Source organism: Macaca thibetana, chromosome 19, assembly GCF_024542745.1.
Source record: "Macaca thibetana thibetana isolate TM-01 chromosome 19, ASM2454274v1, whole genome shotgun sequence".
Classification (NCBI taxonomy): Eukaryota; Metazoa; Chordata; class Mammalia; order Primates; family Cercopithecidae; genus Macaca; species Macaca thibetana.
In genome coordinates, this window is record NC_065596.1 from 47,944,112 (window position 1) to 48,080,505 (window position 136,394).

Genomic DNA, 136,394 nt, shown 5'->3' on the forward strand with positions numbered 1-136,394 from the left:
AGGCAACCCCTACCACCCTACACACAAGGAAAAGGAGGCATGTTACATGCACTGTCACTGACACACAGACACCGCTTACATACTTCCAGGTGGAAATAAGTTGCAGAAGAGCAGGGAGAAAACCAAACTGCGTGCATGTGCACGTGTGTACATGTTTCGAAGAGGAGATGACAGACGTGTACATGCACAGAACTTTCTGGAAGACTTCACAGGAAAAGTTTTCTATTTTTTAAATTTATTTTTTGAGACAGGATCTTGCTCCGTTGTCCAGACTGGAGTGCACTGGTGTCACCATGGCTCACTGCAGCCTCGACTTCCCAGGCTCAAGCCATCCTCCCACCTCAGCCTCCTGAATAGCTGGGACTAGAAGTATGAGCTGCTGCGCCTGGCTACAGGAAACGTTACAAAGGCTGCTTCTGGAGGGTTAGCTGGGAATGGGGATGAGGAATTTTTTTTTTTTTTTTTTTGACAGAGTCTCACTCTGTCGTCCAGGCTACAGTGCAATGGCACACTCACAGATGACTGCAACTTCTGCTTCCCAGCTTCAAGTGATTCTCCTGCCTCAGCCTCCCAAGTAGCTGGGATTACAGGTGTGTGTCACCACACTTGCTAATTTTTGTATTTTTAGTGGAGATGGGGTTTCACCATGATGGCTAGGCTGGTCTCAAATTCCTTACCTCAAGTGATCCGCTCGCCTCAGCCTCCCAAAGTTCCGGGATCACAGGCATGAGCCACCCACCACACCCAGCCAGGGTTGAGGAAATTTTACAACGTTTTATCTATTTCTAGACTGGGTGATAAGGGCGTATGACAAAAGAGGTTAGAAAAAGCTCCTTCCAGCCAGGCGCAGTGGCTCACGCCTGTAATTCTAGCACTTTGGGAGGCTGAGGCGGGCAGATGACCTGAGGTCAGGGGTTTGAGACCAGCCTGGCCAACATGGTGAAACCCCATCTCTACTAAAAATATAAAAATTAGCTGGGCGGGGTGGCGCATAATTGTAATCCCAGCTACTCGGGAGGCTGAGGCAGGAGAATCACTTGAATCCAGGATGCAGAGGTTGCAGTGAGCTGAGATCGCACCACTGCACTCCTGTCTGGGCGACAGAGTGAGACTCCATCTCAAAAAAAAAAAAAAAAGAAAGAAAGAAAAGAAAAAGCTCCTTCCTTTCCTGACTGTCCCGTCTCTCGGGTGCCTCACTTCTTTTTTTTTTTTTTTTTTTTTTTTTTTTTTTTTGACAGAGTCTCGCTCTGTTGCCCAGGCTAGAGTACAGTGGCACAATCTCTGCCCACTGCAAGCTCTGTCTCCCGGGTTCATGCCATTCTCCTGCCTCAGCCTCCCGAGTAGCTGGGACCACAGGGGCCCGCCACCTCGCCCGGCTAATTCTTTTGTATTTTTAGTAGAGACAGGGTTTCATCATGTTAGCCTGGATGGTCTTGATCTCCTGACCTCGTGATCTGCCTGCCTCGGCCTCCCAAAGTGCTGGGATTACAGGCGTGAGCCACCGCGCCTGGCCCCTTAGGGCCCCACTTTCCATTTCGAGCCTCTGTCATTTGTCACCATGAGCCCAGAGGTGTCTGTAATTCAGGAAGGAGACTGCCCCCACTTCTGCCAGCAGTAGGTTCCTTCAGAGCAGAGCCAGGAGAAATTCAGGCCTCAGCAAAAACCCCCAGGGTCAGCGATCACACAGGCAACTCCTCCCTTAAGCTGCAGTGAGAGCCTGAGTCCTGCCTCCAAGAAGAGAGGAAAAGTCGCCCCTCAGGGATCCCAGATTCCCATATACTCACACACGGCCAAGGGCGAGTCCCGGCCCAGTAGCCACTTACCTGGCAGAAAGACTTCATCTTGTCCAGAACCTTGTTGACCTCTGGCATCACATCCTTGCCATCTACCAGGATGGGTGTGTTTGACCGGTTCCGAAGAGCCACGTGCAGCACAGCTCGACCCTGGGGATGAGGGTGGGTGTAAAGACTGTCCCCTCAACCCCAGGCAGCCATGCTCCCAGCTGGGCGTGGTACCATAGCTCGGCCCTCTATCCACTAGACAGGCAGGCCCTGAGGTCTCTGTTAGCAGCATGATCTTGTTCCAAGAACCCACTGTATGCTTACAGGAGTAGGAGCTCCCCAAGGACTTATGTGCTGCAGACAGTCGGGAGGAGATGGGGGCGGGACCCATACATGCCTAGGACTGCCATAGGTGTTCAGGGCATGAACAGTGAGAGAAAAGAGCAACAGTGGGCAAAGGCAGAGAATGGGGACAACACATGTCAGAAACAAGCAATAAATGCTTTCAGAAGCCGGGCGTCATGGCTCAAGCCTGTAATTCTAGAACTCTGGGATGCCAAGGCGGGTGGATAACTTAAGGTCAGGAATTCGAGACCAGCCCGGGCAACATGGTGACATCCTGTCTCTACTAAAAATACAAAAATTAGCAGGTGGGGTGGCACACACCTGTATTTCCAGCTACTCGGGAAGCTGAGGCAGAGAATCGCCTGAACCCATTAGACAGAGGTTGCAGTGAGCCGAGATCGCACCACTGCACTCCAGCCTGGGCGACAGAGCGAGACTCCATGTCAAAATAAATAAATAAATAAATAAATAAACGCTTTCCAAAAATGAGTGCTCACTAAGCCTGAAGTAACCTCATCCTCCCAATGCGTGTCCACGGTGTTTGCTGGCACCTTTTAGGCAGTGTCCTCAGCTCCTTGGATTTGCAGCAAGGTATGCAACTCAAGCTTCCCTCACCAAGCAGCCCGATTAACTACCAACTGCCAGGAACCAAACCAGACTTGAAGTCTGTGACCGGTGCCAGGCGGCTGGCCCGGCTACGTGAGTGAAACGGCCTGAAGCCAGCAGAGGAGTCCTTGAGGGAAGGTCTAAAGACCCTAGGTGGGCAGGAAAAGGATCATCTTGGGATTCCAACCCAGTGAGAGGCTTGCTAAGGTGGAAGGTTTCATGCCACCCCACCCTCACCCTGCCAGACCCCACTCCTGCCCCATGTTTTATAGGTGAATGCACTCCTCCAGGAGGCCTTCCTTGATTGCATCCTCTCAGCTTAGACCCACAATGCAAGACAGGTTGAGTGTGAATCTCCACTTTGCCTCTTACAGCTACGACATCTTAGATAAGGGACATGACCTCTGAACCTCAGACTCCTCCCATGTAAGAGGAGGATAATGACATCATGAGGACAGAGTGTGGGTGCTCAGTGTCCATTATACCTCCAGGCTTGGCTCCCATACTGAGTCAGGAACAGAGGTCAGGGCTCTCCATACTGAGTCAGGAACAGAGGTCCCCAGGCCTGGCCTCTCCACTGCTTCCTATTGACTCCTACTGCTTGAGTAGGCTGAAGTCTTTTTTTTTTTTTTTTTTTTTTTTTTTGTTGAGACAGAGTCTTGCTGCCTGGAGTGCAGTGGCCGGATCTCAGCTCACTGCAAGCTCCGCCTCCCGGGTTCACGCCATTCTCCCGCCTCAGCCTCCTGAGTAGCTGGGACTACAGGCGCCCGCCACCTCGCCCGGCTAGGTTTTTGTATTTTTTAGTAGAGACGGGGTTTCATCAGCCAGGATGGTCAGATCTCCCGACCTTGTGATCCGCCCGTCTCGCCTCCCAAAGTGCTGGGATTACATTATGCCTCCAGGCTTGGTCGCCCAGGCTGGAGTCCCATACTGAGTCAGGAACAGAGGTCCCCAGGCCTGGTCTCTCCACTGCTTCCTATTGACTCCTACTGCTTGAGTAGGCTGAAGTCTTTAGTGATTAAGATTCTTCTTGTCGCTACTAAAACTTGCAGCGAGGATATATTAGAGTTAACTTCTCCAAGAAAATGTCAGCCTTGAGAAACTCTCCCTCTGGGTATGTGATGTCCTCCTCCCAGGCAGACACTGGGAACCATTCCAAGGAGCTCACCAAACCTAGACGGCCAATCTTGTGGAAGACACACCCTAAAGCCCTGCTACAAAGCAGGAGGAAAAAGGCCTTCAGGCCCCTCATTAAGCAAAAGCATTGCCCAAGAGAAGGGGTGAAGACACAGGGTAATGCGGCTAACAGTCAGATAAACCCCAAAGGGAAGGAAGGAGGCCCCAGAGGGTATGTGGGGCCTGCTCACCTCGGTGTAGTTGATCTTCTCACCATTGAACATCCGCTCCCGGGCGGCCTCCACGCCCCTGGACTTGGCCTAGGAAGATACGATACTGAGGCCTGGTCCCGCCCAAACTGACCACCCCAAGTGTCGGCCCCCAAACACAAGGCTTGGTGCTGTCCCCAATGAGACAGACAGATGGCTGCTGCCTGGTTCCCTCTCCCACTGTCTGGGAAAGGTCTACTCAGACATCAGACACTGGGGTCCCCAGGATGCTGCTTAGAACCTAAGCCAGGGCAGGTGCCTCACCTGCACAGAGGAGGTCACCGAGGTCGAATGAGAGGAAAAACTCAAGATGCTCAAGGTCCTGGGGACACCCAGGAGCCCAGCTCGCCCATCACTCTGTCAGTTACCAGTTACACCTCCCTAAGCAGAACATTACCAGGTCCACCAGCATCCGCATCACATCCTCCGTCACCAGGTTCTTGGAGTAATCCAGCAGGATATGCCCATGGTTGGTGTTGAGGGTCAGGCTGCAGAAAGATGGAGATGCTGCTGACCACACCCTGGTCACCCTAGTGGGAGACCTGTCCTGAGCAGGAGCTGTTTCCAGAAGAAACATCCTCCCTGACCCACGCCCCACAAGGGCCACGGCCACCCAGCACAGTGGTGATGTCTGTCACCTGCTGGCCCACCAGGATGATCTGCAACAGCAGCACAGAGAAAGAAGCCATCCTCACAGACCCTAGATTCAGGCAGACCCCGGGTGAGGAGCCTGGACTGAAGGCGGGGACCACCCCCTCCCAGGGCTTCCACTCTCTGCCGTAAGTTACTCAAGCACCCATCCAGATGACAGGGATGGCCACTGGGACGTCTAGCCCAGAGCCACAGCCGCTCCCCGCCCCTCCTCCACCAGCATCAGTGATCAGAGCTCGCTCGGCCGCACCCCGGCCCATGATTTCCTCCAATGCTCCTTCCCACTTCCCGGTCGTGCACAGGTCTCTTCTGCAGGAATCACGCCCGACGTCTCCACCCTTCCACCCAGCTCCCTCAAACCCCACGCCCGGGCTGCCCGCCCGGCAAACGGTCCCAAGCCCATGTGGCCAGAAGCGGATGGAAAGGGACAGCCCTTTCCCGCTTGCTGCGTCAGCCAGGGCCTCTCCTCACAACTGCGAAAGGAGCCCCTGCTCAAATGGCCGGAGCTGCACGGGGTGGGGGAGGGGAAACGTCCCCATGTAGAGGCCCGTTTTTCCTCGTGACGAAGCAGACACGGCGCCGAGACCCCCGGCGAGGCCGCAAGCCCCCAAGAACGCACTCCAAGGAGACTCCAAGGACGAAGTGCGGCCTCGGCTTGGGCCCCAGTCCGTGGCCTGGAGGTGGGGGGCGGGGGTCCCCGGGCACCACTGCCCCGGCCTCCAGACCCCATCCCCGCGTGCCCGGCTCCGGGCGCCGCGCGTGGCAGCCCCCGCCTCCGGCCCGCTCGCACCTGAAGTGGTTGAAGCGATCCTTGTCGGCATCGAAGAGGCGGCGCAGGTTCAGCTCGGAGCCGTGCTCGCGATACCATTGCTGCAGCTTCTGGAACTGGGGGTCCCGGGTGAGAGCGGCCATGGCGGGACTAGAAGGTACGCGGACTGGAACGCGCGCCGAGGAGGAAGGAGCGCTGGCAGCGCGCAGCGAGCAAGGCGCGGGGGCGCGCGGTGGCCTTTATGGCGCAGGCGCCCGTTCCGGCCCCACCCCTGAGCCCCGGCCCCGGCCCCGCCCCCGACCCGCGCCCCGATACCCAGGCCGGGTGCCCGCTAAGCGACCTTGCCCGCGGCCGCTGATCTGGGGCCTCAGCTCCTCTCTCCCTACCGCTTGCGCCACCGCTTCGCTGGCTTCTGCCCGGAAGTGGCTGTGGAGAGGAATGGGCAGAGCCCGGGGATCACTGGAGCCCAGAAGTTGGAGGCTGCAGAGAGCTACCCATGGCGCCACTGCACTCCTTGTGCGCTGGTCGGCTTCATTCATTCATTCGACAAAACTCTACAGCTCGAACACCTTCCACGTTACAGGCAGTGTTCCAGGCGCTGTGGATACATATGTGCCAAATAAGCAAGTACAACAGATGATGTGTGTCAGGTGCTGGTAAGGGCTATTGAGGAAAAGCAAGATGAAAAGGGTGCTGAGAATCCGGGTTGCAATTAAGAAGAAACTTACTGGGGCGGGCGCGGTGGCTCACGCCTGTAATCTTAGCACTTTGGGAGGCCGAGGCAGGCGGATCACGTGAGGTCAGGAGTTCGAGACCAGCCTGGCCAACTTGGTGAAACTGCGTCTCTACTAAAAAAAAAAAATGCAAAAATTAGCCGGGCCTGGTGGCACGTGCGTGTAATCCCAGCTAACTCGAGAGGCTGAGACAGGAGAAGCACTTGAACCTGGCAGGTGAAGACTGCAGTGAGCCACTGTACTCCAGCCTGGGCGGCAGAGTGAGACTCCGTCTCAAAAAAAAAAGGCCGGGCGCGGTGGCTCAAGCCTGTAATCCCAGCACTTTGGGAGGCCGAGACGGGCGGATCACGAGGTCAGGAGATCGAGACCATCCTGGCTAACAGGGTGAAACCCGGTCTCTACTAAAAAATACAAAAAGCTAGCCGGGCGAGGTGGCGGGCGCCTGTAGTCTCAGCTACTTGGGAGGCTGAGGCAGGAGAATGGCGTGAACCCGGGAGGCGGAGCTTGCAGCGAGCTGAGATCCTGCCACTGCACTCCAGCCTGGGCAACAGAGCGAGACTCCATCTCAATAAAAAAAAAAAAAAAAGCAGCCGGGCGCGGTGGCTCAAGCCTGTAATCCCAGCACTTTGGGAGGCTGAGACGGGCGGATCACGAGGTCAGGAGATCGAGACCATCCTGGCTAACACGGTGAAACCCCGTCTCTACTAAAAAATACAAAAAGCTAGCCGGGCGAGGTGGCGGGCGCCTGTAGTCCCAGCTACTCGGGAGGCTGAGGCAGGAGAATGGCGTGAACCCGGGAGGCGGAGCTTGCAGTGAGCTGAGATCTGGCCACTGCACTCCAGCCCGGGTGACAGAGCCAGACTCCATCTCAAAAAAAAAAAAAAAAAAAAAAAAAAAAAAAAAAAAAAAAAGAAGATGAGGTCAGAGAGTGAAAGGGAGGCAACAAGATCACATAAGACCTTGTAAGTCAATGTAAGAATTCTGGGGCTGGGCACTCTTGCCTACAATCCCAGCACTTTGGGAGGTGGGATGGCTTGACACCAGGAGTTCAAGCCCAGCCTGGGGAAGATAGCAAAACACTGCTTCTAAAATACTAAAAATAGGCCGGGCGCGGTGGCTCAAGCCTGTAATCCCAGCACTTTGGGAGGCCGAGACGGGCGGATCACTAGGTCAGGAGATCGAGACCATCCTGGCGAACACGGTGAAACCCCGTCTCTACTAAAAAATACAAAAAAAAAAAAAAACTAGCCGGGCGAGGCGGCGGGCGCCTGTAGTCCCAGCTACTCGGGAGGCTGAGGCAGGAGAATGGCGTAAACCCGGGGGGCGGAGCTTGCAGTGAGCTGAGATCCGGCCACTGCACTCCAGCCCGGGCGACAGAGCCAGACTCCGTCTCAAAAAAAAAAAAAAAAAAAAAAAAAAAAAAAAAAAAAAAAAAAAATACTAAAAATAAATTAGCAGGGCATGTGGTGGTGCACACCTGTAGAGTCCCAGCTACTCGGGAGGCCAAGGCAGCAGTATCACTTGAGTCCAGGAGTTCGAGGCTGCAGTGATTACGACCACTGTACTCCTTGGGTGTACAGCATGGGTGACACAGTAAGACTTTGTCTAAAAAAGAAAAAAGAAAAAAAAAAAAGAAAATAGGGAAAGGCTAACAACGAAAGAAATGAGTGGCCACTGAGTGGTCACAGCACTTTCCAGGGAACAGCCCCGTCCACATGACCCTTCTCTAAGAATTGTCAACTCTAAGATTTCACTGAGCTTCCACACCTAGCACAACCCTAGTAGTGCTGAACAGTATTTGTTCTACTGGAGTTCTTTTTTGTTTGTTTGTTTGGGATGGAGTCTCGCTCTGTCCCCAGGCTGGAGTGCAGTGGTGCGATCTCGGCTCACTGCAACCTCCACCTCCCTGGTTCAAGCAATTCTCCTGCCTCAGCCTCCCGAGTAGCTGAGACTACAGGCACCCGCCACCACGCCCGGCTAATTTTTTGCATTTTTAGTAGAGACAGGGTTTCACCGTGTTAGCCAGGACGGTGTTCATCTCCTGACCTCGTGATCCACCCGCCTCAGCCTCCCAAAGTGCTGGGATTACAGGCATGAGCCACCGCGCCCAGCCTCCCCTACCTTTTAACCTTCCATAATGTACACCTCTCGCAATTTGGCCTCTGTGATTCCCGGAAGCTTCAACTATTCCAGATTTCACATTTACTTTGAAACTCCAAAGTTACATGGATTTTGGTTTTTTTTTTTTTCCTTTTTTTTTTTTGAGACAGAGTTTCACTCTTGTTGCCCAGGCTAGAGTGCAATGGCACGATCTCAGCTCACTGCAACCTCTGCCTCCCTGCAACCTCCGCCTCCCAGGTTCAAGCAATTCTCTTGCCTCAGCCTCCCTAGTAGCTGGGATTACAGGCGCCCGCCACCTCGCCAGGCTGATTTTTGTTTTTTTTTGTTTTTGTTTTTTGAGACGGAGTCTCCCTCTGTCACCAGACCAGAGTGCAGTGGCACCATCTCGGCTCACTGCAACCTCCAACTCCCTGGTTCAAGCAATTCTCCTGCTTCAGCCTCCTGAGTAGCTGAGATTACAGGCATGTGCCACTATGCCCAACTAATTTTTGTATTTTTAGTAGAGATGGGTTTTCACCATGTTGACCAGGATGGTCTCTATCTCCTGACCTCGTGATCTGTCTGCCTCAGCCTCCCAAAGTGCTGGGATTACAGGCATGAGCCACTGCGCCCAGCCTAATATTCGTATTTTTGGTAGAGATGGGGTTTCACCATGTTGGCCAGGCTGGTCTCGAACTCCTGACCTAAGGTAATCCACCCACCTCGGCCTCCCAAAGTGCTGGGATTACAGGCATGCGCCACGACGCCCAGCCTGGATTTTCTATGTTAGCAGGAAACTAGGTTCCTATCGGGTGGGCCGTAAGTCACAGTGGCTACAGGGAGAAAACAGAGAAGTACGAAGAAAGGTCATTACTAATCCAAAGCCATTCATCATCATACTACAATACTACTAACATGGCCACTACTCTAGCCAGGTTTACTATGTGCAGAGTGCCATGCTAAATCCTTTCCATGTATCCCTCATGGCAGTCCTATGAAGGATACCCTGTTGTCCACCCCATTTAACAGAGAGGTTAAGAAATGTGGAAACAAAGCTGGATGCGGTGGCTCACACGGTAATCCCACCACTTTGGGAGGCTGAGGCGGGCAGATCACGAGGTCAGGAGTTCGAGACCAGCCTGAGCAACATGGTGAAACCCCGTCTCTACTAAAAATAGAAAAAAATTAGCCGGATGTGGTGTTGGGCACCTGTAGTCCCAGCTACTCGGGAGGCTGAGGCAGGAGAATGGTGTGAACCCGGGAGGTGGAGCTTGCAGTGAGCTGAATCATGCCACTGCACTCCAGCCTGGGCGACAGAGCGAGACTCCATCTCAAAAAAAAAAAAAAAAGAAATGTGAAACGAGGCCGGGTATGGTGGCTCACACTTGTAATCCCAACACTTTGGGAGGCCAAGGCGGGCAGATCACTTGAAGCCAGGAGTTTGAGTCCAGTCTGGCCACCATGGCGAAACCCTGTCTCTACTAAAATTACAAAAACTAGCCGGACATGGTGGCGGACACCTGTAATCCCAGCTACTAGGGAGGCTGAGGCAGGAGAATCACTTGAACCCGGGTGGCGGAGGTTGCAGTGAGCCGAGATCACGCCACTGCACTCTGGTCTGGGTGACAGAGTGACACCCTGTCTCAAAAAAAAAAAAGAAAGAAAGAAATGTGAAACAAGCCACTCTGCTCTTAACTAGAGAATCAACCCAGGCTACCTGGTTCCTTCCTGAACCCTGTGCTTAATCACAGCCCTGTGCTGCCTGCCAGTTCCTCTTCAGTCCTAGGAAAAAAGTGGAAAGGAAGTGGAGAAGCAGGCAATCCCTTTCTCCGCTCATCATCCCAGTTATGTCTTATTAGTTGAAACACGGTCTCACTCTGTCACCCAGGCTGGAGTGCAGTGGCATGACCATAGCTCACTGCAGCCTTGAACTCTGGGCTCAAGCGCTTCTCTCACCTCAGTCTCCTGAGTAGCTAGAACGACAGGCATAGCCACCCTGCCCGGCTAATTTTCCTCTTATTATTATTTGTAGAGACTGAGTTGCACTATGTTGCCCAGGCTGGTCTCAAATTCCAGGCCTCAAGAGATTTTCCTGCCTCAGCCTCCCGAAGTGTTGGGATTACAGGTGTGCGTCACTGTGCCTGGCCATAAGGTCATTTTATATTCTGTTGTCTACCACCATCACTACAATCACTACCATATGCTGAGCCAAGTCCTGCAAATCGCAGAGCTTAGGGCTCAGAATCCCCAGGATCCTGGGGGCAGTGAATCTGGGAGGGGTCATGCCCCCGGACCAGGGATTGACCAAGGATAATCGAAAGGAAACCTAGCCCAGAAATTCCAAGAGAGCATGCTGCAGAGCCAGACACCTTCATGTGCCCCCTGCAAGATGATCTGGCCCCGAGAGAGGAGCGGACCAGAGGGTACACCTGAGAGCAGAGGCAAGTTAGGAAGTCCAGGGACAGTCCTTACTCTGGATAGCAAAGATTTAATTTCAAGCATAAGGCAGCCCTGGAAAAGTAACTGACTGCCACTGAGTATTGATGAAGCTAGCACTTACTGCAGGCTGTGGCGGGCACAGTTGCAAACAAGAGCCCCGTTCTAAAGATGGGGAAACTGAGGTATGGGCATTTAGACATCTCAGACCTTACTTCAGGGCCGCTAGACAGGGATCAGGCAGGCCCTGGAGGACAGGTAGTCATGGGAGAGAAGGCAGAGGGACTGGGGCAGGGGATTGGTGGGGTGGTCAGTTCTGGGGCCTGAGCTAAAGGAGTCGGGAGCGGGGCGTGGAGTGGCGTTTCCACGCCGATGGATTTTAGACATCTGTTTCGGGGCGGGGGGGCGAGTCCACCGAGGATGCTGAGTCATGTTGACTAGCGAAGGCGAGGGGCCCGCGCCTCTGGGGCCCCGTGGAGCTGCCGAGGTTGGCTCACCGTCTCCGGGGAGGCCACGGAGCAGGTGTAGGCGGGGTTGAGCGCGGATGGGGCGCGGCGTGGGGGGAGGTGCGCACGCGTGTGCGTGTGGGCCGGCACGTCCGGGTGGGCTGGGCGAGCGCTTGTGCGCATGTCCCCGCGCAGGGTCGGGCGCAGGAGTCCGGACACCAAGCCTTGCAGACACGGAGCCTTGCAGACACCCGGGTCCGCACGTCTGGGATGGATGTGGTGAGTGCACGTGCGCATGCGCTGCGTAAGGCTGTGTGCATGCGCACACCGGGAGTGGTGCGTGGAGGGGCCGCCTCCTCACCACGCCCCCAAGAGGACTAGAGCTTGTACCTGTTGCTGGCTTTACCGTACGCGACCGACTCTTGTCGTTTTGGGGCTTCATTACCAGAGTCCCGAATCCTTTGCTAGGTGCTTAAAAACATTTTCTTCATTGTACATAGGTGTTTCCACGAGAATAAAAAGCTTTACACTGGGGCCGGGCGCGGTGGCTCAAGCCTGTAATCCCAGCACTTTGGGAGGCCGAGACGGGTGGATCACGAGGTCAGGAGATCGAGACCATCCTGGCTAACACGGTGAAACCCCGTCTCTACTAAGAAATTAAAAAAAAAAGGGCCGGGCGCGGTGGCTCACGCCTGTAATCCCAGCACTTTGGGAGGCCGAGACGGGCGGATCACGAGGTCAGGAGATCGAGACCATCCTGGCTAACACAGTGAAACCCTGTCTCTACTAAAAAATACAAAAAATTAGCCGGGCGAGGTGGCGGGCGCCTGTAGTCCCAGCTACTCGGGAGGCTGAGGCAGGAGAATGGCGTAAACCCGGGAGGCGGAGCTTGTAGTGAGCTGAGATCCGGCCACTGCACTCCAGCCTGGGCGACAGAGCAAGACTCCGTCTCAAAAAAAAAAAAAATAAAATAAAATAAAAAAATAAAAAAATAAAACTAGCCGGGCGAGGTGGCGGGCGCCTATAGTCCCAGCTACTCGGGAGGCTGAGGCCGGAGAATGGGCGTGAACCCGGGAGGCGGAGCTTGCAGTGAGCTAAGATCCGGCCACTGCACTCCAGCCTGGGCGACAGAGCGAGACTCCCTCTCAAAAAAAAAAAAAAAGCTTTACCTTTATTTGAGGTCTGCTTGGGCCTACGCGCATCTCCACCGTAGTGCTAATCCCTTCCCTGTCCTGGGACAGCCTCAATGATGTATTTAATAGTATTCTTTTAGCCCAACGCGAGAGCCTTTTCGTCTGGTTGTTTTTGTTTTTCGTTTTTAGAGACAGAGTCTTGCTCTATTACCCAGGCTGGAGTGCAGTGGTAAGATCTCGGCTCGCTGCAGCCTCGAACTCCTGGACTCAAGTGATCCTCCCACCTTGGCCTCCCAAAGTGCTGGAATTCCAGGCGTGAGCTGCTACACCCAGCCTCTGGTTCTATTTTTTTTGCTCAGTATTAGAATTCGTAAGTTCTGGCCCCGGCAACACATCCTTTCATGTCTCAAGTTGCATTGTGGTGGTCACAGGACCTGTCCTGCACCTTGCACATGTGGCCATGAACAAGACTCGCTCCTTGCTCTCATGGGGCCTTCATTCCAGTGAGACACAAATGCAAACACAAAATTCCAGAAGAGTGCTAAGTGCTGTCATGAGAAACGAAGCCAGGCTGGAAGATGGGCTCTAACCCCAGAAAACTGATGGAGAGGCCCAAGCAGCCTTGGGAGCAACAGGTAGGCAAGTTGGAGGACACATGGCAAGGCTACTTGGAAGTAGGGGAGGGTGCATGGGAAACTCTGAGGCTGTGGGGGGAGAGGCAGGAGCCAGGTGAAGTCCAGGTAGATAGCAGTGGAAATGTAAGAACATGGTGGAATTTTTTTTTTTTTTTTTTTTTTTGAGATGGAGTCTTGCTCTGTTGCCCAGGCTGGAGTGCAATGGTGAGATCTCAGCTCACTGCAACTTCCACCTCCCGGGTTCAAGCGATTCTCCTGCCTCAGCTTCCTGAGTAGCTGGGATTACAGGCACCCGCCACCATGCCCAGCTAATTTTTGTATTTTTTAGTAGAGTTGGGGTTTCACCATGTTGGTCAGGCTAGTCTCGAACTCCTGACCTTGGGTGATCCACCTGCCTTGGCCTCCCAAAGTGCTGGGATTATAGGTGTGAGCCACAGCACCTGGCTAGAACATGGTAAAATTTGAGTGTGCTTGGGAATACGCTTATAGGACTTGTTGATTAGTTGAATGAGGAAATGAAAAAATGAAGAATATCTTCTGGGATTTCAGCCTGAGCAACTGGGTTGCTGGTGGATGCTGGTTCTCTTATCAAGGACGGGAAAGATGGGTTGTCTCCCCTAAAATACTGAGTTTTAAAGGCAGGGACTGTTATCTTTGCAGTCTTGGCTCCTAGCAAGGGCCTAGCCCTTATGTGACATTAGTGAATGTTGAAATGAATGTGACATGCCTCAAACAATCCTTCTCCCTCACCTAGGCCCACATCTTCAAGTCAGTATTCCAGTACAAGCCACATCCAGTCCCCTCACCGACCCACAGAGGCCTGGGCTCAGGAGCTCACCCCTGTGCTGTAAGGCCATGTGCATGTGTTATTTCCAGAGCCTACCCTTGGAGATGCCTCAGACTCCTGGGTACCTGTGGCTGGGAGGTAGCCAGTCATGCTGTCCACATACATGCTTTTGGGCAGTGGAGAAGCTGATCATTGGGAAGGTTTATTTCCTGTCTCCACATTAGGAGGCAGGTTACAGCAGTGGCCACACGGTGCACAAAAGGCCATCCCCTAACAGCCCCATGGTTGGCATGCAGCATCTCAGCCTCCAAACTGGAAGCCCCCCGCTATCCAAGGAGCCCCCAGGTGGGAAAGGAAGGTCACAAGCCTCCCAAGTACCTCAGATGGGCTGGGGCCTGTGAGGCCCCTGCAGTAGGTCAGGTGTAGCATCTGCTCAGCTTCCCTCCCCATTCATTCGCACACAGCCAGAGCTACAGGGCTCCTGCCCTCTGGCCTCCAGCACTGCTGTGAATCAGAACTAGTCAAGAGAACTGGGTGCTTGTGTTAAACGGGAACACACTTAAATAAAATACGGGCTTTTTTTTTTTTTTAAAGAGATGGGGTCTCACTATGTTGCCCAGGCTGGTCTTGAACTCCTGGCCTCAAGCAGTCCTCGCAGGTGAGCCTCCCAAATTGCTGGGATTACAGGTGTGAGCCAGCACACCCGGCCCCTGCTAGCTTTTTAATATGGACTTCCAGTGTGTTCTTCAGCACACTCAGGCAACATGGCTGTTACTGAGCAACTTTGTCTTGAGGTGCATTTGGAAGGCTCTGGGACTTGGTCCCCATGCTCAACTTCAGGGCACCTTGGCAGAAAGAAGAGTGGTTCCTACACCAGCAGCTTATATATTAATGCCCACATTACTCCATTTCCTTCAGATCAGCAAAAATGGTTCCAATGAGGTGCTTTCTGTAAATGAAAATGAGTTGAAATGCTCCTGTGACCTGCCCTCCATTTGTGGTTCTCATGATACTATCTTCCTTCTGCTTAGCAGGATGGCATCATCCAGTGAGACAAGTCCTTCTTTTTTTTCTTTTTGTCTGAGACAGAGTCTTGCTCTGTTACCCAGGCTGGAGTGCAATGGAGCAGTCTTGGCTCACTGCAACCTCTGCCTCCTGGGTTCAAACAATTCTCCTGCCTTAGCCTTCTGAGTAGCTGGGATTACTGATGGCTGCAACCACACCACCTAATTTTTTGTATTTTTAGTAGAGATGGTGTTTCACCATGTTGGGCAGGCGGGGCTTGAACTCCTGACCTCATGATCCACCACCTCAGCCTCCCAAAGTGGTGGGATTACAGGTGTGAGCCACAATGCCTGGCCTTTTTTTTTTTTTTCTTTGGAGACAGTCTCGCTCTCTGGACAGGCTAGAGTGCAGTGGCACGATTTCGGCTCACTGCAACCTCCGACATCCTGGGTTCAAGCGAAGCGATTCTTCTGCCTCAGCCTCCTGAGTAGCCGGGATTACAGGCACGCGCCACCATGCCCAGCTAACTTTTGTATTTTTAGTAGAGATGGGGTTTCACCATGTTGGCCGGGATGGTCTCGATTTCCCGACCTCGTGGTCCACCTGCCTCAGCCTCCTAAAGTGCTGGGATTACAGGTGTGAGCCACTGCGGCAGGCAGAGACAGGTCCTTCTTATCCCTGTGTGGCACAGTATCTCTGCAATAGATTGGGTCCCTGGTTTGGGGAGAGGGTAAAATAAGCCCTCATTCCTGGGTCTCCTCATTGGACAAGCTAGCTGGGCAAGTCACAGCATCCACATTTGGTGGGACATGGGTGTTGGCAGACCCCAACCCAGAGAGCTTGCACCTTTCAGAGGACATCTCCTTCACTACGGCAGTGGCTTCCCCTGCACAGGGGCCTAAACCAGCTTGGGCCTTAGGGAAGCCAATAGAGGAGGTGTAGCTGCTTGTTCTGCCTCCTGCCCATCCACTTCAGCTCACTGTAATATCCCAAGTGGTCTTCCCCTTGCTAGAATCAGAGGACAGGCTGACCTAAAAACCAACTCAGTCTGCAGCTTTTCAAAGCAATGAATCAGGCAAGGCTTTTGACATAATGTCCTCTGCAGTTCATTTTAAACAAGGATACAAAGTATTATTAAATGTATATTTTTAATAAAGCCAATAGTTATTTTACTTATAGGAGCTTTAAAAGATACAAAATGTAGAGTTCCAGTTTGGAAGCATTGTAACTATACACACAATGTCCTGCTGATGCCCTAGCAAGGCAGCCACGCCCGACCATGCAAAGGACACATACATTCACACACGCACACACATGCGCTTTGGCGAGACCCCTCTGCCAAGCGCAGCACCTGGAATTACCAGTGTTCAGAGCAAGGCGGTGCCGGGAACACAGCACCTACATGGAGACCACACAAACGGCTTCACACAGTCTCACAGCCCATGGAGATGCAATTAGAAAATGTCTTCCTTAATAGAGAAAAACAAACTGGAAAGTGACAATTAGCAACGTCACCTGTGCTGGGGCATCAAGGACTGACCTCTGTCCAAGGTGAGGCCTTTGGGGAGGCACTATTAAAACAAGAGTACATCAGTATAATAGAACTCGAAATACAGGGTACTGTGGACACATTACTGAAGGAAATAGAAAACTATCTTACAAGTAGAACAGCCATAGACAACTTTAACAGAGATTAGTGTGCACACTGTGACAGCTAACAGACAGGAGCCACGCAGGGTTGGTGCAAAGCACGTGCCTGAAAATGTCTATATACAAAACAGTTCTTTGTAAACATGGTGAGGTGAATGCTCAGAACCACGGCAAAAGATCATAAATACAGGCAGCAATGCATCCCCACACAGCACAAAAGACAACACCTGAGGCCTGGGAACAGCCTGACAACACAGTACTAAAAACTCAGGTGGCTGGGCTCAGACACCCTAAGGGTCCTCTCGAATTAGTGTGTGTGTGTGTGTGTGTGTGTGTGTGTACATACATATATATATATGTGTGTGTATATATATATTCTTTTTTTTTTTCGAGACGGAATCTCGCTTGGTCACCCAGGCTGGAGTGCGGTGGCGCAATCTCGGCTCACTGCAACCTCCGCCTCCCGGGTTCAAGCGATTCTTCTGCCTCAGCCTCCCAAGTAGCTGGGACTACAGGCGCCCGCCACCACGCCTGGCTAATTTTTGTATTTTTAGTAGAGATGGGGTTTCACCATATTGGCCAGGCTGGTCTTGAACTCCTGACCTTGTGATCCGCCCACCTCGGTCTCCCAAAGTGCTGGGATTACAGGCGTGAGCCACCGCGCCCGTCCTCTTTTTGGTATTTTTATATATAAATTTACTTATATCTGTAGAAAAACGAGAACATAAATGTGTTATTACAATCTTTGCTGGAAAAGCTTATATGGAGTTAGAAAGAATAAACCATTTATTAGTAGTTAACATATATTAAAATGGTTTAATGATTTAAGAAAATATAAAAAAAATATTAATACTGTCAAACTTTCATACTAGAAAATATTATGGATTTTTCTCAATTAGACTTTTTCAAAGATGAAATATGAAAAATTTAAATAAGTTTTATATAAAGAACTTTCTGTAACCTCAATTAATATACAGTGGGATATGTCTATTCTATATAGATATATTTATTATTATTTCTCAATTTAAGCACCATTCAATTCTTCTGGATCCATTCTGGCTGGAAAATATCCCTAAATCCACAGGATGTTATCTATTTAATGGCACATGTTAACTGAAAATGAGGTGGATTTTTTTTTTTTAAGAAAAGACCTTAAATTAATTTCTATCTACATCTTAATTGGTTTGTCTTCTGAGCCAGCTCACAATGTCAATGCAATTTCTAGTGCAGGTGTCTCCGAGTGCCCCTTGACCACACCCCGAGGACTGTGGCAGTGTCCTGGCCGTGTGTGGAAGGATCGAAGGGCAGCAGGTGCAGCCTTGCTCTGCACATGGACAGCAGCCGGCTGGTCCACCGCCACGCACCTTCAGCAGTATACCTCCGACACGAGTTCCACCATCCTGCTTCCGTAAAGCTGGGAAAGGCCGCAGTTCCTGGGTGCTGCTGGGTGGCGAGGAACTGTCCACCCACAGAAACCCCAGGTGACTGCTTCCAATCACAAATATTCTATATTTTGCCCATTTTGTATAAGCTTAAATATAGTGTTAAACCTCCAGCCAGTATATCTGTTATCTTAAAATATTCAATGCATTTTAGGCAGGAGATGTTTTAACTAAAAACCTACATGAAAAAAATAGCTAGAAAAATACAGTGATTGGTGTGGTCATCACTCAAGGGGTGGAGAAGGGAGGAGAGGGTTTCTGAAAAATGGTCAGTTATGCCCTCAGCTTTCAGGCCTGATGTCTTCTCAACACAAAGCAGGACTAAAAACCCAAGAGCTATGTTTCTTCAAGTGCGGCCGTGGCGCCTGCATCAGAGTCACCTGCGGGGCTTATTAGGCATGCAGGTTCCCCAGCAAGCCCCCGAAGGCCAGACGCCTGTGTCTCCAGCTGGCTCTCCAGGGCTCTGATGCCGCCAATGTTTGAGAAGCCAGGTTTAAAGGCTGGGAGCTGCCAACCACCCTTGTCCCCAAGGAACCCTCCCTGGGATGGGGCGCACTGGTCCTCTGAGTGGCTGGTGTCAGCTAGGCGGTCCTGGGATGGGGACACCCATCCCCACAGCTCTGGGCGGGCAGGCAGGCTGGCCTGGGGTCAGTACTGGGGCAGATAGGCTGGCCTGCGCTCAGCCTTCCCAGGGAAGGCCTTGAAGCCCTTGGGTGCTGCCTTATGTGCTGGTGGGGGTGGGGGCTGTGGTGGGGTCTGCACGTAGGAGAAGGCGGCGGCACTGCAGTCGTTGGTTGCGGCCCATACTGGGGACTGCAGCATCTGCATGGTGTCGTTCCACTGGCTGCCGGGGCTGGTGACTGCATAGAGTGGTGCGCTGGGGCTGGGCAGCGTGCTGGGAAGCGGGGAAGGGTGCTGCCAGGGTGCTTTGGGTGGCCACGTTTTGGTTTTGTTATCCTGAGAGACAGAAGAGAGTTCTTAGTGGCATTTTGGGCAATGTATCATCTTTTCCCACCTCCCCAGATCCCTGGCCCTTATTCCCACCTAGGAGGCAGGGTCAGAGCCCCACTCACTCCCACAGCCCTATCCAACAGAACTTCTTGCAATGGTAGCCACTTGCCACATGTGGCTAGTACAAGCTGAGGACATTTTTTCTTTTTTTTTTGGAGACGCAGTCTGTCTCTCACCCAGGCTGGAGTGCAGTGGCGTGATCTCGGCTCACTGCAACCTCCGCCTCCCGGGTTCAAGCGATTCTCCTGCCTCAGCCTCCTGAGTAGCTGGGATTACAAGCGTGTGCCACCATGCCTGGCTAATTTTTGTATTTTCAGTAGAGACGGGATTTCACCGTGTTAGCCAGGATAGTTTCGATCTCCTGACCTCATTTGTGATCCACCCGCCTCAGCCTCCCAAAGTGCTGGGAGTACAGGCTTCGCCACTGCGCCCGGCTGATTAATTCTTTTTAAAAAATATTTTAGAGGCAGTCTCACTCTATCACCCAGGCTGGAGTACAATGGTGCAGTCATAGCTCACTGTAATCTCAAATTCCTGGGTTCAAGCCATCCTCCTGCCTCAACCTCCTGAGCAGCTAGGACTATAGGCATGTGCCACTGTGCCTGGCTAATCTTTTAATTTTTTTGTAGAGACAGTGTCTGTGTTGCCTGGGTTGGTCACAAACCTCTGGCCTCAAGCCATCCTTCTGCCTTGGCCTCCCAAAGCACTAGGATTACAGGCATGAGCCACCATGCCCAGCCTGAATTTTTATTTGTATTTAAATTTACATAGCCACATGTGGTGAATGGCTATCATACTGCACAGCACAGCCGTAGAACGTCCTGTGGCTCTGAGTCAGCTGAGGAGGCTAATCATTTACACAGTTAATCATCACAAAGAAGACCCCTCATTACTTTGAGGCCCTCTGAAAACTGCAGCTGTGGAAGCTAGCCCAAATCTGTGCCCACAGAGCCTGCCTGAATACCTGGTTCACGTCCTCCACTGTGGTGAGGAGAGGTGGTGAGGGCAGCGTGCTGGTGTCCTGCTCTCCACTGCTGTGTTTCCTGAAAGAACCAAGAGCTCAGGGCAGTGATTGCCTGGCTTCCTGCCCAGCCCACCTGCATGGGACACACTAGTGCTAGGCTGCAGCGACTCCAGGCCCTGGTTCTAGGAGGGGAGGAGGGCTGCATGGGTCCATGGCGTAAAGGGGGCTAAGGGGAGCCCGCACTGAATGATGCGCTCCTGCACGGCCAGTGCAGGCAGAGGAGCTGGGGTTGGGGGTGGCAGGCAAAGACAGGCACCGGCTTTACTCACATGCTGAGTCCACCTTCTTTGCCTTTTTTTTTTTTTGAGACCGAGTCTCACTCTCTTTCCCAGGCTGGAGTGCAGTGGCATGATCTCAGCTCACTGCAACCTCCGCCTCCCAGGTTCAAGCAATTCTTGTGCCTCAACCTCCGGAGTAGCTGGGATTACAGGCGTGTGCCACCATGCGCAGCTAATTTTTGTGTTTTTAGTAGAGATGGGGTTTCACCATGTTGGCCAGGCTGATCTCAAACTCCTGACCTCAGGTGATCTACCTGCATCAGGCCCCCAAAGTACTGGGATTACAGGTGTGAGCCAGCGGGCCTGGCTGGCTTTTTGTTAATTCATTTAAGAGATACTGTTTCCAAGCACTAAGGATATGTGACTGTTACAAGGTTGAATGAAAAAGGCAGGATGTGGCCAGATCAGAGCCAGCACTCCTGCATGCAGACAACAGTCTCTGCAGAGATGGTGCCAGATGTGACTTCTTAAAAGTCGAATCAGTCATATGTCTGAAACAGCAGTCTCAAACTCCACCCCGGCTCAAACTTGCTCCTCCTGCAGGCTTTGCACCTCAGTTCACGGCACCCTTCACAGAAGCTCAGGCGGAAAACTTGTGTGTCATCCTTGACTCTTCCCCCCTCACCCATACCCCACTGCCAATTCCCCACCAGCTGCTGCTGCACTTTGTTCAGCTCTCTGCTCATCAGAAGTCTCATTGACTAAGTTCTGAAAATAGAACATCCACCTGTTCTCTGCATTTACTACCGTCATACCCTGCTTTATTTTCCTTCAGAGCACCTAGCCTAACCTGACATGATTTTTTGTTTGATTTTTGAGACAGGGTCTCACTCTGTTGCCCAGGCTAGAGTACAGTGGCACAAACACAGCTGACTGTAGCCTCAACTTCCCAGGCTCAAGTGATCCTCCCACTTCAGCCTCCCGAGTAGCTGGGACTACAAGTGTGGACAGAAAGCATCTGAATGTGTGCTCAGGATTGGTCACTGCCACCCCCCAGCCCACTACTATTCTGTGCAAGTACCCTTCTGTCTTCACCTACCCGCTCCCCACTGCCTATCCGACGGAGCCTGGCCTGTCCGGCAAGGACCATGTAACCCTGCCTCCAGCTCTGCTCCACAGCATGGCTTCGAGTACCTGGGAGCCCTGCGTACCCTCCACTCCCATGGCCCTTAGTCTGCCACCCTAACCTTGCTTTCATAGCCACAGCAGTTTCTCTACTTATTTCTAACCAAGCTCTCCTCTTAGTTCAGAGCCCATTTTAATTTTTGGGACCACTTTTGAAACATTCTCAGGTCTGAATATGCTATATTACTACTTTTTTGAACTTTGAAATGCCATTCAGAGGTCATTTTATCCATCTTTAATAAAGAGACTGAGGGTCAGTGAGGGCCAGCCCCTTGTCTGGGGTTGCAGAGCCTGTTGGTGAGTCCAGATTAGAACTCGCAACCAAGGGCCTGCTCTTCCCACAGAAAGGGGTGCCTCCTGCAAGGCACAGACCAGCACCAGCCACCCTGTCCCCCAAATCGAGCCGGCACAAGACGAGGCCGGCTCTTCCTTGTGGAAACCGCCTCCTGCAGGCGCTCTTTAGAGGCTTCAGCCGGGCAGTGCTGGAAGAGCCCCTCCTCCCACACCGGGAGACTAGGAGCGACTGGGCTCCTGGCTTTCCCAGGGAGTGAGCCGTGGGTTGCATTCACATGCCCCTCTCTCCCCACCTTGGTTTAGAAATCCCTTCATACCTTCTCTGCTTGACAGCAGCAACGAGGTCAGGCCCTGAAAACATGGAGAACAAGCTGTCCCCGTTAGCTGAGGATGTCTCATCACTCGAGCTGGCAGAGTCTCCCTGAGCACCCGACCAGGCACCATGCAGGCCATCCCTGAAAGCCGGAGAGAGAAGCTGGGCCAGGGCCTCCTGCAGCCCCACCACCCTCCACCCCACCCTGAAAGGGCAGTCCTTACCCTGCATTCATCCCATAACCAAATAGTGGTCTCTTGCCTCTCCCTTCTTAAAACATGAGGTTTTCCTCCTTTGCCTTATTTCAAAAGTAATACATATTCATCACTTCCCTTTATTCCTCTAAGAAGCCTATGGTTTGTATATGAAATTTGTTTTAGAAAAAAACAAGGGAGGGATAGCATGGGGAAGAATAGCTAATGGATGCTGGGCTTAATACCTAGGTGATGGGAAGATCTGTGCAGCAAACCAACATGGCACACGTTAACCTTTGCAACAAACTTGCACATCCTGCTCATGTACCCCTGAACTTACAATAAAAGTTGAAAGAAAAACAATTTTTTTAAGTTAAAAAAAAATTAAGAAGTAAGAAAAAACTAAAAGTTGAGCTGGTCTTTAGTCACCCAGATTTATTAACTAGGTAGCAATATGGGATATAAAAAAATCCCCACTTGTCTTTACGATAAAAATTCGCAATTCTGTCAATATACTAGAATCTCAACTGTACACCTTTGCTTTTTGTAGGCTATAATGACAGCATTCCATAAATCATGTGGGCTTCACAGCCACACTCATTTCAGTATAAAGGCCGTGTTAAATATGCATTTATCTTACAAGCACCATCATGTAAGAGCCTTGTCTAGGGCTGAAGAGTCTGTTTTGAAAATCATGAATGTATACCAATGGCATGTTCACAGGGACACAACACACTACTTAGCATCTAACAGTCAGCCACATGACTCTGACCCCTAAAGATTTAATCCCATGTCACTCTCTCACACGGGGGCTTGGAATTGAACTGCTTGAAAAGAATGCCCACAGGCAAGGAGCCTCCCTTCTCACAGGCCCCTCGGGGGACACTTGGGTCTCAAACTCGGATTCCGTGCAGTACCCAGCACTCACCCTTCTGTGAAGAACTCGGGGAAGGGCCAGGTCCGATGGGCGTCATCCATAGGCGGCCAGTTGCCCCGGGGGTTGCCTGGCCGGCGACCATGCTGGGCCTGCCGCTTCTGCTGCATCGCCTGGCTCACTCCTGCCACATAGCGTGCAAACTCTGGGTCTGAGCCCACTGCATGGCGACAAAAGGAACAAACCGGGTTTGGGGAGAAACTGGCCTCTTAGTCCTTCCCTATGCTTTGCTGACATGCTGGTCACACATGCAATGAAAGGCAGTGAGGAGTTGCCAGGCTTTTGCCCCACAGCGTGGGCTGTAGGCTGTGCCCAGCACCCTGCTGTGGGGAGATGGGACTTGTAGCACCTAGGGCTAAGGCACAGTGTGTGCCAGGGATGTCTGGAAGGGCATTGCCTAGGACAGAGGCAGGTAAGTGTGAAAGAAACAAAAAGAAAGAAAAATGGTTTGATTTACCCATGATTAGATTTTAAAGACAAATACTAATAACTTAAAAAAATTTCTAGCATCAGCCACAATGGCTCACTCCTGTAATCCTAGCATTTTGGGAGCATGAGGTGGGCAGATTGCTTGAGCCCGGAAGTTCGAGACTAGCCTGGCCAACATGGAGAAACCTCGTCTATACAAAAATTAGCTGGGTGTGGGCCAGGCGTGGTGGTTCACGCCTGTAATCTCAGCACTTTGGGAGGCCGAGGCAGGTGGATCATGAGGTCATGAGTTCAAGACCAGTCTGGCCAAGATGGTGAAACCCTGTCACTACTAAAAATACAAAAATTAGCTAGGTGCGGTGGCAGGTGCCTGTAATCCCAGCTACTCGGGAGGCTGAGGCAGGAGAATCGCTTGAACCCAGGCGGCAGGGGTCACAGTGAGCCAAGATCGTGCCATTGCACTCAGCCTGGGAGAAAAAGCAAGACTCTGTCTCAACCAAAAAAAATAAAAAATAAAAATTTGTTGGGTGTGGTGGTGTGCACCTGTAGTCACAGCTACTTGGGAGGCTGAGGTGGGAGGATCACTTGAGCCCAGGAGGTGGAGGTTGCAGTGAGCCAAGATTGCGCCACTGCACTCCAGCCTGAGAGAAAGAGCTAGACTCTGTCTTAAAAAAAAGAAACAAAAAACAAAAAAAACACCTGGGCTGGGCTTGGTGGCTCACACCTGTAATCCCAGCACTTTGGGAGGCCGAAATGGGTGGATCACCTGAGGTCAGGAATTCGAGACCAGCCTGGCCAACATGGTGAAAACCCATCTCTACTAAAAATACCAAAAATTAGCCGGATGTAGTGGCAGGCACCTGTAATCCCAGCTACTCAAGAGGCTGAGACAGGAGAATCACTTGAACCCGGGAGGCGGAGGTGGCAGGGAGCCGAAATCGCGCTATTGCACTCTAGCCTGGGTGACAAGAGCGAAACTGCAACTTAAAAGAAGTCCAGCGTCTTGGTGCTCTGTACCTAGAGTCATTAGCTAACAACTTAGAAAATCAGATGATGACTTTGGCCAACTGATAACCTGAAAGTTAACAAAGCATCAAAGCATTGGGGTCAGCCAGATAGAGGTTATATGCTGTTCCCACTTGAGCTAAAGTTTGATCTGGTATTTTCCTGGCTATTGGCCAGGAGATTTGCTCATTCCATCTGAACATCTTAAGTGTGGCAAAGAATAAAATGCAACTTCAGAATGCTTTAAGAGGTGGCTGGAAACACTGGCAGTGCTGAATGGGGATATGCAGGGCAGTACAAATGGGAGAAAAGCACAGATGGCGTTTACAGAAAGTGTCAAAAAAAAACATATGGCAGGAAAGCATCCATGAATCATAAATGTGACTCAGCAATTCATTTTTTAGCTTAAAATTAGGGAAGATACTAGGGCACAATCCCATTACCAGCTTATCCTAGGGCACTGTCACAAGATGATCTCAGTCACACTGTCCTGTCTCCCGACCCCCATCCCGCACTGAGTTTGCCTATCCAGACGGGTGCACTAGCTGGCGCCCTCTGATTCTGTCCAGAGGGGCGCTCCTCCTTAATCTGCATCAAGGGCTATGCAGATCTTATGCCCTTGGGGCAGGTAGAAAACTACACCATGGACTTCAGGGGCAGAAAGGAACACCCAGAAGGGAAAGAGTAGGATTTGTAGTCTACAGACATAAGAAGTGTCCAGGACTCAGAGGTCAAATACGGTAACATTCTTATTTTAAAAAAAATTTTTTTTTTTTTTTTTTTTTTTTTTTTGAGACGGAGTCTCGCTCTGTCACCCAGGCTGGAGTGCAGTGGCCGGATCTCAGCTCACTGCAAGCTCCGCCTCCCGGGTTCACGCCATTCTCCTGCCTCAGCCTCCCGAGTAGCTGGGACTATAGGCGCCCGCCACCTTGCCCGGCTAGTTTTTTGTATTTTTTAGTAGAGACGGGGTTTCACTGTGTTAGCCAGGATGGTCTCGATCTCCTGACCTCGTGATCCGCCCGTCTCGGCCTCCCAAAGTGCTGGGATTACAGGCTTGAGCCACCGCGCCTGGCCTGTTTTTCATTTATTTACTTATTTTTTAGAGACAGAGTCTCACTTTGTTGCCCAGGCTGGGCTGCTGTGGTGTGATCATGGCTCACTGCAGCCTCAACCTCCTGAGCTCAAGCGATCTTCCCACCTCAGCCTCAAGGCGCTGGGACTACAGGCATGTGCCACCACACCCAGCTAATTTTTTATTTTTTGTAGAACTATGTTGGCCAAACTGGTCTTGAACTCCTGGCCTCCTGCAATCTGCCTACCTCATTTCACAGTACTCACCTGTGAATGAAATACATTTTCTACTTCTGTATGCCTTTTGCTATTTAATTAGAGAAAAAAGTTTGCATGTACCTATGTTACCAAATTCTCTTACTAATTTTAGATTTTTTGGCGAGGGGGGTTCAATTATATTATTAGCAAAAAGATGTGCTGCTTAATCTATCATTTTCCAAAGCTTGGACCACTTATTTCATTGCTTTTTGTCTTGCTGCATTTGCTGTGAAGTCCAAGACAAAGTTACATGCTACAGGTGATAACAGTTGCCCTTGTCTGATTCCTGATATTAACTGAAATGATTTTTGTTTCATTATATAAGGCACTATTTGCTATTAGCTTTTGGTAGATAGTCTTTTTTTTTTTCTTTTTTTTTTTTTTTTTTTTTTTTTTTGAGACGGAGTCTCGCTCTGTCACCCAGGCTGGAGTGCAGTGGCCGGATCTCAGCTCACTGCAAGCTCCGCCTCCCGGGTTCACACCATTCTCCTGCCTCAGCCTCCCGAGTAGCTGGGACTATAGGCGCCCGCCACCTCGCCCGGCTAGTTTTTTGTATTTTTTAGTAGAGACGGGGTTTCACCGTGTTAGCCAGGATGGTCTCGATCTCCTGACCTCGTGATCCGCCCGTCTCGGCCTCCCAAAGTGCTGGGATTACAGGCTTGAGCCACCGCGCCTGGCCTGTTTTTCATTTATTTACTTATTTTTTAGAGACAGAGTCTCACTTTGTTGCCCAGGCTGGGCTGCTGTGGTGTGATCATGGCTCACTGCAGCCTCAACCTCCTGAGCTCAAGCGATCTTCCCACCTCAGCCTCAAGGCGCTGGGACTACAGGCATGTGCCACCACACCCAGCTAATTTTTTATTTTTTGTAGAACTATGTTGGCCAAACTGGTCTTGAACTCCTGGCCTCCTGCAATCTGCCTACCTCAGCCTTCCAAAGTGCTGGAATCACAGGCATGAGACAGCGTGCCCGGCCAGGTTTTCCACTTCTTGGTATAATTTTGTAATGCCTATTTTGCTAGGAAAGAATCGATTTTCTGCTGAGTTTCCAAATGTATTGCTATTAAGTCTTAGATGGTAATGACTTAAAGTGGCTTTTTTTTGAAATAGGGTCTCTCTCTCTGTCATCCAGGCTGGGGTGTAGTGGCATGATCACAGCTCACTGCAGCCTCAAAATCCTGGGGTCAAGGGATGCTACTGCTGCAGCTTCCTAAGCACCACCACACCCAGCTGATTTTTTGTTTAGAGATGAGGGTTTTGTGATGTTGACCAGGCTGGTCTTGAACTCCTGGCCTCAAGTGATCCTCCCGCCTCAGCCTCTCAAAGTGCTGGGATTACAGGCATGAGCCACTAAAGTGCTTTTAATGTATCCTATTTCCTAATTTTGTGTCTCTTTGTTCTCTCTTAATCAAGCTTAGAATAAATTGGCTTATATATTTTATTGGTCTTCCAAAGATCCTTTAGAGTTATTTGCAATTTCTACTCTATTTTTCTTTTTTTTTTTTTTTTTTTTTTTTTGAGACGGAGTCTCGCTCTGTTGCCCAGGCTGGAGTGCAGTGGCCGGATCTCAGCTCACTGCAAGCTCCGCCTCCCGGGTTCACGCCATTCTCCTGCCTCAGCCTCCCGAGTAGCTGGGACTACAGGCGCCTGCCACCTCGCCTGGCTAGTTTTTTGTATTTTTTTAGTAGAGATGGGGTTTCACCGTGTTAGCCAGGATGGTCTCGATCTCCCGACCTCGTGATCCGCCCGTCTCGGCCTCCCAAAGTGCTGGGATTACAGGCTTGAGCCACCGTGCCCGGCCTTCTACTCTATTTTTCTTTTTTTTTTTTTTTTTTTTTTTTTTTTGAGACGGAGTCTCGCTCTGTCGCCCAGGCTGGAGTGCAGTGGCGCGATCTCGGCTCACTGCAAGCTCCGCCTCCCGGGTTCACGCCATTCTCCTGCCTCAGCCTCCCGAGTAGCTGGGACTACAGGCGCCCACAACCGCGCCCGGCTAATTTTTTGTATTTTTAGTAGAGACAGGGTTTCACCGTGGTCTCGATCTCCTGACCTTGTGATCCGCCCGCCTCGGCCTCCCAAAGTGCTGGGATTACAGGCGTGAGCCACCGCGCCCGGCCTCTATTTTTCTTTTTAATTTACTTATTTTTGGCTTTTCCCCCTTAATTCCTCCTCCTAGTTTGTTCTTGTTTGTAAATTCCTTCTCTAATTTCTTAAGATGACTCTGGTGGTATTTTCATTGTCTAGGCCAGGAAAAGCTGTTTTCTATGAAGGCAGGAGGGTGTCTGTCACCTATCATAAGCCCTAGAGTTTAGACCAAAAAAAAGCATCGCAAAGAACAGGTTATATAATCAGGAAAAAAGCACCCCACAAAAGACTGTTGATCTTGGCTACTGGGAGTGGGCAGGCCTAGACTGGAGCCCACTTGAACTATGGGACTTTGAGCTATTCAAGTAACCTCTCTTAGCCTCAGTTCTGTTCTCCATAAAGTAAGAAAAATAGTCCACTCACATTCTCAGCCCCTTTCTCACCACTGTTTCCCACTCTTGCTAGATCTGCCCCATACTCGCCTCCACAGTGAGAAAGGGTCGTAAGGGGGGATTAAGTGATTTCACCTTCACAAGTAAGGCTGCGGTAGACAAGCCCTGGGAAGACCTCAGCAGTTGCGTTTGCTGTTGACACTGGGCGAGGGGTGGGAGGCCTCACATACCTGCAGGATCGAAAGGCAGAATCTCTCCCAGCATTCCAAAGACTCCATCGCTTTGGTCACGGTTTGGCCATGTGTTATTTCTAGGTCCCTGCGGCTTCTGTCCCAGAACCTCTGACATCACGTTATCCATATAGCTGCTCACCAGACCCAAGCTGTACAAGTCAGAACTGAGATCAGATATGCCAGGCCACTGACCAAGAGGAGACAGACCTGCTCCAACAGTCTGCCCTGGCTGTTGGGATGAGCCATGTACCCATTTCCCAGGTGCCCGAGGCTGGGGCGGGGGCTGCTGCGGTCCAATGGGCTGGAGTAGGTGTTGGTAGTATTGGACTTGAGGTTGTTGCTGCTTTGGGGACTGCTGCTGAGGTGCCAGTCCCGGCTGGGGTGTCAGAGGTGTGTGTGCCCCAGCCTGGGGTGCCCGTGGTGGAGGGGGCACGGGCAGTGACGGCTGCTGTGGCTGCATGGCTCCTGCCTTCTGCTCAGTCACCATGGCTGTGGCAGCAGAATTACGCCTTGTCACCAACGGAGAGCCCTGATGTGACTGGCCCATGTTAAAGCCCGAGAGAAAATCTATCACCTCTTGCATTTCCTGATCAGTTGGTAAGTTCATACCCTTCTCATCCTTGCCATCATCTCCATGCAGGAAGTTCTCACGCCTCTCCATGAGAAAGCCATTGGCCACTGGATTACTGGAATTCTGAGCTGACTGTGAAGGGTCTGTAGTCCTGGGGAAATTGCCAATGTTCAAAATGCTTTGTAACCTTGTATCAATATTGCCAGGCATTTTGGCCTTCTCTTCTGAACATCCAGCTATGAAGATGTTTTTAGAAGGGGTATTTTGGATGGAATAATTTGTGCTGCTGCTGGAGCTAGTACATGAAGCTTTCTTGGTGAACCGGGATGTCAGTTTGGAGAATGTCTTCTGCAGGCCACCTGAAGATTTGTTTCCATTTCCAGAAGGCAGGTCAGCCTGGTTGCCAAAATCACAGATCTCCCTTTGCAGCTGGATCTGTATGCAGGGTAAAGCTTGCTCCCTATTTAAACAGAAATTTGTTTAAAAAAAAAAAAAAAAAAAAAAAAGACAAATATATAAAATAATAGAATGGACCTCTTTGTATTTAAGAATGGTGTTGAGAGCAAGAAAAACCTCTCTGGTTGGTATCAGGTTCACTTATTTTATAAATAAATGAACACCCAGGGGTTTGGAGAGTATGAAATCTACAGTGTCTAACGCAGGACTGGAAGTTCTGCTAGGATTCTGGCCTGAGGAGTGTGATTGAGTGAAATCCTCTAATGGTGGCACAGGAGGGGAAAGCATGGCTAGATGTGGGGATGCAACTTGCAGAAGCTAGCTTTGTACCTGGAGGACAGGGGCTACAGCCATGCAAATACAGCAGAGGGACAATGGACAACTCCACAAAGCAGAGGGAGGTGGTGGGGGGATGCAGGGATACTATGGACCAAAGTTGTCCCAAAAGATGGCTGTGACTTTCAAAGTTTCCTGAGCACATTTTCCCCATACTAAAATGGAGCCCTACAGAGCGAAAGGGCATGGGGCAGGAGCTGAGGCAGGTGAAGGCTGTGTGGCCCTGGAAAAGTCACTTCACTATTCTGGCCTTTGTGTACTCATGAGTTAAGAAAGGGAGAAAAGGTTGGGCATGGTGGCTCACGCCTGTAATCCCAGCACTTTGGGAGGTCAAGGCAGGCAGATCACTTGAGGTCAGGAGTTTGATACCAGCCTGGCCAACATGGCGAAACCCCATATTCATGAAAAATACAAAAATTGGCTGGGCATCATGGCGCACACCTGTAATCCCAGCTACTCGGGAGGCTGAGGTAGGAGGATGACTTGAGCCCAGGAGCTGGGGGAGGCTGCAGTGAGCTGAGATTGCACCACTACACTCCAGCCTGGCTGGGTGACAGAGCCAGATCCTATAAAGACAAGACGACAAAACCAAACACAAAGACCAAGACAGAAAAGAAAAAAAAAAAGAAAAGAAAAGAAAAGGGAGAGGGGCCATGGCTAGATGTTTAAGGCTCCTACCAGATGTATACACATTTTTCAGTTTCAACCTGAGAGAACGGATTGAAAAAGAAAACAAATTCTAAAAGACATAAGTAAATTTTCTAAACATTTCTCTGTTCTTAATTCATAACGAGAATATGAGTTAAAAGTCCTCTTGATGGACTTCCTCTCAAATGACAAAACAAAGGAAGGCAAAAATGTTAGCAAATAGGATAATCTGGGTACAGGGCATGGAGCAGTTCTTTGTATCATTCTTGCCACTTTGCTGCAGGTTTTAAATTATTCTGAAAATAAAAGTTACTAAAAAGTCCGTATTGCCTTATTTACAATACCGCATACTATCAGTGACACAAGCACACATGAAATTGTGCATAGTCACACTGTCCCCTCAGTATGCATCTAAATGCAAACCACAGACAATTTAAGTGACCCGCACAGACACCAACCTTCCAGCCCTCCAGCGGTTTAGGTCCAGCACGGCTGTGTAGAGCACATCCACCAGGCCCAGGGTCTTCTCAGGATCAAGGCTTCTCTGCAGCAGGGACATGGTGGCAGGGTCTTCTTTCAGGCACCTAGGCACAGATTAGGCTGCATTAGTCTTGGCTGCCCTTCTCTGCAAAGGTGTTTCGAGCAGGTCTCATAGAAAAGGCTACAACTTTTATGTACTTCTCGCGCCCAACAAAAATTCAGTAACTGTAAGAACACGGAGAAAACAACAGGGCTGACCCTGGAACTCACTGCTCCACAAGAGGAGGAGGAAGCAAAAGGATCTGAGGTCTCGTGATATCAGAATATATATTTGGTCTCTGCCTCCAGTTCCTCATACAGAGCTCCTAAAACCCTTGAGATTTCCTGGATGATAGTGTCTTTTGTTCTAATAAGATGACTTGCTTATATGATGAAGCCTCCATAAAAATCATTAGATCATCGGGTTCTGAGAACTTCCACGCTGGTGAACACACTGAGGTGCTGGGCATGGGGCACACCTGGCAAGGGCATGGAGGCTCGGGGCCCCATCCTACACACTGCACGCTATGCACCTCTTCACCTGGCTGTGTATCTGCTATAATATCCTTTATAACAAACCATAAATGTAATTAAATGTTTTACTGAGTTCTGTGAGACATTATAGCAAAATATCAAACCTGGAGGTTATGGGAACCCTCAACTTATAGCCAATTGGTTAGAAGTCGGGTGACCACCTGGGACTTGTGGATGGCATCTGAAGTGGGAAGTAGCCTTGCAGGGCTGAGCCCTTAACCTGTGGGGTCTGTGCTAGCTCAGACATTCTGATTCCTGCTGACTTCTCCAATAAGTAAACACAACTGTCTACCACAAAACTTACACATCCTCTCTAGTTCCTCACATCTTGCATGCAATCCATCAGTGAATCCTGACAGCTCTTCTTATAAAACACATCCAGAATCCAAGCACGTCTCACCACCTTGTTTATGAACCCCCTGCTTCAGGAAACCACCACTCCTGGGTTTCAGGACCAAGCTCTCACCTGGTCTCTTTTTCTCTACTCCTGTACCTCCAAAGCCCATCCTTCACACAGCAGCCAGAGCGAGCTTCCCGTAGTGCCTATCAGAGCACATCACTCCCCTGCTTAAAACCCTTCAATGGCATCTCATCGTGATTGAAATAAAATCTAAACCCTCACCACAGTCCTCAAAGCCCTCTGTGCCCAGCCCTTCCACCTTGTCCCAGACGTGAAGCCTTCTCTTTCCCTGGATGGGTTTGTCCACACCTAGGACCTTTGTTCTTGCTGCTGCCTTTGCCCGAATTTCTCTTTCCTGAGATTTGGATATGGCCAACTGCTTCTCATCATTTGGGTCTCCACTGTCCATTCAGGGTACCTACACCAAGAGCCCCCCAACCTTTTTTTGAGACAGAGTCCCACTCTGTCCTCAAGGCTGGATTGCAGTGGTGTGATCAAAGTTCACTGCATCCTCAACCTCCTGGGCTCAAGCCATCTTCCCATGTCAGCCTCCCAAGTAGCAGGGACTACAGGCGTGTGCCACCGCACCCGGCTAATTTTTTAATTTTTTTGTAGAGACGGGGTCTCACTATGTTGCTCAGGCTGGTCCTGAACTCCTTAGCTCAGGTGATCCTCCTGCCTCAGCCTCCCAAAGCGCTAGGATTACAGGTGAGACCCACTTGGTCCAGCCAAGAGCCCTTTTCTGAGAGGGAAAACAGTCTGAGCAGCACAGGTCTACTAGGAAGATGATGTCTGCCAAATCCTGGGCACTCTAGGAGCTAAATGGTGAACTCAACACTTGCAAAGTCACCCAAGGAGGTAGCAGTACTCCCTAACATGACTTGGACTTGGGAAGAAATGTATCAAAGAAATGCATAAGAGCATGAAATGAGAGCCAGCCAGGCTCTGAAGCACAGGAAAGGGTGAACAACAACGCAAGCTCTGCTAGTGCCCAGCTAGACCTTGGACTCTTCAGAGAGAAGCTTGGCAACTGAGCCTGCCCAGGGTTCAGTGCACCCAATTCTCTCTGTCTGGAATCACTGATAATCAGGACACATATGCTCTTGTTCCCAAGCCAAGTCTCGTTGTGACTTGGCTTGTCACATGTTTGCCCACTAGGAAAGCATTCGTTGGCCATGCAGAAAAGAGTACTACAGTTCCTGGTGATAATAATTAATCTTTCTGAAAAATCAACAATCAACAAACTGGCATTTTTATTTTATTCATCAGTCTTGAGCTGATCAATAAAATGCCCTTAAGTGGCTAAACCCATTCTGCTGACAAATCATCAAGACTTGCTTAAAACCCTGTACCTGTTCTTAGATTAAAAGCCCAGTTCCCTCAAGGGCCCTGCAAGTCTTGACATCTATAACTTCCCGTCCTTATCACCACCTAGTGCATCTCATTCCATGCTGGTTCACTCCTGAAGCCTCTGCACTGGCATTCCTTCTGCCTGAAGTGTGCTCCCCATCTGCTCTCTCCATGGCAGGCTCCTCTCAAATCCAACGTCATATCGTCAGAACCCCTTCCAGACTGACTCGTCTAAAAGTCTCCCCCCAATCTCTATCCCACTTATTCTCTATCATATATTGGCACTCTCCTCTCATTTCCATCATATGCCTGCCTGTGTTTGAACTCATCTCTTATACTTAACAGCTGTCTCCCCCTTCTCTATTCTCAAGTTGGTTTATGAGGAGCAGGGACCCTGTGTGTCTTGCTCATAATTAAATTCCCAGAGCCCAGAACAGTGTCTGGTACACAATAAGTATTCAGTAAATATTCAGTGAAATGAAGCATGGATAGATAGCAATATCCTTTTTCTCCTGGTGGAGTAAAGCAATCATTTCTGTTTGTATTCTTCCCAACAAGCACATACAGTATTCTGTAATTTGAAAAAAACAAAAGAATTAAAATTTTGCAAAATTACCAAAAGCAGCCAGCAGAGGGAGCCTCTGCAAGGACTCACAGTCTACAAGGTCTTTTTTGTGGGGGTGCAATGAGTTACAAAGGAAATCAACCCCACAGGGAGAGTTTTCAAAATAAACCAAAGTGTTAGCCATTTTTGCATTGGCTGTTTATATTCACCCAACCATCCAAAAGTTCAAACTGTTTTCTTCAAAATGAGAATTCTGATTAAGTTTTAACATTTTCCAATAACAGCCTGAATTGGAAAAATTTAAGAATTCAGGGCCGGGTGCAGTGGCTCACGCCTGTAATCCCAGCACTTTGGGAAGCCAAGGCGGGTGGATTACCCAAGGTCATGAGTTTGAGACCAGCTTGGTTAACATGGTGAAACCCCATCTCTACTAAAAATACAAAAATCATTAGCTGGGCATGCAGGTGGGTGCCTGTAATCCCAGCTACTAAGGAAGCTGAGGCAGGAAAATCATTTGAACCCAGGAGACGGAGGTTGCAGTGAGCCGAGACAGTGCCATTGCACTCCAGCCTAGGCAACAAGAACAAAACTATCTCAAAAAAAAAAAAAAAATCAGGAACACATTTCAGTAGAACACTGACTACAAAAGAAAAAAAAAAAAGAATTTAGGAACACAAAAATCTTACAGAAAAGTGAGCCTCTGGTTTACTGTTTGATAGAAATGAAAATATGTGTATAAATTACCATTAATTTCAGGACACAGTATGCCACCCTATAATTAACTTAAAATTTTGGGCCAGGTACAGTAGCTCATGCCTGCAATCCCAGCACTTTGGGAGGCCAAGGCAGTGGGATCACTTGAACCCACGCATTTCAGACCATGCTGGCCAATATAGTGAGACCTCATCTCTGCAAAAAAACTTAAAAATTAGCCGGGCATGGTGGCGCATGCCTGTAGTCCCAGCTACTTGAGAGGCTAGGGTGGTAGGATTGCTCGAGACCAGGAGTTCAAGGCTACAGAAAGCCATGATCACACCACTGCCTTCCAGTCTAGGGGACAGCGTGAGATCTAGTCTCTACCAAAAAAAAATTAATTTAAAAACATAAAAACTTTTTGGTGGCAGAGTACTTATAGAAGGGAGGTTTTAGGACACAAAGTGAACTGCCAATCTTTACTTAATATATTCATAGACTCTAAACATTTTTTACAGAATCTACTATTGTACTCTTACATTTTTTGTTGTTGTTGTTGTTGAGACTGAGTCTGGCTCTGTCGCCCAGGCTGGAGTGCAGTGGCCGGATCTCAGCTCACTGCAAGCTCCGGCTCCCGGGTTTACGCCATTCTCCTGCCTCAGCCTCCAGAGTAGCTGGGACCACAGGCGCCCGCCACCTCGCCCGGCTAGTTTTTTGTATTTTTAGTAGAGACGGGGTTTCACCGTGTTAGCCAGGATGGTCTCGATCTCCTGACCTAGTGATCCGCCCGTCTCGGCCTCCCAAAGTGCTGGGATTACAGGCGTGAGCCACCGCGCCCGGCCTGTACTCTTACATTTCAAGAACAAATGGGCCAGGCGCGGTGGCTCACACCTGTAATCCCAGCACTGTGGGAGGCCAAGGCGGGTGGATCACCTGAGGTCAAGAGTTCAAGACCAGCCTGGCCAACATGGTGAAACCCTGTCTCTACTAAAAGTATAAAAATTAGCCAGGCGTGGTGCCGTGTGCCTGTAATCCCAGCTACCCAAGAGGCTGAGGCAGAAGAATCACTGGAACCCAGACGGAAGAGGCTGCAGTGAGCTGAGATTGCGCCATTGCACGCCAGCCTAGGTGACAGACCAAGACTCCATCTCGAAAAAAAAGGAAAAGAAAAAAAAAAAAAGAACAAATGGTTTAAATACAACTTGTATGCCTTACCCAACTACCATTTTAGTTCACATAGGCACCAACGGCGCCTCTTTGTTCCTTAGTATTTCTGCCTACTTAAATGATTTAAATATTTTCTCTTATAGCTAAATATTCATGCAGATTACCATTTTAATAGCAAATGCCTTCCAATATATGCTTAATTTTTCCTGTTTATTAATAAAACTATGATGCTCATCCTTATAGTTGAATGTGAATACATATCACAAAGATAAATTTCTAGAGGCGAAACTGGAATTATTGAGGTCATATCCCTTATTTTAGGCTTCTAATATACTAAACTGCCCTTCAGAAAGGCTGTATTTATTCAACAACCCTTTTGCCTGTTTTCACAGTCTGGCTCAAACTAGTATTGTCACTATATTTAGTATAGTTATTCTAAAACAAGTTAACAATATTCTGGGCAAAATGACATCATATTTTTTTTTTTTTGGAGATGGGGTCTCGCTCTGTCACCCAGGCTGGAGTGCAGTGGCACGATCTCTGCTCACTGCAATCTCTGTCACCCAGGCTTAAGCAGTTGTCCTGCCTCAAGCTGGGATTACAGGTGCACGCCACCATGCTGGGCTAATTTTTGTATTTTTAGTAGAGACGGGGTTTCACCACATTGGCCAGGCTGGTCTCGAACTCCTGACCTCAGGCAATCCACCCGCTACGACCTTCCAAAGTGCTGGAATTATTACAGGTGTGAGCCACCCCACCTGGCCCCATATGGTTTCTTTACTTTGTCTCTGATTATTATTATTATTTTTTTGAGACAGTTTTGCTCTATCGCCCAGGCTGGAGTGCAATAGTGCAATTTCAGTTCACTGCAAACTCCACCTTCCGGGTTCAAGTGATTCTTGTGCCTCAGCTTCCTGATTAGCTGGGATTACAGGCCCCCGCCACCATGCCTGGATAATTTTTGTATTTTTAGTAGAGATGGGGTTTCACCACATTGGGCAGGCTGGTCTCAAACTCCTGACCTCAGGCAATCTGCCTGCCTTGGCCTCCCAAAGTGATAGGATTACAGGTGTGAGCCACCACACCTGGCCATTACATTTTCTTAATCTATTTGTTGATCATATGTCTTCTTTTCTGACTTAGCTGTTCATGTCCCTTGACCATTTTCTTCTGATTTGTAGGAAATTTAAAAAAAAAAAAATTAAGAACAATCTTTTATCTACTATAAGTGTTACGAATATAATATCTGAAAATGACTGTCCCAAGATTTGTAAAGACATTGGGTGTGTCATAACATGAGCTCAAGATCATCAGGGTTGTAGTTGGAACAGAGGAGAAGGAATTCTATGTTCTCTACTCAGCTTTAGTGAACACTGGGTGAGAGAAAATGATATACTATGTTTAAATGCTGTAGACTCAGTAACAAAGATAATACTGCTCATTATGGTCCAAGAATATATAACATTTTAGTTACCTTATGGTCAATGAGATCATTTTTCAGACCTCTTGGCTTTCTCATCATAGACCAATAATCATGACACACGCCACTAACATACCACTGCTGCCCATAAACCTGCATGTGCAGCAAGACTTGCTGCGTCAGCCAGCGTGGGGATTGTTCAAAACAAGGCCATCATTTCAAAGATGTGCAAATGTCAGTGAGAGCTTAGGCTCCGGTGAAAGTAAGAGGCACGTTACCATGTGGATGGGACTTGAACCACGATTCTAGAGCCTTCTAAACTGATCTGGGGGGCATAGGCTTCTTTATTCTCAATCTGTGCTGTGTCAACCACCACCTAAGATAGAAAAAAACAACAAATAACAACAACCAGCTTTCAGAGAGGAAAACGCATCAGAATAAAATCCAATACATAAAATGACTCTCTAAGAACTATTCCCCTAGCAGCCTAGTTATGCCAAGGCCAGTCAGGGCCCCACGAAGACAACAGCAAGCAGTAAAGATGACCAAATCTAAGAACATTTCAACAAACACAAACCACATTCTGGGCATGGGATTTACTGAACTGGCAAGCACCTCTAGCACTTTTTCCAAACTATAAATATGTTAATTAGGAGGAATTAATGTGTGTCCTTTATCTTAGTATTTTTTACTTTATGCACTTAAAAGAAGTAAAAGTATCACTGAAAGTCAAACCAGGCTGGGTGCAGTGGCTCACGCCTGTAATCCCAGCACATTGGGAGGCTTAGGTGGGTGGATCACTTGAGGTCAGGAGTTTGAGACCACCATGGCCAACATGGTGAAACCCCCATCTCCGCTAAAAATACAAAAATTAGCCAGGCATGGTGGTCCTGCAGTGCAAGCTACTTGGGAGGCTGAGGCAGGAGAACTGCTTGAACCCGGGAGGCAGAGGTTGCAGGGAGCTGAGATCGTGCCACTGCACTCCAGCCTGGGCGACAGAGCGAGACTCCATCTCAAAAAAAAAAAAAAAAAAAAAAAAAAAAAGTCAAACCAATGCTTCAGATAAGCCCATTTGTCATGACATGTCCAGAAGTGGATGAAACTTTTTTTAAAGATTATTTTATCCTCAACTATCAATAAAAACTGAACTACTTCAGGACAGAGGAAGAACTAACCCCTTTTTGAATAATTTCCTCTTATTTCCAGGAAGAGTCTTTAATACTAGATAGGTGATAGAGTATCCTATGTAATCTAGAGTCTGACAAAGTGATGAATATATTCAAATAACTAAAAGAATGTTTTTATTTTATTTTATTTTTTTTTTTTTGAGATGGAGTCTTGCTGTATGGCCCAGGCTGGAGTGCAGTGGCGCGATCTCGGCTCACTGCAAGCTCCGCCTCCCGGGTTCACGCTCTTCTCCCGCCTCAGCCTCCAAGTAGCTGGGACTACAGGCGCCCGCCACCACGCCCGGCTAGTTTTTTTATACTTTTAGTAGAGACGGGGTTTCACCATGTTAGCCAGGATGGTCTCGATCTCCTGACCTTGTGATCCACCCGCCTCGGCCTCCCAAAGTGCTGGGATTACAGGCTTGAGCCACCGCACCCGGCCAAGAATGTTTTTAAAACTCATAAAATATTTAAAAACCAAATCTGTAATATTTCAGAAGGGGTAAAACTGTATAGAGTTGTGTATCATATTCCAAACTCAGCCTCTAATGCAGCCAGCTTTCACTGGTTTAAAGAGTTCCCATCGCCGGGCGCGGTGGCTCAAGCCTGTAATCCCAGCACTTTGGGAGGCCGAGGCAGGCGGATCACAAGGTCAGGAGATCGAGACCACAGTGAAACCCCGTCTCTACTAAAAATACAAAAAATTAGCCGGGCGCGGTGGCGGGCGCCTGTAGTCCCAGCTACTCAGGAGGCTGAGGCAGGAGAATGGCGGGAACCCGGGAGGCGGAGCTTGCAATGAGCCGAGATCGCGCCACTGCACTCCAGCCTGGGCAACAGCGTGAGACTCCGTCTCAAAAAAAAAAAAAAAAGAGTTCCCATAGCTGATCTGCAATGACCTTTGGAAAAAACTTCCTGTCAAAGGAATAGCCATTGTTGGACCACACAGGTGTTTCCTCTCTCCTCCCATCCCCAGAACCATAACCTAAAGTCACACATAAAAGCATCCTGCAATCAAGACGCAAGGAACTAGGAAGAAGTTTCTGCTCTCTGAATAACATGGAACTTTTTTTTTTTAACCTACAGTGTTTTCTCAAAATACCCTTGTGCCTTTTGGCCTTATTTTGCACACTTCTTTCAGGGGAACTCATTGGCATGGTCCTTGCAGTTTCAGCTAAATGGTCTCTGGGAGTATAGATCGGTATCGTAAAGCCAATGGGCTTTTCCATGCTTCAGCAAGGCATGTCTGGTTTACTACTTCTTTTGGAGGTCCCTATACTAAGGAAAAGATCCTAAAGGAAATGTAACTCATTACTGTGAACAGGCCCTCATCTGAGTCTCCACAAGGCAGCCCCACCCGGAGCTGGGCTGCCTGAGCCCTGACCCGCTTGAAACAAAAGGACAGCATACCCTCAATAGCTCTTTATGTGAATAAAGTAGGAATCAGACTAAAAAACAAGTTCTTTAATTTTCTTAATCTCCAATTAGGTCCTTCCAACCTCTGACTGAAATGCCGTATCTTTTTTTTTTTTTTTGAGACTGGGTCTTACTCTATCACCCAGGCTGGAGTGCAGTGGCGCAATCTCGGCTCATTGCAACCTCTGACTCCCAGGCTCAAGTGATTCTCATGCTTCAGCCTCTCAAGTAGCTGGGATTACAGGTGCCCGCCACCACACCTGGCTAATTTTTGTATTTTTAGAGACGAGGTTTCGCCATGCTGGCCAGGCTGGTCTTGAACTCCTGACCTCAGGTGATCTACCTGCCTCGGCCTCCCAAAGGGTTGGGATTACAGGTAGGTGTGAGCCACCATGCCCTGCCACCATATCTTTTTCAGAAGTTGTCATTTACTAGAAAGGGAGATCAAATACATAAGATTCTATGGGTCAGTGGTGCAAACAAAAAGCTACATGGTGGTTTCAGATGTTGATCTCCTGACCCACTCAACTCTGGCCAAAGTTTTTTTTCCTCTGAAAGATGAACAAATCATTATTTTTTAGTTGATGTTACTTTACTGCTAAGAAGGAGATAAACAGAACTGGTATACAGTGACTGGATCAGGGCACTACTTATACCATTGTGGTCAAGGTAGGCCTCTCACAGGAGGTGATTTTGGAGCTGACACCAGGAAGATAAGGAGTGACCCACATGATAATCAGAAAGAAGAGTATTTTCAGATAAAAGGGGCATCAAGAGCACAGGCCTGGGACAGGAAGAAGCATGGGATGTTTGAGCAACAGACATCCAATGTAGGTCCAGAATAGGGGCTAGGTTAAGGGGCCCTGTCAAATTGTTACTAATGTAATTTTTCTTTTCTTTTTTTTTTTTTTTTTTTAAGGGCCAGGTATGGTGGCTCATGCCTGTAATTCTAGCAGTTTGGGATGCCTAAGTGGACGGATCACGAGGTCAGGAGTTCGAGACCAGCCTGGCCAACATAGTGAAACCTTGTCTCTACTAAAAAATACAAAAATTAGCCAGGCATGGTGGTGCATACCTGTAGTTCCAGCTACTCGTGAGGCTGAGGGAGGAGAATCACTTGAACCCGGGAGGCAGAGGTTGTGGTGAGCCGAGATCACGCCACTGCACTGCAGCCTGTGCAACACAGCGAGACTCCATCTCAAAAAAAAAAAATTACCCGGGTGTGGTGGCGGGCACCTGTAATCTCAGTTACTTGGGAAGCTAAGGCAGGAGAATCACTCAAACCTAGGAGGCAGAGGTTGCGGCGAGTTGAGATCGTGTCACTGCACTGCAGCCTGGGTGACAGAGCAAGAGTCTGTCACAAAAAAAAAAAAAAGAGAAAAATAGAGGCAAGGTCTCACTATGTTGCCCAGGCTGATTTAAAACTCCTAGACTTAAGCAATCCTCCTGCCAAAGTGCTGGGACTACAGGCATGACCCATGGGGCCCAGCCTGTAATAGTTTTCTTAAAATGAGCAAAGCCCATAGCATCATTTTGCAACTAGGTTCCCTGCAAATATGTATTATCAATCTGATTTTTCTTTTTCTTTTTCTTTTTTTTTTTTTTTGAGATGGAGTCTTGCTCTGTCACCCAGGCTGCAGTGCAGTGGCCGGATCTCAGCTCACTGCAAGCTCCTCCTCTCGGGTTCACGCCATTCTCCTGCCTCAGCCTCCCGAGTAGCTGGGACTACAGGCACCCGCCACCTCGCCTGGCTAGTTTTTTGTATTTTTTAGTAGAGACGGGGTTTCACCATGTTAGCCAGGATGGTCTCGATCTCCTGACCTCGTGATCCGCCCATCTCGGCCTCCCAAAGTGCTGGGATTACAGGCTTGAGCCATTGCACCTGGCCTGATTTTTCTTTTTAAAGAGATTTTTTAAATGCTGCTCTTCCTTTACCTTGTCTACCTTCCTGGTCTAAATTCCATAGCACCAAATAACTTTTTAAATTATTCAATATTTTCACACATGTGTCTGCACCACATCCTCATATGCTTGAAACATCTTGGTATTCCACCTATCATCCACCACCCGCACTCACTCACCAGTCCAGCCTGGCCAAACAGCAGCTGCACCGCCGTCTTGCAGGCACCCCGCCATGTGGATGGGCAAACCTGGTTCAGCACTTCAGTCACAGGAAAATCATCCCTGGATGTGATTCCATTATAGCAGCCTGCTTCCTTCATCAGCTGTAACATTGTATGCTATAGATTGATAAGAAGAGAGTTCACACCTCAAGACAAAGCCATGCAAGGTTCTAAAATTTGTAAAAATGCATTTATACAATCATCCTTAAAAGAAGAGCATTTTATTTATATGTTTTTTGAGACATGGTCTCACTCTATCGTCTAAGCTGCAGACCAGTGGCATGAACATGGCTCACTGCAGCCTCGACCCCTCAGGCTTATGTGATTCTCCTGCTTCAAGCCTCCCCAGTAGCTGGGACCACACAGGTAGGTGCACACCACCACACTCAACTAATTTTTAAATTTTTTGTAGACGTGGAGTCTTGCTCTTCTACTTTCTAGCTGTGTGACCTTGGGTATCAGTTCCCAGGTGTGGCAGGTGGGCCAAAGGGCAGCACCCCCACCTCGTGGGTGAGCATTAAGTGAGACAATGATGTGGAGCACCTGGCACAATGGCTGGAACACATGATGTTCCACAAGTAATCATTATCACTGCAGCATTATGACAGTATCTCTCTTCTTATGTAATTCATACAAGTCCACGGACAGACATTAATCATAAACAATATCTTATAGTGTACTTTCAAACCCTTTCTGTTAAACATCTGAATAAAATTATGAATAAAACTCTCTTGGCCCAGCTCGGTGGCTCATGCCTGTAATCCCAGCACTTTGGGAGGCCAAGTAAGGTGGATCAGCCGAGGTCAGGAGTTCGAGATCATCCTGGCCAACACAGTGAAACCCCGTCTCTACTAAAAATACGAAAATTAGCCAGGCTTGGTAGCACACGCCTGTAGTCCCAGCTTCTTCAGAGGCTGAGGCAGGAGGATTGCTTGAACCCAGGAGGTGAAGGTTGCAGTGAGCTGAGATAGATCACACCACTGTACTCCAGCCTGGACGAGAGAGTAAAACTCTATCTCAAAAAACAAAAAAAAAACTTGCTTGACAAACGTCTGATTAAAGTCTCCATAGGTCTGCTTTTTAATTTTTTTTTTTTTTTTTTTTTTTTTTAAGACAGAGGTTTGCTCTTGTTGCCTAGGCTGGAGTGCAATGGCACAATCTTAGCTCACTGCAGCCTCCACCTCATGGGTTCAAGCAATTCTCCTGCCTCAGCCTCCCGAATAGGTGGGACTACAGGCGTGTGCCACCACACCCGGCTGATTTTTGTAATTTTAGTAGAAATGGGGTTTCACCATGTTGATCAGGCTAGTCTCAAACTGCTGACCTCAGGTGATCCACCTGCTTTGGCCTTCCAAAGTGCTGAGATTACAGGCGTGCACCACCACACCCGGCTGATTTTTGTATTTTTAGTAGAAATGGGGTTTCACCATGTTGATCAGGCTAATCTCAAACCGCTGACCTCAGGTGATCCACCTGCTTTGGCCTTCCAAAGTGCTAGGATTACAGGCGTGAGCCACCACGCCCAGCCCCATTTTGTTTTTTAATTTACATCCTTTGCAAGCCTTCACATTTCTCTTAAGAACTCTATTTTCAAGTTCACACTCAGTTGCTGGAACCCCATGGAAAGCTACCGTCTTAAGTTTCAGATTGTCGGCGGCCGACTCATTAAAGGAGACGCCCTTCAGGAAGTGCGATCCTATCTGCACAGGGACGGTGGGGAGCTCACACTGCATGGGCTGCGGGGGTGTCTGCCTCCGCCCTGTCTGCTGGGCTTCCGCCTCGCTGCAGCAGCCCTGGAAAAGGCATGGATGGAAGAGGAGAGGTGACCCATCGCTCATCTGTTAAAACACTTGGTTCACATTACACTGCAGCAGCAGCACCCTAGGTCCCCAGAGCTTTAGGAAGGAAAAGCGTACCTGCAAACTTGCTTCAATTGCCTTTGGATTCAGGTGGAAGCCAGCTTTCATTGCATATTCACAGTGTCCTAAGCTTTCCAGAGCTATCTTATATGCCTGGAAATAAGTTATTTTTAACAATCAAGATCATAAAGCAAATTATAAGATGACAAAGTTCAATGGAAATAGAAGTCTTAAATTTCTATAGCTATTAAAAGACTCGAGGCCAATTACTACTCTATAACCCTTTGTAATTGGTTCAACATCACAACTTTAACTCCCTCCCTTGTTTCTATCCCATGGAAATCAGTATGTCAGTTCTGAAAAACTTACTTGCAAAGCACTGTCAATTTTTATGTTCAGTTCTTTTAGCTGGTGCTCAGGAATTGCTGCACTTTGAGAACAAAAGAGTTGTTGAACTTCAATTCCTGCCAGGCAACCATCACAGCCTCTTTCTCTTAGCCTAGATGTCGCCTGCAACATATATAGTAACTGGTAGGTAAAAGAGGGTTGCACAGTTCTTGCAACATTAGACCCACAATAACAAGAAAAACTCCCTCAACTAAAATGCAGCAATAAACCATCTAAGCAAATAAACTAGAAGTTCTAGATTGTTTGTATTGCAAAGTGAGCAGCCCAAATTTTGAAAGCCTAATTAACCATCCTGAAGATAAAGGAAATCTCCCTTTATTTTATTTTATTTTTTTTTGAGACAAGGTCTTACTCTGTCACCCAGGCTGGAGTGCAGTGGTGCTATCTCGGCTAACTGCAACCTCCACCTCCCGAGTTCAAGCAATTCTCCTGCTGAACTCAGCCTCCCGAGTAGCTGGGATTACAGGCGCCCACCACCGTGCCCAGTTAAGTTCTGTATTTCTAGTAGAGATGGGGTTTCATGATGTTGGGTCAGGCTGGTCTTCAACTCCTGACCTCAGGTGATCCACCCACCTCGGCCTCCCAAAAGCTGGGATTACAGGCTTGAGCCATGACACCCGGCCGAAATCTCCCTTTATTTTAGGAACCCTGGAAAAAAGACTTACCTACTTGTTATTTGTTTTATATATACATATATATATTCAGACATTTTTAACTTTCCTGCTTTAAAAAGACAGGTTACCTAGAATATTGGCACTTGGAGTTTCCAGAATAAAAAAAAAAGAAAGGAAGAACATACATGGTTGGGCATTCCTATACAGTGAAGGAAAAGGCCACATGAATACAGAACAGGAAAATATACATTGGCATGTTAACAGAAAAATAGAGCTTTTGAAATCTGCACAGAAAATTAAATATTTATTGTTCAGTCACTACATATGTTTATGAAGAGTAGATAAGCAAGATAGAAAAGGAGAAACTAATCTCTGTCATTTGATGATTAAATGCAGAAAATATATACATGGATCAGGACAAGAAGAGAATACAGAAAAATATATATTTGATTTATTAGATGGGATTACAGATGAACTGTTTTTAGGTTTCTATTTTTGTTGCAATTCTGTGAACCAAGTAACATTTTTTAGCAGTTAACTTTTGTTCTGCTGGGCCAGTGTAGGAGTTGTAATATTTACAAAACTTGCAGACTACAGGAAAATGACTAGCTGCTATAATGTCGTAAAGTTCCAAAGCTTTGGTTTCACAAACTGTATGTAAACACCCTTCCCTGAAGCCTAAGAGTCTCACAGTTTAAAACTGTTTGACTCTTTCTAAGGATCTTTCAGTCAAATACTTAGCTCACGCGGGGTGCGGTGGCTCAAGCCTGTAATCCCAGCACTTTGGGAGGCTGAGACGGGCGGATCACGAGGTCAGGAGATCGAGACCATCTTGGCTAACATGGTGAAACCCCGTCTCTACTAAAAAATAAAAAAAACTAGCCGGGCAAGGTGGCGGGCGCCTGTAGCCCCAGCTACTTGGGAGGCTGAGGCAGGAGAATGGCCTAAACCCGGGAGGCGGAGCTTGTAGTGAGCTGAGATCTGGTCACTGCACTCCAGCCTGGGCGACAGAGCAAGATTCCGTCTCAAAAAAAAAAAAAATTTAGCTCACAAGGTGGTGTATTAGGTTCATGCTGGAGCACAAAGCTGCTCCTTACCCCCTCCTGGAGCTGACAGCCTCATGGCCAAAAAGGTGAACAAGGAAAACATAATTATAAATGGAGAAAAAACACTGAAGGAAACAGAGGACTATACCAGGGAGTGTCCTAGACACCCAGAAAGCAGTATTTAGGGTGAGAATTAGAGGAGAAGGTCATGAATGGAATTGCATGTGTGTGGGGTGGGGTGGGGGTGTCAAGACCTACAGGCGGGTCCATGAAACAGGCCAAGGATCCAAGATAACAAAGACACATCCAAGGAACTAGAGCCCAGCGAGCGAGGGCAGGGTGGCCACTGATAAGGCTGGCCATCAAGGCAGGAGCCAGACTAGGCAGGTCTAGGCAGGTCGTGCCGAGGGGTCCACGTGCTACCCTAAGGAAATGAGAAGCAACATCATCCAATTTTAAAATGAAGGAGAGCAAGACAGGGAGGGGAGAAGTAACGATTCCCTGAACGAGCGTAGTGATAAAGGACATGGAAGAAGGGGACAGATCTGGGATAGGATTTTGGAGGTGGGACCTGCCTGGTTTTCTTAAGGACTGGACTAGGTGTGGGGACATGATGGAAATGCTGAAGGATAAATCTCAGCTTTCTCAAGTGAACAACCCAGTGTGGGATGGCACCGCTTACTAGCATAGAGAGGGTCTAGGGAGGAACAGGTGAGTGGAGAGAGGCTATGCGAGACCCCTGGTAGCAGCTGAGCTCAGGTGCCTGAAGCCCACAGGAAGTGGGCGGCTCACTGATCACACACATTTGAGCCCCCTCCCAGGACACAGGTGGCTTTTTGAGTCCAAGACTGTATGGAGAACCCCTAAGGAGAAGGGTGCTATAACTGAGCCTGGAGAAACTCATTCAGAAGTTGTGTTGAGGAAGGAGAGGCCAGTAAACTAGATGAAGAAAGGATGACCCAAGAGAAAAGAAAGCTTGGTTCCTGGATGTCACAAGATGAGCGTATTTCCAGGGAGGAATATTCTCCACACTGCTGAAAGTTGTTGAAAGGCTTCCCTGGATTTGAAAACACGGAAGGAAGGCACCAATGACCTTGATAAGAGAAGGCATGTTCTTTTATAGGAGTGGAAGCCAGATTTCAGCAAGCTGAATGACATCATGTACATAAAGTTTCAGACTGTGTAAAATAATACCTTATATATGGATACATTCATATATGGAAAAATACTAAAATACGCACAAGAATCACAGGCTTCAAATTCAAAAGAGGTTATTTCTAGAGACAAAGGGATGAATAAGAAAGTGGAGAGGTACAAAAGGGATTCAAGTGAATTTGCAGACTGGGTGCAGGAGCCTAGGAGCTGGGGACCAGCCTGGGAACATAGCAAGACCCTGTCTTTGCAAAAATAAATAAACAGTAAAATAAAATAAATAATTAGCCAAGCATGGTGGTGCATGCCTATAGTCTGAGCTACTCAGGAGGATTGCTTGAGCCAAGGAGGTCAAGACTGCAGTAAGCTGTGATCACCACTGCACTCCAGCCTGGGCGACAGAGCGAGACTCCGTCTCAAAAAAAAAAAAAAAAAAAAAAAAAAAGGTGCACTGGTGATACTTTTCTGTTAAAAATATGTAACAGGCATGAGCAAATATGGCAGGCAGCTAAAAGGAAGATACTGATGGGTATGAAATGTTCTATATGCCTGAAATACTTCAACAATAATTACTTTTTAGACTACTCTGGGTAAACTGTCTATGGGGTGTGCCAGGAGCAGTAAGGAGCCACAGGGTGCAGTAAAAATAAAACAGTAATTTTTTAGAATGAATGAAAAGTGAAAGAAAGGCAGACAACTACTCCAAGAAGTTGGCTGAGAAAAGAGCAGAGAAATGGACTTTTCTGTGGGAAGCATCTTTGTATACTGGCGGGAACAGGCTGAGGATGAGGGCGAGAAAACACTGGGTCACACCACAGAAGTTGGGCCCTCGACGATGGGGGCAAGGAGGGCACCGGGCAATCCTCGACAGGAGGAGACAGCACCTCCCCTGCTGTCATGAGGCAGGAGAAGGAAGAAAAGATGGGTGTGAAGTGGGGTGGCAGGGGCGGTGGTGGCTTGGCCACATGAGGAAGAAGGGCTGCCATCAGGGAGATTCTATTTTCTCAGTGTAGTGGGAGGTGGCATCACTGGCTGAAAGCAAAGGAGTGTAAAAAGAGCAGAAAGGCCTGGACAGACTAAAATGGTGGCAGAAAAGGTCAAGGTGAAAAGGTCAAGAGAGCACTCGGAGGCCTCCTACTGTGGGCTGGTCCTCAGCATGAGTGGTCCAGAAGATGGAGCAGGGGACCAAGGCAGGTGTTAGGTTCACATGTGTGAGCTGAACAGTCAGGAGGCTGGGGCCCAGCAGCCAAGAGGACACCAAGGGCTGTAAAGTCACACGACAAGGCGACAAGGCGCAGGTCTGGACCTCAGGGTCCAGCCATCTACAATAAAGCCAACTGGTCCCACCCCCACACACAGCCTCCAATTAGCATTCCAGGGCCTTTCTGATGAACAGAAAGCCAGCTCAAGGAAAGTCTTTGGCATGAAAGACAGACCAAAACATGCAAGCAAACAGGAAAAAGACCAAAACATGCAAGCAAACAGAGAAAATTAAAAAGAAATGACAACAATGCAGCAAATGGCATGAAATTGAATAATAAAAAAACTAGAGACGGGACAATATTAAGATGTGAAAAATCATGTTTTGAAAATTTTACTAAAGAAAATTTCCAAAACATAAAATGAAATACTTTGCCAAGTTCATTATGGAATGATGTGAACTAGACATTAATGAATCACTATACTGTTAACTATAAATTATGGTTTACTCTGTGTTTGCCTTTTGGGATAGTTTTAAAAAATTATTTTTTGGCCCGGGTGGTGCCTCACGCCTGTAATCCCAGCACTTTGGGAGGCCAAGCCAGGTGGATCACCTGAGGTCAGGAGCTTGAGACCATCCTGGCCAGCGTGACAAAACCCCATCTCTACTAAAAATACAAAATTGGCTGGGCATGGTGGCAGGCACCTATAATCCCAGCTACTGAGGAGGCTGAGGCAGGAGAACTACTTGAACCCGGGAGGCAGAGGGTGCAGTGAGCGGGGATTGTGCCACTGCACTCCAGCCTGGGCGAAAGAGCAAGACTCTGTCTCAAAAAAAAAAAAAAAAAAAAGAAAAGAAAATTATCTTTTACTCTGTAAAATGGAGCAGTAAGTCCTAGTTAAAGACTCAACTTCTAATGTTTATTTTTTATTTCTCATACTGGAAACAAAGATGTAGTAAAATGCCTACAAGAAATGTCACCCATGGCCAGGAGTGGTGGCTCACACCTGTAATCCCAGCATTCTGAAAGGCCAAGGAGGGTGGATCACCTGAGGTCAGGAGCTCGAGACCAGCCAGGCCAACATGGTGAAACCTCATCTCTACTAAAAATAAAAAAATTAGCCTGGCGTGGTGGTGTGTGCCTATTATCCCAGCTACTCAGGAGGCTGAAGCAGGAGAATTGCTTGAACCTGGGAGGTGGAGGTTGCAGTGAGCCAAGATCACGCCATTGCACTCCAGCCTGGGCAACAAGAGCGCAACTCTGTCTCCCAAAAGAAATGTCACTGATCATAGGCAAAAGTCTCCTTAAAACAGACTTTTTCAGAGCTGTTTTTGATTGCCTTTTATTTAAGCTTAAATGCTTCTGGCTGTGGAAAAGGAATAGAGAATGCCACATCAGAGTGACTAGGAAAGCAACCCTGTGCTAGGCTGGAATCGCCCCACCGGAGTGGCTCCCTGCAGCCCACCATTCAGTCATAAGGTTGTCACCACGAGAGGAGACTCGCACAATTCTCCCCCACGTTATTGCTGATGACCTTGCCACACCATCCCACACCACTGTGCTCTCTATCCACTAGGGAGCCAACCTCTGGTCTAGCTCTTGCATGATGGTTAGATTTTATAAACATATCTGCTGTGCTGGGAAATAGCCAATCTTCCAAGGGATAAAAGACTTCATGTTGGTCCGGTGTGGTGGCTCATGCCTGTAATCCCAGCACTTTCAGAGGCCAAGGCAGGTAGATCACAAGGTCAGGAGTTCAAGACCAGCCTGGCCAAGATGGTGAAACCCTGCCTCTACTAAAAATACAAGACTTAGCTGGGCTAAAATACAAAAATTAGCCAGGCGTGGTGGCGGGCACCTGTAATCTCAGCTACTTGGGAGGCTGAGGCAGAGAACTGTTTGAACCCAGCAGGCGGAGGCTGCAGTGAGCCAAGATCGTGCCACTGTACTCCAGCCTGGGTGACAGGGCGAGACCCCGTATCAAAAACAAAAAACAAAAAAAAACTTCATGAAGTCACATAAAGCATACTAGAGAACTGCTCAAATCACATGTAAAGCAACTGACAAATGAGGATGTAGGCAGAGTTAGACCAATTAAGAATCTTGTCCACGCCTGTAATCCCAGCACTTTGGGAGGCCGGAGGCAGGCAGATCACGAGGTAATCCCAGCACTTTGGGAGGCCGAGGCAGGCAGATCACAAGGTCAAAAGATCAAGATCATCCTGGCTAACACGGTGAGACCCCGTCTCTACCAAAAATTAAAAAATAAAAAATAAAAAAAAAAAGCCGGGCGTAGTGGCAGGCGCCTATAGTCCCAGCTACTCAGGAGGCTGAGGCAGGAGAATGGCGTGAACTCGGGAGGCAGAGCTTGCAGTGAGCCAAGATCACGCCACTGCACTCCAACCTGGGAGACAGAGTGAAACTCCATCTCAAAACAAAACAAAACAAAACAAAACAAAAAAGAATCTTGTCTGGGCACAGTGGCTCATGTCTGTAATCCCAGCACTTTGGGAGGCAGAGGTAGGTGGATCACTTGAGCCCAGCAGCTCAAGACCAGCCTGGACAACACAGTGAGACTCCATCTCTACCAAAAAAAAAAAAAATAGAATAATAGTAATAGTAACAATAATAATAATAAGCTAGACATGGTAGCATGAGCCTATAGTCCCAGCTACTTGGAAGAGGCTGAGGTGGGAGAATCTCTTGAGCCTGGAGGTCCAGGCTGTAGTGAGCCTTGATCACAGCACTGCACTTCAGCCTAGGCAGCAGAGCGAGACCCTGTCTCAAAAAAAAAAAAAAAGAAAGAAAGAAAAAGAAAAGGAAAACTTAAAGAATTAAAAAAGTTTCAAATATTCCAAGCCCTGCTATAGGGAATGATTTGACTAGCAAAAAACAGACAAAATTCCCTGTGTCCACTGAGCTCTCACCCTGTTGTGGTTTTATCTTTGGAGCCTGCCATCCCATCTGTCTGCCAAACACTCCTGCTCGCCTGCCTCGATGCCTGGCTGGCCACTTACCCTCCCCAGACAGCTCCACCCCGTCTTTCCTGACTTGGGTGCCAGCCTCTTCTCACTGGTGCCCCATCTTAGCTTTCCTGCAGCACTACTGTTCAGAGACATGACCCTCCCTTCCTCTGGCTCCCGCACATCTCCATCCTGGCCCCTTAACCCTGTTTTTGTAAGCCTATTCTCCCAGCAGGCTGTGAGTAGAGGTTGTCATCCTAGTGCCTGGCACAAAGTGGGCATTCACAAAGATGTTCACTGTTAAATGAATGAACAAGCTAATGAAACAGTTTAAAATGTACATTTCTAAATAAAATGGCTCTTTTGAGAATCAACAGGCAAAGGCCCTCTGGAGCCTCTCCTATTTGAACACAGGTACCAATCTCCCCAAAGCCAGGGTTACCTCAGCAGCCCCCCGCCAGGACCGAACAGCTTCTTCCAGTTCAGGTGTGTGGCCCATGCCAGATAAGCTGCCGCCACTGCTGCTGTTCTTTTTTTCTGGCACAATGACCTCAGCAAAGCAAGAGTGAGCCACCGGCTGGACCTTCTGTAATGCATGAGTCAAAAACTGGAAATGGACTTGCACCACAGTCAGGAAACATCGCCCCAACACCTGTGAAAACAAGACAGCCAGGGATGTTTAGGTTGTGGGTTGCTGTTGGATTCACGCAGTAAATTTTCAGTGACCAACTTAATAGAAGCAATGGTTAACTGGAATTCCAAAATCATACAAAGGTAAAAGGCCACCATGCTTCAGAAGGATCTGCCTTTGTTTTTGTGTTTGGACCTCGGTGACTGATGCCTAGAAGTCAAAACATTTCCATCAAATAACAAGGTCCAAGGTTGAAATAAGTCTTCCCATTTCCCACCAACTTGCCCCTAATCCTGTTCTCCACTCCCTACATCTGGACTCACACCACTTCTGGTGTCTTTGAGCTCCTGCTGAACCACAGTCATCCATAACTGCAATTATGTCCACACAGTATTCAGAAGGTAAAGAAGAAAACTGTGCAACTGAAAATCTGAAAGAAGGCCAATTTGACCATAAGACATTCCATTGAAAATGGAATCCAAATATACTGGTTATTTTAGTAAGAGTGTTAACATAGTTATTAACATAGTCATATGTCATCTTTCCAGTCTTACGAAACAAAGCTGACAGACCAGTCTTCCAGGAGTCAAGAAAATATAATAGACAGCTCCATTCATGAGTACCATTAGCCTGATATATATCCGTGATTGGCTGCTAATAGACCAAGTAGGAAATTAACTTAAAAAATACTATACACATAAATATGTAATTATAATAAGATGTATACTAAATACATACTACGTGCCACAAACATTTTCAGATATGATTGTGCATTTCTCTGGCAGTCTTCTGGTATGGGCTAAGGCTGTTCTGACAGCTCCTTTGCTGCTCCTCCCTGTTACTCTCTTGCGTAAACCAGTTACAATGTGTTCTCTATCATTTATTATTTATCTTTCTTTTTTTTTGAAATGGAGTCTCGCTCTGTCACCCCGGCTGGAGTGCAGTGGCATGATCTCGGCTCACTGCAACCTCCACCTCCCGAGTTCAAGCGATTCTCTGACCTGAGTGCACCATCACACCCAGCTAATTTTTGTATTTTCAGTAGAGATGGGGTTTCACCATGTTGGCCAGGCTGGTCTCAAATTCCTGACCTCAGGCACTCCACCTGCCTCGGCCTCCCAAAGGGCTGGGATTACAGACGTCAGCTACCATGGCCGGCCTTATTTCCTCTTTAACACAGGGCAAAAACCTGCCACTTACAAAGCAACCTGACCACAAACCTTCCAGATTATTGACATTTTTTCCTAATCTCTCATAGTTGTTTTGCCCACATCAGATCTGACAATAATACCAACAAAAACCTTTTGCAGCTCTTTTATCCTGTTTCCTAATAATCTTTTTGTGGAAGATATTTTATATTTCTTTGGCTTATGCAGATTACTTACTCACAACTTACTTTACTGAGTTTGCAATTCACCCAACTGAGCAGGAGTGGACCTGAGAGAGCCAGCCCTTAGCCCACTGCCTCGTGGAAGTAGTGAAGGTCAGGGAACTATGGCCATTGCTTTTTACAAGGAACCAAAATCCAGCACAGTGCTCATGCACTGTCCTGACCCTTGAGCAGCACACAGTAAGACTCAACCTTCCTCTCCCCTCAGATGAACACGTGGACTCTCTGCCTTGTGGCATGCACGTGGACCTCTTACCCTGCCTTACCTCACGCACATGCGCAGATTCCTTGGGCGCAGTGCGCAAGTGGACCTCTCGCCTCGCCTCAGCATCTACCCTTTGCCACATGCCCTCTCAGTTCCCACGAGTCAGAGCTGTTTCCTAGAGAAGCAGGGGCAAGCCAGTTGCCAGCATGACACTTACTCTCTCTGAATCCCTCCTCACCCCGTAGAAATCACCAGGACCAACTAAAGCAAACAAAAAACCGCACACAAATCTCACACCAAAGCATCCGCCCTCCAGAGTGAACAACTGGCATTACAGGCTGAAGTCCCCCAAACTCCTGGGCTTCCACTCACACCTCCTCAGAGCACTTCCCCCAGTGCTCTGTGCTAGACTGGGCAGGGTGAGGGACACAGAGGCAGCGCACCCAGGCCAGTTAGACAGGTGCCAGGAGTAGAATAAGCAGCAGCTATTCAGTCCTATAGAGCACACAGACAGCTTTAGTGGAGCAAGCAGCCTGGACGTGACCAACGCTGGAGAGTCACATGGGCTAGAGCATTCAATCCCAGGAACCACCCTATGAGGTCATCCTCCCTTCACAGACAACAAGATCAAGATATAGAAAGGCTATGAAATATTGTCAAGGTGATACAAACTAGATGTGGTGGACCAGTCACCTGACTCAAATGTCCATGCCCTTCACTTGTGTGCCCCACTGCCTTCAGCAGACTCTAAACGGGGATCGACTGGCATGTGACAGAAACTCCACCTTAAATGGTGTAGGCTGAAGGTATCCTCAATCTCCTCATCCACTGCAGACACAGGGAGGAGGAGTGAGCTGGCTCCCCAGGGACACAAACTCTTCCTCCCTCTCCTTCCTCAGCACCTTGGCAGCTATGGGAAGCTGGAGGAGCAGGAGAAAGGGAAGACGCCATGCTCCATTAGCTCTGGGTTCACACGCTCACAGCTCTGACGGACACAACTGAGTCATTCATTCTCTCAATAAATATATAACATGGGGATGCCTAATACGCACCAAGCACAAGGAGCTGGGAACACTACCGGAAAGAGAATGAGCAAGTCCCTGCTCTCACCAGGGTGACATTCTAATGGGGGAGTCAACAGGCAATGAACAGATATGCAAGGTCGGGTGCTGCTGGGAAAGGAACACAGGCGGGTGGGAAGGAAAAGGCTCTCCGAGGAAATGACCAAGGGCAAAGAGAGAGCTACCCTATCACCTCCTAAGAGGCAAAGTTCTGAGGAATGGCTAAAGGCCTGAAGGAGGGCCCCCAGATCAAGAACAGGATGCTCTCTGACAAGGCCATCACCCCTGGGGAGAATGAGGTAGAGGAAGCCCTCTTGCTATGGGGTGGCAGTAAGAAAGGCAGAACGCTGCCGTAGGAAGGAGTGGGGTAAGAGACTCGGGTCAGTTTTAAAAGGCATTGTCTGTGTTGTCTCCACCACTTAGGACCTGTTTGACCTTGGATGAGTCATTTAACCTAAGCTTCTTTCCTATAAATAAGGAATGAGGACAACAGCTCAGCCACTGTGCACCTCCCTCTCCTACCCAGGATGCCTGGAGACCAACTCAGTCATACAAATTATGATTGTAACAAAATATCTATGCTGTAAATAACTTATTCAAAGCCAATCAAACCAATGTTAATGTTGGACCTTGGAAACAGCCGTTTCATCAGATAGCTGCTCTAAAAATTTACCCAGAGTAGCAGATACATAACCACCACCTTCTCTTAAGAGACTACAGAGCTCAACCTCTTGCCTGCCTTTGCCCACCTTTCCTCTATGAGGATCTCATGTCTTAACTGAGCTCCCCGCCTGAAACAGACCCCACTCTCCTTGACCCAGGGATGAGCCAGTCCTTGGGTGTCTTCCTGACATACATTTGGGAGTGTGTGACCCCAGGGCTGTGGAAAGCTATTTTCTCCTTCACATGGAGAAAGTTTCCTGGACTGTGTGGTTCAAATTGCAGAACAGGTATGGGAAGCTGGGGATGAGCAGAGTGGCCAAAGGCAGGCATTTAAGTTTAAAATGCCAGTGAAGCTCTATCAACAGCTACCATTTTTTGAGTGTTTAAATACCAAGCACTTTACGTTTGGTGAACCATCCCTGTGGGGTGTGAGCAATTCACCCATTTTACAGATGACAACACTGAGGTTTACTGAGATAAAGAAACTTGCTCAATGTCAAGCAGGTAATAAGTGGGGATCTGACACCAGGTCTGTTTGACTCCAAAAGTTGTGTTGCCAACCACCACACTACACTTTCTTCCTTTGACAAGACCTAGAATGTAGCCACAATAGTGGATAAATACTAATCAGAGGAGGAGCTATGGATTACAGTCGGCTATCGGGGTCTACTGAATGAGAGCCTGTTTTCTAGCAACCTTGATGCTGGAGGAGAAGCGTGCATGTTTACCTTCCTATTCCTTTGCACACATACCACATCTGCTGCTAAGGATGTTGTGTTCATGTACGTGACCAGAATACCTTTTCTTTTTGATGATATTTATATTTTATTCAGATTGTAAAACAGTTTTTAATTTAAGGCCTTCCTATTTGGAGCCCCAAAAGACTACCCTTTCTTTTTTTTTTTTTTAGACGGAGTCTTGCTCTGTGGCCCAGGCTGGAGTGCAGTGGCACAATCTCGGCTCACTGCAAGCTCCGCCTCCCAGGTTCCTGCCATTCTCCTGCCTCAGTCTCCAGAGTAGCTGGGACTATACGCGCCTGCCACCACGCCCGGCTAATTTTTTGTATTTTTAGTAGAGACGGGGTTTCACCGTGTTAGCCAGGATGGTCTCGATCTCCTGACCTCGTGATTCGCCCGCCTCGGTCTCCCAAAGTGCTGGGATTACAGGCATGAGCCACCGCGCCCGGCCAAGATCACTCTTTCTATACCACTGCAGTTGTTGAAGATCAACCTACATGTCAACTCTGCTTTCCTGGAATATTTCAAAGTTTAGTTGCAGCTATTCCTCTTCTAGGCTCAGGTCTGACTCAGCCTGTAATACCTGCATGTGGTTGGAATTATGGAGTGCCCAAGTCCACCCCATTTCCCAAAACATGGTGTGATTTTCACATCAATACAAATAATTTCTCACTAAGTTCACTGTTCTGCTCAACTCCATGAACTCGAGTTCATCTTTTTTATATCCCTTTAGAGTGAGGAACAAGTAAAACTCTCATACATCCATTTATTTCCGATTACTTTAAAAACCCAGTGTAAGTAGGTCCAAGATGGGTGCTTGCATTAGAAATTCCAAAGCATTCAATCATTTCTTTCTCTTCAATACTCATTTATACCTTAAATGTTACATTAGGTTCCTAGTGTCCTCAACCTTGTTCTTAATGAGATCTCTTGTTCTGATGATCACTGGATTCATTACATAATGAGCTACACACTAGAATGTGACACAAAGACCCAGAGATAAAGAGAATGCAGTACACCATGCCTGGACTATAGAAAGTAATTATGAAGATTATGCTACAGTAGAAAAATGTAAGAAACAGGCTTACTGAAACTAATAAGTAAAAAACTAACTAAAGAACAACCCAGTCTCCTTGCAGTCAGCAATAACCTAGAGCATAGAAAAGCTGCCATGCTATGTTTAGAACAAATGAGGGAGAGAAAGAAAGCTCATGCCCAAGGGTGTCGGAACCAACACCAAATGCTAATAATTCACACAAGAGTACATTCTGCCCCCGGACATGCTGCTTCACTGCTGGTGAAAATAACAGCATGGGCAGTTTCTGAGTTCATATTTCATGGGCAATGCACTGTGGTGCACAAAACCTTTTGTATCAGTAATACTCATCATCAATAAGTCAGGGGGGGAAAGATTAGCTATACAAACATACAAATAGTTCTAAATATTCCTAAATAGGTATAACCATTGATTGTATGATTCCTAACAGCCCATATTTGTACCTATAGATTTTTTTTTTTTTTGCAAAAAGTAGATTGTGTGTTGTTTTATGGTTTGCTTTCCAAAATAAAATATATTAAAAATTTGTTACCATATCAATATACATAGGAAGTTTTATATTTCAGCTACACTGCTATAAATCTTAACACACCTAATAATAATAATTACCAAATATCATCCAGGGAAAAAATGAAATGCCACTCAAGATAACTAAGTCCATGTTAATTACTACTGAGTAATTTTTCCCATTCAAAATGCAAGTTTTGGCCAGGCATAGTGGCTCATGCCTGTAATCCCAGCACTTTGGGAGGCTGAGGCAGGCAGATCATTTGAGGTCAAGAGTTCAAGACCAGCCTGGTCAACATGGTGAAACCCTGTCTCTACAAAAAATACAAAAATTAGCCGGGCATGGTGGTGCACGCCTGTGATTCCAGCTCCTCGGGAGGCTGAGGCAGGAGAATCGCTTGAACCTGGGAGGCAGAGGTTGCAGTGAGCCAAGATCACAACGCTGCACTCCAGACTGGAAGAAAGAACGAGACTCCATTTCAAAAAATAAATAAAAACAAAATGCAAGTTTTCTCCATAATACACTGTGGGTTTATATAGGGCAGAGATAAAAATATATTTAAGTTATCCTGATATATGGCCTCAGGAGCCCATCAGAGGTCAGAAAATTCTTTTTGTTCACAAGTCTACTTTTTGTTAAAATTTGTCACTTCCATCAAGAATACTAAAATACCTCAATTGATAAACCGATTACAAAGGCAAACAGGAAACTGGCAAATAGAAATCAGTCTCCAATCAGTCTCCATATGCCAGTCTCCTTATCATGACATATCACTTGGGTGAGGCCACTCTGTCACACTGGATGCCTTGCATGTTACCGCACTGAGACAGAGATCCCAATATCCACATCTGACAGGGACACTCCCAGCCGGCTGTATGTGCACAGTGTTCCAAGTGGTATAACTATGGCAAATCTTGGAATGGGGTGGAGAGGAGGCCTCACCTCCCTTCAGCAGCAGCACCCTTGCTTCATTTCCTTCCTAGCTCTCCAGCTGTTCCAGTTTCAGACTCCTGCGCGGCTTCCTATTCATCTTTTGACTGTAAATGTGGGAGTGCCCCAGGGTTTACTCATTCTCCAACTACGCTCTTCCTTGATGACCTCCTTTAGTTCTCTAGCTTTACATTCATCTACTGACTGAGGGTCTCCAAGTTCTGGACCTCAACCCTCAACTCCAGATTTGTGTATGCAACTATCCTCTAGAAATCACCCATGGGATATCTAACAGGCATCACAGACCTATTATCTGAACTTACTCTTCCTCACTACTCCCCATCTCAGTAAATAGTACTACCAGAGAGTGACTACCAGAGGCTGGTAGCCAGAGAGTGACTACCAGAGCACTACCAGGGAGTGACTACCAGAGTGATTTACCAGAGTAAATAGTACTACCAGAGAGTACTACATAGCACTACCAAAGGGTGCTCATGTCATAAATCATGCAAAATACAACTGCTGAAATATTTATCAGCCTTTATTTATTTATTATTTTAATTTTTATTTTTCTGAGATGGAGTTTCACTTTTGTCACCCAGGCTGGAGTGCAACGGTGCGATCTTGGGTCACCGCTACCTCCGCCTCCCAGGTTCAAGCGATTCTCCTGCCTCAGCCTCCCGAGTAACTGGGACTACTGGCATTCATCCCCATGCCCAGCTATTTTTTGTATTTTTAGTAGAGATGGGGTTTCACCATGTTGGCCAGGCTGGTCTCAAACTCCTGACCTCAGGTGATTCACCCGCCTCAGCCTCCCAAAGTGCTGGGATTACAGGCATGAGCCACTGCACCTGGCCGCAGCCTTTAAAAAGAAGGAAATTCTGATGCTAGCCTTAAAAAGAAATTTAAAGCTCACGAATGAGCCTTAAAGACATTATGCTAAGTGAAACACACTTGTCACAAAAGGACAAATATTCTATGGGTCCATTTATACGAGGTTCCTAGTCAAATTTATAGAGACACAAAGAAAGGTTGTTGCCAGGAGCTGGGAGGAGAGGGGAACCAGGAGTTATTGTTGAACAGGTACAGAGTTTCAGTTTAGGAAGATAAGAAAGTTCTAGAGATGGATGGTGGTGATGCTTGCACAACAATGTGAGTGTACTTAACACTACTGTACACTTAACAATGGTTAAAATGGCAAAATTTATGTTACATATATTTTACCGCAGTAAAAATACATATAACTACTTCTAGTCACCTCTGCTACCCTTCTATTCCAAACTACTATCATCCCTCACTTAGACTGCTCTAATAGCCCCTTAACTAGTCTTCCTGCTTCCATTTAATTAGAATCAGGTTTATCTACATATAACAAAACAAAAACAGAAACAGGCCAGGCATGGTGACTCACACCTGTAATCCCAGCACTTTAGGAGACCCAGACAGGAGGATCGCTTAAGCCCAGGAGTTTGAGACCAGCCTGGGCAACACTGTGAGGCTCCATCTCTACAGTAAAAAAAAAAAAAAAAAAAAAAAAAAAAAAAAAAAATTAATTAAAATCAAACCCAAAACCAATATAGTGGCTTAAATAAGAACAATGTTGCCGAGTGCAGTGGCTCATGCCTGTAATCCCAGCACTTTGGGAGGCCAGGGTAGGTGGATCACCTGAGGTCAGGAGTTCAAGACCAGCCTGACCAACATGGTAAAACCCCGTCTCTACTAAGAATGCAAAAATTAGCCGGGCGTGGTGGCACACGCCTGTAATCCCAGCTGCTTGGGAGGCTGAGGCAGGAGAATCGCCTGAACCCAGGAGGCAGAGGTTGCAGTGAGCCGAGATCACACCATTGTACTCCATTGTACTCAAGAGTGAAACTCCATCTCAGACGGGGGAAAAAAAAACAATGATGTTTATATTTTTCTAAGATAAAACAAATCCAGAGCAGAGGGACCAGGGCTGGAATAGAGATGCCAGGGCATCACAAGGAGCCTGCTTCCCAGCTTTCTGCTCAGCACACTCATGCGAGGCTCCCATTTCTAGGTGACTTCACGGTTGGAAATGGCTAAATGGCCCTCGGCCATTCTGCACGCACTGGAGATGGTAGAAAATTGGGGGAGAAAGGATCACCCATTTCCCCTTAAGAAGACGTCCCAGTAATCTCATGCAGTACTTCTAGTTACACCGTCAAGAACCAGATCTTATTCAAGTGACCACTCCCAGCTTTAAAGAACTAAGAGTAGTCCTTATTCCAGGCACAGTATGGAAAACAAAATGAGAGTTTGTTACTAAGAAAAAAGGGCAGCTTGGGCAATGTAATGGAATCCTGACTCTACAAAAAAAAATACAGTTTAGCTGGGTGTGGTGAAGTGCACCTGTAGACCCAGATAGTTGGGAGGCTGAGACAGGAGAATCACTTGAGCCCAGGAGTTCAGGCTGCAGTGAACTGTGATTGTGCCACTGCACTCCACCCTGGGCAACAAAGTGAAATCCTGTCTTGGGGGGAAAAAAAGGTAAAGAAAGAAAGAAGAAAGGAAAAAAGAAAAAAGAGATTGTATATTGAGAGGCAGTTACCAGTATCTCCTCACTCTCCCCATGGCCTACTGGGCTATCTGCCCTGCCCCCACTCGGATGCGCTCTTGGTTAGGCAGGAGGTTCTGGTACGAGGGCTGGCCCTGGCACAGTGAGCTGGGTGCGGGGAGAGGAGCAGTTGAAAGTTTTGCCGAATCAACAGACTTGAGGCTATTTTCCATCTGCATCACAGCACTCATCACACCTAGTGCCACTGTCTATTTATTTATCTGGCCTACCAGTCCTGGAGCGCTTTTATTGACCCTGTCATCTGTGCAACGCTTGCAGCTAGCTCATGTGTATTTATCGAGGCGGGTGGGTGGCTCAGCTGGAAGAAGAGGAAGGCAGGGCAGTGGCTGGGCCTACTCAGGAGCGGTCCTAGTGAGAGCAAGGGTGCTCAGGGGTGCCTCCACATCAGGCTGTTTCTGATTTCCTGGCTCTGGACATTTCGCCATTAGCAGAGGGGCAAGGCAGCCTGTTCTCACAGTGGGATGGCCTCTGCCAACAAGCCCCTCTGCACTAGACTGCACTGGCCCGAGGCAGCGGGGAGGCAGCAGACACATAGGACACATAACCCCTTCGCTGGCTGGCCTCAGAAGGACTACAGGCAAATGCTGTTTTATGGGTGCTCAGGTTCCTGGTTTGTAAAGAGGAGGGAGGCTGCCAGAACAGGCCATATCCAATCCTGTGAGGTCTCCCAAGCTGACCAGAACCAAAAAAATTAATTCAGGAGAGCCAGTTCTATCTGAAATTATATTCCATGAACTCTCCTATTTGTTTCCTTCTAATCTACCCACCAAACCTAATTTTTCCAGCAAATTCACTCAAGCCTTTTCAGCAACTCAAAATTTTAAATCCTACTCTCTGAAAAGACAGCAACATTGTCATTCAATCACTAGTCCCCCAAATTAGCAACATTTCATTCTTTCCTTTGACTCCTACCCTGCTGCTGGCCTCCCACTTTCAGAGAGGGTCTTTTCTCTGTTCCCATTTTCTCCTTTGATTCACTTTTATTCTCTTCATTTTTTTGAAGAACACATGCTTTTCTCTTCATCCCTATACCTTGGGTTTTCTAACTACTCAATAATGCTCCCTTTCTGTTAGAAGACCACTTCACATGCGAAAACTCCTCCATGAAATGGAGTTATTTATTGGGTACTCTGATACATTACACTTTTAATACATTCCTGAATTTCTCTCTCACTTTTTGTAAACTTGGAAAAGGTCCAAACAGACACAAAAGCATGTACCCATCAAAACGCTTCAATCCTATGGCCAGGCACAGTGGCTCATGCCTATAATCCCAGTGTTGTGGGAGGCTGAGGTGAGAGGATCACTTGAGCCCAGGAGTTTGAGATCAGCCTGGGCAACACAGCAAGATCCTGTCTCTACAAAAAAATTAAAAGTTTCGGCCAGGCGCAGTGGCTCAAGCCTGTAATCCCAGCACTTTGGGAGGCCGAGACGGGCGGATCACGAGGTCATGAGATCGAGACCATCCTGGCTAACATGGTGAAACCCCGTCTCTACTAAAAAAAAATACAAAATACTAGCCGGGCGAGGTGGTGGGCGCCTGTAGTCCCAGCTACTCGGGAGGCTGAGGCAGGAGAATGGCATGAACCCGGGAGGCGGAGCTTGCAGTGAGCTGAGATCCAGCCACTGACCTCCAGCCTGGGCGACAGAGCGAGACTTCGTCTCAAAAAAAAAAAAAAAATTAAAAGTTTCAATTCCATTAACATTTTGCCATGTTTTTTCCATCTATCCTTCCCCATCATTTTTTTTTTTTGAAGCAAATCCCAGTCAACCAAGACTCAGTATGTGTTCAAGCTTCCCAAATTCTCTTTTAAACATTATCTTTTTTACATTTGGTTTGAATCTCAACCCCAAAAGGTAATTTTATTTGGTTGTTATATTGTTTAACTCTCTTTTAATCCAGAACAGTACATTCTGTGTAATTTTTTTTTAATGCTACTGACTTGTTAAACAAATCAGGTCAACTTATTACAGGATATACCACATTCTGAATTTGTCTGGTTGCTTTCTCGTGGTATTGCATAACTTGCGTCACTGCACCCCACATTTCCTGTAGACTGGATTCATTTTAGAAGCTAGATTAGATTATTTCAGGTTTTTTTTTTTTTTAAGAGGGAGAAGTAGAATAATATTATTAATATTAGAGATGTTGTGTGGTTCTTACTGCAGCACATCAGGAGACATAATTACCTGCCTCCATTTCCATGACACTAAGGCTGATCAATGGGATTTGGGTGGGGAAGGCCTGATTCTCCCAAATGCGGTTCCTCAGCAACCTTCCAACAAATGGTTTCATCCTCCACTGTTGGCCACTGGTTGAGTCACTGAATTGATCATGGTCTGCAAAGTGGAGATTTTTCTCTCATCCATTAGGGCTATTTGGTTACCATGAAAAACAGTTTCTACCGGAAAAGCAGGAAATTTGCTTACTTCCTTACTTTTCTCCTTTTAATGGGCAATTATCAGAATAATGAGTTGGTTGCACATGCCTGTCTCAATTAAAGTCAAAGGGTCCAGTCCCTCCACAGTGACAGATGCCCACTGGTCCTGGTGGCTTCCACCCACGTAGAATGGGCTAGGCAGATAGTAAATCATGTTTGTTGACCACAATGCAAATTTACAGAATCACCCAAATTCCAGCTGCTTAATTAAGTACAGCTTCCTCTACAGGCTAAAGTCTGAAGACAATTTAGGTAATGGCAGATTCACCTCAGCAAAAAAGCAAGCCAAAAAAGACTGACCTGAAATTAGCAAGTTTCAAAACTGGATTCATACAAGCTTTTTATGAGGTGACCTTCAGTTTCTGATTAGCAGCAGCAATATGAACTTTCATCTGGCACATACCATTAGGAAATATTTACTCCATAATCTGTTACGGAAGATCTACCAGTCAAAACAAGTAACACTGACTTTTACCTTTAGGGCAAAAAAAAAAAAAAAAAGAAGGAACAGGATGCACATTTAATTCCATTAAGGTTAATGCAAATCATATTTCTGAAACCAGTTTCTAATATTTTCCATTATTGTTACTCTACAATATTTTTGGCATATATCTATCCAAAATAAATGTTAATATACCTGAATTAAGGTCCTTAATTAAGAGTCAGTCAGCACTCACAGATAAATTATTTCAAACATATTGATGGGTAATCACATATATACAAAAGAAATTTGTCATCGTGTCAAACTGAAAGCCAAGATACAACTGTGTAATTTGAGAGCCAGGCACAGTGACACGTACTTGTAGTCTCAGTTACGCAGTCTCAGCTATGCGAGAAGCTGAGGTTGGAGGACTGCTTGAGCCCAGGAGTTCAAGGCTAGCCTGAGCAATATAGCATATATATGTGTGTGTGTGTGTGTGTGTGTGTGTATAAATGTCTGTCTGCTTAGTCACAAGATGGTAAACACTTGAAAAATCAATCAATGCTGGAATTTATAAAATATAGTCTCCTTAGAGACATACAACTCCTGGGAGCCCCATGGTTGCCCTGGGTTCCTGGACTGCCTACACAGAGGACCAACACCTCTCAACAGTGAGGACCCTATGTAAAACCAGAGCCCTGGAGCTACCCAGTATGAAGAAGTCAAGGGGAGAAGTGGCATCACTGCTCACTACATAAGAATGGCAGAGCCCAGCCTGCTGTCCTCCCTTCTCCTGCCCTTCAGAAGTGTACCTCACCCTGCCTCCTACCTGGCTACTCAGAACAGACACCAGAGTGGCCCCTTTTACCCTTCTGACCTCACCCCTACTTCTCTCCCTTCCGTTCACTCTGTTTCAGCCACAGTAGGTTCCGTGCTGCTCTTCCAACACTCCAGGCTGGCTCCTCCCTGGCTCCTGTCTCTGGGACTCTGTGCTAGGCGCTCCCTCTGCCTGGAATCCTCTTTTCTTGGCCAACAGGCTTGCTCTCTCATCCCTTTCGGGCCTTTACTCAAATGTCACCTTCTCAGTGGTACCTTTTCTAACTACCTTCTCTAAGATCGAAATTCCCTTCTAGCTACATGAAGGGAGAGATTTCTGTCACGTTCACTGCTGCAATCAATATGCTGGAGTAGCACCAGGCAGAAATGAGGCATATAATAAATATCTGTGGAATGAATGCACAAATCACAAGTCACTTTGATTCTTTTATTTACGTACACTTCCACTGAACAAGTAATTTTTTTTAAGTGACAGATGTCACCTTCCAAACCCAGGTCTTCTGACTCTGTGCTCTGTAACTGACTTCCTAGGCTGATGTACCAAACAGTGTCGCAGGCACTAGTCAGCTAGTGAAACCCCAGAGTCACAACTCGCTTCTCTAACAGGGAGACTGTGAGGGTGAACCACTTGGGCTAAGGGACAAAGTCACTGGTGAGTACAGACTGGACAGGACTTACATATGCCCGGCTGGTTCCAAGGCATGGTGGCAGAGCACACAGTCAGCCACCACCATTCCTGGACACAGGCATCAGTATCTGTCAATCAATAACCACAGCCCAAACCTGGCTGTAAGTCAAAATCACCTGGGAACACTGTACACATGCACTGGCCACATGGCAAGGGGACAGGATCGTCCTTTGTCCTAGCTCTTAAATGGTCAAATATTTGAATACTCTCAAATCCAGAGCTTTTCTCACCCACAGTCCCGGACTGAGCTCCTGAGTAGAGGCCTTGCCTAGCAATGTTAGGCCACAGACCTCTTTCCCCAGGGATGAATGTCAAAGCAACTCTCAGGACCTCGCTTATAAAAATCCTTAAAAAACAGAAAGGAAAAAATCCAAATGCCTACCCATTTCATCTGAGTTGCTGAACATTCTGAGAGAGACCCTTACTGGCCTATGGCTAAATCCCCTGGAACATAAATTCCAGAAACAACAAATACTGCTCTGGGGAAAAAGTGAAACGTGAAGTCTGCGGGCCTATGCTTGGCAATTACATTTAGAAATTCATTTGTAAGTCAGCTGTTTGAAACTCAGAATAGATGCATAAACTGGAAAACCCACCAACTACTTAGTTTCCAGACTTGTCTGGGAAAGCCTGTTCAGCCCATTATGTACAAAAAAGCATGGTAGTATTCCAGCTATCTAATCAGCATTTCAATGCAGAAAGCCAAGTCAAAATTCCAAACTACAACAATAAGTATTTCCCGTTCTCAGCTACAAGGGTCAATGCCAGTCCCAGGAAAGCAGAAGAAACAAAGCAGGTACTGCTGTGCCCCAGCGGCTTACCAAGCCCCTGCTGCTCACAGCTGGTTATCTTCTCTAATTGTCCTGCCCTGGGCAACAGGCGAACTTGCCCTCCAGGGTTGGGAAGCAAAGGGCCCTGCAGGTCAAGCTCTGTTTCCTCCAATACCTGCAAGCATGGCCTGAAGAAGAGCTCAGTAACGCTCAGGTTAAAATAAAAGCCTTTGGCCTTATATCTCCAACCACTTTTGCCTGAAGTCCTGAATAAAGCTAAGAGCACTATGTCATCACGGGGTGATAGCTGTGTCAGAGTCTAAGATTGTTCAATACTTTCTAGGAGAGGACAAAGTGTTCCTAACTGCTCTCCTGCCATATCTCTATCAAGCAGTGATCAGGCAAAATGGTGGCTGAACAATGTGGTTCTTTATGTCAAACTTAAAGCTGCACACATCTGTAAACATCCATGCATGTACAGACATGTAGTCTGGAATGGTATACAACAACCAGTTACCAATGGTCACTTCTGGGGAAAGGAATGAGATGCTAAAGGAAGGCAGAAGTTTCACTGCTTACATTTCTTTTGAGAAGTAAAGGCATGCTTTTTACATGTCAAATTTTTAAACAAAATTATGACAAGCCGGCCGGGCGCAATGGCTCACGCCTGTAATTCCAGCACTTTCGGAGGCCGAGGCAGGCGGATCACGAGGTCAGGAGATCGAGACCATCCTGGCTAACACGGTAAAACCCCATCTCTACTAAAAATGTGAGAGATTGGCTGGGCGTGGTGGCGGGCGCCTGTAGTCCCAGCTACTCAGGAGGCTGAAGCAGGAGAATAGCGTGAACCCGGGAGGTGGAGCTTGCAGTGAGCTGAGATCGCACCACTGCACCCCAGCCTGGGCGACAGAGTGAGACTCCGTCTCAAAAAAAAAAAAAAAAAAAAACAAAAACAAAAACAAAAAAAAACTATCAAACAGGTGCACACCACCACACCCAGCTAATTAATGTTTTCATTTTTTGTAGAGACAAGGTCTTACTATGATGCCTCAAACTCCTGAGCTCAAGCGATCCTCCCGCCTTGGCTGTAACTGTGGGGTTACAGCCGCCACACCTACCCTTAACCTACTTAATTTGATATGAAAGCAATTCAGAACCTGGCATGCATAAATTTCTTACAAAGACAGAGTACCAACAGAAACAGGACAAAGGCTACTATTACAGTGATTTGGAAAAAACTTGAGAATATTCTCACTTACCTTTGTAGTATATTTTTCTACACAAGTATGACACAAAAGATACTCTACCTCAATGTCCTGGAGACTGAATTCCTTTTGATCCGTAAAATTTGCGGCCCCAGCACTAAGTTCCATTAGCATCTTGGCGATCTCAGGCTTTATGGCCGAGGTCAGCCGACTGGCTGCTTCCATGACATGCTCTTGCACATCTTTGAGCTGCGTGGCTGCCTTTGAGTAGTGAGAGTTCCTGAACACAGTGCTGAAGAGATCTGTGAGAAAAGTACTGGCGCGGCAGAAGACGTTCAGGGCATCCAGATACTTGGAGATGCCCTGCTGGATATCGGCGATGGGAGTGGAGTGGGGCATGGCATGGTGGCAGCTGCCTGCAGCAGTCAGACTGCCCAGGGGGGCAGTGGTGGCTGTGGATGCCAGGGGAGCACTCAGCGCTCGGCCCAGCTCGGGCATCGGGTACTGCTGGTGCTGCTGCACCTTCTGCTTGGACCCGCCAAGCAGGAAGCGCCGCTTGTAGTCCATTTTACTGTCCTGGGCACTGCAGCAATACATGCGGGAGAGGGAATTGTCCCAGCGACCGTAAGCGGGTCAGGGTTCTGATTCTTCTTTCTCAAAACTGTAGCTAGGTATAAAAATAGCGGAGTTCTGGAAATCGAAGTTTTAAAAAAGGCATTTCCATGAGGCAGGTGACCATGTGATCCAACGTAGAGGTGAGAGAGACAACAGGTTTATATAATTAATATTTTCAGTGTAGGCAAGATCTCTGACAAAAAATAAAAGATGTCCAAAATGCTGGATAAGAACTGTTTAGCATTCCACTCTCTTACTAAAAGGATATGCTTGCTGAGAAAAATGTTTACTTCTTTGCAAGAATAGTTTGATACTTGTATTTACAATGGCAGAAAAATAACTTAACTTTTAAAAATGTAATATAATGTAGTACACCATGTCTTCAATATACCCAAAAAAGTTAGAACCCAAAAACCCAGAAGCTGATCAACAGCAATTTAAAAAGCAGTACAGAATTACTTCACACAAAGTCCTTAAGAAGATCAAACTTCTGCAGAATTTTGACAGAGCCTGCCCGTCAAATCTGTTTACCTGTGAAGCTGTTTCTATGCAATGCTAAAATTCTCCGAATTTCCTCTAATGTTTTCTGAAAACAAGTTTTTCTTTTTTTTTTAAATGGCATTTGTTATAAGTCTCCTCCTCCATTCCTTTTGTTTGCTGAGGTAGCGGTTTCCTTGTAACATTAACAAGAGATGCTTCCAGACTGGGCTGGCCCTCAGTTGTAAAGTCTGAAGCAAGAATGCACAGATGTATTTGTAAGGCTTCTAAGTCCTTTCCTGTCGGGGGGAAAAATAAGATAAAGTGAGGAAGGCTACAGGACAATGAGTAATTCCAGACAATAACTCCTGTGATGCTGTTACCCACACAGGTGGGCTACAAATGAATGAAATAAGAAATCATATTATAACCTTACAGGAGCAAGTACAATAGTGAGCACTGAACTATGAAATGACTGTCAGAAAATTCCTCAAGTAGTAATAAAAAAATAATGCAACAAAAAAAGTATGATTCTAGGCTGGCCCCTTCAAAGCTGAGGCTGGCATGTTGAACGGGAGGCCTGGATCATCGTTCAGCATTTTCTCGTTTCCTCCTTGAAGAGCTCACAAGTTGCAGGAGGATTGCCTGAGTACTCAGATTATGGTGAGGGCTGTTGACAAGCACAGCACTCATAAACTTTATGGGGCATCAGCAAAGACAGAGATGGGCAAAGGGCGAGAGAAATCAAGAAGTCTGTTACGAAAAAAATATTATTCTGAAGTCGGCCTTGATTGTAGGATAGGTTTGGACAAGTGCAAAAGGGACAGGTGGGACTCACAAGGGAAAGGACCACCACGGCAAAGGTCCCAAAGCAGGACGGGACAGTCAGATACCAAGCTGAGCTTAAGTGCAGGGTGCAGAAACAGAGCCTGGAGAAGGGAGTGGCTGCCAGGTGGTTTACAGACACGATTCTTCCAATCCTCCCTCTGGTACCAGTTTCCCTTTGGGTGTGCAGAGCGGGAGCCTGGCAAGCTATACCAGTTTCACACCTTGGGTGGCTTCTTAGAACCCCTGACTCTGGGTAGGTTCAAAGAGCAGAATCTGGACATCGCTGATTATAGTTTCTGATACTTACAACAGTGGAATACTGTGATTCTTCTCAAAAAGCTAAAATCAGGAATAATGCTTGCTTGAAACCATCTGCTCTCCCAAACAAAAGTTCAAATACATTTCACTGAAAGTCACATTTGCCACATATTTAACTTATTTTATTATTATTATTATTTTTTTAGATGGAGTCTTGCTGTTGCCCAGGCTGGAGTGCAGTGGCGTGGTCTCAGCTCACCGCAACCTCCACCTCCCAGGTTTCAGTGATTCTCCTGCCTCAGCCTCCTGAGTAGCTGGGAGTACAAGCACCCACCATGCCTGGCTAATTTTTGTATTTTTAGTAGAGACAGGGTTTCGCCATGCTGGCCAGGCTGGTCTCGAACTCCTGACCTCAGGTGATCCACCCATCTCAGCCTCCCAAAGTGCTGGGATTATAGGCATGAGCCACTGCGCCTGGCCAACTGTTTTTTTTTGTTGTTGTTTTTTTTTTTTTTTGAGACAGAGTCTCACTCTGTTACCCAGGCTAGAGTGCAGTGGCATGACCTTGACCTACTACAGCCTCGAACTCCTAGGCCCAAGCAATCCTCCTGCCTCAGTCGCCAGAGTAGCTGGGACTACAGACATACCACCATGCTTGGTTAATTTTTGTATTTTTTGTAGAGACGAGGTTTCGCCATGTTGCCCAGGCTGGTCTCAAACTCCTGAGCTCAGGTGATCCTCCTGCCTCAGCCCAAAATGCTGAGATTACAGGCATGAGCCACCGTGCTTGACCACATATTCAACTACAACCTAAGTAATGGTGGTATATAGTTTGGTCTACTTATTGATAACCAGGTTTTCTTTCTTTCCATTTTCCTTTTTTGAATATATAATTAAATGTAACTCATACTTCATCACTTACGGCCAATTACCATAATTCCTTTGTATTTCTATGATTGTGTTGGCAACACAGGAATTAGGTACATTACAAAGGCAAGAAATGAGAAGAACACTGTGGATACAAACACATACATATAAAGTCAATAAAACAACCACTATTTATGGCTCTATGTTCAACAAAATTTGAGCTCCTTAAAAAAATCTCATAAACTTTTCAGGAAACAAATATCAAATGGCTACTTGTAAAAAACATGTTCCCAAATGTTTTCTTTTTTCAAATTCATGACAAATAAAGCAATCATATCTATCCCCACCTGAGTGCTCCACAATTTACAGGTTTTGATATACAACAGAAGCACTCTACAGGAATGCTGAAGGGGGGCAGGATGTTCCCGTGGAGACTCTGTAGCCTCTGAAGGAAAACCTTCACCTGAGTTGGCCACAGTGAGAGTCTTAGGCAGCCCTGAGAAGCACTCTATCTTTGTTCAGTGGTGCACCAGCTTCCTAGTTCCTATTCCGCGGGCTGCCTGTGGCTCTAGGAGAGCCTGCCCCCATTCCTTTGACAGATCTAGAAGGCCAAGTGGGACCTATATGCTTACCTAATTAAAAAATCACAAACACTGAACTTTTTCACTTTACATACTTCCAAACTTTCTCTAAATGAAACTTATAATGCTTAAAGTTATACTATTTCACCAAATTCATCCACAGATTCAACACAATCTCTATCAAAAAAAAAAAATTTTTTTTTTTTTTTGAGACAGAGTTGTGCTCTGTCGCCCAGTCTGGAGTGCAGTGTCGCTATCTCAGCTCATGGCAACCTCCACCTCCAGGGTTCAAGTGATTCTCCTGCCTCAGTCTCCCAAGTAGCTGGGATTACAGGCGCGCGCCACAACGCCCGGCTAAGTTTTTGTATTTTTAGTAGAGATGAGATTTTGCCATGTTGGCCAGGCTGGTCTCAAACTCCTGGCCTCAAGTGATCCACCCACCTCGGCTTCCCAAAGTGCTGGGATTACAGGCATGAGTCACTGCGCCGGCCTCAAAATTTGAATTACCTTTTCTACAGAAATGGGCAAGCTGACCCCAAAATTCATTTGGAAACCAGGAATGGTAGCACATGCCTGCTGTTCTAGCTACTTAGAGGTGGCCAAGGTGAGAGCATCACTGGAGCCCAGGAGTCTAAGAGCAGCCTGGGCAACACTGCAAGACTCTGTATCTAAAAATAAAACAAAGCCTTAAAATTCATATAAAAATGTGAGGGTTCCGGTTCTAGGTGCTTCAGGAGCTGGGGCTTCAGGTACAGACACGGCCAAGACCAAGAACCACACCAAACACAACCAGTCCCGAAAATGGCACAGAAATGGTATTAAGAAATCCGATTACAAAGATACGAATCTCTTAAGGAGTGGACCCCAGGTTCCTGAGGAACATGCACTTTGCCAAGAAGCACAACAAAAAGGGCCTAAAGAAGATGCAGGTCAACAATGCCAAGGCCATGTGTGCACGTGCCGAGGCTATCAAGGCCCCCGTAAAGCCCAAGGAGATTAAGCCCAAGATCCCAAAGGGTGTCAGCCACAAGCTCGATCGACTTGTCTACATTGCCCACCCCAAGCTTGGGAAGTGTGCTCATGCCCGCATTGCCAAGGTACTCAGGCTGTGCCAGCCAAAGGCCAAGCAAGGCCAAGGATCAAACCAAGGCCCAGGCTGCAGCTCCAGCTTCAGTTCCAGCTCAGGCTCCCAAAGGTGCCCAGGCCCCTATAAAGGCTTCAGAGTAGGTATCTCTGTCTACCAATGTGAGAACAGAAGGACTGGTGTGAACCCCTCGGGCTGCCATCTGCATGGGGCTGGGGTCCTCCTGTGCTATCTGTACATATAAACCTGAGGCAAGAAAAAAAAAAAAAAAAAGCGAGGGATCCAGGATGACCAAAACAAATACTGAAAGAAAAAACATTGTAAAAGTCATATTTCCTGATTTCAAAATCTACTATAAGGCTATAGTAATCAAAGCAGTGAAATACTGGTATAACGAAAGATGCATAAATCAATGGAGTAGAATTAGAAGTCCAGAAATAAACCCAAACATCTACAGTCAACTGATTTTAGACCAGGATGCCAAAAATATCCAATGGGGAAAGAAAAGTCTCTTCAATAAATAGTGATGGGAAAACTAAATATCCACATGAAAAGAATGAATCTGAACCCTGACCTCACATCGTATAGGCTGGTGTAGTGGCTCAAGCCTGTAATCCCAGCACTTTGAAGGGCTGAGACAGGTGGATCGCTTGAGGCCAGGAATTTGAGACTAGTCTGAACAGCAGGGCAAGACGCCATCTCTACAAAAAATTTAAAAAATTAGCTGGTCATGGTGGTGTGCACCTGTAGTCCCCACTACTTGGGAGGCTGAGGAAGCAGGATCACTTGAGCCCAGGAGTTCGGAGCTGCAGTAGGCCATGATTACACCACTGCACTCTAGCCTGGGTGACAAAACAAGACCCTGTTTAAAAAACAAAACAAAACAAAACACCAACAGATACGAGATTCATGAAAATAAAAGCCTAAAAAGAAGGGAAGGAAAGAGTATCATCAAAAATGGCAGACTAAGGACTTCCCCTGACCAAAATTCTCTACTACATAAAGACAATGAAAAATTGGCAAAATAATCAGAATAACCTTTTTCAGAACTGTGGAAATCCGTCTCAAAAAAAAAAAAAAAAAAAAAAAAAAAGCAAACTGGGGATAATTTATCAAAGACAAATAGCTGAATCCGGGTAAGAACAGTGAGTTTTGTAGCATTTTAACTTGACTGAGTCCCATTCCTAGCTCTCCAACTCCATAACAGCCTTGAAAACTACCAGCTGCATCCACGTTGAAGACCAGAAGACTGGCAGTTAGCAGAGGAAGCAGAACTTGGCTACAGCTCCTTCAAAGTACCATTCCCAAGAAATTAGCATTATTTGACCTGTCTGGTGGTTCCCCAAAATACCCCATTTGCAAATATCTCTGTATTTTACCTGACTGAGAGCTCACCTGCAGAGGGAGGAGAATGTGATTTTCAGAGCTGCCACATTACATCGTTTAAAATGTCCAGTTGGTTGGCCACATGGCTCAAGCCTGTAATCCCAGGGCTTTGGGAGGCTGATGTGGGCAAATCACCTGAGGTTAGGAGTTCAAGACCAGCTTGGCCAACATGGTGAAACCCTGTTTCTACTAATAATCCAAAATAATTAGCCAGGTGTGATGTCGCCCACCCATGGTCCCACTACTCAAGTGGTTGAAGCACGAGAATTGCTTGGATCACACCACTGCACTCCAGCATGGGTGACAGAGTGAGACTCTGTCTAAAAATAATAAAATAAAATGTTCAGTTTTCAACAAAAAATTGGAAGATATGCAAAGAAACAAAAAAATACAGCCCATATAAAGGGAAAAAACAATAGAAAACTCTTCCCAAGGGAAGCCAAGATATTTGACTTAACAAAGAGTTTAAGTCAGCTAATTTAAGTAGGTTCAAAAAACTAAAAGAAACCACATTTTAAAAATGTAAGGAAAATATAGGAATAATGGCTCCCAAAACACAAAATATTAATAAAAGATAGCAATGATATTTCATTTTATTTCACTTACTTTTTTTGTTTTTAGAGATGGGGTCTCTCTCTGTCACCCAAACTGGAGTATAGTCATGCAATCACGGCTCACTGCAGCCTTGACCTTCTGGGCTCAAGCAATCCTCCACCTCAGCCTCCTCAGGGGCCAGGACCTCAGGCATGCACCACCATGCCCACCTAATTTTCTTTGCTTTTTTTTGTAGAGACAGGATACTCACTATGTTGTCCACGCTGGCCTTGAACTCCTAATCCCAAGCTATCTTCCTACCTTGGCCTCTAAAAGTGTTGGGAGTATAGGTGTGAGACACCATGCCCAGCCTACTCAAGCCTATACATTTAAGGCACAGTCCACCTGATAATTTAGAAGCATATAATTTATAAAGATAAGTTTATGCAGCCAGGTGCAGTGGCTCATGCCTGTAATCCTGGCACTTTGGGAGGCCGAGGCAGACGGATCACCTGAGGTCAGGAGTTCAAGACCAGCCTCGCCAACAGAAGGAAACCCCATTTCTACTAAAAAATACAAAAATAAGCCACGTGTGGTGACACGTGCCTGTAATCCCAGCTACTCGGGAGGCTGAGGCAGGAGAATCACTCCAACCTGGGAGGCAGAGGTTGCAGTGAGTTGAGATCACACCACTGCACTCCCAGCCTGGGTGACAGAGTAAGACTCTTTCTCAAAAAAGAAAACCAAAAAACTATATATATATATATATATATATATATATATATATATATATACACATTTTTGTGCTTCAACAGGTTGGGCAAAGTGGCTCACACCTGTAATCTTAGCACTTTGGGAAGCCAAGGCGGGCAGATCGCTTGAGCCCAGAAGTTCAACCAGCCTGGGCAACATGGTGAAACTCTGTCTCTACAAAAACATACAAAAATTAACCGGGCATGATGGTGTGCACCCGTGGTCCCAGCTACTCGGGAGGCTAAGGTGGGAGGATCACTTGAGCCCAAAAAGTTGAGGCTACAGTGAACCATGATCACACCACTGCACTCCAGCCTGGGCAACACAGAATCTGTCTTTAAAAAAAAAAAAAAAAAATTGCTCCAAGAGAACAATTACATCTGGTGAATCAAGAGGGAGAGGATGAAACAACTCATTTTTTATTTACTCCTTTTTTTCCCTTCAAGAGTGCTTCATTCTTGAAATGAAAAATTTTCTAAAAGCTAAACAAGTTGAAGAATTATGTTATTAGTCATTAACTTTTTATTTTAGTGCTAAATTCACAGTGCAAATTTTTATAAATATGCCAATACACATTACAACTGTTTAGAGAGCAACTTAAGCTAATACGCATGTAAAAATATCTTCACTGACTATTTAGTTTGCCATATGTCTGCTTTATCAAAACTGATTACTTCAGTAAAAAAGACAGTAACAAGTATTGATGAAGATGTGGAAACATCAAAACACTCATACATTGCATGTAGCTCATATAATGGGCCAAATGCAGTAGCTCATCACTGTAATCCTAGCACTTTGGGAGGCAGAGGCGGGAGGATCATTTGAGGTCAGGAGTCGGAGACCAGCCTGGTCAACATGGCAAAACACTGTTTCTACTAAAAAATACAAAAATTAGCTGGGTGTGGCGGCACATGCCTGTAATCCCAACTATTCAGGAGGCTGAGGCAAGAGAACTGCTTGAACCCAGGAGGCAGAGGTTGCAATGAGTCGAAATCATGCCACTGTGCTCCAGCCTGGGTAACAGAGCAAGACGTTGTCTCAAAAAAAAAAAAAAAAAAAAGTAGAATGGGATAGCCACTGTGGAGTAGTTTGGCAGGTCCTCAAAATGCTAAATATAGTGTTACCACATGACCCAGCAATTTCATTCCTATGTATACACCCAAGAGAAATGGAGAAATATGTCCAAACAAAAACCTGCACACAAATGTTCATAGCAGCATTCTTCATAACAGTCAAAAGTAGCTAACGACCCAACTCTTTATCAACTGACAAATAAACAAATGTAGTAGACATACAATGGATTATTCAACTATAAAAAGGAATGAGGTTCTGATAAATGCTACAATACGGATGAACCTTAAAAACACTGCACTAAGCGAAAGAAGCCAGATGAGGAGACTCCTATTATATGAGTCTACTGATATGAAATGCCCAGAATAGGCAACCTATACAAATAAAAAAGTAGATCTGGCCGGGTGTGGTGGCTCACGCCTGTAATCCCAACACTTTGGGAGGCCAAGGGGGGCAGATCACTTGAGGCCAGGAGTTCAAGACCAGCCTGGCCAACATGGTAAAACCCCGTCTCTACTAAAAATGCAAAAACAATTAGCCGGGTGTGGCGGCACATGCCTGTAATCCCAGCTATTCAGGAGGCTGAGGCAGAAGAATCACTTGAACCTGGAGGTGGAGGGTGGAGGGTGCAGTGAGTCAAGATGGTGCCACTGTACTCCAGCCTGGGCAAGAGAGTGAGAATCTGTCTCAAAAAAAAAAAAAAAAAAAAAAAAAAAAGTAGATTTGTGGAATGAGGAGTCCTTGCTAATGTGTACAGCTTTTCTGGGGGCTGATGAAAATGTTCTGAAGTTAAATAGTGGTTGCTATGGCTTGAAACATCACCCAAAGCTCTTGTATTGGAAACTTAATCCCCAGTGCAATAGTTTATAGAGGTGAGACCTGTAAGAGATGATTAGGTCCTGAAGGCTCTTGTCCTCCTGAATAGACTAATGGTATTATCACAGGAGTGGTTTAATTTATTGTGAGAGTGAATCTGTTACAGAAGTTCAATCCTGCCTTGCTCTCTTGAGCTCTCCTGTCCTTCCACCTTTCACCTTGGGGACGCAGCAAGAAGGCCCTCACCAGATGCCAGTGCCATGACCTTGAACTTCCCAGAACCATGAGCCAAATAAACTAATTATGTGAATTATATCTCAATAAAACTAATTTTTAAAAAAGTATTACTTCATCTTTCTTTGTCATTTTCTTCACATAACTAACTTCTCATTTAATAGCAAAAACTAATAATAATAAATAAGTTTTCCAGGGATGGCTTTAGTGCCAGACTTAGTCTCCTTTTTGTACGTCAATCAGAAAAGTGTACACATGGTTCCTGACTTACAGTGGCTTGACTTACAGTTTTGCTACTTTACAAAGGTAAAAAAGGAATATGCAGCTGGGCGCAGTGGCTCATGCCTGTGATCCCAGCACTTTGGAAGGCTGAGGCGGGTGGATCACCTGAGGTCAGGAGTTTGAGACCAGCCTGGCCAACATGGTAAAACCTCGTCTCTACTAAAAAATACAAAAATTAGCCAGGCGTGGTGGCAGATGCCTGTAATCCCAGCGACTTGGGAGGCTGAGGCAGGAGAATCGCTTGAACCTGGGAGGCGGAGGTTGCAGTGAGCCAAGATTGCACCACCACACTCCAGCCTGAGTGACAGAGTGAGACTCTGTCCCAAAAAAAAAAAAAAGCAATATGCTTTCAGTAGAAACTATACTTCAAATTTTGAGTTTTGATCCAAATTTCTTTATAACTTTATCACAAAATAGACTTTGTGGCTGGGCCTGGTGGCTTACAACAGTAATCTCAACACTTTGGGAGGCCAAGTTGGAAAGATCATTTGAGGCCAGGAGTTCAACACCAGTCTGGGCAACACAGCAAGACCCCACCTCTACAAAAAAATTTTTCAAATTAGCCAGGTGTGGTATGCACCTATAGTCCCAGGTATTCCAGAGGCTGAGGTGGGAGGATCACTTGAACCCAGGAGTTTGAGGTTACAGTGATCTGTAATTGTGCTCCTGTACTCCAGCCTGGGTAACAGAGTAAAACCCTGCCTCTAAGAGGGAAAAGAAAAAAAAGGCTTTGTGGTAGATGATTTTGCCAAACTGTAGGCTGAAGTTAAGTGCTCTTAGCACATTTAAGGTAGGCAAGTTAAGTGCTCTTAGCACATTTAAGTTAAGGCAATATGATGTTTGGTACATTAGGAATATTAAACGCATTTCCTTTTCTTCTTTTTTTTTTGAGACAGGGTCTGGCTCTGTCACCCAGGCTGGAGTGCAGTGGTGCGATCTTGGTTCACTGCAAGCTCCGCCTCCTGGGCTCAAGCCATCCTTACACCTCAGCCTCCTGAGTAGCTGGGGCTACAGGCACACAGCACCACACCCAGCTAATTTTTATATTTTTTCTGGGTTTCACCATGTTCCCCAGGCTGGTCTCGAGCTCCTGAGCTCAAGCAATCCTCCTGCCTCAGCCTCCCAAAGTGCTGGAATTACAAGCATGAGTCACTGCCTGGCCCTTACATTTTCAACTTAGGATAGTTTCAACTTATGAGAGGTTTATCAGGACATAACCCCCATCATAAGTCAAGGAACATCTGCATGTGAGTGCTGCCATCCAGAATCTGTGAATATAAGTGGCAAAAAGGCCCTTCATGATAATCTAATTTAAACCCTTCAATTTATAGATTAAAAAGGGGATTCAGGAAATTAAAGGTCTTGCACTAGACCACATGTAGTCTCAGAATCAAACTCAGGTATCTTGACTCTCAACACTTCAAACTGGCAGACAGATCAAGCTAGGCTGCAGTAACAAATCCTGAAATAAACAACTTAACCTAATATAGATTTACTTTTTTTTTTTTAATTTTTTTTGAGACAGAGTCTAGCTCTGTCACCAGGCTGGAGTGTAGTGGCATGATCTCGGCTCACTGCAACCTCCGCCTCCTGGGTTCAAGCTATTCTCCTGCCTCAGCCTCCTGAGTAGCTGGGATGACAGCCACGCGCCCAGCTAATTTATTGTATTTTTAGTAGAGACAGTGGTTTCACCATGTTGGCCAGGATGGTCTTGATCCTCTGACCCTGTGATCCGCCCACTTTGGCCTCCCAAAGTGCTGGGATTACAGGCATGAGCCACCACACCTGGCCTTGGAGATGGAATCTTGCTCTGTCACTCAGGCTGGAGTGCAGTGGTGAGATCTTGGCTCACTGCAACCTCCGCCTCCCAGGTTCAAGCGATTGTCCTGCCTCAGCCTCCAGAGTAGCTGGAACTACAGGCATGCGTCACCAAGCCCAGCTAATTTTTGTATTTTTGGTAGAGACGGGGTTTCACCATGTTGCGCAGGCTGGTCTCAAACTCCTGACCTCAACTGATTCCTGCCCTGGCCTCCCAAAATGCTGGGATTACAGGCATGAGCCACCATGCCCAACCGTTTTGGAGACGGAGTCTCGCTCTGTAGCCCAGGCTGGAGTGCAGTGGCCGGATCTCAGCTCACTGCAAGCTCCGCCTCCCGGGTTCACGCCATTCTCCGGCCTCAGCCTCCTGAGTAGCTGGGACTACAGACGCCCGCCACCTCGCCCGGCTAGTTTTTTGTATTTCTTAGTAGAGACAGGGTTTCACCGTGTTAGCCAGGATGGTCTCGATCTCCTGACCTCGTGATCCACCTGTCTCAGCCTCCTAAAGTGCTGGGATTACAGGCTTGAGCCACCATGCCCGGCCTATATATATATATTTTTGAGACAGAGTCTTGCTCTGTTGCCCAGGTTGGAGTGCAGTGGCGCAATCTTGGCTCACTGCAACCTTCACCTCCTGGGTTCAAGCGATTCTCCTACCTCACAGGCACACACCACCATGCCCAGCTAATTTTCGTATTTTTGGTAGAAACAGGGTTTTACCATGTTGGCTAGGTGCCTCGGCCTCCCCAAGTCCTGGGATTACAGGTATGAGCCAAGGTGTCCAGCCCAGATTACTTCTTGTTCACAAAAATTCATTGTGGGTCTGGCAGCCCTTCTTCAGCTTATAGGGACACTACTAGAACTTATGTCCCCCATGGTTGCCCCAGCACAGAAAAAGAAAGTCAAAACTCATACTCACTCTTTAATACTTCCCACTGAAAGTGACACACATCACCTCCCTTCAAAGCCCTTTGGCTTTGAGGTGTTGAATCTCAAAAGGCCACCACCAAAGGCCAGAGGTGGTTGCGTGGTACCAATTCCAGTACAAGAGAGGTAGAGAAATGTAGGGGAACATATAGAATAGCGGGCAAGCCCTACAGTCGGCCACAGTTGTCCACACAGCCCAGCTGTGTGTTCTATGGTTCTGCCCAGATGAAAGCAATTCTGATTCCACACGGGGAGGTTGTTTTGTAATGGGGAGGCCCCACAGTTGTTCTCCAGAGGTTGCGCCAGGACATCATTCTTTCTTGTATGTATGGAAAGTGAAGGGGTGGAAGGTAGTGGGGGAAGAGTCACAGTTTCCTTTGAGAAATTGACAAAAGGAAACTTTGGTCAAACGCACATCCCAAACACCAGTTTCCATTCAGTTTTGGAACTGGAGCCTCAGGTGAAGAACTAACTGCTTTCTACACTCCCCACACTTCCTTTTCTTTCAGAGGAAGCTACACAGAGCTGGAGGCACCAGATGACTTTTTGTAAACTGAGCTTCCTGCACTTCCTGCACCTAGTGTTGGTCCAACAGGTGACCAAGCAGGGAGAGGCCTAAGGCTTGGACGAAAGCATTTAGTGGAACCACAGAGAAATACACGAGATCCTTTGCAACTATACTATCCACTATGCACCTATGTTGTCAGGGTGTGGTCCTCAGACCACAACATCAGAACTGAATTGCCCACGACCAAGGGTACACCTGTGTCATGGACTGAATGTTTCCCAAAAAACGCATATGTTGAAATCTAATTCCCAATGTGATGGTATCTGGAGGTAGGGCCTTTGGGAGGTATTTAGGTCATGAGGGTGCAGCCATCATAAATGAGATTAGTGCCCTTATAAAAAGAGGCCAGCTCACTCTCTTTCTGCCATATGAGAATACGGTAAGTCAGCACTCTGCATGCCGAAAGAGGGTTCCCATGAGAACCTGACAGTGGTGGCACCCTGATCTTAAACCTCCAGACTTTGGAACTGTGAGAAATAAGCTTCTGTTGTTTATAAGTTACCCAGTCTATAGTACTTTGTTATAGCAGCCTGAACTAAGACAACCTCTGTGACAGTAAACCTGTTTGTAGGCCGTAAAAGTCTATGTGGGGTTGTCATAACACTCATTGAGCATGTTCAAGAATGAAAACAATTTCAGCAATGTTTTTCACCACCTACCAACCTTAGTAAAACTAGGATGAGAGCTGGACTCAGTGGTGACCACCTGCAGTCTCAGCACTTTGGGAGGCCAAAGCAGGAGGGTCACTCGAGCCCAGGACTTTGAGTCCAATCTGGGCAAAATAGTGAGATCTCATCTCTAAATAAACAAACAAACATCAACAACAAAAAAAAACCTAGTATGAAAAGAAAGCAGTAGCCAGTGAAAACCAACAATGGCTTTTAAGGACTTCCTTCCCTGATATTAGAATCAGGATACCACCCTTCCTGGAATGACTATTTAAATACTGATTACTGGCATACAATCCAAATCTAATGAATCAATCTTTGGGAAAGAAGCAGAGAATACTTTTTTTTTTTTTGAGACAGTCTTGCTCTGTCTCCCAGGCTGGAGTGCAGTGGTGCAATTCCGGCTCACTGCAAGCTTCGTCCCCCAGGTTTCCACCATTCTCCTGCCTCAGTCTCCCGAGTAGCTGGGACTACAGGCGCCCACCACCACGTCCTGCTAATTTTTTGGAGAATACACTTTTTTAACAAGTTCCCCAGATGATTCTGATGTATCCTATAATTTGAGAGCCAAACTGGGGGTCCGCTGAAAATCTGCTGAGAGCCACAAGAATGAGGATGCCTGATGATGCTGACTATAGTGCAACTCAGGGATTCTCACCAACATTCCTGTGCATTCAAGAATACAGAAAGACCGGGCGCGGTGGCTCACGCCTGTAATCCCAGCACTTTGGGAGGCCACGGCGGCCAGATCTCGAGGTCAGGAGATCAAGACCATCCTGGCTAACATGGTGAAACCCCATCTCTACTAAAAATATAATAAATTAGCCAGGTGTGCTGGTGGGCACCTGTAGTCCCAGCTACTAGAAAGGCTGAAGCAGGAGAATGGCGTGAACCCGGGAAGCGGAGCTTGCAGTGAGACGAGATTGTGCCACTGCACTCCAGCCTGGACGACAGAGCGAGACTCCGTCTCAAAATATAATGATAATACAGAAAGGCACCTCCCCTCCAAAGTGATAAATAAGTTTTTTTGTTTTGTTTTGTCTTGTTTGTTTTGAAACAGGGTTTCACCAGTCTCAGGCTCTTGAGCTCAAGCAATCCACCTGCCTCGGCTTTCCAGAGTGCTGGGATTACAGGTGTGTGCCACTGTGCCCGGCCACAACTCATTTTCTGAGAACCAAGGGGCTGGTTAGACAGTTCAATGAAAAGTTCTGTTTGTCACATAATTGCTTCTAATGAGACTGCTCAAGTAACACAATCATGCCTGGAGTTCCTAACCAAGCAGAGAGAAAAAACATTTAAAACATGAAAATTGGTTTTCGCTAATTCTTAACAGATTTGGTGTTCTTGTGCAGATCTTTGTTGTAATCAAAACTAGATAGTGTTGACTTTTTTAAAAACTGTCATGGAACTGGCCGGGCACAGTGGCTCACACCTGTAATCCCAGCACTGTGGGAGGCCGAGGCGGCTGGATCACAAGGTCAGGAGATCAAGACCATCCTGGCTAACACTGTGAAACCCCGTCTCTACTAAAAATACAAAAAATTAGCCAGGCGTGGTGGCTGGCACCTGAAGTCCCAGCTACTCAGGAGGCTGAGGCAGGAGAATGGCGTGAACCTGGGAGGCGGAGCTTGCAGTGAGCTGCGCACCACCGCACTCCAGCCTGGGCCAACAAAGTGAGACTCCACCTCAAAAAAATAAAAAAGTCATGGAACATTCAAGTTCTATCATTTTCTTTTTTCTTTTTTTGAGATGAAGTCTCGCTCTGTTGCCCAGGCTGGAGTGCAGTGGTGCGATCTCGGCTCACTACAACTTCTACCTCCTGGGTTCAAGCAATTCTCCTGCCTCAGTCTCCTGAGTAGCTGGGATTACAGGTGCCTGATACCATGCCTGGCTAATTTTTGTATTCTTAGTAGAGACAGGGTGTCACTATGTTGGCCAGGCTGGTCTCAAACTCCTGACCTCAAAGTGAGCTGCCCGTCTCGGCCTCCCAAAGTGTCGGGATTACAGCCATGAGCCATCATGCCTGCCCGAGTTCTATCATTTTCAAATGGCATTTTGCCAAGAAACAATGTACAGAGAAAGTGGTAATACCTACCTAAGCATTTGTCTTCATGGCAGTGATCATAATATGCCCTGACAAAATACTGTTGGAAGTTAGGTGATGGGTACATGAAGTGCATCATATCACTTGCTCCATGGTTGTATATGACTGAACATTTCTGAAACAGAATGTTGAAAATGCACACACGAACACACACACACACGAACACCTGGATTTTATTATTTTATTTCTGTTTTTGTTTATTTATTTATTTTTTGAGATCGGGTCTGGCTCTGTCACCCAGGCTGGAGTACAGTGGCGTGATCTCAGCTCACTGTAACCTCTGCCTCCTGGGCTCAGGTGATCCTCCTACTGCAGCCTCCCTAGTAGCTGGGACTACAGGCACATGCCACCATGCCCAGCTAATTATTATTATTATCATTATTTTAATAAAATCCTTCCTAATGCTGTCTAAATGTTTTTCACATGCTTCTCCACCCCCATATTTATCTGCCTGACAGGCTAAAATATGTTCAATCCATTTAAGGACATTTCTTTTCCATATTTTCTTAAAAAGAATTTTCACTGGGAAAACATTCACCATTTATGAATCCACTATTCATGCTGCATGGAAATAAATACGCATTGTGAAAGACCTCAGAAGTTAGTGTAGCCAAAACTTGTGAGATCTGTCATGTACTCTTAAGTTTTAATGCTACTTAAAAATATCAAATACATAGCAGAAAAGAACATTTTAAGTAACATCTTTTCAACATAATAATTTGCAAAGGTTCTCAATAGATTAAAACTGAATTAAGCCATAATTATATCATTTAAAATATTCATTTCTGCAATTAAGAGTCTTCAGCGATTTCTATTTCAGGCAATAAAGAATATGCTTGAAACTAGATGAAAGTCAGACATGGTGGCTCATGCCTGTAATCCCAGCACTTTGGGAGGCTGAGACGGGCAGATCATTTGAGGCGAGGAGTTCCAGACCAGCCTGGCCAACATGGTGAAACCCTGTCTCTACTAAAAATACAAAACTTAGCAGAGCATGGTAGCACACGCCGGTAATTCCAGCTACTTGGGAGGCTGAGGCACAAGAATCACTTAAACCTGGGAGGTGGAGGTTGCAGTAAGCCGAGATTGTGCCACTGCAATCCAGCCTGGGTGACTGAGACCATCACAAAAAAAAAAAAAAAAGGCCAGGCCTGTAATCCCAGCACTTTGGGAAGCCGAGCTGGGTGGATCACGAGGTCAGGAGATCGAGACCATCCTGGCTAACACAGTGAAACCCCGTCTCTACTAAAAATACAAAAAATTAGCCGGGCATGGTGGCGGGCGCCTGCAGTCCCAGCTACTCGGGAGGCTGAAGCAGGAGAATGGCGTGAACCCGGGAGGCAGAGCTTGCAGTGAGCCGAGATCCCACCACTGCACTCCAACCTGGGCGACAGAGCGAGACTCCGTCTAAAAAAAAAAAAAAAAAAAAAAAAGAAAGAAAGAAACTAGATGAAGACTCAGACTCAGTATTAGAGATTTTCTTATACCTATGGTTGACAAGACATGAAAAGTGGTCAGCCATCCTGATAAAATCTCTTGAAGCACTTCCCTTTAGAAAGACAGAGTATTGAAGTGAAGAAGATAATGGCCTTGGGCACCTGACTAACTGGGTGAGATCTTGGCTCTGTCAGGATCAACTTCACCTTGAGCAAGTTCCTTAATCTCTCTCTGCCTGTTTCATCATCTGTAAAATAAGGATTATAGTAACCACTGTTACTAAGTTAAAAGGATTTTTACATATAAAACACTTAGAATGATGTCTGGCACATATTAAGAACTAAATGTTTGATGATGATGTTATTATCATTTCCACAAAGCAAGCAAAGGAAGCAGACCTTGTTATTTCTGCTTCTCTGGAAAAAAGTTACTGACAAACCAGAAAGGTCTTGAAAAGTTACCCAATCCCTGAACCAAATAGAAATCTACCAATCGCAGGGCAGGAAGCATCACACACTTCAGTGATAACTAACTTCTACTTACATGGACCATGCAGCTATAAAGAGAAATTTAATCCCTGAATTAATTAAGTTTTCCCATCTGACTAAAGACTGATAGCTATGATTTGTGAATACAGAGAATAATTTTAGATCCATTTCAGTCCTTAATTAAGCCAATAGAGAAAACAGAGTGGCAAGCAGTCCTGCTGTCAGAAATGGGATGACATAAAGGGGCCTCATTTCAAAACAACAGGCTAAATAAACAGGCACGTGCACTTACCTCTCCATCCTCCCCAAATTCCAGCGACTTAACAATAAAGACATTCACAAGGGAATCTCAGCAAAACAGTAATGAGAAGGTCTGAGGGCCACAGTCTATTTAACTGCAGGCCATTTTCCAGAGAATGGAGAGAAAGCAGAGGAACCTATATTACAAGACAGACCAGAGCAAAGCTGGCCACTTTTTAGAACACGTGGGGCCAAAAGAGGACAGAGAGGCAGAGCGCTTTTTCCTGGAGGAGCTGGATAAATGCCCAGCTTTGAGTCAGCAGGTATAGAAATCAGGAGTGCGAAACTGGCTAATCAACCTGATTTCATCTGTAATTCCCATTCCTGATCAATCAGCCAATCCTCACTAAGGCAAGAGGACTACTGGAAAAACAGAGGTACCTCCTGCAAATTACCTATATAAACAACCCAGTTCTTCATTGATAAGGATCACCAGACAGTGAAGGAAAACCAAAAGGACAAAAAAGGACAACTAAGATGAAAAGGTGACCAGACCTCAGAAGAAACATATATTTTAAGTCCCAGAAAAACATCTGAAAAGAAATTCTGACTGGTATTCCTCAGACAGAGTTGGAAAGATAGTGCATCCTTAAAACAAAAGTAGGGCTGGGCACAGTGGCTCACGCCTGCAATCCCAGCACTTTGGGAGGCTGAGGCAGGTAGATCACAACGTCAGGAGTTTGAGACCAGCTTGGCCAACATGGTGAAACCCCGTCTCTACTAAAAATACAAAAATTAGCCAGGTGTGGTGGTGGGCGCCTGTAATCCCAGCTACTCAGGAGGCTGAGGCACAAGAATTGCTTGAACCCAGGATGCGGAGGTTGCAGTGAGCCAAGATCACACAACTGCACTCCAGCTCTGGGCGACACAGCAAGACTCCGTCTCAGGCGGAAAAAATAACAAAAGCAAACAAATCATAAAGGAAGCAGAAATCAACAAAGAATTCTTGGAAATAAGAAATATGATTGCCAAGATAAAAACAAGGCAAGAAATACAATGGGAATGAAGTAAGGTATAGGGTATACAAAAACACACAGACACACATACTTGTAGCTTTTAAAATAAGCCATGGGAGAATAAACCAAAAACCAACAAAAATGTTTACCTACAAGGTACAGAGAAGAACAGAGACAGGGAGGAAAGCCAGACTTCTTTCAATCTATCTTGCTTATGGTTTTATCTTTAGAACTACATAAATATATAAGCAAAAAGCAAATATAAAAAAGAAAAATATCCCTAAAACTTAAAAGACTAATGAATCTATATTATTTACCAAATTAGTGGCATAGCCACACAGAGAAGAATTATTTCAAGTTTAAACCTGTGTTTTGGCCAGGCGTAGTGGTTCACACCTGTAATCCCAGCACCTTGGGAGGCCGAGGCAGGAGGATTGCTTGAGAGTTCAAGACCAGCCTGGGCAACACAGTGAGACCCCATTTCTATAAAAAACAAACAAAATTGGCCAGGCACGGTGGCTCATGCCTGTAATCCCAGCACTTTGAGAGGCAGCGGCAGGCATATCACAAGGTCAGGGGTTCGAGACCAGCCTGGCCAATATGGTGAAACCACGTCTCTACTAAACATACAAAAATTAGCCAGGTGTGGTGGCGGGCGTCTGTAGTCCCAGTTACTCGGGAGGCTGAGGCAGGAAAATCACTTGAACTCGGGAGGCAGAGGTTGCAGTGAGCCGAGATCACGCCACTGCACTCCAGCCTGGGTGACAGAGTGAGACTCCGTCTCAAAACAAACAAACAAACAAACAAACAAAATTATCCAGACATGGTGGTGCATGCCTGTAGTCCCAGCTACTGATAAGGCTGAGGTGGGAGGATCACTTGAGCCCAGGTGGTTGAGGCTACAGCGAGCCAACATGGCACCACTATACTCCAGCCTGGGTGACAGAGTAAGGTGGTCTCCATCAATCAGTCAATCAATAAAATCGTGTCTTGACTGGACCTCTCTGGTGTTGCTGTCAACAAATGAGAAAAGACAAATATAAAATCAAAGATACAGGCCAGGCGCGGTGGCTCAAGCCTGTAATCCCAGCACTTTGGGAGGCCAAGACAGGTGGATCACGAGGTCAGGAGATCGAGACCATCCTGGCTAACACGGTGAAAGCCTGTCTCTACTAAAAAATACAAAAAAACTAGCCGGGTGAGGTGGCGGGCGCCTGTAGTCCCAGTCCCAGCTACTCGGGAGGCTGAGGCAGGAGAATGGCGTAAACCCAGGAGGTGGAGTTTGCAGTGAGCTGAGATCCGGCCACTGCACTCCAGCCTGGGCGACAGAGCAAGACTCCGTCTCAAAAAAAAAAAAAAAAATCAAAGCTATAAAAACCCTTTAATCCTTCATTTGAATTGGAAGTAAATCAGTCTGAAATCATGGTATACCTTTTTCTTTCCATAAAGTATGTATTTCCTAGTTCTACAAAAAAAAAAAAAAAAAAAAAAAACCTACTGGAATTCACATCTTAGTTGTAATGAATGCCCTTAATACCATTTCCCACCAAAAAGAATCAGAACTACTTAAAGAAATGGGTGATTCTGGAGCTGGGATCAGAAATTTTTCTGATAAGCCCCGGACTTGTTGTCAAGCCAGAAAGCAGTGAACTCATCATACAAGACTACTAGGCTCAGGTCAAAAACACCTAGAGTCAACCCGAAAAATAAGTTCCATTAACAATCAATAATGGGACAACTTAAACATCAAAAAGAATAACCATTTAGGGGTGAAAATCATTAAGTATATAAAAATTACTGAATTCAGACTTAGCAATAATTTATTGGATATGACACCAAAAGCACAGGCAACAAAATATGGATAAACTGGACTTCAAAATTAAAACTTTTATGCATCAAAGGACATTACCAGCAAAAAGCAATCCATAGACGAAAATATTTATAAATCACATATGGGAAAAGGAATTAATATCCAGAATATATAAAGAACTCCTACACCTCAACCACAAAAATCCAATTTTTAAATGGGCAAAGGACTTGAATAGACTCTTGTACCAAGAAATATACAAACAGCCAATAAGCACATGAAGAGATGCTCAACATCACTAATCACTAGTGATATAGTTTAAATCTGTGTCCCCACCCAAATCTCACGTCGAATAGTAATTCCCAATGTTGGAGGTGGGGCCTGGGAGGAGATGACTGGATCATGTGGTGGGTTTTCCCCTTTGTATTCAATAGGGAGTGGGTTCTCATGAGACCTGGTTGTTTAAAAGTGGGTAGCACCTCCCTCTTCTCTCTCGGTCCCGGCTCCTGCCATTTAAGATGCCTGCTCCCCTTTGCCTTCTGCCACAGTAAAAGCTCCCTAAGGTCTCCCCAGAAGCAGATGCTGCCATACTTCCTGTACAGCCAACTGAACCACTTTTGTTTATAAACTACCCCGTTTCAGGTATTTCTTTATAGTAAGGCAAGAATGGACAGTACAACTAGGGAATAATATAACTAGGAAAATGCAAATCAAAACGACAATGAGATACCACTTCATACCCCATTAGGATGGCTAATGTTAAAATAAACAAAACACAGAAAATAAGTGCTGGCCATCACCAGCCTGGGCAACATGGAGAAACCCCGTCTCTACTAAAAATTAAAAAAAAATAGCCAGGCGTGGTCCCAGCTACTTGGGAGGCTGAGGTGGGAGGATCACCTGAGCCTGGGAAGCAGAGGTTGCAGTGAGCCGAGATCGCAGTGGGCCACTGAACTCCAGCCTGGGCCACAGAGCGAGACACTGTCTCAAAAACAAAACAAAACAAAACAAAAAGTGCTGGCAAGGACATGGAGAAATTGGAAGCCCTGTGTATTGCTAGTGGGAATACAAAATAGTGCAGCTACTGTGGAAAACAGTAGGTGCTTCCTTAAAAAATTAAACATGGAATTACCACGTGATTCAGCAATTTCTACACATATACGCAAAAGAATTGAAAGCAAGAACATGAACAGGTATTTCTTCACCCATGTTCACAGAAGCATTATTCATAATAGTCAAAAGGTGGAAACAATCCAAATGTCCATGGAAGATGAATAAACAAATGTGGTATATCCATACAATGGACTATTATTTAGCATTAAAAAGGAAGAAAGGCTGGAAGCAGTGGCTCATACCTGTAATCCTAGCACTTTGGGAGGCTGAGGTAGGAAGATCGCTTGGAGCCAGTTTGAGACTAGCCTGGGCAACATAGCAAGACCCCGTCTCTACAGAAAATTTAAAAATTAGCTTGGTATGATGGTACACATTTGTAGTTCCAACTACTTGGGAGGCTGAGGCATGAGGATCACTTGAACCCAGGCATATGAGGCTGCAGTGAGCTTGACCGCGCCACTGCACTCCAGCCTGGGTGACAGAGACCCTGTCAATAAATTCTAATAACATGCTCCAACATGGATGAACCTTGGAGACACTCTGCTAAAACACCAGATACTAAAGGACAAATACTGTGTGATTCCATATATATGAGGTGCCTAAAACAGTCAAGTTTTAGGAGACAAAAAGTAGAAGAGAGGTTGTTCACCAGGAGCTGAGAGAAGGGGAAAATGCCGAGTTACTGTTTAATAGGCAAGACTTTCTTTTTTGTTTTTTGTTTTGAGACGAAGTCTTGCTCTGTCGCCCAGGCTGGAGTACTAGTGGCACAATTTTGGTTCACTGTAACCTCTGCCTCCTGGGTTTAAGCACTTATCATGCCTCAGCCTCCCAAGTAGCTGGGACTACAGGTTCATGCCACCACGTTTGGCTAATTTTTGTATTTTTAGCAGAGACAGGGTTTCACCATGTTGGCCAGGCTGGTCTCAAACTTCTGACCTCAGGTGATCCACCCGCTTCAGCCTCCCAAAGTGCTGGGATTACCAGCATGAGCCACCGTGCCTGGCCAAGACTTTCAGTTTGGGATGTTGAAAAGTTCTGGAGATGGATGGTGGTGATGGTTGCACACTGTTAATGTACTTAATGCCACTGAAATGTATACATAAAAATGGTTAAAACTGTAAATTTTATGTTATGCATATTCTACCACAATAAAAAACATGAGTCAAAAATGATACTAAGAAAAATTCCATTGGTCACCTATCTGTGGAGGTGTTAAGGCACCAAGCTATTGTTCTGAAAACTGTTGGGGATGTGGGGGTGAAATCAAGTATTTATACTGCTTTTCCTGTTTATATAGTTTTTTTTCCATTTAGAAAAGAGCTTAATCAAAGAAAACTAGCCCATAAATATAGAAGAAATGCTAGGAAAACTATTATTTTGCAACTCTAATGAAATAGTGTATCTAGTCAATGATTATTAATCACTGTTAAAATGATACGGTGAAACTTGATGGGGAAGTTTATGATGAAGGAATCAGGCATAACACCCGAACCCACTAATTACTTTTAGCATCATTAAGGTGGGGAACTAAACATATAATTATATGCCTATCATTGTGACAAAATAGGAAGCACATAGCACCACCCAAAAAATATTTTTGCCTAAAATACTGAATCAAAATCTAATTGAGTCTCTATATCTAGCGAATAACTTATAGGAAACATGAGAGACAGAGAAACTCCAAATTTCACATGTTTTTTCATAGGTCTTTTCAATTGTATTGTTCATAAGTAACCACTGATCTTATTAGCCTAAGTGAATTAGGATTCTGATAGATCCTTGGGGGCAATTTTTACCAGTTTGGTCCTCCAGTTAGTTGCATTTTTATTCCTTTTTGCCAACCTTTTAATCTCTCTCCTGCATGCAGTTTACAAAGAATTTATACCCAATGGTCCCCGGCACTTCGAATAAAATCAAACTCCTTACTGAGACCCGCACAGCCCTGCCCACCTCTCCAGCCTCATGTTGTGCCTCCTGACCCTCGCTCATCATTCTGCAGTCACACCATTCATCTTCCAGTTCTTCTAGTGCCCCAAGCTCTTTGCACATGCTGCTGCCTCTATCCAGAAATCTCCTGCCTCCCACCTACTCATGATGCTCCTCCCTATCATCCTTTAGCTCTAAAAACAAGTGTTACACCCTCAGAGAAGCCTTCCACAGCCAATCTGTCTAATCTAGGGTCACCTCCCCCCTACAATGCTGTCTTGTCTTCATGACAACTTGCAATCATCTTACCATTTTATTTGCATATGTACACCTTACCACCTGGCACATAAGCTCCTAAAGACAGCAATGGCTTGTTCACAGCTGGATTCTCGCAAGTGTGCTGGCCGACTCTCTGGAAATCTGACATGAATGAGCCATTGTTCCAGTGGCACTGTTGTGCAAACCTGAGAAATTGGCTGCTATAGCAAGCTACCTCTCCACCTGAAAGGTGACTGGCTTGTGGAAACCTGGCAGTGGCTGCAGCATCTGTGACCTTAAGACAGATGATATGAGGGAGAAGGCAGAGATCATAGTCTCCACTTCCAAAGTCAGAGCCAGGTGACAGGATTATCCAGAACTCTCCTCTCACGCTCAGGCTTGATGTAGATGGAGCACACTGGCTATTTCTCTGGGGAGCCTGTCCTTTAACTTTTACAAATCTGTATATGGCACCTTCCACTGTACATATACACACATGTACACACACACACACACACACACACTCTTTTCCCCTCCTTTCTACAAACAAATATGTATGTTTGTTCCTTTAAAGTTTCAGGTTTTGCAACTTAATTTACCTTGCCAAAACTGATGATCAAATATATACGGGCTGGGCGCGGGGGCTCACCTCTTAATCCCAGCACTTTGGGAGGCCGAGGCAGGCAGATCACTTGAGGTCAGGAGTATAAGACCAGCCTGGCCAACATGGTGAAACCCGGTCTCTACCAAAAATACAAAAATTAGCTGGGCGTGGTGGTGCACACCTGTAATCCCAGCTACTCAGGAGGCTGAGGCAGAACTGCTTGAACCCAGGAAACATAGGTTGCAGTGAGCCAAGATGGCACCACTGCACTCCAGCCTAGACGACAGAGCAAGACTCCATCTCTAAAAAAACAAACAAACAAAAACCAAATATAGATGAACTCTCCAAAGAAGATGTGCCAATAAGCATATGAAAAGACAGTCAACATCATTAACTATCAGGGAAATGCAAATCAAAACCACAATGAGATACCTCTTCACAACCACTAGGATGACGATAATCAGACAATAACAAGTGTTGGCAAAATGTTACAGAATTTGGAATCCTCATATACTGCTCAGGGGAATACAAAATGGTACAGACACGTCAGAAAACACAGTGGCAGTTCCTCAGATAGTTAAACAAAAAATTTTTACATGACCAAGAAATTCTACTCCTAGGTATATATCCAAGAGAAATGAAAAACATACCTACACACCAACATGCATATGAACGTTTCGAGCAATAGTATCATAATACCAAAACCTGAAAACAACTCAAATGTCTATCAATTGACAAATGGATAAACAAAATGTAGTATAACTATACAATGGAATATTATTCAGCCATGAAAAGGAATAAAGTACTGATGCATGGATGAACCTTGAAAACATTATGCTAAGTGAAAGAAGCCAGACCCAAGAGGCCATGTATGGTTCCCTTAATATGAACTGTACCAACTAGGCAAATCCATTGAAACAAAAACTCAATTAATGGTTGCCTAAGGCTAGGGGTGGGGGTGTGGAATGGGGAAAATAAGGGATGACTGCTAATGGGTATATGGTTTATTTGCAGAGTGATGAAAATATTCTAAAATTGGTGATGGTTGCTATGAATACACTAAAAACCACCAATTTATATACTTTAAATGGGTAAACTGTATGGTATGTGAATTATATTTCAATAAAACTGTTACAAAAAATATAAAGATGAATCACTCCTAAACAATTCCCTCTTCTAAGAAAAATAAAAAAACACAGAAAATGTTCAGTCCTCTCCAATCCACAAAAATGTAAACCCAAATATCTACCCTTGATAATGTGGAGACACTACAGGAAATTCTTTAGGCAGATTAGTGAAGTTATTGTCTATGAAGTTCAAAGCCCAACCATTTCCATGTTTTTAGTCAGTTCAGACTGACTCAAACCATATTTAGAAATGCACTCTAGAAAAATGCTTTGAAGAATTTTATTCTCAACATTCATAAATTTAAAATATCTATCCAGGCAAGAGAAAATGCCTGGAAAATTCAGTGCTTTGCTCGGACCTTCCTTAGAACTCTACTTTTTTAGCTCCCTTTATCTGTTACCACATTACAAAGTGAAGCAACTCTGTAGGTTGCTAACACAAAAAGACGCTAGTGCTGACTCTCCTCATACCTCTCTGGCCATTCTTAGTTGCCCCTTTGAGCTACTCCTCCTCTAACAGACCTTAAGTGTTGTGCCCTCTCTGTTTCTAAGAGCAACATATTCCTTCTGGGAAGATTCCCAAATCCATCTCTCTAGCCCAGATCTTTGTCCTGTGCTCCAGAACCCAAATATTCAACTGCCTAGTGGACAGGTCCCAAAGTCAAAAGTCCAAAACCAAATTTCCCAAGTTTTTCAATATGCCTTCCCAGTCTTGGCAAATGACATCACCATCTGCCTACTTGAACAAGGCAGAAACCTGGGAGTTACCTCTACTCCTCACTCTCCTTCACATCCAATTAATCACAGTCTTATCCTTCCTGCCTTCTTGAGATGGAGTTTCACTCTTGTTTCCCAGACTGGAGTTCAATAGCGAGATCTCGGCTCACTGCAACCTCCGCCTCCCAGGTTCAAGCGATTCTCCTGCCTCAGCCTCCCGAGTAGCTGGGATTACACGCATGCACCACCACGCCTGGCTAATTTTGTACTTTTAGTAGATACAGGGTTTCTCCATATTGGTCAGGCTGGTCTCGAACTCCCGACCCAAGGTGATCTGCCTGCCTCAGCCTCCCAAAGTGCTGGGATTACAGGCGTGAGCCACAGTGCCCGCCCCCTTCCTGCCTTCTTAGTATCTCTCAAGTCCTTTCCCTTCTATCTTCACTGCCGTACCAAGGCTACTGTTTTTACCTACTGGCTGAATTACAGAGGCACCTCCTGAGTGATCTTCCAAATGCCTGGGCTACTCCCCTCTGGATGCTGTGTCTCCAGAGTCAATGTGATCACACCACTCTGTGCTTAAAATCCACTATGGCTCTCCACTATCCTTCCCAATTTTCTTACACCCAACACCACCCACTTCCTACATGTGCCATCTTCCCTCTCGCCACCTGGCCAAACGTTTCATTTCCACTGTCTGGAAAGCTCTCTTGGCTCACTCTCATTCCTCTTGGATGTCTAACTTAGGCATCACTTCTTCTGAGAAACCACTTTGACAGACTGAGCGAGGGGTTCCTCTGCTGCCGTAACACCCTGTTTTTAGCCCCATCTTAACATTAACTCTGCTGTACTGTAACATGCTAGATCACAACTGCCGGTTCGCTCCGGGTTTCCCTGCCACCTCCAACCCCCAGGACCCCTGAGCTCATTCAAAACATCCAAGGGTGCTAAGCACGCTGTAAACATTTAATAGATATTTGTTGAATTATTAGTTCACCCTCAGTATTTATTTAAAGATATTTCTTTACAACGTTCGTGAAGTCACGCTTGCCAACCACAGAGGCAGCAGTTAGATGCTAGAAATAAGGTTCTGTTTAAAATAAATAAATAAGCTAGTGAAGACATGCCACATCCACACAAGTACTCCCCAAAGAAATGGACCAGTCACTAAGTGTCTACGACGTGCCAAGCATTATACTTGGAGCTTTAGATATAAAATAACTTGAAACAGCTGATATTAACTGTGGGTAAGAGCCAGGCACTGTGCTATGCACTTTACATGTTATCAAATTTATTTATTTATTTATTTATTTATTTATTTATTTTCGAGACAGGGTCTTCCTCTGCTGGCCAGGCTGGAGTGCAGTGGCACAATCCCGGCTCACTGCAATCTCCACCTTCTGGGTTCAAGCGACTGACCAGCCTCAGCCTCCCAAGTAACTGGGAGTACAGGCATGCACCACCACGCCTGGCTAATTTTTGTGTTTTTAGTCGAGATGGTTTTCACCATGTTAACCAGGCTGGTCTTGAACTCCTGACCTCAAGTGATCCAACCTCCTTGGCCTCCCAAAGTGCCGGGATTACAGGCATAAGCCATCATACCTGGCCATGTTATCAAATTACGAGGTTATCACAATGACCCCGTAAGGTAGGTGAGGCATCTAACAAGATGAAGTGAGTTCTTCACGTTCCCAACACATGGCTAAGAGAATGGTCACCACACAGCTAGGTCTGGGACATGGCAATCTGCTGCGAGAGATTGAGCTCTCCATCCTCGCACCATCCCACCTCTGTCAAATATCCAGACCACGGTACTCTGTTTACCACTCTTAGGAGATGGTTAAGGCTGTCAGCTTCTTGGAACTGAGGCGAAGTTAAGCTGGAGCAATGAAAAGTGACTTCTCTCAAGGAGATCATGCTCCATATCACTGCTGACGATTCCCAAATTCAACTCTCCAGTCAAGACCTCCCTCTCCAAGGACCAGACCCATGAGGCATCTCCGCAGGGTCTTCAAGTTTTACCTCTTCACGGCCAGGCGTGGGGGCTCACGCCTGTAATCCCAGCACTTTGGAAAGCTGAGGTGGGTGGATCACCTGAGGTCAGGAGTTTGAGACAGCCTGACCAAAACCCTGTCTCTACTAAAAATACAAAAATTAGTCAGGCATGGTGGCGGGCGCCTGTAATCCGAGCTACCGGGGAGACAGGCAGGAGAATCACTTGAACCCAGGAGGCAGAGGTTGCAGTGAGCCAAGACTGCATCACTGCACTCCAGCCTGGGCAACAGAGCAAGACTATGTTTCCAAAAAAAAAAAAAAAGTTTTACCATCACCTTTCCATTTCCCACTCCTCCTGCTACATTTACTGCCTTGCTTGGTCAAAGGCACAACCAACTTTTAACCTAAACCAGATGGTCCCTGTCCTGTTCCCTGACTAGCCTGTCCTTTCAATCCTGCCAATCCTGTTCACCATAGTGCCAGTTCTATAGCAACTGCTCCATAAATGTTACCTATTGTTATTATTATAGCCTAAATGCTTCTCATCGCCTCCTTTACCCTTGCACTACTCAGCTTTCAAGGAACTTGACTCCCAGAGCAAGCAAAATCAAGGCATAGAAGCTGACAGAATGCCTTCTATGAGGACAAGAAGCTAGCCTGCCAAAGGCTCAGGCCCTAGCTTTTTTTTTTTTTTTTTTTTTTTTTTTTTTTGAGACTTGCTCTGTGGCCCAGGCTAGAGTACAATGGCATGATCATAGCTCACTGCAGCCTTGACCTCCCAGGCTCAAATGTTCCTCCCACCTCAGCCTCCTAAGTAGCTTAGCTAATTTTTATTTTTTGATTTTTTGTAGAGATGGGGTCTCCCTACATTGCCCAGGCTGGTCTCAAACTCCTGGGCTCAAGCGATCCTTCTGCCTCAGCTCCCAAAGTGCTGGTACTACAGACATGAGCCACCGTGCCCAGCCCCTAGCTCTTTCAATGAAAGTACACAGAAAAAGCCCGGCGCGGTGGCTCACGCCTGTAATCCCAGCACTTTGGAAGGCTGAGGCAGGTGGATCACGAGGTCAGGAGATCGAGATCAGCCTGGCCAACATGGTGAAACCCCGTCTTTACTAAAAAGACGGGTGTGGTATGGTGTGTGGTGTGGTGTGCGTGTATGGCGCACACCTGTAGTCCCAGCTACTAGTTAGCCTGAGGCAGGAGAATCACTTGAACCTGGGAGATAGAGGTTGCAGTGAGCCAAGACTGTGCCACAGCACTCTAGCCTGGGCAACAGAGTGAGACCCCATCTCAAAAAAGAAAAAAAAAAAAAAGTGCACAGAAGGTATACCTGAACGCTAGCTGAAGCTGATAGAGCACAGTACACTCTAAGTAGCAAACTAAGAATTATGAGAATGTCAGATATGGAAGTAGAAACTAACAAATGGCTTCAGTCCCAGGGAACCAAACATTCTCCTTTATTCTATTTTATAAATTAGTAATTCAATTCTTTAACACAGTGGTTCTCAACAAGTGGGGAAAAGTATAATTATGTGTCCCTCTCTGCCCTACCAATACCTGGCAATGTCTGGAGATGCTTTGGTTGTCACACTGGGCAAGTGCTAGTGGGTAGCATCCAGTGGGCAGAGGCCAGAAGTGCTGCTGAACATCCTGTAATGCACAAGACAGCCCCTACAAAGAATTATCCACCCCAAAATGTTAATAGTGCAGCTCTTAAGAATCCCCGATAAACTAATGCTTTGAACACCTTCCATATTCAAGTTAACTAATGTATAACAAGTTACTTCTTTCTGGAGAGATGATACAAACTTTCTCCATAAATTAAGCTATAACCGGTCCATAAGATAAAAAGAGGCATCATCAAAAAAGAGACTGATAAATGCTAAATAAGTCGTTTAGAAAACAAATGCCATGAGTTCAGAAGAAGGAGAGTGCCATAGAGGCTGAGGCCCTCCTCAAAGATATCAGAGAGCAGACTGGGCTCCTCAGCTCACTTCAAGCTGCCAGTCAAGGCCCCCTAGAGAGTAACCAGAATCCACCTTCCCATCCTTACCTGCAACAAGGCCTCTCCCTTCAACTTAACCTTCCCTCAAGCTGCAGAGGCCACAGGGCCACAACATCCCACCCACACTGTTACTGCTGAAAAAGCCCTTACCTCCTCTTCACAAAAGTGCTGTCCTCAAACTAAACAGCAACCCCTACCTCCACCCACAAGGCTGAGGACATGATGTCACTTCAACCCAATCATAAAATCATGTTCCTATGACTCCCAGAGGAAGAAGGTAGTGAAAAGACTAAGGTGGAAAATGCCTTAAATGGCTCAGGCCCTAAGGCCTTGTCCTCTGCCACCTAAAATCACTGCTTAGCAGCAGCCAGCCAGGAGCCGCCTCATTTCCTGTGCAACTGCGGTAAAAATAGGAAGTGGGGGAGGAAGTTCACAAAGCAGAAACAAAAGTAATCACTGCCTAGCTTCCTGAACACAAATCACCGAGCAGGGAGGGTATCATTAAAACATCACAAGAGAAAGGCGGGCATGGAGAGCAAGGCCAGAGGAAAGGAAGTGACACTTTGGGGTGGGGTCCACCAAGCCCAGACTATTTCTGTGCCTGAAACACTGCTCCAAAAGGAAAATTGGACAAAACTGGACCCAAGTATTAATTCCAAGGAATTAATACTAAAGCATGTTCACTTGAAGACATGCAAAAACTGAACTGTTCTAGCAGAGTAAGAAATATCAACGAAAAAGTTTTAAGGAGGCCAAGATTAAACTATTTTTCTAGTCAACAGGTAGCTACTAAAACAAAACAAGGGCCAGGTGTGGTGGCTCACGCTGTAATCCTAACACTTCAGAGGGCCAAGGCAGGAGGATCACGGAGTTCAAGGTTGCAGTGAGCTATGATCATGCCACTGCACTACAGCCTGGGTAACACAGCAAGAGGAAGGAAAGAAGGAAACAAGGAAAGAAGGAAAAGGACAGAACAGGACAGGAGAGGAAAGGAAAGGAAAGGAAAGGACAGAAGGACAGAAGGACGGAAGGAAGGAAGGACGGAAAGACAGAAAGAAAGAAAGAGAAATAAATTTTAAAAACAAAACAGAGCTACTATATAACTGATTGGTTGACAAAGTCCGAAGCCCAGGTTATCCTATATTGAGCTATGAAAACTCAGGCGGATAGGAAAAAAACTACTGAATAAACCTTCTAATCAGTGTCAGAATCTATCATAAGTAAAATAAGGAGGCTTCTACAACCATCCCCACCCCCCCCCCAACCAGTGACACAGGTCAACCCTGTGAGGCTCCAGACACCCAGGATGCAGTGGGAAAGGAGACAGATGCACCACCTGCTTGCTACCAGTCTCACGTGGGAACAACCTGCTTCCACGTGGTGATCCATGACCGCCTCTGGTACTGACATTCACTCTGTAACAATCTACCACCACAAACCATGGTGTTCCTCTATGAAGCCAAAGCAACTTATCATTAGCGGTTCTGAAGAGCTTTTATATTTGGTAATCTACAAACAACTGATCATTTCATTTAAGCAGAAGAACAACTTTTCTAACCACAAGGTCAACGGAGCCAAAATTTACTTTCAAAATAACAGAGGTCTTAAAAAAATAGGTCAAATGTGCTAAGTAGTCATATAGATAAAGAACAGGCTTAATTTTGTTTCAATTGAGGGGTGGTTTGTTGTTTTTGCTTTTATTTTTGGTGGGGGAGGAACAGGAAGATCAATGCATAACATTTTTTTAAGCAGTCACTACATTAATAAGGAAAAAAGTAAATGAAACGGGTAGTAATCACCACATATTGAATTTCTTTTTTCTTTCTTTTGTTTTGTTTTGTTTTGTTTTTTGAGACGGAGTCTCGCTCTGTTGCCCAGGCTGGAGTGCAATGGCTGGATCTCAGCTCACTGCAAGTTCCGCCTCCCAGGTTTACGCTATTCTCCTGCCTCAGCCTCCCGAGTAGCTGGGACTACAGGCGCCCGCCACCATGCCCGGCTAATTTTTTGTATTTTTTTAGTAGAGACGGGGTTTCGCCGTGTTAGCCAGGATGCTCTCGATCTCCTGACCTCGTGATCCGCCCGTCTCGGCCTCCCAAAGTGCTGGGATTACAGGCTTGAGCCACCACGCCCGGCCTGTTTTTTTAAGAGATGGGGTCTCACAGTGTTGCCCAGGCCAGTCTCAAACTCCTGGACTCAACCAATCCTCCCACCTCACCCTCCCAAAGTGCTGGGATTACAAGTGTGAGTCACTATGCCTGGCCTCAATTTCATACAAAGATAAATAGTGAACATTTAATGAAAAAAAAAAAAAATCCAGTATTACTTGGTCCTGATGAGGACAGACCCAGCTGTCTGTCTGATTTTCTGGTAATAAATTGACTTAACTGTACTCTAAGACTATTGTTTTAGTCTTCTTATGAAGTCAAAAGCTCATTCTCAGAACCTGCTGCCATCAAAACAAAGCAAAACAAAACTAGTATTAGAACTCTTGAAGGAATTCTATTAGAGGAACACTGTGAGCCAAAAAAAATCTTTGTTAAACAGAGACCTTCAAAGAAAGAAGAAACAACAAAAAAAAGGGGCAAATCCCCGCCAAGGAAAGTTTTGTCTACAAACACATACAAACCACCACCCATCACCAAAGGATGAACAAAGCTGGCTCCTAAACTTCCGAAAAAGTTTTTTCAGGTAAAATGAAGGTTTCATCTATTTACTAAAATACTCTTGGACCATTAAAAATTTCTGCATCAAATGTTCCCAAGTACTATGAAAACATGACAACAAATTGTGTTGCTGGTGGAAATTCAAATGTAAATCAGGGAGTGAAAATAATTTATTTCTAAGTAAATTTTTTTTTTTTTTTTAAATCACAGACTGGACGCAGTGGCTCACACCTGTAATCCCAGCACTTTGGGAGCCTAGGCAGGCGGATCACCAGGTAAGGAAATCGAGACCATCCTGGCTAACACAGTGAAACCCCGTCTCTACTAAAAATATAAAAAATTAGCCGGCTGTGGTGGTAGGCGCCTGTAGTCCCAGCTACTCGGGAGGCTGAGGCAGGAGAATGGCATGAACTCAGGAGGCGGAGCTTGCAGTGAGCCAAGATGGTGCCACTGCACTCCCACCTGGGCGACAGAGCAAGACCTATCTCAAAAAAAAAAAAAAAAAAAAAAAAAGCACAAAGCACCGGGTGCGGTAGCTCACGCCTGTAATCCCAGCACTTTGGGAGGCTGAGGCAGGTGGATCACTTGAGGTCAGGAATTCGAGACCAGCCTGGCCAACATGATGAAACCCCGTCTCTACTAAAAATACAAAAATTAGCCAGGCATGGTGGCAGGCACCTGCAATCCCAGCTATTCAGGAGGCTGAGGCAGGAGAATCGCTTGAACCTGGAAGGTGGAGGTTGCAGTGAGCCAAGATCACCCCACTGCACTCCAGCCTGGGCAACAGAGCAAGACTCCGTCTCAAAAAAAAAAAAAAAAAAATCACAAAGCAATTACATAATTTATTCAAACCTAATTTGTAAAAAAAAAAAAAAAAAAAAAATCCACACCAGTTAGAAACCTGCAGTTTATTTTTGTTACAGTGTGGTACAATGTGAAAAAGCCCAGGTATCCCAAAAAGTTTTCAAAACTTGTAAAAAATGGTTGGACTACTGAAAACTAATTATGTCCATTAGAAAGTTATTTAAGAAGACTTAAAATTATATTTTTTTGTTTTTGTTTTTACTTATTTTTTTAAAGACAGGGTCTTGGCTGGACGCTGTGGCTCATACCTGTAATCTCAGCACTTTGGGAGGCCAAGGTAGGAAGACTGCTTGAGCTCAGGAGCTCAAGAACAGCCTGGGCAACATAGCAAGACTTTGACTCTACTAAAAGTAAACAAAAAAAATTAGCCCAGTGTGCTGGCATATATCTGTAGTCCCAGTTACTTGGGAGGCTGAGGTAGGAGGATGGTTTGAGCCAGGGAGATTGAGGCTGCAGTGAGACCCTACAGTCTCTTGCTCTGTTGCCAAGGCTAAAGTACTGCAGCTGTGTGATCACGGCTCACTGTAGCCTCGATCTCCCGGGCTCAGGCAACTTCCTACCTCAGCCTCCCAAGTAGCTGGAACTATAGGCACACACCATCATGCCTGGGTAATTTTTTATATTTTTTTGCAGAGACGGGGTCTTGCTGTGTTGTTCAGGTTGGTCTTGAACTCCTGGCCTCAAGCGATCCTCCCACCTAAGCCCTTCAAAGTGCTGGGATATAGGCATAAACTACCATGTTTGGCCCAAGAAAACTTAAAAATTCTATACTGCCATTCTTAACAACTTTGCACTATGGAACCTATCCAAAATTAACCTCACATGGGTAAAAAAAACCAAGTATTTATCCAGAAGCTTATATATTAACAGATAAATCAAACTATAATTTAGAAATTTTTTTTCTTACTATGGAGAGGGATTATATATATAAATTTTAGATAAACTTAAGATTCAAGACCGTTTCTGAGAATTTAAGGCATCCATAAAAAATGTTATCACTAAATTGTAACATCTCTTCCAAGCTGAGAACACTGACTCCAATTCTGCATACCCAGCAAACCTTCCCATCCCTCAAAAAGACTAGAAAGTCGCCTGGCGCAATGGCTCACACCTGTAATTCCAGCACTTTGGGAGGCCGAGGTCAAGAGATCGAGACCATCCTGGCCAACATGGCGAAACCCCATCTCTACTAAAAATACAAAAATTAGCTGGGTGTGGTGGCGGGCGCCTGTAGTCCCAGCTACTCAGGAGCCTGAGGCAGGAGAATCGCTTGAACCCAGGAGGCAGAGGTTGCAGTGAGCCGAGATCATGCCACTGCACTCCAGCCTGGGCGACAGAGCGAGACTCCTCTGTCTCAAAAAAATAAAAATTAAAAAATAAAAACAGAAAATCAGAGTCACAGCCAGGGAGCCCATTCTTCCCTAGAAATATTTCAGCAGGTCAAACATTAAAAAATGAGAAAATTCTAGGTGATTCCTCACCATCCACTCGCTAGGCAGGGAAGACAGCCCCAGAGAGCAGGCCCGCAATGGTTCACCTCCTGGCTGGCTTCCAACTCTGCCACTTATCTGCGCCATAAGCCTTCACATACTCAAACGTTCACCAAGGTTCTACTAAGTGCATAGCACTGCTCCCAGCATCCAGGATGCAGTAGTGAAGAGACAGACATAATGCTTGCTCTCAAGGAGCTTACTGTTAATAAGGGAAATGGAGAAAATGCTCCTCGCCTTTCAGGTAGATGCTCCAATACAAAGAAACTTCATAGAAACCCCACACTTCCAAAATGCAGTAGTTACGGGTATGGGTATGGGAATCAGACTGATCTAGATGTGAATTCCTGCTCTTAGTAAATATCAGCTGAATAAATGGCACTTACTAACTTTGAGCAAGTCGCCTAACTCTTGTGCCTCAGTACTGCTGAAGATTACATCCATAAAGCACAGCCTCCGCCATACCCTCAGTCTACATAAATGAAAGCTACTGCTCTGAAAGAGGCCCTGGACTAGTAAGAGGGTAGCATTTCATCTTCCACTGCAATTCTTAATTCTGGTCTTCTACTAGTTGAAAACAAACTTCCTCGAACCCCCAAAATCTATTAAGTTAAAACAACTTTCAGAAATAAAACTTACTTTCCTGCAGCTCCGGGCCCAACTCCTAAGTCCAGGCAACAAACTAAAAGAAGTAGTGCCCTGTGCGCTGGAGGGGAAAGAGGTCATGGCTCCTCCCATTTCCCTGCCCACCACTCCCTCCTCTTTCAACCCCAAGCCAGAGGAAAGAACAGAAGGGACACAGTTGAGGAGTGGCATCACCTCGAATTACAAAGTACATTACAAAGTGACTCAAGCACAAGGTTGCAGTGCATTCTCTCCCACCTTGACACCCAGAAGCAGCACATGTCCTTGTGGCTAGTGAGAGGAACCACTTCCGCCTCTTCCTGCCTAGGTCACCAGAGCCTGCGGCACCCAAATCTGGGAACCAAGCCAGCTTTCCCCAGCCTCTGTTCCCATGCACATACATCCACCTCTGGGACCTGGGGGTGGGGTGAGGGAAGACGCAAGTATTTCCAGGTTTCCTGGCCATAATTAGCATCTAGCTAGTACTTAATCCCAAAATCATTTTTAGTAAGAAAATTATATTTTCTTTCAGGTAGTATCTCGCTCTAATTCCACTTTCAAAAATCTTCCCATTATGATTCTTTGCAACTGTCAGTTTGAAAAAACACTTACCTGACAGTGGCCCAGACACAAGGAACATAATCAAAATGACTGAAAAAAAAAAGAAAGCAATACTCTATCTAGGCATGAATCCTAAAACAGACTCACAGTTAATGTAGAAGCCTGCGTCAAGAACACTCACTAGCAACACTGGCTATGAGCAATAACCCACGTGCCCTGCATTACGAGGATTGTTAAATACATCACACAGGAACACCTCACAGCCATTCTAAACATCAAGGCAGAGCCACCACACTTCATTGAGTCAAAGATGCTGTCATCTACAAATCATATCATTGCCTCATATATATGCCAAGAAAAACTCTGCCATATAACAATGACATGCCATCACATGACATGTCCCAATTTCAGGCCTCCTCAAAGCTCTTGTCCTGTTTCTGACTCCTCTGCCTGCCTCAGGCTGGCTGGGACACACAACCTTGGAAAAAGTCCCTTTGTGTTATTTTCCCTCTAGAAATTACCCATATTTAACATCCGCCGTTTTGATGAAACCATCTTCGGCCACCTTAGCTCCCAAGGAGCCTTTTCTGACTCCTGCAACCTCTGCTGTCTCTGTCATTAGCTGGTGCTCTCCCTTTCCAAATGAACTGGGAGCATCAGAGACAGAGGCTGGACACATCTTTACACTTACTGTCATGCACAGCACAGGGACAGAGCAACACAGACAACGACAAACACATACCTCCTGGGAACTGTTCCAAGGACTTTACAAATATTAACTCAGTAATGCCTCGCTACAACTCCAGGAGGCAGGTATTACTACCTCTCCATTTTCAGAGGAGGTAAACTGAGGTCAAGGCAGGGGCAGGCCTCGAACCCAAGCCGTCTTACACAGTCCTCACTCTTAACCTCTATGCAGCGTTCACTCTACACAACAGCCATGTACATCATAGACATTTATTATAAAAGTTATTGTTAAAATGAAAACATAGGCCGGGTGCAGTGACTCACGCCTGTAATCCCAGCACTTTGGGAGGCTAAGGCGGGTGGATCACTTGAGCTCAGGAGGTCGAGACCAGCCTGGCCAACATGGTGAAACCCCGTCTCTACTAAAAATACAAAAATTAGCCAGGCATGGTGGCGGGCGCCTGTAATCCCAGCTACTCAGGAGGCTGAGACAGGACAATCGCTTCAACCCAGGAGGCGGAGGTTGCAGTGAGCCAAGATTGTACCACTGCACTCCAGCCTAGACAATAGAACAAGACTCTGTCTCAAAAAAAAAAAAAAAAAGAAAAAGAAAGAAAGAAAGAAAATACATATACACAGGGAAAAAAATTCACACCATACAAAATGGTATGCAAAGAAAAAGCTAACTCAGCCTAACAGCCTGGTTTTCTGGGGTCTCATCCCAAAAACCACCACTGTTTCTTTTCTGTCATTCCAGAAATTATTTCTGCACTTATAAACCTATTTCATGTGTATCTCTCTCTCTCTCTATCGAGACAGGGAGACATTATTTATTTTATTTATTATTTTTGAGATGGAGTCTCGCTTTGTCACCCAGGCTGGAGTGCAGTGGCACAATCTCCACTCATTGCAACCTCTGCCTCCCAGGTTCAAGCAATTCTCCTGCCGCAGCCTCCCTGGCAGCTGGGATTACAGGCACCCACCACCATGCCTGGTTAATTTTTGTATTTCTAGTAGAGATGGGGTTTCACCATGTCGTCAGCCTGGTCTTGAACTCCGGACCTCAGGTGATCTGCCCACCTCAGCCTCCCAAAGTGCTGGGATTATAGGCGTGAGCCACCATGCCTGGCCTATATATATATTTTAAAACAAATAAGCACATATTACTTCAAAAGTGGAGAAATTTGTTTAAAATTAGAAAAGCACAAATGGGCAAATATACATTGTTCTGCACCTTGCTTTTTTCACTGATTATTTCTCTGAGCTTGATCTACATCTGCACCTGTGCTGTTTTTATTAAATTCTAAGATGTACATATTTTTACATTTTAACTTCGTGGTTTTTCTTGAAGTCAGAGAATCTTAGTGTGCTTGGACTTCATCAGGAAACAGGATCACAAAAAGCTTTTAAACCTATATAAGACAGTGGGAGTTACCTTGGCAGCCATGTGCAGGCTGAATCAAGAAGCAGAGGCCAGGTGAGGTGGCTCTCGCCTATAATCCCAGCACTTTGGGAGGCCAAGGCGGGCGGATCGCCTGAGGTCAGGAGTTCGAAACCAGCCTAGCCAATACAGTGAAACCCCCATCTCTACTAAAAATATAAAAATTAGCTGGGCATGGTGGTGCATACGTGTAATCGCAGCTACTTGGGAGGCCAAGGCAGGAGAATCACTTCAACCCAGGAGGTGGAGGTTGCAATGAGCTGAGATCGTGCCACTGTACTCCAGCCTGGGTGAGAGAGAGACTCTGCCTCCAAAAAAAAAAAAAAAAAAGGTAATTCATATTTTGAGGCCAGCACGGTGGCTCACGCCTGTAATCCCAGCACTTTGAGAGGCCGAGGTGGGCGGATCACGAGGTCAGGAGTTCGAGATCAGCCTGGCCAATATGGTGAAACCCTGTCTCTACTGAAAATACAAAAATAAGCCGGGCATGGTGGCACTCGCCTGTAGTCCCAGTTACTCAGGAAGCTGTGGCAGAAGAATCACTTGAACCCGGGAGGTGGATGTTGCAGTGAGCGGAGAGCCTGTCACTACACTCCAGCCAGGGTGACAGAGCAAGATTCCATCTCAAAAAAAAAAAAAAAACAGAGAGACCTGCCAGGTGACATGTGACATGATGCCACACATACCAGAGGTAAGTACCTACATCAAAGGGTTGTTGTGAGGATTGAACAAGGCAATATAGACAAAGCCCTCAGCATCAAACCTCGTTAGCACAGTGAGTCGAAGGACTCAGCACAGGACCTGAAGTGCTGTTAGTGCCCAGTTAGACATTGTTATCAGTTATTTCAAGGACTGGTCCCACTTTCCAATGTCATTTCCCTCTACTGCTTATTCACACCTGTCCAGACTCTACCCTCAATCTCCTGCAGCTCAAACACCTCATGCTTGCTCTCACCTTCACACCTTTGGACGTGTCATGCCCCTGCCCAAGAGTCCTCCCCTCTTGCTGTGGCACTGGACTTACTTTTTCCCACGGTACTCAGCTCAAGAACAGCCTTCTCCAGGAAGTCTCCCGATAACTGCAGGCTGGATTTCCTGGATGAACAGTTCAGGAGCAGCTTATCTGTCATTACTTCCCAATGTCTATCAGCTTATTCAATGCAACCAGAAGCAAGCAGTTTCATGGGGACTGATTATTTAGGCTATCTAAGCTCAAAGAAGACTGATGTATGAACCAGAGGCCAGTTACTAGTTTATAAACACCAACGAGAGCTAATACTCTCATTGAATACTTATCACAGGTGCCAGGGAGTGTGCTCAGAGCCCTCACTGCAACACTAAGAGAAAGGTGCTACTATTATCCCCATTCTACAAATCAGAAAACTGAAAGATTAGCCAGCATCCCAAGACCAGGATCTGATCCAAGCAGCTTAGATGCAGAGCTCTCAACCACTCACATTTTCTCCTTACCAAGAAATCTCCACATGCAGCTATCTTCTACTAAGATGGTACTGGGAGGACAGACGCTAAGCAAAGGAGAGACCCTCGAAGCCAGAGGCAACAACAGGGACACGCCCATCTGTGCATTAGTGCAGATGGCTTTGTGGAGGGAACACTGCACACTGCTCCTCTGGTCAGGGCCCCAGACAGTGCTACACACACACCACCTAATTCCTCTCTTGGACCCGCCACCCCAATTTCCAGACACTGTCCCAATCCTCTCCCAGAAGCACAAGTATTTCTTCTGAGGATACAAAATTAAGTTTAAGCTTTCTGGCTACAAACGCATTCCAAGCATGCCTTCCTGGGGTTATAGCTGGGTCAGTTTGGTTGAATTTAAAGTTTTCCCTGAGATTCTTCAAACTACATTTACAAAATATCTTTCGACTTATATCTTTTCTATAGATAGCTAATATGTGTAACATTTATTCTGATGTCATTCTCAGATGATCATTCATTCCTTCAACAAATACTTCATTTCCAACGCACTGTGTTCTAGGCCCTGGAGATCAAAGCAGTGAACAAGATACGCAAGATCTCTGAAAACTGGGAGAGGTTACTTGGTGTCTCCCCTTCTAGGCGCTTATGATACTTTATGACAATTGCTTATTTGGCATTCTTCCCAGGATGTGCTGTTAGGCTCTGTATTCTGATCTTCCAGTAAAGTAACTGGGCCATACTGTAGGTACTCCACAAATGTGAGCTAACTCAATTCATGACTAAATTCACTGGGTTCCTTTCACATCCAGAGTAGGACCACGTTAATTCTGAAATCCCTTAGGAAAAAGGTACAAAGTCTAAATCAAGGTATAGGCATAGAAAGCAAATGGCAAATACAATCCATATCAAGAAGGAAGATGTGATTCATCAGCTGGTAAGAACCTCAGAGTCAGGAAGGACAGGACACTTTGATAAGTGATATTTATTTACTTACTTATTTATTTTGAGACAGGGTCTCTCTCTGCTGCTTGGGCTGGAGTACAGGGGCAAAATCACAGTTTACTGAATCCTTAACCTCCCAGGCTCAAGCAATCCTCCCGCCTCAGCCTCCCAAGTAGCTGGAAAGACAGGCACGGACCACCACACCTAGAAAATTTTGGGGTCTCACTATGTTGCCTAGGCTGATCTCAAGCAATCCTCCCACCTTGGCCTCCCGAAGTTCTGGGATCACAGGCATGAACCCCTGTGCCCAATCTAAAATTCATTTTTTTAAGAGACAGAGGTCTCACTATGTTGCCCAGGTTGGTCTCCAACTCCTGAGATCAAGTAAAACTCCCACCTTGTCCTTGCAAAGAAATGATATTTTCTTTTTTCTTTTTTTTTTTTTTTTTGAGATGGAGTCTCACTCTGTCGCCCAAGCTGGAGTGCAGCGGTGCGATTGCGGCTCACTGCCTCCCGGGTTCACACCATTCTCCTACCTCAGCCTCCAGAGTAACTGGGACTACAGGGGCCCACCACCACACCCGGCTAATTTTTTTGTAGTTTTTTTAGTAGAGATGTGGTTTCACCGTGTTAGCCAGGATGGACTTGGTCTCCTGACCTCATGATCTGCCCGACTCGCCCTCCCAAAGTGCTGGGATTACAGACATGAGCCACTATGCCTGGCCAGAAGTGATATTTTCTTCACCTGGAGAAAATATGGCCTCAGGAATATGTCCAGGGGTTACTGAGCAGGAGAAAAAGAACTGACTTGCAGAAAAGTCTGAGTCGAGGGTCACTAAGTGGTGGCAGAGGTGAGGAAATGAGGTAGTTCTCTACCCAGGACTCATATACTGGAAGAGTGGGAAGAAACATGTTTTGGAGGGGAGGGTAAGAGGTACAAAGCTAGGCTTCAGAAAATGCCCCAAGGTATATGTATGAAGAGAAGCAGTAAAGACAAACGAGAAAATACAGTCACAGATTTCAGGAAATGACCATACTAGTTTCAAGTCAAGAAGGCCAATCAAGGCTGGGCATGCTGTCTCACGCCTGTAATCCCAGCACTCTAGGAGGCCGAGAAGGGTGGATCATTTGAGGTCAGGAGTTCAAGACCAGCCTGGCCAACATGGTGAAATCCTATCTCTACTAAAAATACAAAAATTAGCTGGGGGTGGTGACACAGACCTGTAATCCCAGCTAGTCGGGAGGCTGAGGCAGGAGAATCGCTTGAGCCACTGAAGCCAGAGGCTGCAGTGAGCTGAGATCACACCACTGCACTCCAGCCTGGGCAACACAGAGCAAGACTCTGTCTCAAAAAAAAAGAAAAAAAAAAAAAAAAAAAAGAAAGAAAGAAAGAAAGAAAAAGAGGCCGGGCGCAGTGGCTCAAGCCTGTAATCCCAGCACTTTGGGAGGCCGAGACGGGCGGATCACGAGGTCAGGAGATCAAGACCATCCTGGCTAACACGGTGAAACCCCGTCTCTACTAAAAAATACAAAAAACTAGCCGGGCGCGGTGGCGGGCGCCTGTAGTCCCAGCTACTCGGGAGGCTGAGGCAGGAGAATGGCGTGAACCCGGGAGGCGGAGCTTGCAGTGAGCTGAGATCCGGCCACTGCACTCCAGCCTGGGTGACAGAGCAAGACTCCGTCTCAAAAAAAAAAAAAAAAAAAAAAAAGAAAAGAAAGAAAGAAAAAGAAAAAAGCAGGCCAATCAATGGGAGATTCACGAGAGGAAGAAAGAATAGCTCACCATGCCAAATACCTGAGATCAAAGTCAAGGAAAATGATTAAGCAATAGCCACTGCATGCATCAATTAGGGGACCCTCAAGAGGGCAGTTTCAGTAGAGTTAAAGACATTTCAAGCACAAGCACAACCTGTTGCTGTTTTTCCTTATCCAAACACAACATTCAGGCTCTCTGTGAACTTATACTTCAGAGAAAACGGCAACCTGCTTTTCAATAACTCCAAAACAAATCAATTCCTTATCTAAATCAACATTTTTTTGCCTACCTAGGAAGATCATCATTTTTCACTAAGGACAAAGTCACAGGAAGAAAAAAGAGAGAGTGATTGGCTGGGCGTGGTGGCTTACACCTGTGATCCTAGCTTCGAGGGAGGCTGAGGCAGGAGAATCGCTTGAACCCGGGAGGTGGAGGTTGCAGTGAGCCAAGATTGCACCACTGCACTCCAGCCTGGGGGACTCCAACTCAAAAAAAAAAAAGAGTAGACACCCAACCCATGAGATATCCCAGCCTGCTAGCTTTCAGAAACAATTATTTTCCTACAGACTTGGAAGACCCACTTGACACATGGATCCTGATGTATTAGGCTATAGGTTTTCAACAGAATAAACATTTACTAAAATTTTCACAGAATCATGTGCAATTTGCTTAAAAAAAAAAAAAAAAGGATGCTTAAAACATGGTCTTCCAAAAATCCGGAGATAATTTTAGATTGAAAAATCTAGGCTTGCCAAGGGAATCTGAGAACTTTTCTATCTTGGTCTCCAATGCTAACCTACGTATTTGTGTGCAAAAATAGAGGAAGATTAGAATCTCAAATGCCAGACTGAAAAGTTGCCACAACAAACCTGAACTCTTCATATGGAGTTTGTTATCTTGTCAGCAAGAAAGCAAATGAAACGGCAATAAACTAAACTTTTTGTTTTAAAGATAAAAAGAAAAAAAAATCTCAAACATGAAATATTCCCTGGACTTGTATTGGAAAATGATTTCTTTCTAAAACAAAATATTGTGAAGATATTGTGAAAAGAAAATACTGTGATTTTTAAAGAAACTTGAAAACATCTAAGCATACACAAAATCTAAATATGAGCTTTGTAAGTAGCCCTTACAAACATATACTTAGAACTTTTGGTCTAAAATATGATAAAATGATAAAGTTTACTTATTATTGAATAAATCTGGAACTGACTAGCCATTTAGAAAATATTTCATATTTTAAACCAAGAATGAATTTTAGGTAGACTAAAGGCAAAAAAATAAAACCATGAAATGATGAGAAGCAAACATGAAATTTTTTTTTTTTTTTTTGAGACGGAGTCTCACCCTGTTGCCCAGGCTGGAGCACAGTGGCATGACCTCAGCTTACTGCAACCTTCACCTCTGGGGCTCAAGCGATTCTCCTGCCTCAGCTTCCCAAGTAGCTGGGACTACAGAAGCGCGCCACCATGCTTGGCTAATTTTTTTTGTATTTTTTTAGTTGAATCCGGGTTTCACTACGTTGGCCAGGCTGGTCTAGAGTGATCTGCCCGCCTCAGCCTCCCAAAGTGCTGGGATTACAGGCATGCACCATCGCGCCAGGCCAGAATTTTTTTTATGACAATGAGACAGAAAAATTTTTCAAATATGTCAAAGGAAAATAAACTCTTTTTTTTTTTTTTTGAGACTCTGAGACGGAGTCTCGCTTTGTCGCCCAGGCTGGAGTGCAGTGGCAGGATCTCGGCTCACTGCAAGCTCCGCCTCCCAGGTTCACGCCATTCTCCTGCCTCGGCCTCCAAGCAGCTGTGACTACAGGCGCACACCACCACGCCCGGCTAATTTTTTGTATTTTTAGCAGAGATGGGGTTTCACCGTGTTAGCCAGGATGGTCTCGATCTCCTGACCTCGTGATCCGCCCGCCTCGGCCTCCCAAAGTGCTGGGATTACAGGCGTGAGCCACCGCGCCCGGCTATGTATTCTTAAAAATTGAACGTTACGGCCAGACAAGGTGGCTCACGCCTATAATCCCAGCACTATGGAAGGCCGAGCCGGGCGGATCACTTGAGGTCAGGAGTTCGAGACCAACCTGGTCAACTGGGTGAAACCCTGTCTCTACTAAAAATACAAAAATTAGCAGGGCGTGGTGGTGGGCGCCTGTAATCTCAGCTACTCGGGAGAGTAAAGCAGGATAATCGCTCGAACTCGAGAGGCGGAGGATGCAGTGAATCTAGATGCCGCCACTGCACTCCAGCCTGGGTGACAGAGCGAGACTGTCTCAAAGAACAAAAAAAGTTACCTTTGACCCCATTTGTAAATTTATTCTAAGATAATAATCAGACCAGGTGTAGTATCTCACACTTGTAACCCCGACACTTTGGGAGGCCAAGGCGGGAGGGTTCAGAAGTTTGAGACCAGCCTGGGCAACAGTCTCTTATTAAACAACAAAAAAAAAGACCCTATCAGATTAATCCTTCCGGCAGAATTATCTTGTGACAAACTGGAAACGATCTCAATGTTCATCAGTGGTTAAATCACATACTGTAAAGTCCATAAAATAAAAATACCTATCTGTATTTATTATCACCAAAATGTTAGCAGTGGTTGTCACTGAATGGTAGACCGGCAGATGATTGTCATTTTCTCCCTTAGACTTTTTGTGTCGTCTTGAGTGTTTTGCCAGGAGAGGAGAATGAACTGCTTTTATAATGGGGATGAGGGAGCAGAACAAGCTATTTTCAAATTGGAGGCTCCCGAAGCTGAGTCTTTCTCTGGAAAATTTCTGAAAAGTCTAAACAAAATTCTTATCATGCCAACCAGGCATGCTCCTTTCCTCGCACCGTGCGGCGCAGGAAGACACACCCCTGACTCTGCGCTCGCCCCTTGGGCTCGGGTCCTACACGCTCAGCCCCGGCCCTCCCGGTCCCCGCGGACCCTCCCTCGGGCCCAATGCGCCCGCGGGCTCCGCAGGGCCGGAAAAGCGCGTTCCTTGGCAGCCTGGCGCCGCCGGGAAGGTGCGCGCAGCCAGCCCGGCAGCCCCGGGGTGGCGTGAGGGCCGCCTCCCCCGCCAGCCCCAGCGGACCCCGGCCGTCAACAGGCCGCCCTCCCTCCGCGGGCTTCCGGGAACGGGTCCCGGCGCCAACGCGACCTCCCGGGCCCCGGGGACCCGAGGGAGCGCTCCCTTCCCCTGCCTGACGGGCGCCGACCCGCCCCTGCGGTGCCGCTGCCGCCAAGTCACTGCCGCGCCCCCAGGTCCCGGGTTCGCACCAGGAGGCCCCTCCGGGCTTCCGTCGGCCCGGCCAGCGCCCGCAAAGCCCGGCGTCCTCCACAGCGGGCGGGCAAGGGGCGGGAGCCCACGGCCCCGCGCCCTGCGGCCCCGAGCGGAGCGGCGCCCCGCGAGCCCGTCTCGCCGTCAGCCCTGGCTGCGGCCCGCGGCCCAGCTGCCCACCGCCCACCGCCCGACCCCGCCCGCGAGCCCCCGCCTGCGCCCGCCGCGCCCGCTCCTCACCTGCGACGCGCCCCGGCCCCCAGCGCACCGCCTTGGACCGGCTGTGTACACCGGAAGTGACGTATCCAGTCCGGCCCCGCCCCCGCCTCGGGCGGACGCGGGGCGGCTGCGGATCCCGCGCTTGGAGCAGGCTCTGCCCTCGCACTGGCGGGGAGGGAGCGCCGCGGAGCCTCCTCTCCTGGGACCCAGGACCCCCAAGCGGGACGGCCGGGGCGGAGGTTGAGGACCGGCGGCCAGAGCCGGAGGTCCACGCAGATCCTCCACCATGGCTTGGTCACCAGGCGGGAGGGGTCGTCTGCGTCCTTCTGAATTTATTACTGAAATTGATTACTGGCGCATGGAGTGTTTCCTAGATGCCAGGCCCCGACGGGCACTGCAGGAACCGGTAGTGCTCTCTCCCTCATAAGTTTATTCCTTAGTGGTAAACACACAATACCATTGTCACAAATCCGGGTGATAATATAGTACCAATGGTGACAAGTGGTAGGAGGGGAAAGAGTAAGAGGGAGGGAGTACCCTGACCTAGTAGGGGAGACTGAGCCGGAATTCCCCCAGGGAAAGAGCAGGAGCTGAGGTCCTAAGGGGTAGAAGGGAGAAAAAAAAAAAAACTGGAGAAAGGAGGAGAACACTTTACGCAGAAGAAACAGCAAATGTCTTCCAGTTTTGTGGGGTTTGTTTGTTTGTTTGTTTGAGACGGAGTCTTGCTCTGTCGCCCAGGCTGCAGTGCAGTGACGTGATCTTGGCTCACTGCAAGCTGCACCTCCCGGGTTCAAGTGATTCTCCTGCCTGAGCCTCCCAAGTAGCTGCGATTACAAGCGTGCGCCACCAAGCCCGGCTAATTTTTGTGTTTTTAGTAGAGATGGGATTTCCATGTTGGCCAGGCTGGTCTCAAACTCCTGACCTCAGGTGTTCCGCCCGCCTCGGCCTCCCAAAGTGCTGGGATGACAGGCTTGAGCCGCGGAGCCCCGCCCAGTTTTGTGTTCTAATAATAAATCAGGGTGGTGAGAAGTTAGGTCTTACTTGACAGTGTCGCAAAACTAATGAGTTTTAAGCAAGAGGTGATTTGTCCATAATTGAGAGTATAAAGGGGTTACTCTAGCTGCAGTGTGGAGAAGGAAGGACTAGGAAAGGGAGGCAAGAGTGGATATAAATGTGTACACCTATGTTCATATTAGTCAGAAGATGGAAGCAACCCATTGTCCATCCACGGGTGAATGGGTACACAAAATGTGGTATAAACATAACGATAGAATATTATTCAGTGTTGAAGGAGGCCGGGTGCGGTGGCTCACGCCTGTAATCCCAGCACTTTGGGAGGCCAAGGCAGGCGGATCACCTGAGGTCAGGAGTTCGAGACCAGCCTGACCAACATGGTGAAACCCCATCTCTACTAAAAATACAAAATCAGCCAGGCGTGGTGGCGCATGCCTGTAATCCCAGCTACAGTCCAAATAGATGAGCTTTGAAGACATTATGCCAAAAGAAATAAACCAGTCACAAAGACAAATATCATATGATTCCACTTTCATAAGGTACCTAGAGTCGTCAGAAACATAGAGACAGGGGCCAGGTGTGGTGGCTCATGCCTGTAATCCCAGCACTATGGGAGGCTGAGGCATGAGGATCACCTGAGGTCAGGAGCTCCAGACCAGCCTGGCCAACATGGTGAAATCTCATCTGTACTAAAAATACAAAAAGTCAGCCAGGTGTGGTGGTAGAGGCCTATAATCCCAACTACTTGGAAGGCCAAAGCAGGAGAACAACTTGAACTTGGGAGGCGGAGATTGCAGTGAGCTGAGATTGCACCACTGCATTCCGACCTTGGCGATGAAACGAGAGTCCATCTCGAAAAAAAAAAAAAAGGAAAGAAATATAGTAGTTCTAATATTTTTTCCCAGTATCCCAATGGATGGCCCTCCCATACTATGAGGTACTTGAACCTCCCTTTGAAAACCATTCATGGACTATGGTAGTGGCAATGGGGATGGAAAAAAAAAAAGTCATATTTGAGAAAGATTTTGGAATAAAATCTTTGGTGAAATAAAATCCATTTGGTGAAATGGATATGGAGGGTGAGGGAGAGGTGGGAATCCTGAATGTCTACTGGGTCTCTGGGATGAGCCATTGTGCTGGCACTCACTTTTTTGGGAAACCCTGGAAAAGGACCATATTTGGGAGGGCGGAGGATGGGAAGAATGACCCGAGTTCCAGTGTGAACATGGCATCAAACAGGAGGCACCAAGAAGGCGCTTGGGGATGAGGATCTGGAGCTTATAAGAGAGGTATGTGCTGGAGATGTCAGTGTAGATTGAGGGAATACCTTTCTTGGTGGTTGATTTTTTTTTTTTTTGGACGGAGTCTCACTCTGTCACCCAGGCTGGAGTGCAATGGCGCAACCTCGGCTCACTGCAACCTCTGCCTCCCAGTTTTAAGCAATTCTCCTGTCTCAGCCTCCCAAGTAGCTGGGATTACAGACACGCACCACCATGCCCAGCTAATTTTTGTATTTTTAGTAGAGATGGAGTTTCACCATGTTGGCCAGGCTGGCCTCGAACTCCTGACCTCAAGTGATCCACTGCCTCGGCCTCCCAAAGTCGTGGGATTATAGGTGTGAGCCACTGCGCCCGGCCTTGGTGGTTGATTTTTTAAGGTAGAAGAGAGTTAAGCATGTTTTAAGGTCAGAGAGGAGGATCTGGTTGAAAGAGGCTGAGATTATAGGAGAGAGATGATCTGGTTCTTCTTGTGAAGTTCTGAAAAGGCTTGAGGGAGGGGATCTAAAATGCTTGGTGGGATCGGGCATGGTGGCTCACACCAGTAATCCCAACACTTTGGAAGGCCGAGGTGGGCTCATTGCTTGAGCCTTGGAGTTTGAGATCAGCCTGGCCAACATAGTGAAACCCTGTCTCTACAAAAAATACAAAAATTAGCCAGGTGCAGGGGCATGCACCTGTAGTCCCAGCTACTCAGGAGGCTGGAGTGAGAGGATCACTTGAACCCGGGGAGTTCAAAATTGCAGTGAACCATGATTGTGCCACTGCACTCCAGCCTGCGTGACAGAGCGAGGCTCTGTCTCAAAATAAATAAATTCATAAATAAAATGCTTGGTGTTAGGTTTACCTTAGACTGCAGCAAAGAATGAGGGGAGTGGGAAAGGTCTGGAAGCACAAAGGTGAGTGGACAGAAGAAACATGGTAGAATTTCCCAGTAGTACTGAGGATTCACTGCAGGTTGACAACCATAGACATCTCCTTTATTTTATTTATTTATTAATTTTTGAGATGGAGTCTCGCTCTGTCACCCAGGCTGGAGCGCAGTGGCACGATCTCGGCTCACTGCAACCTCCACCTCCCAGGTTCAAGCGATTCTCCTGCCTCAGCCCCTGGGTATCTGGGATTACAGGTGCCTGCCACCACACCCGGCCAATTTTTGTATTTTTAGTAGAGATGGGGTTTCACCATGTTGGCCAGGCTGGTCTCGAACTCCTGACCTCAGGTGATCTGCCCCCCTCGGCTTCCCAAAGTGCAGGGATTACAGGCATGAGCCACCGTGCTGGCCTGTAGACATCTTTCTACTAAGGGACTTGTCCAGTAGCTTTTACGTAAAAGGGAAGAAGGTTGAGCACGGATTCTTCAGAACGTTGAGTAACGGAGAGTAGGGCAAGAGTGTTCCTGACATGACGGACTGAGCTGTAGAACCTGAACCACAGGAGGAGAGAGGGAAGAGGGAAGAGGACAGCTGGCTTGGAGGAAGTGTGCCTGGGTGCTAGCGTCCTCTTGCTTTTGTAGGCTGGAAAAGGGGCTAGGAATGATGGTGGCAAGTTTTGTCATTTGTTTGGTGGAGATGGGCTCTTACCATGTTGCCCAGGCTGGTTTCGAACTCCTGAGCTCAAGAGCGATCCTCCCACCTCAGCCTCCCAAAGTGCTGGGGTTACAGGCATAAGCCACCATGCCTGGCCAGTGGCAAGCTTTTGAGTGTGCCAGTTGTGGCTCCTGCAGTCTCAGATAAGCCCATCTGTTATTCAGGGGTCCTCCTAGCTCTTGCTACAAGCCCCAGGGGGCACTGGACCTTGCCACAGAATCCTTCAGTGACCACACCTGGATGTACTTGGTAAACACCAGATGGGTTGGTTGGTTGGTTTGAGACAGGTTCTGGCTCTGTCACCCAGACTGGAGTACAGTAGCATGATCTTGGCTCACTGCAACCTCCACTTCCTGAGCTCAAGTCATCCTCTCACCTCAGCCTGCAAAGGAGCTGGGACTATGGGCGTACGCCACCATGCCAGGCTAGTTTTTGTATTTTTTGCAGAGACAGGGTTTCACCATGTTGCCAAGGCTGGTCTTGAACTCCTGAGCTCAAGCGGTGCACCAGCCTGGTCTCTCAAAGTAGTGGGATTACAGGTGTGTAATGAGATGTTACAACCAGCCACAAATGAGATGTTAAATTGGCCCTTTCTCCATGGGGCATACTCTGACACACCTGCCTACATGTGTCTGGCCAGCCATCTCCAGACCTGTTCCCAAATCCTGCAGACTCTGGAATGCAGCTACCCTTCCTGGGGCTTACAGCCTATCTCACAGCTTTCACATCCTGCCCAAGGGAGACCAAGAAGGTTAAAATTTACTCCCAGCGGGGTGCAGTGACTCACACTTATAATTCCAGCACTTTGGGAGGCTGAGGTGGGAGGATCACTTGAGGCTAGGAGTTGAAGATCAACCTGGGCAACAAAGTGAGAATCCATCTCTACAAAAAATTTCAAAAATTAGCTGGGCATGGTGGCCCCCACTTGTAGTCCCAGTTACTGGGGAGGCTGAGGCAGGAGGATGACTTGAGGCCGGTAGTTCAAGGCTGCTGTGAGCTTGTGCCACTGCACTCCTGCTGGGGAACAGAGTGAGACCCTGTTTCATAAAAAAAAAAAAAAAAAAGTGGCCGGGCGCAGTGGTTCACGCCTGTAATCCCAGCACTTTGGGAGGCTGAGACGGGCGGATCACAAGGTCGGGAGATCAAGACCATCCTGTGAATGGTGAAACCCCATCTCTACTAAAAATACAAAAAATTAGCTGGGCGTGGTGGCAGGCGCCTGTAGTCCCAGTTACTTGGGAGGCTGATGCGGGAGAATGGCATGAACCCGGGAGGTGGAGCTTGCAGTGAGCCAAGGTTGCGCCACTGCACTCCAGCCTGGGAGACAGAGTGAGACTCCATCTTATTAAAAAAAAAAAAATGTGACTGTCTGCAAACAACCCCATTGCCCCCTCCACCACTAAGAGCACTTGGCTGTGAAAACCCCTTTCCTGAAGGCTCTTCTTTCAGACATTCCCACTGAAACTAACATGTAAAGCTGTGGCTCACTTTACCCCAAACCTCATGTTTCCAGAGTAATGTGCCAGAAACCGCTTATGCTCACACCATTTTGGCCCCTTCCGTGGGCCAGGAGTCCTGGAGAACCACTCAGCTATATATGCAGTTCTGAGATCCGTGTGAACATTAACAACCTTGGGGCCCTTTTGGTGGCCTTTGTGGTGCTCTGGGGAGCAGACGGCCCTGGACCTCTCAAGCTTACCTGACAGCATTTTGTATTGTGGACATACCACCTTCTGTTTTGTGAATCCATCTGCGGATATTACACCCATGCCCTGCAAGTTCGAATTATTTATTTTAATTCATCAAATATACATATGGAGAAGGAGGGAAAAAACACCCATGTACCCACCACATAGGTTTGAGGCACTCGTCACCTCATGCCACCTCTTTATTCCACGTTCCTTGCACCAAACTGTTGAGAAAAAAAGATAGAGGCCAGATGCAGTGGTGCATGCCTGTAATCCCAGCACTTTGGGAGGCCAAGGTGGGAGGATTGTTCAAGCTCACTAGTTCAAGACCGGCCTGGGCAACGTGGTAAAACCCTGTCTCTACAAAAAATACAAAAATTAGGGCGGGTGTGGTGGCTCACACCTATAATCCCAGCACTTTGGGAGGCTGAGGTGGGCAGATCACAAGGTCAGGGGTTTGAGACCAGCCTGGCCAATGTGGTGAAACCTTGTCTCAGTAAAAATACAAAAACATTAGCTAAGCATGGTGGCACATGCCTGTAGTCCCAGCTACTTGGGAGGCTGAGGCAGGAGAATTGCTTGAACCCAGGAGGCAGAGGTTGCAAGTGAGCCAAGATCGCGCCACTGCACTCCAGCCTGGGCAAGAGAGCAAGACTCCGTGTCAAAAAACAAAAAATACAAAAATTAGCCTGGCATGGTGGCATGTGCCTGTAGTCCCAGCTACTTGGGAGGCTGAGATGGGAGGATCACTTGAGCCCAGGAGGGAGAGGTTGCAGTGAGCTGAGATTGTACCACTGCGCACCCCAGCCTAGGCGATAGAGTCAGACCTTGTCTCAAAAAGAAACAAAAAAAATGAAAGAAGAAAAGAAAGAGAGAGAAAGAAAAGAGAAGAGAAGAGAAAAAGGGGTGGAGTCCACAGGTCTAAAGATGGAAGCCAGGCCCTCCTCTTCAGGAATGGTAGCTATGGCCTTCCAGCTCTGCAGAAAGGTCTGTGAATCGGAGCCTCAGCACGTGCACAGGCATGAGATGGTGCCTTAGAGACCACCAGACCTACACCTGTAATTTGCTGTTTAGGAGGCCAAGAAGGTCAAGACCAGGAAACAGAGGCCTCTCCAGAATGCAGCTGGCCCCCTGTGTATCTGCATAGAGGCAGAGTTAGAGCCAGGTCCCGTGAAAAGCATGAGCGTCTCTGAGATTGGTGCCTGTGACAAATGAGTAGAAGGAGGCTTCAGGAGCTCCTCCATGACCCAAGACCTGGATGAACAAGACCCGCATTTGTAAGAGATGCCAAAGAAATGCACCCTGGGCTGGACATGGTGGCTCACACTTGTAATCCCAGCACTTTGGGAGGCCGAGGCGGGCGGATCACCTGAGGTCAGGAGTTCGAGACCATCCTGACCAACATGGTGAAACCCCATCTCTACTAAAAATACAAAAATTTGCCAGGCACGGTGGCACACGCCTGTAATCACAGCTACTCGGCAGGCTAAGGCAGGAGAATCGGTTGAACCTGGGAGGCGGAGGTTGTAGTGAGCCCGAGATCACGCCATTGTACTCCAGTCTGGGTGACAGAGGGAGACTCCATCTCAAAAAAACAAACAAAACAAAAAAAAAGCTAGGCAAGGTGGCTCATGCCTGTAATCCCAGCACTTTGGAAAGCTGAGGCAGGCAGATCGCCTGAGGTCAGGAGTTGGAGACCAGCCTGGCCAACATGGTGAAACCCCGTCTCTACTAAAAATACAAAAATTAGCCATGTGTGGTGGTAGGCACCTGTCATCCCAGCTACTTGGGAGGCTGAAGCAGGAGAATTGCTTGAACCGGGGAGGCAGAGGTTGCAGTGAGTCAGGGTTTTTTTTGAGACAGAGTCTGGAGTGCAGTGGCCAGATCTCAGCTCACTGCAAGCTCCGCCTCCCAGGTTCAAGCGATTCTCCTGCCTCAGCCTCCCGAGTAGCCGGGACTACAGGCGCCCACCACCGTGCCCGGCTAGTTTTTTGTATTTTTTAGTAGAGACGGGGTTTCACCATGTTAGCCAGGATGGTCTCGATCTCCTGACCTCGTGGTCCGCCCATCTCGGCCTCCCAAAGTGCAGGGATTACAGGCTTGAGCCACCGCGCCCGGCCAGAACTGATTTTCTTAAGTAGCCAAAGTTATTACTGTTGGCTTGTGCATTCCTTATGGAAATAAAAGTCAGGGCTTCTAGGCTGGGCTTTACATGTTAGTTTCAGTGGGAATATCAGAAGGAAGAGCCTTCAGGAAAGGGGTTTTCACAGCCAAGTGCTCTTGGTGGTGGAGGGGGCACTGGGGTTGTTTGCAGAGTCACTTTTTTTTTTTTTTAAAAGACAGGGTCTCATTGTGTTGTCCAGCAGGAGTGCAGTGGCACAATCACAGCTCACAGTAGCCTTGAACTGCTGGGCTCAAGCAATCCTCCTGTCTCAGCCTCCCCAGTAACTGGGACTACAAGTGGGTGCCACCATGACTAGCTAATTTTTGAAATGTTTTGTAGAGATGGAGTCTCACTTTGTCGCCCAGGTTGATCTTCAACTCCTAGCCTCAGGCGATCCTCCCACCTTAGCTTCCCAATGTGCTGAGATTACAGGTGTGAGCCACCTTACCTGGCCAAGAGTAACTTTTCTTTTTTTTTTTTTTTTTTTTTTTTGAGACGGAGTCTGGCTCTGTCGCCCAGGCTGGAGTGCAGTGGCGCGATCTCGGCTCACTGCAAGCTCCGCCTCCCGGGTTTACGCCATTCTCCTGCCTCAGCCTCCCGAGTAGCTGGGACTACAGGCGCCCGCCACCTCGCCCGGCTAGTTTTTTGTATTTTTTAGTAGAGACGGGGTTTCACCGTGTTAGCCAGGATGGTCTCGATCTCCTGACCTCGTGATCCGCCCGTCTCGGCCTCCCAAAGTGCTGGGATTACAGGCTTGAGCCACCGCGCCCGGCCAAGAGTAACTTTTCTACTTTACCTTCCTGGTCTCCCTTGGGCAGGATGTGAAAGCTGTGAGATGGGCGGTGAACCCCAGGAAAGGTAGCTGCATTCCGGAGTCCGCAGGATTTGGGAACAAGTCTGGAGAGGGCTGGCTAGATATTTTGGGCACAGAGCAACTGGCTGCATCTGCTGGGTATGGAGAGTCTGGGGTGAGGCCAGGCCAGTGGCTTAGGTGGCATAGCCCAGGAAGGAACAGAGCTGAGGGCAGCATGGGTTAAGTGTGGAAGGGGACCCCTCCCCCTCAGTCTCCAAACTGCTTCCCTGAGGAAGTTCCCCTTCCCTTCTCTCCCCATAACTCTGTGAGGACCGTGTTGTGCCCTCTCTGCCCCAGCCCCCACTGGCTGGAAACAGTTGTGCTGTGGCTAAGAAGCCCTTGCCAGGCAGAGTAATCTGCTTTTATCTCACCCCACTGATACGGTGGGGTTCATTGAGCCCAGGAGATTGAGGTTGCAGTAAGCTATGGTCACCTTGCATTGTCCTCGTGGTCTGGTGCTGGCCAGGAGCCTGGGAGATTTCTGATGGGTGAGCTGGACCCCAGGAGTCCAGGCCCCTTCCACTGCAGCCAGGACAAGAGGTCTGATACCATGTTGTTGATTTTACTGTCTGCAAAGTCCTGAGTAACAGGCTGCTGGGGTGGTGTGGAGATGGAGAAACCTAAGGTACAGGTAGGAGGAGCTGCTGCAGGGCTCCCTGAGGGCTCTCTAGGGCTTGGTGAAGCAACAGTATCTTGTGTGTGTGTGTGTGTGTGTTTGTGTGTGGGTGGGTGTGTGGAGGGTGAGCTACTCAAGGGACTAGGGGCCACCTGGAGACTATATCCATCAGTTACCAGCTGTGAAGATCTGCACAATGGGGAGGGTTTTTTTTTTTTTTTTCCTTCTTTCTTTTTTTGTGAGACAGGGTCTTGCTCTGTTGCCCAGGCTGGAGTGCAGTGGCCTGATCTCAGCTCACTGCAGCCTCAACCTCCCTGACTCAAGTGATCCTCCCACCTCAGCCTCCCGTAGCTGGGACTACAGGCACGCACCACCATGCCCGGCTATTTTTTAATTTTTATTTTGTAGAGACAGGGGTCTCCCTATGTTGCCCAGGCTGGTCTCAAACTCCTGGGCTCAAGCGATCCTCTCGCCTTGTGCTGGGCTACAGGTGTGAGCCTCTGTGCCCAGCAGGAGGGAGATTTTCTAGGTCCTACAAACTCCCAGGGAGTCTAAGGGCTCTTATAACCAGGAAAGGAAGGACAGGTGTGTTGGGGAGGGACCCTAGGCACAGTTCTAGTGTTGGTGGAGCCATAGGACTGTGACCTTGGAGTCATTTTTTTAGAGATGGGATCCCATTCTGTCGCCCATGCTGGAGTATAGTTCTGCAATCATGGCTCACTGCAGCCTTGACCTCCTGGGCTCAAGTGCTATACTGAAAGTCAAGAGTAGCTCTTGTCCATTCCACAGCTGACAGAGCAAAGGTCCTGTCCTTCCCAGATCCCCATATGTGGACCTGGCCACAGGCCCCACCTGCATTCAGAAGTCCCGCATTGAGACTCTGGTCCAACAAGATGTGTCTCCCAGGAATTGTTAGAGGATCGTGTGCAGAGTCAATTCTGTGGCCTTGTAAAGAATTTGAGGTTGAGCCAGGCATGGTGGCTCACGCCTGTAATCCCAGCACTTTGGGAGGCTGAGGCGGGCAAATCACTTGAGGTCAGGAGTTCGGCATCAGCCTGGCCAACATGGTGAAACCCTGTCTTTACTAAAAATACAAAAAAAATTAGCCGGGCATGGTGGTGTGTGCCTGTAATCCCAGCTACTCGGGAGGCTGAGGCAGGAGGATCGCTTGAACCTGGGAAGTGGAGGTTGCAGTGAGCTGAGATCAGGCCACTGCACTCCAGCCTGAGTGACAGAGGGAGACTCTGCTTCAGAAAAAAAAAAAAAAAAGAATTTGAGGTTGAACACATTTTTTTTTTTTTTTTTTTGAGACAGAGTCTCCCTCTGTCACCCAGGCTGGAGTGCAGTGGCGTGATCTCGGCTCACTGCAACCTCTGTCTCCCATGTTCAAGTAATTCTTGTGCCTCAGGCTCCTGAGTAGCTGGGATTACAGGCGCATGCCACCATGCCTGGCTAATTTTTGTATTTTTAGTAGAGATGGGGGTTTCACCCTGTTGGCCAGGCTGGCCTTGGACTCCTGACCTCGAGTGACCTGCCTGCCTTGGCCTCCGCAAGTTCTGGGATTACAGGCGCAAGCCATTGTGCCCGGCCTAAGTTGAACATTTTTTGGAGGGGTTCTGAACAATGAAAATTATGAGCATCCCCTCAGATTCTTAAACCCATCAGGGGCCAGGGCTAAGGGGCGTGAGAAATCTTCTTGGGTTCATCTGGCTGAAGAAACTAGAACTCTGTCCCCTTTTCCCATGTAAGTGGACTTTCCTTTTGGTTATCAAAATGTAATAACCCCAACTCCTTCTCACTAAAACAAGAGGGGACTTATTAGCCCTAACAAAAAGGGTACTGTGGCTGTCAGAATGGCTGTCCTTGGCAGCGATCCTGATGCCTGGAAGGAGCTCACAGCCAGCCAGCCAGCCAGCCAACCAGCCCGCAGCTTATCGGCTCCCTCCAGGCACAGTGGGAAGGAGGACCTAATGTGTGAGTCTTCATTCCTTCCACACAGTGCCAGAGTCCTCCAAGCCAGCTCTGAAGTTGCTACATGGTTCCAAGCGGAGATGTTTTTTATTTTATTTATTTATTTACTTATTTTTATTTTTATTTTTTTGAGATGGAGTCTTGCTCTGTCACCCAGGCTGGAGTGCAGTGATCTCATCTCACTGCAACCTCTGCCTTTCAGGTTCAAGTGATTCTCCTGCCTCAGCCTTGCGAGTAGCTGGGATTACAGGCACCTGCCACCACACCCAGCTAATTTTTGTACTTAGTACAGGGTTTCACCCTGTTGGCCAGCAGGCTGGTCTCGAACTCCTGACCACAAGTGATCTGCCCGCCTCAGCCTCCAAAAGTGCTGGGATTACAGGCGTGAGCCACCGTGCCTGGCCTTTACATTTTTTTGTAGTGATGGAGTCTCGCCATTTTGTCCCAGCTGGCCTCTAACTCCTGGGCTCAAGCAATCCTCCTATCTCAGCCTCCCAAAGACTTGATCACTTTTTGTGTCCTCTCTGCTTACTCCAAGGTCTTGAAGATATGCTCTTTTCCCAACAGCATTCTGCAGTTTTCAATGCAGAAGTCTTGCACGTTTTTCATTAGATTGCTAGGTATTTTATTGTTTGGGTGGGGTACTATTACAAATGGCAGTGGTTTTTTGTTGTTGTTGTTGTTGTTGTTGTTGTTTTTTTTTGAGAGGGAGTCTCGGGCTGTTGCCCAGGCTGGAGTGCAGTGGCCGGATCTCAGCTCACTGCAAGCTCTGCCTCCCGGGTTTACGCCATTTTCCTGCCTCAGCCTCCCGAGTAGCTGGGACTACAGGCGCCCGCCAACTCACCCGGCTAGTTTTTTGTATTTTTTTAGTAGAGACGGGGTTTCACCGTGTTTGCCAGGATGGTCTCGATCTCCTGACCTCGTGATCCACCCGTCTCGGCCTCCCAAAGTGCTGGGATTACAGGCGTGAGCCACTGCGCCCCGCCAAATGGCAGTGTTTTGACTTTTCATTTTCTAATTACTTGTTGCTTGTAGATAGAAACAAATGTTTGGCCGGGCGCGGTGGCTCACGCCTGTAATCCCAGCACTTTGGGAGGCCGAGGCGGGCGGATCACAAGGTCAGGAGATCGAGACCACGGTGAAACCCCGTCTCTACTAAAAATACAAAAATTTAGCCGGGCGCGGTGGCGGGCGCCTGTAGTCCCAGCTACTCCAGAGGCTGAGGCAGGAGAATGGTATAAACCTGGGAGGCGGAGCTTGCAGTGAGCCGAGATCATGCCACTGCACTCCAACTTGGGGGACAGAGCGAGACTCCGTCTCAAAAAAAAAAAAAAAACCAGAAACAAATGTTTGTGTATTTTGATATTTTACTTAATTGTAGGGCAGGCAAAGTTGCTCATGCCTGTAATCCCAGCACTTTGGGAAGCTGAGGTGGGAGGATAAATTGAGCCCAGGATTTTGAGACCAGCCTGGGCAACATGGCAAAACTCCATCTCTACAAAAAATGCAAAAATTAGCCAGGCATGGTGGTGCAGGCCTGTGGTCCCAGCCTCTTGGGAGGCTGAAGTGGAAAGACTGATTAAGCATAGGAGTTGGAGGCTGCGGTGAGCCATGTTTTCATCAATACACTCTAGCCCGGGCGATAGAGCAAGACTATATCTCAAAAAAAAAAAAAAAAAAAAAAAAAAAAAAAAAGTTACCATCTATTTCTAGTTTGCTGAGAATTTTAATCTCCTCTTTATTTTTATTTTATTTATTTATTTTTTGAGATAGAGTCTTGCTCTGTGGCCCAGGCTGGAGTGCATTGGCGTGATCTTGGCTAACTGCAACGTTCACCTCCCCAGTTCAAGAGATTCTCCTGCCTCAGCCTCCCAAGTAGCTGGGATTACAGGCACACGCCACCACTCCCAGCTAATTTTTGTATTTTTAGAGATGGGTTTTCACCATGTTGGCCAGGCTGGTCTCGAACTCCTGACCTCAAGTGATCCACCCGCCTCAGCCTCCCAACGTGCTGGGATTACAGGTATGAGTCACTGCGCCTGGCCAAGTCCTCTTTATTTTTCTTGAGACAGACTCTCACTTTGTTGCCCAGGCTGCAGTGCAGTGGTGCCATCTCAGCTCACTGGAATCTCTGCCTCCTGGGTTCAAGTGATTTTCCTGCCTCAGCCTCTCGAGTAGCTGGGATTATAGGTGTGTGTCACCTGTAATCCCAGCTAATTTTTGTATTTTTAGTAGAGACGGGGTTTCACCACATTGGCCAGGCTGGTCTTGAACTCCTGACCTCAAGTGATCCACCCACCTTGGCCTCCCAAAGTGCTGGAATTACAGGCATGAGCCACCCCGCCTGGCCTCCTCTTTATTTTTGAAAAGCTAAACAGACTGTTTGCACACCCCATTTGTGCATAGGGGAGCGGGGGCGGGATCAAATGTGAGAAGATGTTAGCCTGCTCTAGAAGGCACCCTGGGGCTCGTGCCGGGAATCATCAGCCTTCCCACCAGCAGTCCCTATGGGCTCATCATTGCCAGGTCATCTGTAGCTTACTGTCCTTTTCTGGTAGTTTGCTGTAACAGACATTACTAATATTTGAATATAATATTATTTGAATGTCCTTAATAACAAATATTATTAGAATATTCAAATTCCAAATTTCCTTGCTTCCTCAAGTTAGGTGAGAACAAGGCAAAGTTCAAGTTGAGATAATGCAACTATAAACACATCTGACACCAGCACCTCCTTTCCATTCATAAGAACAGCTACCTTCCAACCATGCTAGAGAGAGATACCAGGACAGTAACCCATCTCAAATCAATGAAGTTCCAAAGACTCCAGGATTTCCAGATTTAAACCAAGTACCAGCTAAAAGAGGAGGAAAGCAGGCTGGCCCAGACACAAAGTGTTTTGTTTGTTTGTTTTTTGAGATGGAGTCTTGCTCTGTCGCCTAGGCTGGAGTGCAGTGGTGCGATCTCAGCTCACTGCAACCTCTGCCTCCCGGATTCAAGTGATTCTCCTGTCTCAGCCTCCCAAATAGCTGGCATGACAGGCGTGTGCCACCACGCCTGGCTAATTTTTGTATTTTTCGTAGAGACAGGATTTCACCAGGTTGATCAGGCTGGTCTCGAACTCCTGACCTCAAGTGACCCACCCACCTCAGCCTCCCAAGTGTTGGGATTACAGGCATGAGCCACCATGCCCGGCCAATGAGGTGTTGTAAGCACAAGTTGTGACCTGGGTTGGTGAAAACTGCAGAGCAAGCCATTGACAGTTTAGAAGCCCAGACTCAGACAGGCATCTGATCCAGGGACACCTCCAGGCCAAAGTCATAGTGGGTGTGGGCTACCCAGCATTGCTTGCTTTATCTGTCAAGGAAGACCTCTAGACGAAGGAGCAGCAGCAGTGCTGGACACAGGGCGTCCCCACTGTGGACCACTGGCTCACCATAGACCCAGAGGTGTGCAGCTGTCCTGCTAGCTCACAGCCCTGTGACTTATTTTTAGATCTATGACTCAGAGGCCTAGACCGGTACTGAGGCCATGGGGAGATGAGTCTCTGCCTGGGGGCTGCTTTCTGTGGGTAGCATGGGTCTGTTTGACACCATGATCTCATTCCCATCAGACCATAGCTGTGGTAATACCACTTCCAGAAGGACACCGTCTCTTCTTTTCTCTTTTTTGTTTTGAGACAGAGTCTCATTCTGTCGCCCAGGTTGGAGTGCAGTGGCACGATCTTGGCTCACTGCAACCTCCACCTCCCAGGTTGAACTGATTCTCCTGCCTCAGCCTCCCGAGTAGCTGGGACTACAGACATGTGTCATCACGCCCAACTAAGTTTTGTATTTTTAGTAGGGACAGGTTTCGCCATGTTGGCCGGACTGTCTCGAACTCCTGACCTCAAATGATCCACCCGCCTCGGCCTCCCAAAGTGCTGGGATTATAGGTTTGAGCCACCCTGCCTGGCCACAATCTCTTAAGGCTTCCAGATTAGATGCCTCCTCTAAGACATGTGACAGAATTTGACAATCAGATTTGTGTTCCCCAAAGTGTATTCTGGCCTCTGCACAGACCATGGCACAGAAGAATGCAGTATGAAGAGAGGATAACCAATGAGGTTACCATAGTCCACGCAAGAGGTGAAGGGGCTTTGAACTAGGGTAGAGGCAGAGAGATTTGCTCACTCTAGATGGGAAACCAAGCACAAATGTTTACCTTCTTTGCCTTTAAGACTGCACTGGCTGGGCACGGTGGCTCACGCCTGTAATCCCAGCACTTTGGTAGGCTGAGGCGGGCAGGTCATCTGAGGTCGGGAGTTCGAGACCGGCCTCACCAACATGGAGAAACCCCATCTCTACTAAAAATACAAAATTAGCCAGGTGTGGTGGCGCATGCCTGTAATCCCAGCTACTCGGGAGGCTGAAGCAGCAGAATCGCTTGAACCTGGGAGGCAGAGGTTGCGGTGAGCTGAGATGGAGCCATTGTACTCCAGCCTGGACAATAAGAGCAAAACTCCATCTCAAAAAAAAAAAAAAAAAAATTAGCCAGGCGTGGTGGCACATGCCTGTAATCCCAGCTACTTGGGAGGCTGTGGTGAGCTGAGATGGAGCCATTGTACTCCAGCCTGGACAATAAGAGCAAAACTCCATCTCAAAAAAAAAAAAACATTAGCCAGGCGTGGTGGCACATGCCTGTAATCCCAGCTACTTGGGAGGCTGAGGCAGGAGAATCACTTGAATCTGGGAGGCGGAGGTTGCAGTGAGCCGAGATCACGCCATTGCACTCCAGCCTGGGTGACAGGAGGGAAACTTCGTCTCAAAACAAAACAAAACAAAACAAAACAAAACAAAAGACTGCCTTAAAGGTTGCTCTGCCTATGGAGTAGCCATTCTTTTATTCCTTTACTTTCTTAATGAAGTTGCTTTTATTTCAAAAGACTGCATTAAGATGTCAACACATGAATAAATCAACAGTTATAAATAGAATTGGGCAGGAATAAGCCTGTGAAGTATTTTTTCTTTCTAAAGTAATTTTTTATTTTTATATATTTTTTGAGACAGAGTCTGGTTCTGTTGCCTGTTGCCCAAGCTGGAGTGCAGTGACACAATCATGACTCACTTCAGCCTTAACCTCCTGGTCTCAAGGGATCCTCCTGCCTCAGCCTCCTGAGTAGCTGGAGCCAGAGGCACACGCCACTATGCCTGGCTAATTTTTTATTTTTTATTTTTTATTTTATTTTATTTTTTTTTTGAGACGGAGTCTAGCTCTGTTGCCCAGGCTGGAGTGCAGTGGCCGGATCTCAGCTCACTGCAAGCCCCGCCTCCCGGGTTCACGCCATTCTCCTGCCTCAGCCTCCCGAGTAGCTGGGACTACAGGCGCCCGCCACCTCGCCCGGCTAGCTTTTTGTATTTTTTAGTAGAGACGGGGTTTCACCGTGTTAGCCAGGATGGTCTCGATCTCCTGACCTCGTGATCCGCCCGTCTCGGCCTCCCAAAGTGCTGGGATTACAGGCTTGAGCCACCGCGCCCGGCCAATTTTTAATTTTTTTAAACTTTATTTTTTTGAGACAGGGTCTCACTGTTTTGCCCAGGCTATAGTGCAATGGTATGATCACAGCTCACTGTAGCCTCGACCTCCTGTGCACAAGCAATCCTCCTTCCTCAGTCTCCTGAGGTAGCTGGGACCACAGGCACACACCACCATGGCTGGCTGATTTTTTAGTTTGTTTATTGATTGATTGATTGATTGATTGATTGAGATGGGGTCTCCCTGTGTTGCCCAGGCTGCTCCCAAACTCTTTGGCCTCAAGTGATTCACCCGCCTCAACCTCCCAAAGTGCTAGGATTACAGGCATAAACCACCTGCGCCCAGCCAAGACTCTTCCTTTTATTTGTTTGTTTTTTGTAACAGTATGCTGCTTAATTATAAGCCATGCTGACTGCAGCAGTGAGAAACAGGTTTGTTCACTACTTGTGCAGACCTTCAATTAGGTTTCCCATTTTCTTTTTTTTTTTTTTGTTCAGACGGAGTCTCGCTCTGTCGCCCAGGCTGGAGTGCAGTGGCGCGATCTCAGCTCACTGTAAGCTCCGCCTCCCGGGTTTATACCATTCTCCTGCCTCAGCCTCCTGAGTAGCTGGGACTACAGGCGCCCGCCACCTCGCCTGGCCTGGCTAGTTTTTTGCATTTTTTAGTAGAGACGGGGTTTCACCGTGTTAGCCAGGATGGTCTCCATCTCCTGACCTTGTGATCCGCCCGTCTCGGCCTCCCAAAGTGCTGGGATTACAGGCTTGAGCCACCGCGCTCGGCCAGGTTTCCTGTTTTCAAGTCCCCTTCTCACTCTTGTTTCGTGTTGCACCTGCTGGCTCAGAGGTAGAAGCCTTCCAGAGGCCCAGGCAGGTGGCTCCTCCCACACACTAGTGCCCTTTGAGCACGGTCCAGGCAGCAGCACCCTATGCTCTGCCCGAGGTTGCCATGCTTCCAGCTGCTCTTGTCAATCTAGAAAGTTGCTGAAAAATACCTCACAGGGCCAGGTGTAGTGGCTCATACCTGTAATCCCAGCACTTTGGGAGGCTGAGGTGGGTGGATCACTTGAGACCAGAATGAGACCAGCCTAGGCAACACAGTGAGACCCCATCTCTACAAAAAAAATTTAATAACCAGTTGGGCATGGTGTGATGTGCCTGTAATCCCAGCTACTCCAGGAGGCTGAGATGGGAGGATGGCTTGAGCCCAGGAGGTGGAGGTTGCAGTGAGCCGAGATTGCGCCACTGCACTCCAGCCTGGCCGACACAGCCAGACCCTCTCTCTCTCAAAAAAAAAAATAATAATAATAAAATAAAATAAAATAAATAAAAATAGGCCAAGTGTGGTGGCTCACGCCTGTAATCCCAGCACGTTGACCAGCCTGGCCAACATGGTGAAACCCTGTCTCTACTATAAATAAATTAGCTGGGTGTGGTGGCAGATATCTGTCTTTGGGAGGTTGAGGCAGGATAATTGCTTGAACCCAGAGGCAGAGGTTGCAGTGAGCCGAAATCATGCCACTGAACTCCAGCCTGGATGATAAAGCGAGACTCAGTCTCAAAAATAAATAAATAAATAAATAAATAAATATCAGTGATTAAGAGAGGGAAAAAAAAAGAAAGATCTTCTTTGTAGATACCTATGGGATCTGGAGAGATTGGCGTCCTACAACAAAGCCCTCTGGAATTCAGAAATCTCAAGAATAAAGATCACTACCTTAAAGCAAACACTTCCGGTTAATAAATCCTGGTCACACAGAGCGCGCCAGGGCACCTCTTTGCCTCCTTCTAATGACAGCCAGCCAAGAATCCGCTATTTTAATAAAGCCTACTACAGGAAAGAGACCAAGATAAACAATAGCAAAGGAAAGAAAATAGCAGAAAAAACTAAGAGATACAGGGATTGAATTTTTGTTTTTTTTTGAGACGGAGTCCCGCTCTGTCCTCCAGGCTGGAGTGCAGTAGCGTGATCTCGGCTCACTGCAACCTCCACCTCCCGGGTTCAAGCGGGTTCAAGGGATTACAGGCACGCGCCACCAGGCCCAATGAATTTTTGTAGTGTAGTAGAGATGGAGTTTCACTATGTTGGCCTGGCTGGTCTCAAACTGCTGGCCTCAAGTGATCCGCCTGCCTCAGCCTCCCAAAGTGCTGGGACTGCAGGTGTGAGCCACCGTGCCCGGCCAAATGGGCAGCTCTTATATCTGAGTAAAAGAAACCTCCAGTGAAAGCAGAGGGAGAATGATATGAAAAAATTTATCCAAGTAAAAAGAGAGCTAAAGGGAAGACACAAACCATTAAATCAAAAGGGCCTACCAACTGCCCAGCATAATACTGGAGTGAAACAAAAAGACCCACACTCTGAGAAGTCATAACATTTCTTAACAGAAAGGATCATGCTGTTTCCACAGAGGAAAAAACAGGTCATCTACAATGAAAAGAAAAAATCCAATTGGCATTAGACTTAGCATCACTGCATGCTAGGTCAAGGGTCAGCAACTAAGATAAGAATTGCTTTGATGTTTTCTTGTTAAATAAGCAAAGGCGGCTGGGGCTGGGTGCAGAGGCTGATGCCTGTAATCCCAGCACTTTGTGAGGCCAAGGCAGGCAGATCACCTGAGGTCAGGAGTTCGAGACCAGCCTGGCCAACATGGTGAAACTCCATCTCTACTAAAAATACAAAAATTAGCCAGGTATGGTGGTAGGTGCCTGTAATCCCAGCTACTGGGAAGGCTGAGGCAGGAGAATCACTTGAAGCCGGCAGGCAGAGGCTGCAGTGAGCCGAGACGGCATCACTACACTCCAGCCTGGGCAACAGAGCAAGACTGTGTCTCAAAAAAAAAAAAAAAAAAAAAAAAAAAAAAAGAAAAGAAACGAGGAAGAAGGTGTGACAGAGACCTTACTGTCTAGAAAGCTCCCTAAGGAGAAACTCCCGTAAACAAAGAAATGGAAAACATGGTGCCAGTAACTGTAATTCTAGCCCAGGAGAGCAGTGACGGCAAAATCCCGGGATCGTGACTTTGTTGACGCCAGGAAGCAATATATTTGGGTTTTATTATTTATTTATTTATCTTTATCTTTTTTTTTGAGACAGAGTCTGGCTCTGTTGCCCAGGCTGGACTGCTGTGGCGCAATCTCGGCTCACTGCAAGCTCTACCTCCCGGGTTCACGCCATTCTCCTGCCTCAGCCTCCAGAGTAGCCGGGACTACAGGTGCTCGCCACCACGCCCGGCTAATTTTTTGTATTTTTAGTAGAGACGGGGTTTCACCGTGTTGGCCAGGATGGTCTCGATCTCCTGACCTCGTGATCCACCCATCTCGGCCTCCCAAAGTGCTGGGATTACAGGCGTGAGCCACCGCGCCCGGCCTATTTATCTTTTTCAATTTTTTTTCTTTTTGTCTTTTTTATTAGAGACAAGGATCTTACTATGTCACCCAGACTGGTCTTGAACTCCTGGGCTCGAGCGATCTGCCTGCCTCAGCGTCCCAATGTGCTAGGATTATTGGTATAATCCACGGCGCCTGGCCTGTTTGGATCTTAGCAGAATGGTGGGAGGTTATGGAAGAACAGTCTCTATGAAAAAAAGGAGATTTTGTAGACTAAATCATAGCATGGTTGAGGAGTTGGAAAAACTTGAGAATAGGATAAAGGCAACACACACCAGGAAGAACGAACATTTAGAAACTCCAGGAAAACCGAAAAGCTGTACAGAAAAAAACAGTCCAAAGAAGAAATGCGGCCGGGCGCGGTGGCTCAAGCCTGTAATCCCAGCACTTTGGGAGGCCGAGACGGGCGGATCACGAGATCAGGAGATCGAGACCATCCTGGCTAACCCGGTGAAACCCCGTCTCTACTAAAAAAATACAAAAAAAATTAGCCAGGCGTGGTGGCCGGCGCCTGTAGTCCCAGCTACTCGGGAGGCTGAGGCGGGAGAATAGCGTAAACCTGGGAGGCGGAGCTTGCAGTGAGCTGAGATCCGGCCACTGCACTCCAGCCTGGGCGACAGAGCGATATTCCGTCTCACAAGGAGAGTGGAATAAATTCCCAGTAACAGAGAACATCCGAGAGCCAATCAGAAACTCCTGGGGAAAAAAACTGTAAAAAACAAAAACAAAACCAAGATAATACACAGAGCTGGGCACCGTGGCTCATGCCCATAATTTCAGCACTGGGAGGCTGCGGCAGGCAGATCGCTTGAGCCCAGGAGTTCGAGACTAGCCCGGGCAACATGGCAAAACTATGTCTCTACAAAAAATTAAAAAATTAGCCAGTCGTGGTGGCACACCTGTGGTCCCAGCTGCTCTGGAGGCTGAGGTGGGAGGATCGCCTGAGCCCAGGAGGCTGAAGTGAGCTATGTTCACACCACTGCATTACAGCATGAGTGACAGAGTGAGACCCTGTCTCAAAACAAAAGGCTCACTGGAGATTGTTGGTGATCTTACTAAGAACTGTTTCAGTGGAATAGGTCAAGTGGCTTGAGAAGTGAAGTCTGCCTTCACTTCAGGAATCCTGACAGTTAAACAGGAGGGAGGTGTAGGATCCCCAGGATAATCTCCTTTTTCTTTCTTGGTTACAGATGGGGTCTCACTATGTTGCCCAGGCTGATCTCGAGCTCCTGGGCCCAAGCGATTTACCTGTCTCGGCAATCATAGCCAGCTCACTGCAGCCTCAATCTCTGGGGTTCAAGTGATCCTCCCACCTCAACCTTCCAAGAAGCTGGGACTACAGTTATGCGCCACCATGTCCAGTTAATTTTTAAATTTTTTGTAGAGATGAGGTCTCGCTATGTTGCCCAGGCTGGTCTCTAACTCCTGGCCTCAAGCAATCCAATCCTACCACCTCAGCCTCCTGAAGTATCGGGATTACAGGCATGGGCCACCGCACCCAGCCCCTTTCTCCTTTTAATAGGGCCTGGGATGCAGATGAGGCTGGTTTAGAGTGTGGTAAGCGTCTGAAACTGTTTTCATCCCACAGCCACCAGTTGTCTTTGAAATAGATGGCAAGAGCACTTGCTGACTGCAGAGAGGTGATTACAGAAATATACCTGGTTTTGATGGCAAAGTTCAGGGCCAAGGTTGAGGGTAGTAATCAGAATTACAGTGGCATTAATTTGCTCAACTGTGATTCTTGTCCTCAGGACTCAATCCTCTGGGTGAAGACATTGACAATGTGGATGAACGATGCTTTCAGGGTTGAAGTTTCTCTAGGCAGGAGCATAAGAAGCTCAAAACAGGCTGGGCGCAGTGGCTCAAGCCTGTAATCCCAGCACTTTGGGAGGCTGAGAAGGGCGGATCACGAGATCAGGAGATCGAGACCATCCTGGCTAACACGGTGAAACCCCGTCTCTACTAAAAAATACACACACACAAAAAAACTAGCCGGGCGAGGTGGCGGGCGCCTGTAGTCCCAGCTACTCAGGAGGATGAGGCAGGAGAATGGCATAAACCCGGGAGGTGGAGCTTGCAGTGAGCTGAGATCCGGCCATTGCACTCCAGCCTGGGCGACAGAGCGAGATTCTGTCTCGAAAAAAAAAAAAAAGAAGCTCAAAAGAGAAGCAAGGGAGTTTAGGGTGTTTGCAAGATAAATGAGGAGTGAGTCACGGAGTTTAGGCTGCTTGGAGATGGTGGTGGGGAAAGCAAGAGGGAACTAATAAAGTCAGAGAAAGTATAAAGATTCTAGACCTGGAGTTCTGCACCAGGCTAAAAACAGTTACTAAGAAAGGGAATGGGTCAGGTCACTGCTTTTTATTTATTTATTTTTTTGAGAGAGTCTCACTCTATTGCCAGGTGGAGTGCAGTGGCGCGATCTCAGCTCACTGCAACATCTGCCTCCGGGGTTCAAGCGATTCTCCTGCCTCAGCCTCCCGAGTA

At 47.0% G+C, this 136,394-nt stretch overlaps 2 protein-coding genes and 1 pseudogene across 10 annotated transcripts; 1 reads left to right on the plus strand and 2 right to left on the minus strand.

The window, feature by feature from the left end:
* Window positions 1-1,638: 1,638 nt before the first annotated feature.
* Window positions 1,639-5,912, minus strand: GPI (glucose-6-phosphate isomerase). 2 transcript variants are annotated; one of them, XM_050768565.1, is made up of 5 exons: window positions 5,559-5,912; window positions 4,515-4,605; window positions 4,100-4,168; window positions 1,824-1,943; window positions 1,639-1,728 (listed from the first exon to the last, which is right to left on the minus strand). In XM_050768565.1, the coding sequence occupies exons 1-5, from the start codon at window positions 5,678-5,680 to the stop codon at window positions 1,654-1,656; spliced, it is 477 nt and encodes a 158-aa protein (XP_050624522.1). In that variant the 5' UTR covers window positions 5,681-5,912; the 3' UTR covers window positions 1,639-1,653. The 2 variants fall into 2 exon arrangements, with proteins under 2 accessions (XP_050624522.1, XP_050624523.1); XM_050768566.1 differs by having other exon boundaries at window positions 1,665-1,724.
* A 10,030-nt stretch (window positions 5,913-15,942) lies between these two features.
* On the minus strand, window positions 15,943-113,944 carry GARRE1 (granule associated Rac and RHOG effector 1). Of its 8 annotated transcripts, none has more exons than XM_050768411.1 (15): window positions 98,044-98,947; window positions 97,446-97,559; window positions 67,395-68,683; window positions 51,595-51,804; window positions 44,137-44,277; window positions 43,825-43,920; window positions 43,540-43,701; window positions 41,867-42,025; window positions 37,485-37,582; window positions 31,017-31,142; window positions 28,545-29,578; window positions 23,073-23,238; window positions 21,955-22,092; window positions 19,881-19,959; window positions 15,943-18,862 (listed from the first exon to the last, which is right to left on the minus strand). In XM_050768411.1, the coding sequence occupies exons 3-15, from the start codon at window positions 67,887-67,889 to the stop codon at window positions 18,554-18,556; spliced, it is 3,213 nt and encodes a 1,070-aa protein (XP_050624368.1). In that variant the 5' UTR covers window positions 67,890-68,683; window positions 97,446-97,559; window positions 98,044-98,947; the 3' UTR covers window positions 15,943-18,553. The 8 variants fall into 8 exon arrangements, with proteins under 8 accessions (XP_050624368.1, XP_050624366.1, XP_050624362.1 ...); XM_050768409.1 differs by lacking the exons at window positions 97,446-97,559; window positions 98,044-98,947 and adding exons at window positions 83,155-83,278; window positions 84,762-97,434; XM_050768405.1 differs by lacking the exons at window positions 97,446-97,559; window positions 98,044-98,947 and adding an exon at window positions 113,867-113,944.
* On the plus strand, window positions 68,284-72,145 carry LOC126943307 (60S ribosomal protein L29-like; annotated as a pseudogene).
* Window positions 113,945-136,394: the final 22,450 nt, after the last annotated feature.

What these genes read in the sequence shown, in the direction of transcription:
- GARRE1 (XM_050768405.1), bottom strand. Translation starts at nt 67,889, where the DNA reads ATGTATTGCTGCAGTGCCCAGGACAGTAAAATGGACTACAAGCGGCGC. An exon ending in CAATTGAAGCAAGTTTGCAG is followed by an intron (nt 43,702 to 43,824) that starts GTACGCTTTTCC and finishes TGCCTTTTCCAG; the next exon opens with GGCTGCTGCAGCGAGGCGGA. An exon ending in GCTGCTGTCAAGCAGAGAAG is followed by an intron (nt 19,960 to 21,954) that starts GTATGAAGGGAT and finishes TGGTTCTTTCAG; the next exon opens with GAAACACAGCAGTGGAGAGC.
- GPI (XM_050768565.1), bottom strand. Translation starts at nt 5,680, where the DNA reads ATGGCCGCTCTCACCCGGGACCCCCAGTTCCAGAAGCTGCAGCAATGG. An exon ending in GATCGCTTCAACCACTTCAG is followed by an intron (nt 4,606 to 5,558) that starts GTGCGAGCGGGC and finishes ATCTTTCTGCAG; the next exon opens with CCTGACCCTCAACACCAACC. An exon ending in AGATGAAGTCTTTCTGCCAG is followed by an intron (nt 1,729 to 1,823) that starts GTAAGTGGCTAC and finishes CTCTTCTTGGAG; the next exon opens with GCAGGACTCAGGCTCTCACT.